The 144,179-nt window shown below is 48.5% G+C and overlaps 1 protein-coding gene and 2 long non-coding RNA genes across 4 annotated transcripts; 1 reads left to right on the forward strand and 2 right to left on the reverse strand.

Moving 5' to 3' along the window:
- Positions 1 to 25,883: 25,883 nt before the first annotated feature.
- On the reverse strand, positions 25,884 to 54,458 carry LOC137314556 (NACHT, LRR and PYD domains-containing protein 3-like). The gene is made up of 11 exons (XM_067979863.1): positions 54,176 to 54,458; positions 43,012 to 43,107; positions 40,860 to 41,026; positions 36,155 to 36,326; positions 35,984 to 36,049; positions 32,044 to 33,781; positions 30,408 to 30,494; positions 30,080 to 30,250; positions 29,743 to 29,913; positions 29,432 to 29,599; positions 25,884 to 29,259 (listed from the first exon to the last, which is right to left on the reverse strand). Exons 1-11 carry the CDS (start codon positions 54,378 to 54,380, stop codon positions 29,172 to 29,174), a joined length of 3,129 nt encoding a protein of 1,042 aa, XP_067835964.1. The 5' UTR covers positions 54,381 to 54,458; the 3' UTR covers positions 25,884 to 29,171.
- Positions 54,459 to 63,443: 8,985 nt separating this feature from the next.
- LOC137314558 (uncharacterized) lies at positions 63,444 to 89,235 on the reverse strand. 2 transcript variants are annotated; one of them, XR_010961224.1, is made up of 5 exons: positions 88,276 to 89,235; positions 82,554 to 82,682; positions 81,642 to 81,893; positions 76,707 to 76,898; positions 63,444 to 63,524 (listed from the first exon to the last, which is right to left on the reverse strand). It is a non-coding gene; the product is annotated as an uncharacterized lncRNA (long non-coding RNA). The 2 variants fall into 2 exon arrangements; XR_010961223.1 differs by lacking the exons at positions 63,444 to 63,524; positions 76,707 to 76,898 and having other exon boundaries at positions 79,957 to 81,893; positions 88,276 to 89,232.
- Positions 76,537 to 120,274, forward strand: LOC137314559 (uncharacterized). The gene is made up of 2 exons (XR_010961225.1): positions 76,537 to 76,910; positions 118,719 to 120,274. It is a non-coding gene; the product is annotated as an uncharacterized lncRNA (long non-coding RNA).
- Positions 120,275 to 144,179: the final 23,905 nt, after the last annotated feature.

Consider the following 144,179-nt stretch of genomic DNA (forward strand, 5'->3'; position numbering starts at 1 on the left):
TCTTTCTGTCTCCATCTCCCGCTGTGTTTTTCTGCCTCTCTCTCCCTCCCTCTCACGCTCTCCCTCTCCCTCTCCCTCGCTTCCTTTCCCCCTCTCTCCGTCTCTTTCTCCGTCTTTCACTAACTGTCTATCATTCTATCTTTCTCTCTCTCCCTCTCCCTCCCTCTATCTCCCTTGCTCTCTCCCTTTCCATTGTTGGGGACTACACCCATTCTGATCAGGCCCACAGCAGCTACTTTTATTACCAACTTTTCAAAATTTGCCCGGTGGCCATTTGGTTGAAGTCCAGCTGAGCTCTTTAAAGCCGCCATTTCGAGCAACAATTCTTGTGTCGTCTGTGGAGTAAATCCCCTCTCAATCGGTCAGATTACCCATAAAATATATCAGAATCCGATTTAAGATCATTTCAGTGCTCTGTGCTGCTAATATAAAATGTACTTTCCATCCCCTGTGGAGTATGGAGGATGGAGTATGAAATGGGATTTAGTTCTAGTGCTTGAAACCCTTCAGCTCTTTCTATGATTTCATTAATTTAACAATTAGATTGAGTGGGTATTTCACCGCGTTCTTCAGCTCCTCTCTGAACTTAGTCTGGGTCAGGACATAAATACACGTGTTTGTGCAGGAACTGAGGAGCTGCAGCATTCCTGCTGCATATTGTGTGATATAATTAGGGTCAGTGGTGGAGTAAAAATACCAAATGTCTGCAATTCGTCGATAAATGTAAAATACAACCTGTGTCAGCCACAACAGTATAAAACTGCCCGATATTCCGAAGAGTAAAATGATGGATTTATTTATGTTCTCCATCTCTGGATCACTCTGATTCTCTCCATTGCTGCGGCCCCGGAGTCCCCTGCGGACTCGACTGGACACTAAAATACGCCTGACCGTCAGTGCATTGAAAAGCAAAATCAGACAGAACGGTACACAAGGGGTTAAAATTAGGTGAAACATGTCAAATGCGGCCCATACGGGGGATGTACGGAAGCTCAGTTTAATCGCACAAAACCAGTGAACATTATCAATTACAAAGTCAGGATCATATACAAAGTTCCAGGGGAGACTCTCCAAACAGCCCAGCACACTCACTGTTCCCAGAACCACAGACGCCGTTCTCTCGGTGCAATATTTAGCTTTCAGCTTCTCACAACAAATGGCCACAATTCGATCAAAGGTGAAGGCGACTGTGAACCAGACAGAAACACCCGTGGCTGCTTCACTCAAAAAGGTAATAAAACTGCACACTGGAGTAATGTCCAGGAATGACCATGGGAAATACATCTTCTTAATCCAATCCAGTATCACCTCAGCGATAACGACCAGGATATCGGCCACTGCCATTCCCAGTAGGTAGCGACTGATACATTTGGAGAGACAGCACTTTCCTCGGGACAGGATCACAATCGCCACCAAGTTAACTTTAAGAGAGAGAAAAGGAAACAGAAATTACTGATCAGACCTGGTGCCAAAGCAGCAGTTTGAGAGGATCTGGGGTGAAATTTCCAGCTTTGTTTGCCGAAGGGTGGAAAGTGATTCATTGACCTGGGCAGCACTTTCGGGAGAGAGTTATTTTTAAACACAATGATCAATAATGAATTTGGAGATGGATACAGAAAGTGAATAAAGTGAGCACCGGATCCACTGGAAGGGCTGAATGAGGGCGCAGTGCCGGTGGGGAAGGGAGAAGGGGTTTTACACACCGGGAATCCAGCAGATTAAATCCGGATTTGGGCTCCAGACGGATAGAAAGAGATCGAAGGTTGGGGATGGTGAGGGGACAGGGGGAGGTGCAGCTTGTGTATTGCTCCAGGTTAAGAGCGCCGACAATGGCTCGCGCCAAACGGGAAATGCAGTCGAGACTGAGCGAGTGAGTGAGATTGAGAGGGAGACAAGGAAAAGGGCATGTAGGAGCTGGAGGTGAGTCAGGAGCAAATGGTTTGGGAAAGCGGCTAAACTGAAGCAAGGGATGAGGAGACAGAGGATTCAATGCAATGGGTGGAGAGGCTGGGATTCACAGGGAGTGACTGCAGCAGAGTGTGAGAGGAAATCTAATCTATAGGTCCCACTAACACAAACCAACTAATACATTCAACAATTCATTTCTGTGGTTATTGGTGTCAGAGAACCTGTGTTGGTTACAGAATGTGTTCAATAAACTTACGTTGTAATTCAATTAAAATTAAATTTAAAATTATTAATTAAGTCAACCTCGTTGATAATTGAATTCAGCTGAGCGTTAAAATACAGTATCCGAATAATTCACCACGATCAATAAATTACTGATTCTATTCTTGAATTTTCATTATGTTTCGTGTTATCTTGGAAAACAAGGAACATTCACAAAAACAGACTGAGGACCTGACAGGGATATAAACATGAGGAGCGAGTCCCACAATAAAAACTCACCCAATCTGACCACAACGTAATAACACCTTCAAATCATATTTTCAATGTTTACTTGTACTGGAAGTTTCAGCAGTTCATTCTGATGAATCATTCACACCACAGCCTCTCGCTCCCCCTCTCACTCCCCCTCTCTATCACTCACTCCAGACCTCTTTCTTAGGTCCATTTACATAGCCGATTAAATCCTATCATCCTGAGCCTGTATTCTGTTCACCAGCCCCGTGTCCCACCGATCCTATTCTCAGTGTCACTTTGTTAAATTGTGAAGCCTTTGTGGAATAGTTTAATGTTTCTACAGATCATCCAATTCTCCACCTGTTCACCTACACTGTTCACTTCATCTACAAATCATGGAATAAACAGAATCAAATTCCTCTTCCAGACAGATCTGACAATCATTGAGATTTCTTCAAATGTAAATCTAAAGTAAAGGGAGAGATGGCGGGATTGATCAATTAGCTAAACTGCAACATTGTAACTATAATCTAGAGATAAATAGAAGGGCTCCTGATTCCAACAGATAGAGTGCGAAATGATACAAGATAACATCAAAACATTTCATTTTACAATGAAGTCCAGTGACAGTCAGTGAATTCATCCACAGTGAAGCAGAGAAGGAGATGTGAAAGAATCAGCAGCAAACTCTGTTCAGTCACCAGACATCTGAAGCGGCGTCAGATACACACATAGTGAAATAATATTTCACAACTGTGATTACCAATAAATACATTGAAATCCCAGTTACACTGGAGCAACTGATTGGGGAGGGAGGACACTGCACTGCCTCCTTGTAACACTGAGACCTTGAGCTGTCTCATTATCAATCACTGAAAACACATTGATGAAAACATATTCCAGGACAGGTTAGTTCCACAACATGAAACTGTTAACAGCTCCTGATGCTCTGATATCAGCTCTTAGTCCAGACACCTGATTCCAATACATTCAGTACAGAGAATAATCCAGTAACAATGCCAGGGTTGGGTACACAAATGTCACTTCAGATATAACGTAAATCGTTCAAGACCAAACTTTTAAAAGTTAGGGACATACCATTATTCAAGAATACATCCAGGACAGAGAATAATCCAGTAACAATGCCAGATTTGGAAATACAGAGTTCATCACGGATATAATGCAGCTCCGACAAGACCGAATGACCACATTCTATTATTGAAAGGATAGAACAGAACAGGCCACTACGTAAAATATTCCGGGAAGAAAAAATAATTTGCCAAGTACAGCAGCAGGGTTAAAATTTATTTACGCCATTAACAGCCGAGATAACGGCTTACCTGTAACTCCAATGGCTGCAAGAACAGGATAATAAATGAGCATTATCTGATAGATTACTGAATATCCCATTTCTCTGAGAAGCACTGACTTCTTTTGGCCTGGAAACCACAACTCCAGCAGGCACTCTGAGCTGATCCATTCCAACAAGCCCTGATTTATACAGGGGACAAGTCTCCACTGACACGGTTTTACTCCTGACCATTGCTATGAGTTACAGTCAGTTTAACAAACACATTACATCAGCAGCTTTGAGTCCGATCAAAATAATATTCTGATTAAAACACAAACATCTCAAAGTCCAGCACATTATCTTAATCAGATCTCTCTCAGGAATAAAATTTAAATCTGTTCTCTCAGAGAACTGATCCAACAATAATGCACGGCACAATTTACAGATTTTATATAATTATATTGACCATGTTCACTCATGGTGATTCATTTATAATTTAGAACGATTTCTCCGCAGTGAAGGCTGAATCCAGGGACACGAGCAGACCCGTTTCGCTCTGTTCCTGCAGTTTCCCAGTTAAAATATGAAATTTGAGTCTCCGACACGAGGGCAGTTAAAGGGCAGGTTGAGGATTGCAGCCCAGAAATGACTGTGGGTGATATTAGGAGACACTGAACGTGTCCCATTGACATTCCTCTCTCCGCTATTTCACTGCAGATGTTTACCCTTTTATTCTACATTGGTTTACGGCTCCACTAAAATTGGTCCCGTGTAACACCGAACTGAGCTCATGACTCGATTTGACCTCCATCACAAAGGCCCCGTGATTCCCTCACCCGCCTCCATTCCTTTCTCAGCCCATTGCCATTGAAACCCTCATCAATGTCTCTGTCCCCTCCAGACTCCATCCATCCAATACACTCCTGGCCGGCCATCCAACCTCCAATTTCCAAAAACGTGAGCTTGTCCAAAACTATGTTGTCTATGTCCAACCAGCACCAGGTCCTGCTCGGCCTCACTGACCCTCACTGGCTCCCAGTTCCTTATCACTTAAATTTAAAATTCTCATAATTGGGATTAGATCCTTCCATTTCTCACCCCTCCCCTTCTCCATACCTACAGACAACCCACCCGTCACCATCTCATCCATCGGACACTGGCCCCTTTTGCTGGGACTACCCTCACTTGGTTCCACTCACCTATCTGATCAGAGCCAGAAGAAGCTTCTCTTCCCACCCTATCACCGTTATCTCTGATGTTTCTAAAGGTTCAATCCTTGGCTCCCTCCTCTTCCCCATCTACATGCTGCCCTTTGGTGACACAGTCCTCACACATGCACCAGCTTTCAGATGGACGCTGACAAAACTACCGCTTCTCTTGACCCTTCCAATATCTTTGTGTTGCCAGACCCACATTCTGATTGAGTTGAGCCAAAGTTCCCTACAGTTAAAAATTGGTCAGTCATGATCTTTGGCTCCACAATCTCCACATCCGAGCCACGGATTCCATCCTCACCCCGGTTTTTTTGATTGGTGAGTCGTTCACCAATCACCCAAGCCCTAACTGAACTGCATTGGATTCAAGTCTCATAATCCTGTAGTTTATTTCATCCTTTCTTACACGTAAATTCATCAGAACCTCACCCCTCCCTAGCTCTGTAACCTCCTCCAGTCCGACAGCCCCTGCCAAACACTCCGCTGCTCCACCTGTGGTCGCTTGTAAACCGCAGTCTATTTGCCCTATTTTTGACAGCTGTGCCTTCATCCATATCCACGTTCCAGAATGCCCACCCTAAGCCCCTCCATCTCCCTCTCCTAATTTCAGGTGTCAGCCGTGGCACAGTATTAGCAGTCTCGCGTCTGAGTCAGAAGATTGTGCGTTCAAGTCCCACTCCAGAGACTTGAACACATAGTCCAAGCTGACAATGCAGTGCAGTACTGAGGGAGCGCAGTACCGTCGCAGGGTCATAAGAACATAAGAAATAGGGGCAGGAGTGGGCCATACGGCGCCTCGAGCATTGTCTGTCATTGAATAAGATCATGGCTGATCTTCGACCTCAACTCCACCTTTCCGCCGGGTCCTCGATTCCATTAGAGTCCAAAAATCTATCGATTTCAGTCTTGAATATATTCAATGACTCAGCATCCACAGCTCTCTGGGGTAGGGAATTCCAAAAATCCACCACCCTCTGAGTGAAGAAATTCCTCCTCATCTCAGGCCTAAATGGCCGACCCCTTATCCTGAGACTATGTTCTCGACTCTCTCGACAGGGGAAACGGCCTCCCCACATCTACCCTGCCAAGCCCGCTAAGAATTTTATACGATCGCCTCTCATTCTTCTAAATTACAGAGAATATGGACGCATTCTTCTCAATCTCTCCTCAGAGGACAACCCTCTCACCCCAGGAATCAATCTAGTGAACTTTCGTTGCACCGCCTCTAAGACCAATACTGAACACAGTTCTCTAGTTGTGATCTCAACAAAGCTCTGCACAATTGTAACAAGACTTCTTGCTCATGTACTCCAACCCCTTTTCAATAAATTCCAACATACCATTTGTCTTCCTTATTGCTTTTTGTACCTGCATGTCAGTTAACTTTTTGCGTTTCGTGGACAAAGACACCAAAACCTCTGAACACCAACATTTAACAGTTTCTCATCATTTAAAAAAAACATTCTGTTTTTCTATTCTTCCCACCAAAGTGAATAACCTCACATTTCCTCACATTATACTCCATCTGCCAACTTGTTGTCCACTCATTTAACCTGTCTATATCCCTTTGCACACTCTTTATATCCTCCTCTCAGCTTACTTTCCCACCAAGCTTTATATCGTCTGCAAAATGGGATGCATTGGTCAGTACTGAAGGATTGCAGTACTATCGGAGAGTCACTACTGAGGGAGTGCAGTACTGTCGTAGGGTCACGACTGAGGAAGCGCAGTGCTGTCGGAGTGTCACTACTGAAGGAGCACAGTGCTGTCGGAGGGTTACTACTGAGGGAGCGCAGTACTGTCGGAGGGTCAATACTGAGGGAGCGCAGTACTCTCGGAGGGTCACTACTGAGGAAGCACAGTACTTTTTTTTTTATTCGTTCACGGGATGTGGGCGTCGCTGGCAAGGCCAGCATTTATTGCCCAACCCTAATTGCCCTCGAGAAGGTGGTGGTGAGCCGCCTTCTTGAACCGCTGCAGTCCGTGTGGTGACGGTTCTCCAACAGTGCTGTTAGGAAGGGAGTTCCAGGATTTTGACCCAGCGACAATGAAGGAACGGCGATATATTTCCAAGTCGGGATGGTGTGTGACTTGGAGGGGAACGTGCAGGTGCTGTTGTTCCCATGCGCCTGCTGCTCTTGTCCTTCTAGGTGGTAGAGGTCGCAGGTTTGGGAGGTGCTGTCGAAGAAGCCTTGGTGAGTTGCTGCAGTGCATCCTGTGGATGGTGCACACTGCAGCCACAGTGCGCCGGTGGTGAAGGGAGTGAATGTTTAGGGTGGTGGATGGGGTGCCAATCAAGCGGGCTGCTTTATCTTGGATGGTGTCGAGCTTCTTGAGTGTTGTTGGAGCTGCACTCATCCAGGCAAGTGGAGAGTATTCCATCACACACCTGACTTGTGACTTGTAGATGGTGGAAAGGCTTTGGGGAGTCAGGAGGTGAGTCACTCGCCGCAGAATACCCAGCCTCTGACCTGCTCTCGTAGCCACAGTATTAATATGGCTGGTCCAGTTAAGTTTCTGGTCAATGGTGACCCCCAGGATGTTGATGGTGGGGGATTCGGCGATGGTAATGCCGTTGAATGCCAAGGGGAGGTGGTTAGACTCTCTCTTGTTGGAGATGGTCATTGCCTGGCACTTATCTGGCGCGAATGTTACTTGCCACTTATGAGCCCAAGCCTGGATGTTGTCCAGGTCTTGCTGCATGCAGGCTCGGACTGCTTCATTATCTGAGGGGTTGCGAATGGAACTGAACACTGTGCAGTCATCAGCGAACATCCCCATTTCTGACCTTATCATGGAGGGAAGGTCATTGATGAAGCAGCTGAAGATGGTTGGGCCTAGGACACTGCCCTGAGGAATTCCTGCAGCAATGCCCTGGGGCTGAGATGATTGGCCTCCAACAACCACTACCATCTTCCTTTGTGCTAGCTATGACTCCAGCCACTGGAGAGTTTTCCCCCTGATTCCCATTGACTTCAATTTTACAAGGGCTCCTTGGTGCCACACTCGGTCAAATGCTGCCTTGATGTCAAGGGCAGTCACTCTCACCTCACCTCTGGAATTCAGCTCTTTTGTCCACATTTGGAACAAGGCTGTAATGAGGTCTGGAGCCGAGTGGTCCTGGCGGAACCCAAACTGAGCATCGGTGAGCAGGTTATTGGTGAGTAAGTGCCGCTTGATAGCACTGTGGATGACACCTTCCATCACTTTGCTGATGATTGAGAGTAGACTGATGGGGCGGTAATTGGCCGGATTGGATTTATCCTGCTTTTTGTGGACAGGACATACCTGGGCAATTTTCCACATTGTCGGGCAGATGCCAGTGTTGTAGCTGTACTGGAACAGCTTGGCTAGAGGCGCAGCTCGTTCTGGAGCACAAGTCTTCATCACTACAGCTGGGATGTTGTCGGGGCCCATAGCCTTTGCTGTATCCAGTGCACTCAGCCGTTTCTTGATATCACGTGGGGTGAATCGAATTTGCTGAAGACTGGCTTCTGTGATGGTGGGGATATCGGGAGGAGGCTGAGATGGATCATCCACTCGGCACTTCTGGCTGAAAATGGTTGCAAACGCTTCAGCCTTGTCTTTTGCACTCACGTGCTGGACTCCGCCATCATTGAGAATGGGGATGTTTGCAGAGCCTCCTCCTCCCGTTAGTTGTTTAATTGTCCACCACCATTCACGACTGGATGTGGCAGGACTGCACAGCTTTGGTCTGATTCGTTGGTTGTGGAATCGCTTCGCTCTGTCTATAGCATGTTGCTTCCGCTGTTTAGCATGCATGTAGTCCTGAGTTTTTTAGGTGCGCCTGTTGGAGGGTCACTACTGATGGAGCGCAGTGCTTTCGGAGGGTCACCAAGCTAAACTTCCCAAACGGCTCCCACCTGCCCTATCGCTTAACACACATCTTACTTTTGTTTCTCTCCCGTCTCCCGTCATACCCACTCCGAGCTCACTTGACCATGAGACCACCTTCTTCTCACTCGACTCGATTCTAACGAAATTGCTGACCACCCAACTTAACTTCCTGGGCCGCATGTCAGCTGATATTATTAACGGTTCCGGCTCCTCAGTTTCTGCCCCCTCCCCTTCAAATCCGCCGTCATCACCCCTTCCTCAAAATAACCACCTTGACCCTCTGTCCTTGAAACAACGTCCCATCTCCAACCTCTCTTTCCTCTCTAAAGTCTTTGAACGTGATGTCACCTCTCAAATCCATGCCCATCTTTCCTGCAACTCCATGTGTGAATCCCTCTCATCAGGTTTCCACTCCTGCGACAGTACTGAAACGGCCCTTATCAAAGTCACAAATAACATGCTATGTGACGGTGACCATAGTAAAATATCCTTCCTCATCCTTCTCGACCTGTCTCCAGCCTTTGACACGGTTGGCCACATCATCCTCCACTCACACCTCTCCTCCATCATTCAGCTCGGTGGGACAACGTTCGCCTGGTTCCAATCATATCTATCCAGGCATACCCAGAGAATCACCTGCAATGGCTTCGCTTCCCACTTCTGCACCGTTATCTCTGAAGTTCCCCAAGGATTTATCCTTGACTCCTCCTATTTCTGATCTACACGCTGCCCCTCGGTGACATCATCCGAAAACACAACGTCAGGTTCCACGTGTACACCGACGACACCCAACTCGACCTCACAAACACATCCCTCGACCACTCCACTGTCTCTCATTTGTCACAATGCTTGTCCAACAACCAGCAATGAATCAGCAAAAATTTCCTCCAACTAAATATTGGGAAGACTGAAGCCATTGTCTTTGGTCCCCGCTGCAACCTCCATTCCCTAGCCACCGACTCCATCCCTCTCCCTGGCCACTGTCTGAAGATGATCCAGACCGTTAAAATCTTGGCGAACTGAGATGAGTTTCTGACCACATATCTGCTCCATCACCAAGACCGCCTGTTTCCACCTCCGTAACACTGCCCGTCTCCGCTCCTTCTTCAGCTGATCAGCTCCTTTAACCCTCATCCATGCCCTTGTTACCTCTAGATCTGACTATTCCAATGCTCTCCTGGCCGGTCTCCCATCTTCCACCCTCCATATAGTTGAACGCATCCAAAACCCTGCTGCCCGTATCCTAACTCGCAAAAATTCCCGTTCACCCAGCACCCCCTGTACTCGCTGACCTATATTGGCTGCCGGTCGGGGAACGCCTCGATTTTGAAATTCTATCCTTGTTTTCAAATCCCTCCATGCCCTCGCCCCTCCCTATCTCTGTAACCTCCTCCAGCCCGACAACCCTCCGAGATCTCGGCGCTTCTCCAATTCTGGCCTCTTGTGCATCCTTGGTTTTAATCACTCCACCATTGGCTGACGTGCCTTTAGCTGCCGAGGCACCAAACTATGGAATCCCCTCCCTAAACGTCTCCGCCTCTCTACCTCTCTCTCCTCCTCTAAGACGCTCCTTAGAATCTACCTCTTTGAACAAGTCACCTGTCCTCATATCTCCTTATGTGGTTCGGTGTCAAATATTGTTTGGTAATGTCTCCTATGAAGCATCTTGGGGCGTTTTACTACGTTAAAGGCGCAATGCAAATGCAAGTTGTTGTTGTTTTTATTGATCATGGTTGATCTGTATCTTAACTCTATCTACCTGCTTTGGTTCCAGACCCTTTAATACTCTTGTCTGACAAAAATCTGTCAGTCTCAGTGTTGAAATTGTCAATTGACCCCCAGCATCAACAACTTTTTAGGGGGGAGAGAGTTCCAGATTCCCACCAGTCTTCGTGTGAAGAAGTGCTTCCTGACATCACCCCTGACTGCATTCATTCTAATTTTAAGGCCATGGGCACTTGTTCTGTGCTCTCCATCTACCCTAATCAAATCCTTTAATCATCTTAAACACCTCCGTTAGCTCACCCCTTAATCTTCTATAATCAAGGGAATACAAGACTAGTCTGTGCAACCTGTCCTTATACTTTAAACCTTTTAGTCCCGGGATCATTTTGGTGAATCTGTGCTGCACCCCCTCAAAGGCCAATATTTCCTTCCTGAGGTGCGGTGCCCAGAACTGAACACAATACTCCAGATGTTTAACCAGAGCTCTGTACAGCTGGAACATAACTTCCACCCTTTTGCATTCCAGCTCTCTCGTGATAAAGGCCAACATTCTATTTGCCTTTTAAATTATTTTTTGTACCTGTCCACTCGCTTTCAGTGATTTCTGTGCATGGACCCTGAATCTCCCTGCTCATCCACACTTCCGAGCTTCTCACCATTTTGAACATTCTCTGATCTATTTTTCTTAGGTCCAAAGGGGATGACCTCACACTTTCCCACATTGAACTCTATCTGCCACAATTTTGCCCACTCAATTAATCTATTTCTATCCCGTTGCAACTTTCTGCTCCCATCCACACTATTTACTGTGCCTCCGAACTTAGTTTCATCAGCAAACTTAGATATACAGCTAATCCTTCATCCAAGTCATTTATAAATATAGTGAAAAGCCGTAGCCCCAGTTCAGATCAATGGGGGACACCACTAGTAACATCCTGCCAATTTGAGTACATATCCATTATTCCTATTCTCTGTCAATTCCTACTGATCAATTCCCCATTCAAGCCAATAGGTTGCCTCAAATTCCATGTGCTCTCATTTAGAGTCATAGAGTCATAGAGTTATACAGCACGGATAGAGGCCCTTCGGCCCATCGTGTCCGCGCCGGCCATCAAGCCCAGTCTAATCTAATCCCATATTCCAGCATTTGGTCCGTAGCCTTGTATGCTATGGCATTTCAAGTGCTCATCCAAATGCTTCTTGAATGTTGTGAGGGTTCCTGCCTCCACAACCCTCTCAGGCAGTGAGTTCCAGACTCCAACCACCCTCTGGGTGAAAAAGTTATTTCTCAAATCCCCTCTAAACCTCCTGCCTTTTACCTTGAATCTATGCCCCCTTGTTATAGAACCCTCAAGGAAGGGAAAAAAGCTCCTTAATATCCATCCTATCTATGCACCTCATAATTTTGTACACCTCAATCATGTCCCCCCTCAGCCTCCTCTGCTCCAAGGAAAACAAACCCAATCATCCCAGTCTCTCTTCATAGCTGAAGCGCTCCAGCCCTGGTAACATCCTGGTGAATCTCCTCTGCACCCTCTCCAAAGCGATCACATCCTTCCTGTAGTGTGGCGAACAGAACTGCACACAGTACTCCAGCTGTGGCCTAACCAGTGCTTAACAGTCCCTTATGTGGAACCTTGTCGAATGTTATCAGCATGATCTGTAAAAACTCCCACCAAACTCCCGTCTGCTGGGGAAGTGAGGCCTCCACATTGAGCAGCCTCCCACCTCGAATTGACTCTGAAAACACTCCAAGTCAGGCCAACCCAGCAATTGACTTGTGGGCCCCTTCAAATATTGGGCCCAATGAACGGGCACTGCAAGATCATGCGGGGAGTTATAACCATAGCTCTGAGGCTGAATTTGATAAATCTACAGCATTGACTATTTTACATAATTTGAGCTGTAAGGTTGGTTCAGAGAGAACGCATTTCATTCAACGAGAACGGGTGAGAGTGGCGTCATTGGAAGCGGCGTCACGAACGGAGCCGTAGCTTTTCAACATGCTAAGAGTGATATCATCGGCTGCCCCGGCGCATGTCGACGTCACGTGTTGAACAAAAACCGGAAGTACCCACACTGTCACTAAACACTCCCTTCAAACTAAAGAACAAAAGAACGTAAGAAATAGGAGCAGGAGTCGGCCATATGGCCCCTTGAGCCTTCTCCGCCATTCAATCAGATCATGGCTGATCTTCGACCTCAACTCAACTTTCCTGCCCAATCCCCATATCCCTTGATTCCCCTAGAGTCCAAAAATCTATCGATCGCAGTCTTGAATATATTCAATGACTCAGCATCCACAGCCCTCTGGGGTAGAGAATTCGAAAGATTCACAACCCTTTGTTGAAGAAATTCCTCCTCATCAAACTCCTAAATGGCCGATGCCTTATCTGGAGACTATGCCCCTAGTTCTAGACTCTCCAGCCATGGGTAATATCTTCTCAGCATCTATTCAATTAAGCCTTCTCAGAATCTTATATGTTTCAATGAGATCACCTTTCATTTTCAAAAGTCCAGAGAGTATAGGCCCATTCTACTCAATCTCTCCTCATAAGACAACCCGCTCATCCCAGGAATCAATCCAGAGAATGTTTGTTGCACCGGCTCTAAGGCAGGTATATCCTTCTGTCGAAAACTTAATTACCTATTATACACAATGCATTAACTTGGTCAAATATCCATCATGCTTTTCTCTTTGTTTTTGGTCAAGTAACTGTTCATGTATTTCTACATTAATGTGGTCTTTATAGTTTTCCACATTTATAGTTTTCCACACTTCCATACGTAAGGAGTCCAATACTGCACACATTACTCCAAATGCGGTCTCACAAGCCCTGTATAATTACAGCAAGAGTTTCTTACTCTCGTACTCCTACAGCCTTGCAATAAAGGCAAACATACCATTTGCCTTCCTAATTGCTTGCTGTACCTGCATGTTAACTTTATGTGTTTCGTGCACAAGGACACCCAAATCCTTTTGAGCACTAAAATGTAATAATTTTTCACCATTTGAAAAATATTCTGTTTTGCTATTCTTCCTACCAAAGTGAATAACCACATATTTCCCCACATTATACTCCATCTGCCAGCTTCTTGCCCACTAACTTAACCTGTCTAATATCCCTTTGCAGACTCTTTGAATCTTCCTCACAGCTTACTTTCCCACCTAGCTTCGTATCGTCAGCAAACTTTGTTATATTACACTCGGTTCTTTCATCCAAGTCATTGATATAGATTGCAATTAGCTGAGGCCCAAAAAACAATCCTTGCAGCACCCCACGAGTTAGAGCCTGTCTGAAAATGACCGTTTATCTCTACTCACTGCTTTCTCCCCGTTAGCAAATCCTCCATCCATGCTAATTTATTAGCCCCAACCACGTAAGCCCTTATCTTGTGTAAAAACCTTTAATGTGGCACGTTATCGAATGCTTTTTGAATACCCAAATATACTACATCTACTGGATCCCCTTTATTCTACCCTGCTAGTTACTTTCTCAAAAATCTCTGATAGATTTGTCAAACACGGTTTCGTTTTCATAAAACGATTTTGATTTTGCCTGATCATATTATGATTTTCTAAATGTCTCAGTGAGGAAAGCCTCATCCGGGTCTAAGGAGGTCAGGAGTAGAACGTGATCCGGGTCCCAGGGGTAGAGGAGGAGGAAGTGATCCAGGATGGAAGGCGTTCAGGAAAGATAGGGAGGGAAAGAAAGAAGGGGAGTGGCAGTATAGTTTAAGGAGAATATTGCAGTGCTTGAGAGAGAGGATGTCCTGGAGGAGTCAAGGACAGAATCTATTTGGTTAGGGTTAAGAAATAAAAGAGGTGCCATTACACTACTGGATGTATTCTCTTGGCCACCAACTGGTGGGAATGATTTTGAGGAGCAAATTTGCAGGGAAATTACAGAGGGGTGCTGAAGCTATAGAGAAGTGATAACTGGGGACTTCAACTATCCTAATATAGACTGGGATAACAATAATAATATAAGGGGCACAGAGGGGAAGGCATTTTTGTAATGTGCTCAGGATAACTTTCGGAACCAGTACGTTTGCGGCCCAACGAGGCAGGAGGCATTGCTGGACTTGGTTCTAGGGAAAGAGATAAGCCAAGTGGAGCAAATTTCAGTGGGGGAGCATTTAGCGAGCAGCGATCATAGTATCATAAGGTTTAGAACAGCTCCGGAAATGGACACGGACCACTCTAAATAAAAGTATTCAATTGGAGGAGGGCCAATTTCAATGGGATCAGATCAGCGCTGGCCCGGGTAAATTGGAATCAATGATTGACAGGCAAAACAGTAATTGAACAGTGGGCGGCCTTTAAGGAGCAGATGGTTCGGGTATAGTTCAGGCACATTCCCACGAGGTGGAAAGGTAGGGCAACTAATGCCAGAGCTCCATGGATGACACAAGAGATAGAGAGTAAGATGAAATGGCAACAAGGGGCGTATGACAAATGTCAGGTTGATAACATAAGTGAGAACCAGGCAGAATATAAAAAGTTCTGAGGGGAAGTGAAAAAGGAAATATGAGGGGCAAAGATAGAATAGGATAATAGACGGGCAGCCAACATAAAAGGGAATCCAAAAGTCTTCTACAGGCATGTAAACAGTAAACGGATAGTAAGAGGAGGGGTGGGGCCGATTAGGGCCAATAAAGGAGATCAACTCATTGAGGCAGAGGGAATGGCTGAGATACTAAAGGAGTACTTTGCATGTGTCTTTACCCAGGAAGAAGATGCTGCCAGAGTCTCAGTAAAGAAAGATATAGTTGTGATACTGGATAGGCTAAACATTAATAAAGAAGAGGTACTTGAAAGGCTAGCTGTACTTAAAGTAGATAAGTCACCCGGTCCGGATGGGGTGCGTCCTACGTTGCTGAGGGAAGTCAGGGTGGAAATTGCGGAGGTACTGGCCATAATCTTCCAAACATCCTGAGATGCGGGGGTGGTGCCAAAGGACTAGAGAATTGCAAATGTTACACCCTTGTTCAAAAAAGGGTGTATGGATAAACTCAGCAACTGCAGGCCAGTCAGTTTAACCTCATTGGTGGGCAAATTTTTAGAAATGATAATCCGGGACAGAATTAAAAGTCACTTGGACGAGTGTGGATTGATTTGGGAAAGCCAGCACGGGTTTGTTAAAGCCAAACGTGTTTAACTAACCTGATAGAGTTATTTGATGAGGTAACAGAGAGGGTGGATTAGGGCAATGCAGTTGTACATAAGGTGCATATGGATTTTCAAAAGGCGTCTGATAAATTCCCTCACGGTAGGCTTATCATCAAGATTACGGCCCATGGAACAAAGGGTGCAGTCGCAACATAGATACAGAATTGGCTAAGGGACAGGAAACAGAGAGTAGTGGGGAACGGTTGTTTTCGGACTGGAGGGAGGTGTACTGTGGTGTTCTCCTGGGGTCATTGCTGGAACAACTGCTTTTCTTTATATAAATTGATGACTTGGACTTGGGTGCACAGGGCACAAATTCAAAATTTGCAGATGTCACAAAACTTGGAAGGGTGGTAAACAGTAAAGAGTATAGTGATAGACTTCAAAAGGATATAGAAAGTCTGGTGGCATGGGTGGTCATGTGGCAGATGAAAATTAACCACACTGTGGGATCACTGGGAAGCTGTGAGCTAAGTGGGACATGGTGGACACTTTGTTCAAGGTGGCCGCCTTAATGGCCGCCATTTTTTTCAGGTTCATTGCATTACAGGAGAAATTTCTTCACCCATTCTATGTAATTATATGTATAAAATCTATATAATATAAATGTTATTTTATATACATAAGTTGTTGTATATCAAGACTGTCCCTCAATCTTTTACACAGCTGCAGTTTGGACACTGAGATCACTGGGTGCACTGTGGAATCACTGGCTGCGCTGTGGAATCAGTGGGTGCACTGTGGATCACTGGGCACCGTGGATCATTGGTGCACTATCACTGGGTGCACTGTTGGATCACTGGGTGCACTGGGATCACTGGGATACTGTGGATCACTGGGTCACTCTGGGATCACGGTGGGATCTTTGGGTGCACTGCCCATTATTGGGGCACTAACATTGGGTGCACGTAGGACCACAGGTCATTTTGCGATCACTGTGGGATCACTGGGTGCACTGTGGATCACTGGGACACTGTGGATCATTGGTGCACTATCACGGGGTGCACTGTTGGATCACTGAGTCACTCTGCGATCACTGTGGGATCATTGGGTGCACTGTGGATCATTGGGACATTGTGATCATTGGGTGCTCTGTGGAATCACTGGGTGCACTGTAGTGTAACTGGGTAACTCTGCGATCACTGTAGGATCAGTGGGTGCACTGTGGATCACTGGGACACTGTGGATCACTGCGGCACTATCACTGGGTGCACTGTGGCATCACTGGGCCACTGCGATCAATGTGGGATAACTGGTTGCACGGTCGGATCACTTGATCACGGTGGGATCACTGTGCATTCCATGTAATTCGATGTAGTATACAAATTTATATAATGTTGTTGTTGTAGTAAAACAGGGAATCCCGGAGAAACCTCTTTACCCAGATGGGCCGAATGGCCTCTTTCTGTGCCATGCTGCATTGTATGCTATATATATACTATATAGCATACAATTTCGCATGGCACAGAAAGAGGCCATTCGGCCCAACTGCTATTTCTATTTTACAACAACATCTTCTTGTATGCATTATATATATATATATACAAGAAGATGTTGTTGTAAAATAGAAACAGCAGTTGGGCCGAATGGCCTCTGATCTATACTGTGCTATACTGTACATTCAATGTAAAATATATATAACTACATAATGATATTATATATTATATTGTATTACATATTCAAGAATTTGTTGTTGTTGTCAAATAAGGAATTCAGCGGAAAATCTTTACCCACAAAGACCTAATGACCTTTTTCTGTGACGTGCTGCATTCTATGTAATATTTATACAAATATATATGATATTGTATTATACATACAAGAAGTAGTTGTAAGATAGAAATAGAAGTCGGGCCGAATGAACTCTGTGCTGTCGATACTACATATATGTCAATATATTATTAGATTATACACTGTATTATATTTTCTACTACAGAAGTTCTTGTCAAATAAGAAATTCAGGGAAACTTCTTTACCCTGATGGGCTGAATGGCCTGTTTCTGTGCCGTGCTGTATTCTCTGCAATATATATAAAGATATGTACTGGATTAAATTCGATAAACCCCCGAATCCGGGCGCGGGGGTCGTTTAACCCCCACGTGATTAACCTGAACCCGGTGGTTGAGATGCAGACAGTCCGTGAGATTGGTGCTGCCTGGTGATTGACCTGATTCCTGCGAGCGGTCAGGCCTGGCTGCGCTGTTCAGCAGCTTCTCACCAACAGAGGGGGCCCAGATATTGCGTGAGTCGTTAGCACTTCTTAAAGGCAGGTTGCAGCTCTTCAAGGCAGGTTGCACATCGCAAAGTCAAACATTTGATTCAGATACAAACCTTCGGGGTCATTTGTTCTTGTGCAGTTTTGATTGGCAGCTTCTTCTGAATTAAACAGACCATTGCTGAAAATGACTGGCTCCCAGTCACTGGTTTGAAGGCATTTATCAGCCTGTCTTTTTCAAACTGGTGAGTCTGTTTGGAATCGCTGAGAATGTTAATCAAGTCGACAGCTTCCATAGTCTGTGAGAAAAAGACAACAAAAAACCAGGATGTTATAAAGTTCGGTCACAGTTTCGTATAGTATTTGTAAATTATTTATTATTTTATTTTCCAATAAGGATCTGGATGAGCTTTACAGTAAAGCTGTTGCCTTACTGCTCCTATTTGTTTATTCTCTTACTGTTTCATCAATTTGTTTGGCAGATAAAGTCTAAAACAAGGTCTAGTGTTGTGTGAATCTGTCACCCCCTGAAGAGCAGGCACTATTCGGCACTGGATAGAACGAGTGGGCTGAGATAATCTGAAGGGGTTTCCCTGTTCATTACCCGTAGCCCTTGAAATGTTACATTGATATCAGGACAAGCGGAAACACTGAGACATTGGGAGTGAAGTCTCACGTAACAGAGCAGCTGCTTTTTCAAGCTTGGAAATTCAGCTGATTTTAAATAAGAAAAAATTGACTTCATTCAATTTGGCAAAAAAGCAACTATCTCTGAACTGTCACCAGTATATGAAAACCACCGACATTTTACTGATCGGCGAATAATGATCTTGTTCAAACTGTACAAAATAAAATTCAATTGTAATCTTTTTAAAATAACAATCTGATATATAGCATTCTCCAACCAAAATAAAGCACCAAGCATTCCCAGGACATTGAGAGATTATGTGAGTGGGTAAAACTGTGGTAAATGGAGTTCAATGTGAGGAAATGTGAGGTCATCCACTTCGGATCTAAGAAAGAATAATCAGAGAGTTTTCGAAATGGTGAGGAGCTCGGAACTGTGGAGGAGCAGAGAGATTTAGGGGTCCAAGTACAGAAATCATTAAAAGCTAGTGGACAGTTACAAAAATAATTAAAAAGGCTAATAGAATGTCGGCCTTCATTTCAAGAGGGCTGGAATATAAAGGGGTGGAAGTTATGTTCCAGCTGTGCAGAGCTCTGGTTAGAGCCCATCTGGAGGACTGCATTCAGTTCTGGGCACTGCACCTCAGGAAGGATATATTGGCCTTGGAAGGGCTGCAGCGCAGATTCACCAGAATGATATCGGTGCTAAAAGTGTTAAATTATGAGGACAGGTTGCATCGACTCGGCTTGTATTCCCCTGAATATAGGAGATTAAGGGGTGACCTAATTGAGGTGTTTGAGATGATTAAAGGAGTTGATAGGGTCGATAAAGTGAAACTACTTCGCCTGGTGGCGAATCCAGAACAAAGGGGCATCACCTTAAAATTAGAGCTTGGCTGTTCAGGGTGATGTCAGGAAACACTTCTTCACACAAATGGGTAGTGGAAATCTGGAACTCTCTCCCACAAAAGTCTGTTGAGGCGGGGGGCCAATACGAAATTACAAAACGGAGATTGATAGATTTTTGTTCGGCAAGGGTATTAAGTGTTCTGGAACCAAGGCGGGTAGATGGAGTTAAGATACAGATCATCCATGATCTAAATGAGTGGCGGAACAGGCTCAAGGAGCTGATTGACCTCCTATTGCTCCAATTTAAAAGGCTCGAGGGGCTGAATGGCCTCCACCTGTTGCTATGTAACAGGCTCGAGGGGACGAATGGCCTCGTTCTGTTCCTGTGTCATGGGCTCGAGGAGCTGAATGGACTTCAGTTCCCATATAACAGGCTCGAGGGGCTGAATGGCCTCCTCCTTTGGCTATCTGACAAGCTTGAAGGGTTGAGTGGCCTCAATTCCTGTGTAACAGGCTCGAGGGGTTGAATGGCTCCTCCTGTTTCTATGTAACAGGCTTGAGCGGCTGATTGGCCTCCAGTTCCATTGTAACTGCCTCGAAGGGCTGAATGGCCGCCTCCTGTTTCTGTGTAACAGAATTGAGTGGATGAATGGCCTCCAGTACATACCTATCAGGCTCGAGCGGCTGAATGGCCTCTTCCTTTTCAAGCGTAATAGGGTCGAGTGGCTGAATGGCTTTTAGTTCCTGTATAACAGACTTATGGGGCTGAATGGCCTCCTCCTGATACTATCTAACAGGCTTGTGGGGCTGATTGGCCTCCTTTTCCTGAGTATCAGGCTCGAGAATTTGAATGTCCACCTCTTGTTGCTATCCGATAGGCTTGAGGTGTAGATTGGCCTCCTGTTCGTGTGTAACAGGCTCGAAGGGCTAAATGGCCTCGTCCTGTTCCAGTGTCATGGGCTTGAGTGGCTACATGACCTCCAGTTCCTGTATAACATGCTCCAAGGGCTGAAAAGCCTCATGCTGTTCCAATCTAATAGGCTTGAGGGGCTCAATGGCCTCCTGCTGTTCCTGTCAAACAGACTTGAGGTGCTTGCCGCCATTTCATCCAAGATGGCTGCCTTACTTGATGCCATTTTGTCCAAGATAGCCGTCGTACTTGCGGCCATTTTGTCGAAGATGGACGCCATACATGCCGCCATACATGCCGCCATTTTGACTTAGATTGCCGCCACACTTGCCGCCATTTTGTCCAAGATGGCCGCCGTACTAACAACCGTTTTCTCCATGATGGCCCTCGTACCTGCCGCCATTTTGTCAAAGATGGATGCCGTACGTGCCACCATGCTCTCAGTGTGTTAATATATATATATAAACATATGATACATAACTTATAAATGCTAGTTGTTGTATTATTAGTAGTTGTTGTGGTCTCGATATAAAGAATGCCACTCAGGTATCACTCTGGGGTCACTGGGAGCATTCTGGGATCACTAACGCACTCTGGGATCAATCTGCGGAGCCTGGGTGCAGTCTGGGTTCACTGGGTGCACTCTGGGATCACTGTGGTATCACTGTCGACAATCTGCAGTGTAATTTCCGCCATTTTGTCCAAGCTGCGTGCGCACTTGCCGCCATTTTGTCCAAGGTGGCGGTTGTACTTGCTGCTATTTTGTCAAAGATGTCCACCATACTTGCAGCAATTTTTACCAAGATGGCAGCCGAAAATTCGGCCGCTTTGTCCAAGACTGCTGGACTCGCCGCCATTTTGTCCCAGTGAGCCGCCGTACTTTCCGCCACTGTGGGATCACTGTGGGGTGACTGGGTGCATTCTGGGATCATTCTGATGTCCATGGGTTCACTCTGGGATACTGCGAGCACTCTGGGATCTCTTTTGGATGACTGGGTGCACTCGGGGTTCTCTAGGTGCACTCTGGGATCACTCCGTGATGACTAGGTGTACTGTGGAGTAAATGTGGGTTCACGGAGACGTTCTGGGGTCACTCTCATGTTACTGTCGACTCTCTGCGTGGTAATTTCCGTCATTTTTTCCAAGATGGTATTTGCCGACATTTTGCCCAGGACGTCTGCCGTACTTGCCAACATGTTGTTCAAGATGACCGCTGTACTTGCCGACATCTTGTCATAGATGGTTGCTGTACTATACGGCCAATTTGTCCAACATGGCCGCCATGGTTGCGGCAATTTTGTCGAAGAGGGCCGTCGTCCTTGCCGCCATTTAGTCCAAAGTGGCCTCAATACTTGCCGCCATTTGGGACAAGATGGCCGACATTTTTTGACAATTTTGTCCAAGAAGGCCACCGAACTTGCCGCCATTTTACCCCAGAGGGCCGCCGTACTTGCAGCAACTCTGGGGTGACTGGGTGCATTCTGGAATTTCTGGATGCACTCTGTGATCACTTTGGGTTGACTGGGTGCCCTGTGCGATCACTGGGTGTGACTCTTGTTTAACTCTGGGGTCACTGGGATATTCTGGGGTCAGTGTGGGATCACTGCTGTCACTCTGCGCGGTACTTGGCACCATTTCGACCAAGATGGCAGCCGTCGTCGCCGCCATTTTGTCGAAGATTTTTGCCGCACTTGCGACAATATTGTCAAAGATGGCCGCCATACTTACGGCCATATTATCCAAGAAGGACTCCGTACTTGCTGCATTTTATCCAACATGGCTGCCGTACATACCGCCGTTTTGACAAGATGGCCACCGTGCTTGCAGCCATATTGTCCATGTTTGCCGCTGTAATTGACGCCATCTTGTCTAAGATGGCTGCCGTACTTGCCGCCATGCCGGCCGTGTGTAATACTCTGGGATCACACTGGGGTGACTGGGTTTAGTTTGCGATCTCCAGCTGCACACTGGTATCCGTCTATGGTGACTGGGTGCGTTCTGGCATACCTGGGTGCACTCTCGATCAGCCTGGAGAGACTGTGTTTAATTTGGGATCACTGGGTACCCCCTGGGATCACTGGGTGCGACTCTGGGTTAACTCTAGGGTCACTTGGATATTGTAGGGCCACTGTTGGATCACTGGGACACTCTGCGCGGTACGTTCCGACATTTTGTCCAAGATGGCCGCGGTGCTTGCCGCCATTTTATCCAAGATGGCTGCCGTGCTTGCCGCCATTTTGTCCACGATGGCATCACTACTTGCTGCCATTTTGTCCAAGATGATCGCTGTACTTCACGCCATCTTGTCCAAGATTGCTGCGGTAATTGCTTTCATGCTGTCCGGGAATAATACTCTGGGTTCACTATGGGGTGACTGGATGCGCTCTGTGATCGCTGGGTGCACTCTGGGATCACTCTGCGTTAACTGCTTTTACTCTGGGATCTCCGGGCGCGCACTGGTATCACTCTAGTTAGACTGGTTGCATTCTGGGATCACTGGGTGCACTCTGGAATCATTCTGGAGAGACAGGGTGCACCCTAATCCCCGGGGTGCACTCTGGGGTCACTGTGGTGTGACTGGTTGCACTCTGGGTTCACTGGGTGCGCTCTGGGATCATAGTGTGCGACTCTGGGTTAACTCTGGGGTCACTGGGACATTGTGGGGTCACTGTGGGAGCAATGGGGTCACTCTGCGCGATAATTGCCTCCATTTCAACCAAGATGGTTGACGTACCTCCATTTTGTCCAAGATGGCTGCCGTATTTACAGCATTTCTGTCTAAGATGGCCGACGTATTTGCGGACGTTTTCTTCCAGAAGGCCGCCGCACTTGCCGCCATTTTGTCCAAGATTGTCGCTGTGTTTGACGCATTCATGTCCAAGATGGCTGCCGTACTTGCCGCCATGCTGGCCGTGGGTAAATACTCTGGGGTGACAGGGTGAACTCTGTGATCCATGGGTGCACTCCGGGTTACTCTGGGTTGACTGGGTGCACTCTCGGATCAGTGGGTGCCCTCTGGAATCCCTTGGCGCACTCTAGTATCACTCTTTGGATGACTGGGTGCATTCTGGGATCTCAGGGTGCAATCTCGGATCACTCAGAAGTGACTGGATGCACTCTGGGGTCACTGTGTTCATTAGGACATTCTGGGGTTACTGTGGGATCACTCGGGACAATCTGCACGGTATTTCCGCCATTTTGTGCGAGATGCCTGTGTTCTTGCCGCCAATTTATCCAAGACGGCGGCCGTTCTTGCTGCCATTTTGTCCAAGATGGTCGCCGTGCTTGCCGCCATTGTGGCCGTCGTGTAAATACAAGTTGTTGTTGTAGGAGTAGTTGTTGTGGTGGTGGTCTAAAAATAAAGACTGTCATTTGGCATCGCTCTGAGGTGACTGGGTGCACTCCGGTGTCATTGTAGGGTCACTGGGACATTCTGTGGTCACCGTAGGATCACTGGGGACACTCTGCGCGGCACTTGCCGACATTTGGTCCAAGATGGCTGCCAAACTTGCCGTCATATTGTTCAAGATGGCCGCCGTGCTTGCGGCCATGTTGATCAAGATAGCCGCCAGACTTGCCGCCATTTTGTCCAAGTTGGCTGCCGTTCTTGCCGCCATTTTGTCCAAGATGCCGCCATGCTCGCCGTGTGTAAATACATATATATATATAAATAGTCTATATCTATAATAAATAGAAGCTGCTGTTGTTGTAGCAGTAGTTATGGCGGTGGTCTAAATATAAAGACTGCCACTCTGGGATTCTTAGTTGCACTCTTAATCACTCTGGAGTGACTGGGTGCACTTCGGGATCCCTGGGTGCATTCCAGCATCACTCTGGGGTGACTGGCTGCACTCTGAGTGCCCTGGGTGCAGTCTGGGTTCACTCTGGGGTGACTGGCTGTTCCCTGGAGCGACTGGGTGCACGCTGGCATCCTGGAGGGTAACTCTGGGTTGACTGGGTGCATTCTGGGATCACTGGATGCACTCTGGAATCACTCTGGTGTGAAAGGGTGCACTCTGGGGTCATTGCGTGATCACTGAGCACTCTGTGTGCAATTGTTGCCGCCATTTTGTACAAGATGGCCGCCGTACCGACCGCCACTTCGTCCAAAATGCCGCCATTTTGGCCGTATGTAAATCTATATATATTATAAATACAAGTTGTTGCTGTTGTAGTTGTTGTTGTGGTGGTGGTCTAAATATAAACACTGCCACTCTGCGATCCCTCCGGGATGATTGGGTACACTGTGGGATCCCTGGGTGCAATCTGGAGAACACTGGGGTGATTGGGTTCACTCCGCAGATACTGTGATATCACTGGGGACACTCTGCGTGATACTTGCCCATATTTTGTCCAAGATGGCCGCCGTACTTGCCGCAATTTTGTGCAAGATGACCACCGGACTTGCCGCCATTTTGTCCAAGATTGCTGCCGTGCAGGCCATGAGTAAATACATATATATATATATATGTATATATTGTGAATAGAAGTTATTGTTGTTGTAGTAGCAGTTATTGTGGTGGTGGCCAAAATATAAAGAGTGCCAATCTGGATTACTCTGGGGTGCCCATTGCATCCTTGAGAGGGGACCGGCCGAGGCCTCCTCCCGCAAAGGGAACAGACCGAGGCCTCCCCCAGAAGGGACCGACCGAGGCCTCCTCCACAGGCTGCAAACAAACAGGGCCCACGTGAGTTCGGTCTGTTTATTGCCCTGAGGTTTAATTTCCTCTCTGGGCCCTGGTTTTGAGGCCTCGGTTTAACATGTTCCTGTTCGATTGTGACCGTTGTGATTTAACCAGGTTAAAGCCTGGGGTTAAAGTAGCCCGGCCTGCAATGTTATACAAACACGTTAACCCAGTGTGAGACAAACAGGGGCCGAGAGGAGATTAACGTCGGGAACGTGAACCCCTGAACGGGCTTCGAGGGTTTGTTATAATTTCAAAATGATGCTTGTGTTTCGGGGAGATGGGACAACTTTGAGGGGAAGGAGCGGCCATTTGAGCTGTTTTGATGGAGTAAACAAGGAGAAACTGTTTCTAGTGGCAGGGGGTCGGTAACCAGAGGAGACAGATTCAAAATAATTGTCAAAAATGCCAGAGGTGACATGAGGAAGGATTATTTTTACGCAGCGAGTTGTTATGATCTGGAATTTATTGCCTGAAAGGGTGTTGGATGCAGATTCAATGGTAACTTTCAAAAGGAAATTGGATAAATACTTGAAAAGGAACAAATTGTTCGGTTTGGGGAAAGGAGTGTGACCAACTGCAAAGAGCCTGCACAGGCACGAAGGGCCGAATGGACTGCTTCAGTGAAATATCATTCTGTGATATTGCTGGCTGGTTCTTGGAGGCCATTTTGCAAAATCTGCATGGCAGTCATTTTGCGTTGCATTGCGGCCATTTTACGTCGCATGTCGGTCGGCCATTTTGTGGAGCCCCAGCTGAGCTCGACACAATTTGTGTAAATTGCATATGCAGACCCCCACCCCCACACCGCGTAAGACCCACCCGGTTAATGGACCGACCGGTCACATCTTTGGTACCAGTTGGCGGATGTGTGATGTAGTTTCCAGGAACCTTTATTCAATATTTTAAAATACGAAAACCAGTAATTATATTTTAAATAATGAGGGGGGCAGTCCTGAGCTGAAGTAAACGGTGGAGTTTTATTAAAACAGCATATGGACAACATATATAGCGCCTTTATATTAGCAAAACGTCCCAAGGTTCTTCACATGAGCAATCAGAAATAATTTGCCACACAAGGAAATATTAGGACAGGTGGTCAAAAGCTTGGTCAAAGAGGGAGGTCTGAAGGAGCATCGTAAATGAGGAGAGAGAGGCGGAGAGATGGAAAAGTTTAGGGATAGAATTCAAGAGCTTTGGGGCACGGCAGCTGACCGCACGGTGCACAGGGACATGTTCCAGATTCTGACTCATCACTGGGAGAGGCACCCAGGAGTACCAAATCCAATTATCAGTGTCCCAATGCAGCCCAGACTGAGCCCCACCCTTTGTCCTTCCTGTCTGTACATTGACCCAGTGTCCCACTGCAGCCCAGACTGAGCCCCACCCTCGGCCCGTCCTGTCTGTACATTGACCCAGTGTCCCACTGCAGCCCAGACTGAGCCCCACTCTGGGCCGTTCCTGTCTGTACATTGACCCGGTGTCCCACTGCAGCCCAGACTGAGCCCCACCCTGGGCCCTTCCTATCTGTACATTGACCCAGTGTCCCACTGCAGCCCAGACTGAGCCCCACCCTGGGCCCTTCCTGTCTGCAAATTGACCCAGTGTCCCACTGGAGACCAGACTGAGCTCCACCCTGGGCCCTTCCTTTTTGCACATTGACCCAGTTTCCCACTGCAGCCCAGACTGAGTCCCACCCTGGGCCCTTCCTGTCTGTACATTGACCCAGTGTCCCACTGCAGACCAGACTGAGCCACACCCTGGGCCCTTCCTGTCTGTACATTGACCCAGTGTCCCACTGCAGCCCAGACTGAGCCCCACCCTGGGCCCTTCCTATCTGTACATTGACCCAGTGTCCCACTGCAGCCCAGACTGAGCCCCACCCTGGGCCCTTCCTGTCTGCACATTGACCCAGTGTCCCACTGCAGCCCAGACTGAGCCCCACCCTGGGCCCTTCCTATCTGTACATTGACCCAGTGTCCCACTGCAGCCCAGACTGAGCCCCACCCTGGGCCCTTCCTGTCTGCACATTGACCCAGTGTCCCACTGCAGCCCAGACTGAGCCCCACCCTGGGCCCTTCCTGTCTGTACATTGACCCAGTGTCCCACTGCAGCCCAGACTGAGCCCCACCCTGGGCCCTTCCTATCTGTACATTGACCCAGTGTCCCACTGCAACCCAGACTGAGCCCCACCCTGGGCCCTTCCTGTCTGCACATTGACCCAGTGTCCCACTGCAGCCCAGACTGAGCCCCACCCTGGGCCCTTCCTGTCTGTACATTGACCCAGTGCCCCACTGCAGCCCAGACTGAGCCCCACCCTGGGCCCTTCCTGTCTGTACATTGACCCAGTGCCCCACTGCAGCCCAGACTGAGCCCCACCCTGAGCCCTTCCTGTCTGTACATTGACCCAGTGTCCCACTGCAGCCCAGACTGAGCCCCACCCTGGGCCCTTCCTGTCTGTACATTGACCCAGTGTCCCACTCCAGCCCAGACTGAGCCCCACCCTGGGCCCTTCCTGTCTGTACATTGACCCAGTGTCCCACTCCAGCCCAGACTGAGCCCCACCCTGGGCCCTTCCTGTCTGTACATTGACCCAGTGTCCCACTGCAGCCCAGACTGAGCCCCACCCTGGGCCCTTCCTATCTGTACATTGACCCAGTGTCCCACTGCAGCCCAGACTGAGCCCCACCCTGGGCCCTTCCTGTCTGCACATTGACCCAGTGTCCCACTGCAGCCCAGACTGAGCCCCACCCTGGGCCCTTCCTATCTGTACATTGACCCAGTGTCCCACTGCAGCCCAGACTGAGCCCCACCCTGGGCCCTTCCTGTCTGCACATTGACCCAGTGTCCCACTGCAGCCCAGACTGAGCCCCACCCTGGGCCCTTCCTGTCTGTACATTGACCCAGTGTCCCACTGCAGCCCAGACTGAGCCCCACCCTGGGCCCTTCCTATCTGTACATTGACCCAGTGTCCCACTGCAACCCAGACTGAGCCCCACCCTGGGCCCTTCCTGTCTGCACATTGACCCAGTGTCCCACTGCAGCCCAGACTGAGCCCCACCCTGGGCCCTTCCTGTCTGTACATTGACCCAGTGCCCCACTGCAGCCCAGACTGAGCCCCACCCTGGGCCCTTCCTGTCTGTACATTGACCCAGTGCCCCACTGCAGCCCAGACTGAGCCCCACCCTGAGCCCTTCCTGTCTGTACATTGACCCAGTGTCCCACTGCAGCCCAGACTGAGCCCCACCCTGGGCCCTTCCTGTCTGTACATTGACCCAGTGTCCCACTCCAGCCCAGACTGAGCCCCACCCTGGGCCCTTCCTGTCTGTACATTGACCCAGTGTTCCACTCCAGCCCAGACTGAGCCCCACCCTGGGCCCTTCCTGTCTGTACATTGACCCAGTGTCCCACTGCAGCCCAGACTGAGCCCCACTCTGGGCCCTTCCTTTCTGTACATTGACCCAGTGTCCCACTGCAGCCCAGACTGAGCCCCACCCTGGGCCCTTCCTGTCTGTACATTGACCCAGTGTCCCACTGCAGCCCAGACTGAGCCCCACCCTGGGCCCTTCCTGTCTGTACATTGACCCAGTGTTCCACTGCAGCCCAGACTGAGCTCCACCCTGGGCCCTTCCTGTCTGTACATTGACCCAGTGTCCCACTGCAGCCCAGACTGAGCCCCACCCTGGACCCTTCCTGTCTGTACATTGACCCAGTGTCCCACTGCAGCCCAGACTGAGCCCCACCCTGGGCCCTTCCTGTCTGTACATTGACCCAGTGCCCCATTGGGGACCATCCAGCCCCGGATATCCGGCAGAATCAGCGCTGGGGGACCGGGTGACTGAGTCTCGTGACCCTGTCGCTGGGCCTCTGACGTCACAATGGGAGACGACGCTCGCTCAGCTCGAGCTGGAAACCGTTAAAGGGCCGTTCGGATTTAAACCTAGAGTGCGGTCGGTTAAAGGGGAGGGACAGAGAATCGGCCAAAAATATTCATAAAATGAGACCAGGAATGGTTATAAATTGAAATGTTCATATAATGAGACTAGTAATGGTTATAAATTGAAATGTTCATGCAATGAGACCAGGAATGGTTATAAATTGAATTGTTCATATAATGAGACCAGGAATGGTTATAAATTGAAATGTTCATATAATGAGACCAGGAATGGTTATAAATTGAAATGTTCATATAATGAGACCAGGAATGGTTATAAATTGAAATGTTCATATAATGAGACTAGTAATGGTTATAAATTGAAATGTTCACACTCCCACACTCAGTCCGGGTCTGGATTCCCGCAGTGACTCCAGGTGTCTCTTTCCATTTGAACTGAACTGATTCGCCCACAGCCTGAAACAGATTAAAGATTAAACAGGAAATAAACAGATTGAACAACAGTGTAAATAACAGGGAGACTGCGGTTAATATTTCAATAATAATTACAGACAAATATTACCCATAAAACGGACTGAATCCCATTGATATTTTATTTATTATATTAAACATTAACACAAACACTCACACGATCCGCATCAGACTCCTGCGGGTCAGTATGAGGGAGCGGAGAGCGGGGACAGATCGGTCTGTGAAGGAGTTTAATCCCAGGGAGAGAACCGTCAGTGACCGGTTTGTACTGAGAGCGGAGACGAGATCCTCGGTACAAGAATCTGTGAGACCGACATCATTCAGACTGGGGATCAGAGAGATAGAAATAACAGGAATCATGGTAAATTCCCAATGTTTATTTGTATTATTATTACTTATACTGAAATTAATGAACCGTGTTCGGCATCCAGTTATTGTAAACACAATCTCACACAGTCTGGTACTTACTCCAGTTTCTGTATTTTACAGTCCGGGTTCCTCAGAGCCGCAGACAGTAGTTTCACTCCTGAATCTCCCAGTTTATTATCACTCAGGTCCAGAACCGTCAGTGACCGGTTTTTACTGAGAGCGGAGACGAGATCCTCAGTACAAGAATCTGTGAGATGGTTACCCCAAAGCCTGGAGATCAGAGTGAGCGGAGAGAGAGATCGAAACGAGCAGAGATAACAGGAATCAGACTAAATTCCCAGTATTTATTTGCATTATTATTACTTATACTGATATTAATGAACCGTGTTCGGCATCCAGTTATTATAAACACAATCTCACACAGTCTGATACTTACCCCAGTTTCTGTATTTTACAGTCCGGGTTCCTCAGAGCCGTAAACAGTAGTTTCACTCCTGAATCTCTCAGTTTATTATTACCCAGGTTCAGTGCCGTCAGTGACCGGTTTGTACTGAGAGCGGAGGAGAGATCCCCGGTGCAAGAAGCTGTGAGATTGTTCATCCATAACCTGGAGATCAGAGAGAGAGAGAGAGACAAGCAGAGATAACAGGAATCAGAGTAAATTCCCATTATTTATTTGTATTATTATGACTTATACTGACATTAATATATCGTGTTCGACATCCAGTTATTATAAACACTATCTCACACAGTCTGATACTTACTCCAGTTCCTGTATTTTACAGTCCGGGTTCCTCAGAGCCGCAGACAGTAGTTTCACTCCTGATTCTCCCAGTTTATTTCTCCCCAGTCTAAACACAAACAGACAGAGAGTGAGAAACAAACTGAATCCAATCCCCGATCTGAAAATTTATCTCTGATATTACAGGAAACACTGAAAAATCTTCAGGAAATTAATAACCAGATTTCCCTGTCACTGACAATGAATCTCTCTCTGTCCAACGCTCCATATATTCAGGGACTGTCAGTAAATGTATTCACTAAATAAAGTGCTGTCTGTGTGAAGCCTTTAAATGTCCCTCAGTCCGGTCTCATTCCCTGATGATCAGAATTACCCTCCTGGAGATCAGTGACCTGTCCCGTCATGTTTCGGGAAATTTGTCCAATTTCTGCTGCTTCTTAAATCCCAGATTTTATGGGAATGGGACGATTTTCCCCGAATTAAATGATAAAGCGGTGATTACCTGTACTTTATGCAGTATTATATTAATCTGTATAATAACTCGGGGTGAGTTATATTGTGAAACGGCACTCACGGCTGCAGTAAAATCCATTCCGCAGGATTTCATGGAACAAGTAGAGTTTATTCTGTCCTGTTACAAGTTTTAAATATCCCTGTACTCCGAGTTTATAGGGGAGGGAAGTCTCTCACTTTATTCCCATTGAACTGGCTCCACATTTATTTCAGGCGCAACAGGCCCGACAGTTTTCGGGGAATTTTCCTGAAGTTCCCTCCCCGAGCGGGGCCTCACACAGATTATGGGAAATTCCCGGGTTCACTGCCCCTGGTTAACCCAGGAGCCTCCCGCTGTGTGTGAGGCCCCACCGCTGGCCGGTGTGTGTCTGTACTCCTGGGCTAATACCCCACAACCTGTTGGATTGGAACCTTTTTAATGGCAGATTTTAGTTCCCAAATCCCACTGAGGTGTCGGCCTGGATTAATGAGCGAGGGGCCTGAATCCACGACATTCTGACTCAGGGGCACGAGTGCTGCCAGCTGGGTGAAAAGATGGTGGATGTATTGGAGAGTGAGAAGGGCTGGGTCATTGATGAGTTAAGATAAAGGATCGACGTCCTGTGGGGAAAGCTCAGCTCGCCCACTGGCGGTTGACTGCCCGAAAGCTGTGTTTTGCTCTTTGTTACTGAATGTTTGGTGTTTCTGCTTCCCTCTCCGACACACGTTCACAGTCCGGTGACTGTCGCTTGCCCCCACACCTCGGTAAGAGGGTGGGATGCTCCGACACACAGACTGCTGCAGTTATTGTCAGTCTACGTGTAACTAATAGTGAGAAGGAACCTCTTCAATGGACGTATCTCAGACAGTAAGAAAAACAGCAATAAATATCATTTATTGCAATTACATTATCAGACTCTTTCAGTGACCTGTATTTACTGATCCGATAAAGACGGTAAAATCCCCACTTGTTCAAAACGATCCATTTTAGATTCTCCAGTCCTGAGGGAATTACTAACCGATCCTCTTATCATTTGTCATATTTGTGTTGAATCTGCTTCTCTCTGGTTTAACTGAACTGTTTGTTTCCCTTCATTACAGAGCAACAATACAATCCGTGACTGTTCTCCAATTGGCTTTACAGTGAGAGACAAATAAACAGTTACCTCAACACCTGGCATTTGTGCAGTGCGGGTCCCAGCCGCTGGAGACCTTCACACTGAATGGAGCAGTTCTCCAGATTGAGGTGTTTTATTGCATTACAGAGTCCAATGACATGAGACAGCACCGCACAGTCAATCGGGGTCAGTCGCAATCCATTAAATGCAAGTGTTTCCACAGATCCCACTGTGACCCGAGCCAGTGTTTGATTCTGAGACTCAAACAGGTAGTGGAATGTGTTCAGGAGGTCCCTTTTACCAGTTTCACTCTCTGTGTTTCCAATCTGTCCTTCAACCTTCTCCTTCACCCAGTCAATCACTCCGCAGATCGTTTGATGAAGAAATGGACCCAGAAACTCCTCCAGGGGCCGAGCTGACTGTGAGGAGGAGAGACCAACAACAAAACGGAGAAATATCTCAAATCGCCCATCTTCCTTGCTGTGGGCTTCACTGAGGAGTTTCCGGATGTCCCCAGGATCTGGAGTCAGGAATTGTGCGAGTGCGGCTACAAACTCTTGGATGGTGAGGTGCGGGAATGTGTAAACCACACTCTGGGCAGAATCATCTCTCTCCAAAAGTTCCATCATGAACCCAGACAGGAACTGGGAAGGTTGCAGATTGCACTTGATCAAATCTCCATTTCTAAACACAATCTTCTTCTCGGAGACTCCTGTGAAGGCCATCTCACCCATCTTCAGTAACACATCACGGGGGGATTCAATCTCTCGGCCATGGTTTTTCAGAATGTTGTAAATATAGTAGGAATATAGTTGGGTGATGGTCTTGGGAACTCGCTGCTGTTTCCTGTCTCTTTGTGTGAAGAAGGGACCCAGTGACAGACCGAGGATCCAGCAGTAGGAAGGGTTGTAACACATGGTGTACAGGATCTCGTTCTCCTCCACATGTTTGAAAACAGCTGCTGCCACCGCCTGATCTTCAAAATACTTGTTGAAATATTCCTTCCGTTCTTCACCAACAAATCCCAGGATTTCAGCCCAGACACAGATCTCAGCCTTTTCCAACAAATGTAATGCAGTGGGGCGGCTGGTCATGAGCACTGAACATCCTGGGAGCAGCTTGTGCTGTATTAAACTGTACACAATGTCAGACACTTCACACTGGTCTTCAGGATCTGTGCAGATGTAATCAGCCTCTGTATTTATCCGATTGTTAGCAAAATCGATACTGTCCTTGAATTCATCTAAACCATCGAATATAAACAGTAATCCCTTTGGGTTCTTCCAGAGCTCTCCCAGAATATTCCCAAAATAAGGATACAGATCCAGTATCAGATTCCTCAGGTTTATTCTACAGTTAATAGCGTTCAAATCCCGGAATTTAAAACTGAAAACAAATTGAAAGTGTGGGTATATTTTCCCAGTGGCCCAGTCATAAACAATCTTTTGTACCATTGTTGTTTTTCCAATCCCCGGGACTCCACTCACTGCTGCTGAACTCCCAGATTTGGATTTTCTCTTGGAAAAACTGCTCTGGAACAATTGATTAGTTCGGATTGTTTCCAGTTCTCTCCGGAGATGTTTCTCTCTCCACTCTTCATGGGCTCGGCCTCTTGCCAGCAGTTCATGTTCTACAAGTGTCCGATCGCGAACAGTAGAAATGACCATTAGCTCAGTGTATAGATTGACCAGCTGGAAAATCTTAACCTTCTCCTTTATTAGGATCGTGTTCACTCTCAGTGTTTCAGTTTGGACCCGGAGTGTTTCCTTGTGTTTCTGTTGAACATCTTCAATTAGAACAGACAGAAAGTGGTTCTCAATGTTAGTTGTATTGACACAAAAACAAATTCTCAATTTCACTTTACTATTCAGTAAAATGTTCAGAGATTGAATTCACAGCTTTATAGAGGTGTGAGCAGGAAATTAAACTCAGTTACTGAAAACCTCGCTTGAAAATGAATAATGACGGAGAAAAGTTTTAAATCCTCACTTGATTCTAATATTTACTGAACATGGAGATTTCTGTGAAGGTGATATTTTCCCTCTGATGATTAATACGATCGGACCTGCCCTGTACTATAGACATCTCATTACAGATCCACACATGATCCTGGTTATACGAAACTGGAGGTTCCAGTGGATCAATCTGTGAAACCGTCAGTGGTGCTGACCTGCGCAAATGGGAAATAGGAGGAGAGGGACAGACTGTGAATGGACAGAACTTAAATTGCTATTGTTTCAGGACTCGGGCATGTTATCTGGGGTATTACCTGTACTTCTATAGTCACCTGATCAAAAGTAAAGGTTACTGCCATTCTGAAGTTACAGAGGGGAATCAGAAAGATGATTTAAGGTATTCGGAGTTTCGGTTGAGGGAATGGCGAGAGGGTTTGATATATTTTGTTTGGCCAAGTGACATCGGTATTGAAATGTTTCAATGGAATTCCCAACATTAGTAAGGATACAAGAACATCGGAAGCAGGAGCAAGAGTAGACCACACGGCCCCTCGAGCCTGCTCCGCCATTCATTACGATCATGGGCGATCTCCTCAAATCAACTTGCCTGCCCCATCCCAATCTCCATGGATTCCCTTAGTCTCCAAACATCTATCGATCTCAGTCTTGAACATACGCAACGGAAACAGGAAACAGGCTCACAATCAACAAAATAATTAATAACAGAGAAGGGAAGTCAGGGTAATTTTCTCACCCAAAGGGCCAGAGAGTCTGGGAAGGACACTAAAGGGGCAGTGTAAGTGGGGTCAAAAGATAATTGAACGTGTTTCTGTGGATACACTGAGAGGAGGGGTAGTTGGTGTCATCTTTCTTCGGGACAGGCTTATTTGGGCCAAATGGCCTTTTCCTGTCTCTAATCACTCTCCTGTTATATTGTGTTTCAGAAATTGTCAACAATTTTTCAGCAGTTTTACAACTACATTGAATGTGTTTTTTCGAATAGTCCTTTCATATCACCAATTAGAATTAGAATTAGATCTACTGCCCACATTACTCAGTGTAATGTTAGAGCGGAAAACATTCACAGTTCATTTCAACTGTTCTCCCAATAATTATACTCCGTTGTTTCATTTTGGTCTGAATTTCCTATAATGAAGGTTTGGGAAATCACAAATCTGTTTCCATTAGTCATTATATTGGGTCTAAAATGACCCCGAGTTAAAGGACTATTCTTTGAGTCGAATATGGTTCTCTCTTTCACTGCCATTCGGAAGCCAGCCCAGAACTTCCGAATTACCCTGAACATTGCCTTTCCCTCACATTTCTCCACGGATTAATGATCTATTGTGTGAACATCTGTACATCTTCTCAGATCAGATCGAACACTTTGACGTCTCGTTCTGTGCAGTAAAATAATAATATTTTAATGTTTCACATTTGTCCATCTCTTTATCTACAGTTGATGTTGGGTCAGATTTCATGGGGAGCAGGTAACCATTAACGTCTGGCTCAAGGCACCGTTCATTAACTGTGAGCCCAGAGTATCTGTGCAGCATATCGGAGCTGTGTATGGAGATTGCCAGTGTATCAGGATCCTGCCAGATGTATATGGGGATTCACAGTGTATCAGGATCCTGCCAGATGTGTATGGGGATTCACAGTGTATCGGGACCCTGCAGCTGGATTAATTGGAGTAATGCAACACATGCAAATTTACCAATAATTCAAAATTCGGAGTGACTTTTAACTTCAATCTACGCAAAATATTATTTTCCTGCGAGTCCAAGGCACCTCACGGATGCCAGGTCACCTCAGAGATGTGTATGAAGCGCTGCAATGTATTCGGATCCAGCCAGATGCTTGTGGTTTCACAGGATTAATGACATATGAAAATGAACTTTTATTGTGTTTCTTTTGCCCTTTGAATTTCTGATACCCAGATTCCGACAATCTCTAAACAAAAGTCTACAGTCAAAACATTCTGATTCTCAGAAGTGAAATAAACGGTTTGAAATCTCCATTTCATCACTTACCTTTCAGGTGACTGGGTATTTCAGATAAACCTCGTCCGATGTTCATATAATCAAATGGATCAGGACCTGTTTAAATCAATGAGCTTTCATGAAATCCGATCTGTGTAATATTATAGTAAATTCTGCAGTGTTTCAATCTGAAATTGAATTCAGTGTGTGATTTTACCGTACCAAGTTCCTGCATCTCTTTCAGTATTTTGTCCAACTTTGGTATCGCATGGTGCATTTTCACAAAGGATTCCCACATCACCCTTCGGGCCCGAGAGCCTTTCTCCATCACCAGAATTAGGAGAAGTTTGGAACTTGCCGCCCTGTTTCCCTTCTCCGCGAGCTCAGTAACTTTCTGTAAAGAATAATGATGAATATATTGAGGAGTGGAGTGAAAGACAAAGACTGAGAATGAGAAGGAAAGGAGCTGCTCCGTGATGGGATCTCCCAGTTTATATTGAGGAGTGGAGTGAAAGATAAAGACTGAGAATGAGAAGGAAAGGAGCTGCTCCGTGATGGGATCTCCCAGTTTATATTGAGGAGTGGAGTGAAAGACAAAGACTGAGAACGAGAAGGAAAGGAGTTGCTCTATGATAGGATCTCCCAGTTTATATTCAACACAGTAAGTAATCACTGGGCCGGGTACTGATCCATTCTGAACATGGGCTGAATATTCTATAAACGTTCATTAGCAACAATGTACATTTATAGAAATGAAATCTTAAACATAACAAAACATCCCAAGGCGAGTCTCAGAGGCGGAAACAGACAATGGACCAGAGACAAAGGAGGACGTGTTTGTAGAGTGTCCCCTGGACCGGAGACAAAGGAGGACATGTTTGTAGCAGTGATCAATGGACCGGAGACAAAGGAGGACAGGTTTGTAGGTGTGACCAATGGACCGGAGACAAAGGAGGACATGTTCGTAGGGTGACCAATGGACCGGAGACAAAGGAAGACATGTTTGTAGGGTGACCAATGGACCAGAGACATAGGAGGACATGTTTGTAGCAGTGATCAATGGACCGGAGAAAACGGAGGACATGTTTGTCGGGTGACCAATGGATGGGAGACAAAGGAGGACATGTTTGTCGGGGTGACCAATAGAAGGGAGACAAAGGAGGACATGTTTGTAGGCGTGCCCAATAGCTGGCTAACGAGGCAGGTTTTAAGGAGAAGGGAGAGATGGGGCGGCGGAGAGGTTTGGGGAGTGAATTCCAGAGTCTAGGTCCGAAAACTATGGAACGATAGACCACCACTGGTAGAGTGATGGGCGATGTGAAAGGTGCCAGAGTCATAACAAAAGCGAATTATACGGCCACAGGAGGGTTATAAGGCTGGAAGAGGTTACAGAGATACGGAGTGGTGAGGCTATGTTGTGTTTTAAACAGGACGATGGAAATTTAAAATTGGAGGCATTCGATAACTGCGAGGCAATAGGTGAGTGAGCACAGGAGTGAGAGGTGAGCAGGCCTAGGGAGGGACAGGGTACAGGCAGCAGCGTTTTGGATGAGCTGAAGTTTACCCGAAGGTGGAGGATGGCAAGCCGGCGAAGAGAGCATTGGAATAGTCGAGTCCAGTTGCAACAAAGGCATGGATGAGGGTTTCAGTATCACGTGGGAGCACATAATGTGTCTGAATTTCAGATTGGAGTTGGAATCTGAGGTTACAGATCGTCTGGTTCAGCCTCAGTTAGTGTCCGGGGAGCAGCCGATCGGCTTCCCGTTACCGTGACCGATTATCATTACCATTTACTTTCATTCCAGTAAAGTTAACTGACAGAAAATGATTCACTGCTTGCTTGCAATGTCCTAATGTTCACTCCATGAATAACACTCCATGCTAAGTGCTAACTCCCTTCTCCGCCGATGTTGAATTTGAACCCCAGTGACTCGAGAAAAGGACACTCGTACTGTATCACTTAGTGGAACAAACTGTGATTTCCCTCCCCACGATTCTTTAATTTCCTATTCATTAGTTTGCATGTCAGTCAGCTAAAATGACCTCCCCTCTAACTTCACTCTGTTGTTTCTCATCTGTCCTTTTCCAAATCCCACTAAAATTGATTGCCTTATTTTCAATCCACACAAGAGTTATACCTGAACCGTTCTCTAGTTTCTCTTCTTTCTCCACTCATTTCCCCTCTGAGCTCAGCTTCACCACGAGACCAACCTCCTGCTCCCTCGGCCCTATCCCCACCACAGTGTCGACCACTCCTGGCCCCCATGTTAGCTGATCGTGTTGACGGTTCACTCTCCTCAGATACTGTCCTCCTTCCATACAAATCGACTGTCATCGCCTCCTCCTCAAAAAACCCACCCTTGTCCTCTCAGTGCTTAGAAACTACCGCCCCATCCCCAACCTCCCTTCCCTGTTCGAAGTCTTTGAACGTGTTTTCACCTCCCAAATCTGTGCCCATCTTTCCCGCAGCTCCACGTTTGAACCCCTCCAATCAGATTTTTGCCTGTCCCACAGCACTAAAACGGCCCGTATCAAAGTCACAAATGAAAGAAAGGTGAGAGAGAGAAACCAGGAAATGATAGACCTGTTAGTCCAACATCTGTTGTGGGGAAGTTGTTAGAATCTATAATTAAACCTAGGACTCCTGAGCACTTCAGAAAGATTTGAACTGATCAGAGAGAGCCAACATGGATTTGTAAATGGTCGGTCATGTCTATCGAACCTAATTGAATTTTTTGAGGAAATAACTGAAGTAGTAGACAGGGGAATGTCCATGGATATTGTGTATATGGACTTCCAGAAGGCATTCGATAATTTTCAACATAAGAGACTGTTAGATAAAATTAAAACTCATGGAATTGAAGGCAAATTATTGACCTGGTTAGGAGATTGGCTAGGCGTAAGAATACAGAGAGTAGGGATAAAAGGTATGTACTCGAATTGGAAGAAAGTGACTAATGGTGTCCCACAAGGATCTGTGATGGGCCCTCAAATATTCACTATATTTATTAATGACTTAGATATCACAATAGAGAGTGGTATATCCAAGTTTGTCGAAGACACAAAGATTGGTGGCATAGTAAGTAGTGTAGATGGGAGCACATAATTATAAAGATACATTGTTAGATTAAGTGGGTGGGCAAAACTGTGGCAGATGGATTTCAACGCAGATTAGTGTGAGGTCATCCATTTTGGACCAAAAAAAGGATAGATCCAAGTATTTGTTAAATGGTGAAAAGCTAGGAACAATGGAGATTCAAAGAGATTTACAAAGATCCCTCAATATAGTGCTCAGGTACAAAAAATAATCAAAAAAGCTAATGGAATGTTAGAGGGCTACAATATAAAGGGGAGAAAATGTTGCTCCAGCTATACAAAGCCCTGGTGAGACCACATCTGCAGTACTGTGTACAGTTCTGGGCACCGCACCGTAGAAAGGGTATATTGGGCTTGGAAGGAGCAGCGCAGATTCACCAGAATGTTACCAGGGTTCCAAGGGTTAAATTATGAGAGATTACATAAACTAGGCTTGTATTCCCTGAAATATGGAAGGTTAAGGGGTGATTTGATTAAGGAGTTTAGGATTTTGAAAGGAATTGATAGGGTAGATGGAAAGAAACATTTTCTGCTGGTGGGGGAGTCTTGGATAAGGGGACATAACCTTAAAATCAGAGCCCGGCCATTCAGGAGAGAAGTTAGGAAACACTTCTTCACACAAAGGGTGGGAGAAGTGTGGAACTCTCTCCCACAAAAAGCAGTAGATGCTAGCTCAATTAATAATGTTAAATCTGAGATCGATAGAGTTTTGTTAGCCAAAGGTATTATGGGATATGGAGCCAAGGCGTTTGAATGGAGTTCAGATACAGATCAACCATGAGCTCATTGAATGGCGGAACAGGCTCGAGGGGCTGAATGGCCTGCTCCTTTTCCTCTGTTCCTATGACATCGTATGTAACTGACCGTGGAAAACTATCACATGTACACTGATGACACCCAACTCTACCTCACCACATCTTCTCCGGACTCCTCCACTGTCTCTGCTTTGTCACACTGCTTGCCCGACATGCAGCATTGGATGAGCAGAAATTTCCTCCAATTAAACATTGGGAAGATCAAAGCCATCCCTTTGTCACCTCCAGACTCCACTATTCCAATGCTCTCCTGCCTGGCCTTCCACCTTCCAACTTCTCTAAACTTGAGCGCATCCAAAACTCTGTGCTCGTATCCCAACTCACACCACGTCCTGCCCATATCATAAGTCGCAACAAGTCCCGTTCACCCATCACCCCTGGACTCGCTGACCTACATTGGCTCCTGGTCCGGCAACGCCTCAATATTAAAATTCGCATCCTTTCGCTCAAGTCCCTTCATGGCTTGGTCCCTCCTTATCTCTGTAACCTCCTCCAGCCCTGCAATCCTCCGAGATCTCTGCACTCCTCCAATGTTTGCCTTTTGTGCATCCCGGATTTTAATCGCTCCACCATTGGCGGCTGTGCCTTCAGCTGCCTCGGCACGAAGTTCTGGAATTCCCTCCCTAAACCTCTCTGCCTCTCTCTCCTTGAAGACGCTCCTTAAAACCAACTCTTTGATCAAGCTCTCTTAATGTCTCCTCATGTGGCTCACTATCAAATTTTCTTCGATAATCGTTCCTGTGAAGCGCCTTGGGACGTTTTACTATGTTAAAGGCGCCATATAAATGCAAGTTGTTGTCACCCTGTCCTTTCTCTGTACAGATATTGACTGATCCACTGGGTAATTTAATATCTTCCTATCATTGGTTCAGATTCAGAATATGTTCAGTTTGATCCATTTCTTTCCAATTTGGCCTGTTTCGGTTCTGTAACATTCGATGATTCGAAGATCTGATATCCTGTTAGTTCTGTGATCTTTAATTAATCCAAACTCATTCTGTGTCCCTCCCACTTACCCGATGTTCCTGTCCACTGAAATGCCTCTCGTATGTTAACAACGAGCTGACTCCGTCCATCACTTCTTCAATCGCCTGTTCCAGTCTGTCCCGGTAGAATTTCGTCAACTGGAACAGCTGGTAATCGTCGCACTTTGTCAGGAACTCAGTGATTGCAGCGTTCGGATCTGTGAACAAAAATGGAGAAAACTAAACACATTATCGACTTTCTATCCGGGCGGCTACATTTCCTCTTACCAAACGGCTGAAGCCTGTTGTGAGCCACATTATCAAACACCTTCTGCAAACTCATATACACCGCAAGTGCTACATCCCATCGATCTTTATCGTCACCTCTCAACAAAGCTGTATCAGATTTGTCAAATACGACTTGTCTGAAGCGAATCAGTTCCAGCCTCCCCTGATCATCCCTTGTATCTCAAAATGTTCAAGAATTCGACCTGGAATTACAGATTCGAGGAGTTTACCCACTACTAACGGAGACTAATTGGTCTCCAGTTACCCGGTTTATCTTCTCTCACTCTTCAACAGAGATATTATTTTGTCTCTTTCTAATCCATCAGCACTGTTTTTTATCCAAAGTCTCCTCCCTGTCCTCATTTAATCGCATTAGTTGTGGGACCAGTGGCTTCTCCACTTTGGCTATTTTTCTCAAATCCAAATCCTTCTCTAGTTATCTTTAACTCTGGTCCCACATCCTCCTCCATTACATCCACATTCTCATTAACACCATCAGTGTTAAAATCTTCATTAATCTCCCATCAAAATGTTGTAACCAGGAAGATTTTGCTCTGAGTCCCTCGTAAACCTAAACCATATGGTCTCATAGATCCTGGACCATATCTCTTATGCTTCTGAATTTCCAAATGAGTTTGGAATGATTTGTACATTCACAGACATAACATTTAATCCGAACTCCGATTTTGTCGGCATTTTAATCATTAGTCATTTTCTTTTCGACACCAATAACTTTATCTCTCACTACTTAAAATAATAACGTTATCTTTCACTACTTCAAAACAACAACGTTATCTCTCACTACTTCAAAACAATGACTATCTCTCACTACTTCAAAACCTCCTTCCTTTCTTCCTGCTCATAACTTTATTATTTTATTAGTCTTCTGTTTCTGCTCCAACAGTTTTATTAATTCCACTCTCTCGTCTCAGACCCGCATATTTCCCATCCTCCGGTCATATCAACTGAACCACCCCCCCCCCCCCCCCCCCGCCCACTGCTCCATTCACCCAGTCGGTAAAACCATTGGTCGGTTCAGACCGTGACCGTCCCTTCCCTTCTCCCTGAACTCGCTCTAGTCCCCAAGACCGTGAACCCTTCCCTCCTGCTCCAGCCCTGCAGCCACACTCATGTTTCCCTCCTTTAGCAGCCCAGTGAAAATCAATCTGGAGATCACAACCTGGAGGCCTTGTTTTTTTAATCTACTGCCTCAGTGTTAATATTCCCTCTATAATTGTATTTCTATCTGTTTTATTGGTTCCGACAATGGCTATCCTCTGATTCCTTTTCCTTCTCAGAGATTGTCCCACCCGTTCCTGGAAATTCTTCCAACTGGCACGAGGGAGGTAACTTAGTTTACATCGAGTGCATGAGTCTTAATATTCCCTCGATAAACGTATCAGTGTTATTGATTCTGACCATGGCTATTCTCTGCTCTCCTTTCCTTCCCAGAGATGGTCCCACCTGTTCCAGGATGTTCTTCCCTCTGACAGCAGGGAGGCAACTTACCATTCGGGACCTGCTCAGGGCTGCAGTAGAGTCTGTCTATTGCCTGTCTGTCGAAGCTCCCACCACTATCGCTCTCCTATTCCTGTGTCCCACCTGCCTCTCACTCCTGCCCCACTCGGGGTGTCCCTCTGCTCCCTGATCTCACATTGTTGCTCAGGAAGTACATCCTCTGAGTCACTGTCTCTATCCACCTTGCAGTCCCCAACACCAGGTAACTATTGGACAGTTCCAGTACTCAGGAGATCCCTCCACCTGTGACTGCACTGTCCCTCTTGATGGTCACTCATTTCCCTCTAGCGACACAGTATCTGTGATGTTACCTCTTCCTGTGTGAGCTGCAATTTCCTGATTGTGATCTGGACCCTTTGTCAGGAGAGAAATATTTTGCTGAATTTTCTGAACCTACCTGTTTCCATTCTCATTCTTGTTGAAGATGTTGGATCTTCTCCCCTGTTTGGACCTTCAGCCATGGTGGTGATTGACGTTGCCAGATTCTGATCCTCTGTAATAAATACAATATTAATAGGAGAGTTAGAAAGAAATATTAAAATGAGCAGGAAAACTTTGCCTTGTTAAACATGATACCAAGTCTCTCCTCCCCCATCAGTATAACAGCTGTTAGTTCTGGAATCGAGCATTTCCCGAGTGTTATGATCAACGCTCCACATCAGGTGGGACACAGACAGCTGCCCAGTGAAATCCAGTGAATTCCGCTGATCTTCACAAATCAATGCCAGACGGGCTCCCGTCGGCCGAGACTCTGCACTGGGAGTGGCAATTGGTAAGATTTACTCACAGTGCAGGCCAGAACCAGCCTTAGACCTGAGGTAGTGAATATTCTGGAGGGAAATATGAAGCGGGCTGAACGTGGCTGAATTAAATGACCCTTCACTCGGTTTTACACAGTTTGGGGCAATCGGATAATTGTTATTCACAGATTTGCGATGAATATATTCGATTTGTTAAGTTCCGTTATTAAATTAAGCTGCTTTCTGAACATGATAGCTTTCCACACAATAAATAGCGAGGTGTGATTCCTCTGGTGTTTATGGGCAGTGACAGTCTCCGTGTGTTGATGTAGAAGTGTCCTGGCTACTGCTTCTATTGGAATATATTTACTATATGCCTCATGGTGTCAGCACCAGACTAATGAGCACTGTAGGAGGTGAGGAGATTTACCACTGTTCCAATATTAACACTAATGAGCCCTGGAGGAGGTGAGATTTACAACTGTTCTAATATTAATACTAATGAGCACTATAGGAGGTGAGGATATTTACCACTGTTCCAACATTCACACTAATGAGCACTGTAGGAGGTGAGGAGATTTACCACTGTTCTAATATTAACAATAATGAGCACTATAGGAGGTGAGGATATTTACCACTGTTCCAATATTAGGTGCTGGAGGTCCCGGGTTTGGGAGGTACTATTAAAGAAGCCTTTGCGAGTTGCTGCAGTGCAACCTCTATATGGCACACACTGCAGCTACGGTATGCCAGTGGTGAAAAGAGATAATGTTTAGGGTGGTGGATGGGGTGCCAATCAAGCGGGCTGCTTCGTCCTGTATCGTTTCGAGCTTCTTGAGTGTTGTTGGAGTTGCATTCATCCAGGCAAGTGAAGAATATTCCATCACACTTGTGTCTTGTGCCTTGTAGATGGTAGAAAGGCTTTGGGGAGTCAGGAGGTGAGTCACTCTCCGCACAATACCCAGCATCTGGCCTAATCTTGTAGCCACAGTATTTTTGTGGCTGGTCCAGTTCAGGTTCTGGTCAATGGTGACCCCCAGGATGTTGATGGTGGGGGATTCGGTGATGGTAATGATGTTGAATGTCAAGGGGAGGTGGTTAGACTCTCTCTTGTTGGAGATGGTCATTGCCTGTCACTTGTCTGGTGCGAATGTTACTTCCCACTTACTCGCCCAAGCCTGGACATCGTCCAGGTCTTGTTGCTTGCGAGCATGGACTGCTTCATTATCTGAGGGACTGCAAATGGAACTGAACACTGTGCAATCATCAGCGAACATGATGGAGGGAAGGTCATTGATGAAGCAGCTGAAGATGGTTGTGCCGAGGACACTGCCCTGAGGAACTCCTTCAGCAATGTCCTGGGGCTGAGATGATTGGCCTCCAACAACCCCTACCATCTTCCTTTGTGCTTGGTGTGACTCCAGCCACTGGAGAGTTTGCCCCCTAATTCCCATTGACTTCAATTTTACTCGGAATCCTTGGTGCCACACTCGGTCAAATGCTGCCTTGATATCAAGGCCAGTCACTTTCACCTCTGGAATTCAGCTCTTTTGTCCATGTTTGGACCAAGGCTGCAATGAGGTCTGGAGCCGAATGGTCCTGGCAGAACCCAAACTGAGCATCAATGAGCAGGTTATTGGTAAGTAAGTGCCGCTTGATAGCACTTTCGACGACACCTTCCATCACTTTGCTGGTGATTGAGAGTAGACTGATGGGGAATTATTTGGCTGGATTGGAATTGTCCTGTATTTCGTTGCCAGGACATACATGAGCAATTTTCCACATTGTCGGGTAGATATCAGTGTTGTAGCTGTGCTGGAATAGCTTGGTTAGAAGCGCAGCTAGTTCTGGAGCACAAGTCTTCGGCACTACAGCCGAGCTGTTGTCGAGGCCCAGAACCTTTGCTGTATCCAGTGCACTCAGCCGTTTCTTGATATCACGTGGAGTGAATCGAATTGGCTGAAGCTTGGCTTCTGAGATGGTGGGGATATCGGGAGGGGGCCGAGATAGATCATCCACTGAGCACTTAGTAATTCCCAGCGCCATTCATGACTGTATTAATGCTCCCTCCACTATTGCTGACGGAATTAATATGCCCTCGCGCCATTCCTCACTGTATTAATACTCCCTCCACTATTATTGATGGTATTATTACTCTAGCGTTCCAAAACTGACAGCATTATTACGCACCCGCTCAATCAATGACAGTATTAATACTCCCCCCTCCATTTTAGTCACATTATTAATACACCTTGGTCCAGCACTGACAGTATTAATACTCCCTGCTCCATTCCTGACAGAATTAATAATCACACTGCATTCCAGACAGCATTAATGTTTTTATTCGTTCATGGGATGTGGGCGTCGCTGGCAAGGCCAGCATTTATTGCCCATCTCTAATTGCCCTTGAGAAGGTGGTGGTGAGCCGCCTTCTTGAACCGCTGCAGTCCGTGTGGTGAAGGTTCTCCAACAGTGCTGTTCGGAAGGGAGTTCCAGGATTTTGATCCAGCGACGATGAAGGAACGGCGATATATTTCCAAGTCAGGATGGTGTGTGACCTAAAGGGGAACGTGCAAGTGGTGTTGTTCCCATGTGCCTGTTGTACTTGTCCTTCCAGTTGGTAGAGGTTGCAGGTTTGGGAGGTGCTGTCGAAGAAACCTTGGCGAGTTGATGCAGTGCATCCTGTGGATGGTGCACACTGCAGCCACAGTGCGCCGGTGGTGAAGGGAGTGAATGTTTAGGGTGGTGGATGGGGTGCCAATCAAGCGGGCTGCTTTGTCCTGGATGGTGTCCAGCTTCTTGAGTGTTGTTGGAGCTGCACTCATCCAGGCAAGTGGAGAGTATTCCATTACACTCCTGACTTGTGCTTTGTAGATGGTGGAAAGGCTTTGGGGAGTCAAGAGGTGAGTCACTCGCCGCAGAATAGCCAGCCTCTGACCTGCTCTTGTAGCCACAATATTTTTGTGGCTGGTTCCGTTAAGTTTCTGGTCAATGGTGACACTCAGGATGTTGATAGTGGGGGATTCGGCGATGGTAATGCCATTGAATGTCAAGGGGAGGTGGTTAGACTCTCTCTTGTTGGAGATGTTCATTGACTGGCAGTTGTCTGGCGCGAATGTTACTTAATATTCCCCCCTTCCATTCCTGACATTATTAATACTCCTCCGCTACATTGCTAACGTTATTAACAATCCCACGTTTCATTCCTGACGGTATTAATACACCCCCTTTTCATACCTAACGTTATTAATACTCACCTGTTCCATTCCTGACAATACCTAATGCTACACCACTCCATTTCTGACATTATTAATTCGAGCCCGCTCAATTCCGGGCGGTATTATTACACCTACACTCCATTTCTGATGCTTTAGTATTCCGCATCTCCATCACCGATAGAATTAATACTCCTGCAATCCATTCTTGCCAGTATTAATACACCAGCGCTCAATTCCTGACAGTATGAATACGCCTCTGCATAATTTCTGACAGTAATACTAACACTCCAACGTTTCATTTCTGAAAGTATTGATATTCCCCAGCTCCATTACTGACATCATTAATTATCAGCCGCTCCATATCAGACATTGTTATAACTCCTCCGCTCCATTCCTGACAGTATTAATACTCACCTGCACGATTTCTGACGGTATTATTACTCATCCGCCCCATTGCTAACACTATTAATACTCACCCGCTCTATTCCTGCAGTATTAATACATCCCTGCTCCATTGCTGACGGCAGTTAATACTTCCCCGCTCCATTCCTGACGGTATTAATACACTCACGCTCCACTCGTGACGGTGTGAATAATCGCCCGCTATATTCTGGACTGTATTAATACTCCCCCACTCCATTCCTGACTGTATAAATATTCCCTCCTCTATTATTGCCGGTCTTAGTACGCAAGCGCTCCATTAATGACGGTATTGATATGCCCCCGCTCCATTACAGACACATTAATAAGCCCCTGCTTTATTACTGTAGGTATTAATACAACTCACTCCATTACTGAAAATATTAAAACTCATCCACTCCATTCCTGCCAGTATTAATACTGCGCTGCTGCATCACTGACAATATTAATACTCCCTTGCTCCATCAGTGACAGTATTAATACACCCCAGTAAATCACTGACAGAATGAATACTCCAGCTTTCCATTCCAGAACGAATACTCCCCAGTACAATTCCTGAGTAATAATACAAATACTCCAACGCTCTATTCCTGAATGTATTAATATTCCCCTGCTCCATTACTGAAATAATTAATGCTCCCCTGCTCCATTACAGACAGTATTAATACTCAGCCGCTCCATACCTGACATTATTAATAGTTCTCTGCTCTATCCTGACAAGGTTAGTTATTTTGCAGATGACACCAAGATTGGTGGCATTGTGGACAGTGAAGAAGGTTATCTAAGATTGCAACGGGATCTTGATCAATTGGGCCAGTGGGCCGATGAATGGCAGATGGAGTTTAATTTAGATAAATGTGAGGTGATGCATTTTGGTAGATCGAATCGGGCCAGGACCTACTCCGTTAATGGTAGGGCGTTGGGGAGAGTTGTAGAACAAAGAGATCTAGGAATACAGATTCATAGCTCCTTGAAAGTGGAGTCACAGGTGGATAGGGTGGTGAAGAAGGCATTCGGCATGCTTGGTTTCATTGGTCAGAACATTGAATGCAGGAGTTGGGATGTCTTGTTGAAGTTGTACAGGGCATTGGTGAGGCCACACTTGGAGTACTGTGTACAGTTCTGGTCACCCTATTATAGAAAGGATATTATTAAACTAGAAAGAGTGCAGAAAAGATTTACTAGGATGCTACCGGGACTTGATGGTTTGACATACAGGGAGAGGTTAGACAGACTGGGACTTTTTTTCCCTGGAGAGTAGGAGGTTAAGGGGTGATCTTATAGAAGTCTATAAAATAATGAGGGGCATAGATAAGGTCGATAGTCAAAATCTTTTCCCAAAGGTAGGGGAGTCTATAACGAGGGGGCATAGATTTAAGGTGAGAGGGGAGAGATACAAAAGGGTCCAGAGGGGCAATTTTTTCACTCAAAGGGTGGTGAGTGTCTGGAACGAGCTGCCAAAGGCAGTAGTAGAGGCGGGTACAATTTTGTCTTTTAAAAAGCATTTGGACAGTTACATGGGTAAGATGGGTATAGAGGGATATGGGCCAAGTGCAGGCAATTGGGACTAGCTTAGTGGTATAAACTGGGCGACATGGACATGTTGGGCCGAAGGGCCTGTTTCCATGTTGTAACTTCTATGATTCTATGATTCTATAAGGCTTCTTCGACAGCACCTCCCAAACCCGCGACCTCTACCACCTAGAAGGACAAGAGCAGCAGGCACATGGGAACAACACCACCTGCACGTTCCCCTCCACGTCACACATCACCCCGACTTGGAAATATATCGCCGTTCCTTCATCGTCGCTGGGTCGAAATCCTGGAACTCCCTTCCTAACAGCACTGTGGGAGAACCTTCACCACACGGACTGCAGCGGTTCAAGAAGGCGGCTCACCACCACCTCCTCAAGGGCAATTAGGGATGGGCAATAAATGTTGGCCATGCCAGTGATGCCTACATCACATGAACAAATTTTTAAAAATGTACTACTACACCACCGCTCCATTCCTGATGGTATTGTTACTCTCACGCTTCATTCCTGACTATATTAATACTCCCCCATTCCATTTCTGACGGCATCAATACGCCCCCGTTACATTCCTAACATCATTAATACTCTCCAGCTCCATTCCTGACATTAATGCTCATCCTCACCATTTCTGACAGTATTAATGCACGCTCTCTCCATTCCAGATGTTATTAATACTTCCCGTTCCATTACTGAAAAGTTTTAAAACTCATCCGCTCGTTCCTGGCGGTATTAATGCACTGCCGCTACATCAATGACAGTATTAATACTCTCCCGCTCCAACAGTGACAGCATTTATACACCCCGGTCCATCACTGACTGTTTTAATACTCCTCCGCACCATCACTGACAGAATGAATACTCACCACTCAATTCCTGAGTGTATTAATACTCCAGCTCTCCATCCCTGACAGTATGAATACTCCCCCACAGAATTCCTTACGGCAATAATACTAATATTCCCATTCTCTATTCCTAAATGTATTAATACTCCCCTGCTCCATTCTTGACAGTATTAATGCTCGAGCACTCCATTCCTGACAGTATGAATACTCCTCCGCACAATTCCTAACAGTGATAATACTAATACACTCAGGTTCCATTCCTGAAAGTTTAACACTCCCCTGCTCCATTTTCGACTGAATTTACCCCGCTTCATTCTAGACAGTAGCAATAATCCCCTGCTCCATTCCAGACATTATTAATACTCAGCCGCTCCATACCTGATGGTATTATTACTTCCCAGCACCTTTCCTGACCTTAATACTCCCCTGCTACATCACTGACAGTATCAATACTCCCCCGCTCCATTACTGACAATATCAATAGGCCCCCACGCCATTCCCGACACTAATGCGACTCCCCTGCCCCATTCCTGACAGTATTAATACACCCCCGCTCCATTCCTGACGGTATTAATAATCCTCTGCTCCATTACTGAGACTATTAATATTTTCCCGCCCCAATGCTGCAGTATTAATATACCCCAGCTCCGTTACTGACAGTACTAAAACTCCCCCGCACTAATCCTAACAGAATTAATGCTCACCCACTCCATTAATGACACTAATACTTCCCTGCTCCATTCCTAATATTAATGCTCTCCCGCTCCACTCCTAACAGTATTAATGCTTACCTTGCTCAATATCTCATAGTATTAATACTCGCTCGCTCCATTGCTGAAACTATTAATACTAACCCTCTCTATTCCTGCTGTATTAATACATCCCTGCTCCATTCCTGGCAGCTGGTAATACATCCACGCTACGTTCCTGACAGTATTAATAACCCACACTCTATTCCTGACAGTATTACTCGTCCAGCACTCTATTCCTGATATTTGAATACTCCCCCGCACAATTCCTGACAGTAATAATACGAATACACCCACGCTCCATTCCTGAAAGTAAAAATACTCCCCTGCACCATTCCTGAATGTATTAATATTCCCTCCTACTTTATTGGTGGTATTAATACTAAAGAGCTCCATTACTGACGATATTAATATGTCCTCGCTCCATCTCTGACACATTAATATGCCCCTGCTCCATTACTGTACGTATTAATGCACCCCCGCTCCATTACTGAAAGTATTAAACTCATACTCAATTCTTGACCACATTAATACTCTGCCGCTTGATCAGACAGTTTTAATACTCCCCCACTCCATCACTGACAGAATGAATACTCCCACACTCCATTTCCGACATTATGAATACTCCTCCGCACAATTCCTGACAGTAATACTAATATCCCCGCACATTCCATTCCTGAAAGTATTAATACTCCCCTGCTCCATTCCTGACACAATTAGTACTCTCCCGCTCCATTCCCATCAGAATTAATAATCCACCGCTCCATTCCAGACACTATTAATACTCCCCTGCTCCATTCCTGACACAATTAGCACACTCCTGCTCCATTCCCATCAGAATTAATAATCCACCGCTCCATTCCAGACACTATTAATGTTCCCCCCCTCCATACCTGACATTTTTTTCTCAGTCGCTCGATACCTGACATTATTAATTCTCCTCCGCTCCATTCCTGAGAGTATTACCACTCCACTCCTCCATTCCTAATGGTATTGTTGCTCTCACGCCCATTCCTGACGATATTAATGCGCGCTTGCACCATTCCGGATGGTATTACACCCACGATACTTTACTGACGATATTAGTACTCTACCGATCTATTGCTGACGTTACTAATACTCCAGCGCTTCATTCCTAACAGTATGAATATTCCTGTGCACAATTCCTGACAGTAATACTAATACACCCACGCTCCATTCCTGAATGTATTAATACTCCTCTGCTCCAATCCTGACACAATTAGTACTCTCCCGCTCCATTCCTGACATCATTAATGCTCAGCCACTCCACACCTGACATTATTAATACTCCTCCATTCCATTACTGACAGTATTAAAACTCCCTCACACGATTCCTGACAGTATTAACACTCACCCGCACCATTCCTGACAGTAGTAATACTCACCCGCTCCATTACTAACACTATTACTACTCCCCCACTCCATTCCTGACGATATTAATGCTCTAACGCTCCATTCCTGACAGCATTAATGACCCCCGCTCAATACTTGACAGTATTAACACTTCCACGCTCCACTGCTGACAACATTAATACTACCCCGCTTTATTCAAGCGGTATTAATACATTCCCGCTCCACTGTTGATGGCGGTTAATACGTCCCTGCTCCATTCCTGATGATATCAATATTGCCCCGCTCCGTTCATAACTGTATTAATACTCGACAGCTCTATTCCAGACTGCATTACTAATCTCCCGCTCCATTCCTGACTGTATTAATAATCCCACCTCTATTATAAACGGTATTCTTACTCAAACACTCCATTAATGACGATATTAATATGCTCCCGCTTCATTACTGACATATTAAAATTGCTGTAGGTATTAATACACCCCTGCTGCATTACTGAGAACTATTAAAACTCATCCTCTCCTTTCCTGACCGTATTGATAATCCACCGGTGCAACACTGCCAGTATTAATATTCCCCCGCTCCATCAGCAGCAGTATAATACATCCCGGTCCATCACTGACAGTTTTATTGCTCCCCCTCTCCATTTCTAACAGTATTAATACTCCAGCGCTCCATTCATGAAAGTATGAAAACTCCGCCACACAATTCCTGACAGTAATATTACCAATACCCCCACGCTCCATTCCTGAAAGTATTAATACTCCCCTGCTCCATTCCCATCAGAATTTATAATACCCTGCTATATTCCAGATAGTATTAATATTCCGCCGCTCAATAACTGACATTATTAATACTCTTCCGCTCCATTCCTGACAAAATGATTACTCCCCCACTCAATTCCTGATAGTATTAATACTCCAGCTCACCATTTCTGACAATATGAATACTCTCCTGCACAATTCCTGACAGGTGCTTGAAAGGATAGCTGTACTTAAAGTTGGTAAGAATCCTAGGTTGCTGAGGGAAGTAAGGGTGGAAATTGCGGACGTACTGGCCATAACCTTCCAAACATCCGCAGATACGGGGGTGGCGCCAGAGGACTGGAGAATTGCAAATGTTACACCCCTGTTCAAAAAAGGGTGTAAGGATAAACCCAGCAACTATAGCCCAGTTAGTTTAACCTCAGTGGTGGGGAAAGTTTTTGGAACAATCACCGGGACAGAATTAACCGTCACTTGGACAAGTGTGCATTGATTAAGGAAGGCCAAAACTAATTTGTTAAAGGCAAATCGTCTTTAAATAATCTAAGAGAGCTTTTTGACGTGATAACAGTGTGCGTAGATGAGGGCAATGCAGATGATGTGGTGTACAAAAGGCGTTTGATAAAGTGCCGCACGGTAGGCATAGCATCAAGATTACGGTCCATGGAATAAAGGGGGCAGTAGCAGCATGGATACAGAATTGGCTAAGGAAAACGAACCAGAAAGTAGTGGTGAACGGTTGTTTTTCGGTCTGGAGGGAGGTGTACAGTGGTGTTCCCCAGGGGTCAGTGCTGCGACCACTGCTTTTCTTGATATATATTAATGACTTGGACTTGGGTGTACAGGGCCCAATTTCAAAAATTATACTTGACACAAAATTGGAAGTGTAGTAAACAGTGAATAGGATAGTAATAGAATTCAAGAGGACATAAACAGGCTGGTGGCATGGGTGGACACATGGCAGAAGAAATTTAATGCAGAAAAATACGAAGTGATACATTTCGGTTGGAAGAACGAGGAGAGGCAATATAAACGAGAGAGCACAACTCTAAAAGGGGCACAGGACAGAGATCTGGGGGTATATGTGCACAAATCGTTGACGGTGGCAGGGCAGGTTGAGAAAGCAGTTAAAAAAGCATACAGCATCCTGGGCATTAAAAATAGAGGCATAGAGTCCAAAAGTATGGAAGCCATAATGAATCTTTACAAAACACTGGTTCGGCCACAACTGGAATATTGTGTCCAGTTCTGGACACCGCACTTCAGGAAAGATATGAAGGCTTAAGAGAGGGTGCAGAAGAGATTTGCCAGAATGATGCCAGAATGATTCCAGGGATGAGGGACTTCAGTTACGTGGATAGACTAGAGAAGCTGGGGTTGTTCTCCATGGAACAGAGAAGGTTGAGAGGAGATTTGATAGATGTATTAAAACTCATGAAGGGTCTAGACAAAGTAGATAGAGAGAAACTGTTCCCATTGGCAGAAGGGTCAGTCACAAGAGGACATAGATTTAAGGTGATTAGCAAAAGAACCAAAGGTGACCTGAATAAAAACTTTTTTACACAGCGAGTGGTTAGGATCTGGAATGCACTGCCCGACTAGATGGTGAAGGCAGATTCAACCATATCCTTCCAAAGGGAACTGGATAAGTAGTTGAAACGAAAATATTTGCAGGGCTACGGGGATAGGGCAGGGGAGTGGGACTAGCTGGATTGCTCTTGCATAGAGCCGGCACAGAATAGATGGGCCAAATGGCCTTCTTCTGAGCTATAACCTTTCTATGTTTCTATGCAAGAACACGAATACTCCCGCGCTCCACTACCGAGGGTATCAAGATTCCCGGGCTTCGTTACTCATACTATTAATACTCCTCCGTCCCATTCCTGACAGTATTAATATTCCCCCCCCCCTCCCACACCCACCTTCTGCTGGGGCCGCGGCCAGCGGCGAAGGCGGACTGTCGGGCTGCCCGGCCCGCTCCTCCTCCTCTCCTTCCACCATCACCCACGGGCCCTTCAATCGCTGCTCCTGATCCTCATTCTCCTCGCTGCCTGCTGCGCCGCCGCCGCCACTCCTCCGCCACCACTTCCCCACCCGCGCTGCCAGTGCACTCCACCGCCGCCACATTGCCGACTCTCGGGCGGACGCTCTACCGTCCACGGCCGGCCGCGCTCTCCTAACAAATGCGAGAGAACGCACGCCCCACCATGAGTCTGCAAGAGCGTAAGTGCGCCTGCGTCGAACGCTGCCCCACCCCCCCGTCCGTCCGTCGCCCCTGACAACCGCACAGTGAGTGGCAGCGCTACCACGCCCACACCATCACCACGGGCATCCGATTGATTGACTGACAGGCAGGCGGTGACACCGCAGTCGCTCGGTGAGTGACAGGAAAGCCCAAGCCCATCGCTGTTACCCTCACAACCAGTGAGATTGACGGAGAGGGCGTTTCCAAGGACTGGGTGCAGTGACTGGAAATCATAGGTCAGAGAATCATATTTCGTACAATCATTTTATTGCAAGGGTGTTGGAGTACAGAGGTAAGGAAGTCGTACTACAATTGTACAGGGCTTTGGTGAGACCTCACCTGGAGTACTGGGTACGCTCTTGGTCCCCTTATCGAAGGAAGGATATATTTGCTTTGGAGGCAGTACAACGAAGGTTCACTGGATTAATTCCTGGGATGAGAGGGTTGTCCTATGAGGAGAGATTGAGTAGAATGGGCCCACACTCTCAGGAGTTTAGAAGAATGAGACGTGATCTCATTGAATCATTTAAGATTCTGAGGGGGCTTGACAGGGTAGATGCTGAGAGGCTGTCTCCCTGGCTGGGGAGTCCAGAACTAGGGGTCAAAGTCTCAGGATAAGGGGCCGACAATTTAGGACTGAGGTGAGGAGGAATTTCTTCACTCAGAGGTTCAGAATTTTTGAAATTCTCTACTCCAGAGGGGTGTGGATGCTGAGTCATTGAATATATTGAAGGCTCAGCTGGATAGACTGTAGGTCTCGAAGGGAAACAAGGGATATGGGGATCGAGCAGAAAAGTGGAGTTGAGGTTGAAGATCGGCCATCATCTGATTGATTGGTTGTTCAGGCTTGAGGAGCCGTAAGGCCGACTCCTGCTCCTATTTCTTATGTTCTTATAGATCATAGAGCCACCTATCATGGAGTCACCTATCACAGAGTCACATATCATAGAGTCACATATCACACAATGAACTATTATAGATTCACCTATCATTGAGTCAACTATCATAGAATCAACCATCATAGAGTCGCCTATCAAAAAATCACCTATCATCGAGTCACCTATCATGGAGTCACCTATCATGGAGTCACATATCATGGAGTCACCTATCATAGAATTACATATCATACAAACACCTATCATAGAATCACATATCATAGAGTCACCTATCATAGCATCACCAATCATAAAGTCAACTATCATAGACTCACCTGTCATCGAATCAACTATCATAGATTCACCTATCGTAAAGTCACATATCATTGAATTATCTATCTTAGAATCACCTATCATAGAGTCACCTATCATAGATTCAACTATCATGGAGTCAACTAGCATAGAATCACCTATCATAGATTCACCAATCATATAATCACCTATCTGAGAGTCAACTATCATAGAAGCACTTATCATAGAGTCAACTATCGTAGAATCACCTATCATAGATTCACCTATCATAGAGTCTCCTATCATAGAGTTAAATCTCATAGAATCACCTTTCATAGAATCACCGATCATAGATTCACCTATCATAGATTCAGCTATCATAGAATCACCTATCATAGAATCACCTATCATAGTCACCTATCATAGAGTCCCCTATCATAGAGTCCCCTATCATCGAATCACATATTATACAGTCACATATCAAATAATCACCATTCATGGAGTCACATATCATAGAGTCACATATCATTGAGTCACATATCATACAATGAACTATTATAGATTCACATATCATTGAGTCAACTATCATAGTATCACCTACCTTAAAGTCAAATATCATAGAATCACCTATCACAGAATCACATATCATAGAGTTACATATCATACAATCACCTATCATAGAGCCACCTATCACAAATTCTCCTATCATAGAGTCACCAATCATAGAGACACCTATCATTGAGTCAACTATCATAGAATCACCCATCATAGAGTCGCCTATCATAAAATCACCTATCATCGAATCACCTATCATAGAGTCACCTATCAAATAATCACCTATCATGGAGTCACCCATCATGGAGTCACCTATCATAGAATCACATATCATAGAGTTACATATCATACAATCACCTATCATAGAATCACGTATCATAGAGTCACCTATCATTGAATCACCTATCATAGATTCACCTATCATAGACTCACCTGTCACAGAATCAGCTATCATAGATTCACATATCGTACAGTCACATGTCAAATAATCACCTATCTTAGTCAACTATCAAAGAATCACCAATCATAGATTCACCTATCATAGAATCACCTATCATAGAATCATATATCGTACAGTCACATGTCAAATAATCACCGATCATGGAGTCACCTATCATAGAATCACATATCATACAATGAACTATTATAGAGTCACATATCATAGTGTCACCTCCAATAGAATCACCTATCATAGAATCACATATCACAGAGTTATATATCATACAATCACCTATCATAGAGTCACCTATCACAAATTAACCTATCATAGAGTCACCTATCAAAGAGACATCTATCATTGAGTCAACTATCATAGAATCACCTATCATCGAGTCACCTATCATAGAATCACATATCTTAGAGTCACATATCATACAATGACCTATTATAGAGTAACGTTTTATAGAGTCACCTATCATAGAATCACCTATCATACATTCACCTATCATAGAGTCACCTATCATAGAGTCACGTATCACAGAGACACCTATCATTGAGTCAACTATCATAGAATCACCCATCATAGAGTCACCTATCGTAGAATCACCTATCAAATAATCACCTATCATCGAATCACCTATCATGCAGTAACCTATCATAGAATCACATATCATAGAGTTACATATCATACAATCAACTATCATAGAGTCACATATTATGGATTCACCTGTCACAGCATCACCTCTCATTAAGTCACCTATCATAGATTCACCTGTCATAGAATCAACTATCATAGATTCACCTATCGTAGGGTCACATATCATAGAATCACCTATCTTAGAGTCAACTATCAAAGAATCACCTATCATCGAGTCACCTATCATCGAGTCACCTATCATAGAGTCACCTATCATAGAATCACCTATCATAGAATCACCTATCATAGAATCACCTATCACAATTTCACCTATCGTAGATTCACCTATCATAGAATCACCTATCATAGAATCACCTATCAGAGAATCACCTATCATAGAATCACCTATCATAGAATCACCTATCACAATTTCACCTATCGTAGATTCACCTATCATAGAATCACCTATCATAGAATCACCTATCATAGAATCACCTATCACAATTTCATCTATCGTAGATTCACCTATCATAGAATCACCTATCATAGAATCACCAAACATCGAGTCGCCCATCATAAAACCACCTATCATCGAGTCACCTATCATAGCGTCACCTATCATTAATCAACTATCATAGAATCACCTATCATAGAGTCACCTATCATTGAGTCAACTGTCATAGAATCACCAATCATAGAGTCGCCTATCATAAAGTCACCTATCATCGAGCCACCTATCATAGAGTCAGCTATCATGGAGTCACCTATCATAGAATGATGGATTACAGAATCACATATCACAGAGTAACATATCATAGAATAACATATCATAGAATCTTAGAGATTTCCGGCACGAAAGGATGTCATTCGGTCCATCGTGTCTGTGCTGTCCGAAAAAGAGGTATCCATCTATGCAGCCGGATCCACTCTGTCACTGAGAGAGTTTATTTTCTGCCACTCCATCACTGAAAGTGTTAATACTCCCCGCTCGATTACTGACAGTATAAATACCGCCCCGTTCAACTCCCGACAAAATTAATACACCCCCGTTCCATTCCTAACAGAATTATTATGCCTCCGCTCAATTTCTGACAACATTAATACTCCCTCGCTCCATTCCTGACAGTATCAATACTCCCCGTTCGATCACTGACAGTTTTAATACTCCAACGCACCATTCCTGACGGTATTAATACTCCCCCACTCGATTACTGACGGTATTAATAATCCCATGCTCCATTACCAAGGGTATTAATACCCCACCGCTGTAATCCTGATGGAATTGAAACTTCACCGCTCGATTCCTGACAGTATCAATACTCCCTCGCTCGATTCCAAACGGTATCAATACTTGCTGTTCCATCACTGACGGTATTAATATTCCAACGCTCCATTCCTGACGGTATTAATACTCCCTCGCTTTATTTCTGACAGTGTTAATTCCAACTGCTCCATTCCTGAGAGTTATAATACTTCCTCGCTCTATTACTGAGAGCATTAATACTCTCCCTCACCATCGCTGACTGTATTAATAGAATCACATATCAGAGAATCAAATACCATAGATCTTAAAATCATAGATTATAGAATCTCATATCACAGAATGATAGATCATAGAATCGCATATCACAGAATCACATATCATGGAATCATATATGTTAGAATCATATAGAATCTTTGGATCATAGAAATTTACAACACAGAAGGATGCCATTCCGCCCATCGTGCCTGCGCCGTCTGAAAATGAGCCATCCAGACTAATCCCACTATCCAGCACTTGGTCCATAGCCTTGTGGCTTACGGAACTTCGAGTGCATATCCAAGCACTTTCTAAATGCGACGAGAGTTTCTGCCTCTACCACGCTTTCAGGCAGTGAATCCCAAACCCCTACCACCCACTGGGTTAAAAAAAAAATTCTCCTCAGCTCCCTTCTAATCCTTCTATCAGTTACTTTAAATCTATTCCCCCTGGTTATTGACCCCTCCACGAAGGGAAATAGGTCCTCCCTATCCACTCTATCTCGTCCCCTCATAATTTTATATATCTCAATTAATCTCCCCTCAGCCTCCTCTGTTCCAACGAAAACATTCCCAGCCTATCCAATCTTTCCTCAAAGCAAAAATTCTCCAGTCCTGGCAACATCCTCGTAAATTTCCTCTGTGCTTTCTTGAGTGCATTTACATCTTTCCTGTCATGTGGTGACCTGAACTGTACGCAGTACTCAAGCTGTGGCCTAACTAGTGTTTCATAAATTTCAAGCAAAACCTCCCTGCTCTTATATCCTATGCACCGGCTAATAAAGGAATGTATCCCATATGTCTTCTTAACGACATTCTCTACCTGTCCTGCTGCCTTCAGGGGTCTGTGTACATGCACTCCAAGGTCCCTCTGTCCCTCTAAACCTCTCAGTATCCTTCCATTTATTATGTATTTCCTTGCCTTATTTGCCCTCCACAAATGCATTTCCTCACAATTATCCGGATTGAATTCCATTTGCCACTTTTCTGCCCACCTGACCAGTCCATTGATATCCTCCTGCAGTCTCCAGCTTTCCTCCTCACTATCAATCACACGGCCAATTTTTGTACCCCCTTCCAATTTCTCAATCGTACCACCTACATTTCAGTCCAAATCATTACTATATCCCGCAAAAAGCAAGGGACCTAGGACTGAGCCCTGCAGAACCCCACTGGAAACAGCCTTCCAGTCACAAATACATCCATCGACCATTACCCTTTTCTTCCTGCCAATGAGCAGTTTTGGATCCAACTTGCCTCTTTCCCTTGGTTCCCCTGGCCTTTTACTTTTCTGACCAGTCTGCCAAAATCCACGTAGACTACATCAAACGTGCTACCCTCATTGATCCTCCTTGTTACCTCCTCAAAAAATTCAATCAAGTTAGTCAGACACGACCTTCCCTCAACAAATCCATATATCATAGAATCACATGTCATGGAATCACATTTCATAGAATCAAATATCAGAGAATGATGACGCATACAGCACAAGTGGAGGCCATTCAGCCCATCGTACCTGTGCCGGCTCTTTGAAAGAAAGAAAAACTTGCATTTATATAAAAGCAGAATATGCTGGAAATACTCAGCAAGCCAGGCAGCATTTGTCGAGAAAGAAACATGGTTGATGTTTCACGTCGATGGCCTTTCATCAGAACTGGAAGAAATTGAAGATGAAACAGATTTTAAATAAGTACGGAGGAGGGAAAGACGTGGGGAGGGGAGGAAAGAACAAAATGGAAGGTCTGTGATACAGTGGAGGGCACGAGTGATTCAATGACAAAAGGGATGATGTTTCAAGGTAAGGAGGGTGGTAATGGGACATGTAAAGAAACAAAAGATGGGTCTGGAGGAGCTGTAAATGGCAACAGCAGAACCATTACCAGTACCTGCTCTTCGGAAATAAATGGGAGCAGTGGCTATGATCTGAAGTGATTGAGATCAGCCAAAAAAGACGAAGAGATTGATTGATACGAAAAACAGAGTGTGAGAGTAAACGTGGAAGGAACATCAAAGCGGACTGCAAAAGCTTCTCCAAGTATGTAAAAAGAAAAAAGATTCGTGAAGACAAGTGTGGGTACCTTACAGTCAGAAACGGGAGAATTTATCGTGGGGAACAAAGAATCCCTGGATTTCACTGGGCAGCTATCTGTGTCACACCTGATGTGGAGCACTGATCATAACACTCGGGAAATGCTCGATCCCAGAGCTAACAGATGATGTATTGATATACAGGGGCATCCTCGCTCACAAACTGACTCACAGATATACAGGGGCATCCTCGCTCACACACTCACTGATATACAGGGGCATCCTCGCTCACACACTCACTGATATACAGGGGCATCCTCTCTCTCACACTCACTGATATACAGGGGCATCCTCGCTCACACACTCACTGATATACAGGGGCATCCTCGCTCACAAACTGACTCACTGATATACAGGGGCATCCTCGCTCACATACTCACAGATATACAGGGGCATCCTCGCTCACACACTCACTGATATACAGGGGCATCCTCGCTCACACACTCACTGATATACAGCGGAATCCTCGCTCACAAACTGACTCACTGATATACAGGGGCATCCTCGCTCACACACTCATTGATATACAGGGACATCATCGCTCACACACTGACTCAGAATCACTCACTGACATACAGAGCAATCCACTCTGTCTCACACACTTACTCAGAGTCACTCATTGATATATAGAGGCATCCTTTCTCACAAACTTACTCAGAGTCACTCACTGATATACAGAGGCATCCTCTCTCACTCACTCATTCAGACCGTGCGGGGAGTGTCCGGGTGATTTTTTTTTTTAATTCGTTCACGGGATGTGGGCGTCGCTGGCGAGGCCAGCATTTATTGCCCATCCCTAATTGCCCTCGAGAAGGTGGTGGTGAGCCGCCTTCTTGAACCGCTGCAGTCCGTGTGGTGAAGGTTCTCCCACAGTGCTGTTAGGAAGGGAGTTCCAGGATTTTGACCCAGCGACAATGAAGGAACGGCGATATATTTCGGGATGGTGTGTGACTTGGAGGGGAACGTGCAGGTGGTGTTGTTCCCATGCGCCTGCTGCTCTTGTCCTTCTAGGTGGTAGAGGTCGCGGGTTTGGGAGGTGCTGTCGAAGAAGCCTTGGCGAGTTGCTGCAGTGCATCCTGTGAATGGTACACACTGCAGCCACAGTGCGCCAGTGGTGAAGGGAGTGAATGTTTAGGGTGGTGGATGGGGTGCCAATCAAGCGGGCTGCTTTATCTTGGATGGTGTCGAGCTTCTTGAGTGTTGTTGGAGCTGCACTCATCCAGGCAAGTGGAGAGTATTCCATCACACTCCTGACTTGTGCCTTGTAGATGGTGGAAAGGCTTTGGGAAGTCAGGAGGTGAGTCACTCGCCGCAGAATACCCAGCCTCTGACCTGCTCTCGTAGCCACAGTATTTATATGGCTGGTCCAGTTAAGTTTCTGGTCAATGGTGACCCCCAGGATGTTGATAGTGGGAGATTCGGCGATGGTAATGCCGTTGAATGTCAAGGGGAGGTGGTTAGACTCTCTCTTGTTGGAGATGGTCATTGCCTGGCACTTATCTGGCGCGAATGTTACTTGCCACTTATGAGCCCAAGCCTGGATGTTGTCCAGGTCTTGCTGCATGCGGGCACGGACTGCTTCATTATCTGAGGGGTTGCGAATGGAACTGAACACTGTGCAGTCATCAGCGAACATCCCCATTTCTGACCTTATGATGGAGGGAAGGTCATTGATGAAGCAGCTGAAGATGGTTGGGCCTTGGACACTGCCCTGAGGAACTCCTGCAGCAATGCCCTGGGGCTGAGATGATTGGCCTCCAACAACCACTACCATCTTCCTTTGTGCTAGGTATGACTCCAGCCACTGGAGAGTTTTCCCCCTGATTCCCATTGACTTCAATTTTACTCGGGCTCAGCTGAGGGAGGACGGTCGGTGGTAATCAGCAGGAGGTTTCCTTGCCCATGTTTGACCTGATGCCATGAGATTTCATGGGGTCCAGAGTCACTGTTGAGGACTACCAGGGCAACTCCCTCCTGACTGTATATCACTGTACCGCCACCTCTGGTGGGTCTGTTCTGCTGGTGGGACAGGACATACCCAGGGATGGTGATGGAAGAGTCTCGGACGTTGGCTGAAAGATATGATTCTATGAGTATGGCTATGTCAGGCTGTTGCTTGACTCGTCTGTGGGACAGCTCTCCCAATTTTGGCACAAGTCCCCAGATGTTGGTAAGGAGGACCTTGCAGGGTCGACTGGGATTGGTGCTTTGCCGTTGTCGTGTCCAGTGCCTTGTGGTCCGTCCGGTTTTATTCTTATTATGACTTTTCGTGGCGAGATTTTACAACTGAGTGGCTTGCTCGGCCATTTCAGAGGGTAATTAAGGATTAACCACATTGCTGTGGGTCTGGAGTCAAATATTAGCCAGACCGGGTAAGGACGGCAGGTTTCCTTCCCGAAAGGACATTAGTGAACCAGATGGGTTTTTACGACAATCCGGTAGTTTCATGGCCATCATTACCGATACCAGTATTTTAATTCCAGATTTTTTTATTTAATTAATTGAATTTAATTAATTAAATTTAAATTCGCCAGCTGCCGTGGAGAGATTTGAACTCATGACTCTGGATTTTCGTCAGGCCTCTGGATTCCGAGCCCAGGAACATAACCACTATGCCACCGTACCTTGTGAGGGAGGGAGGAAAGGGGATTAGGATCAGACCATGCAGGGAGTGCCCGGGTGTCGTGGAGGGAGGAAGGGGAATCAGGATCAGTCCGTGCAGTGAGTGTCTGGGACTGGGAGAGGGAGGGAGAGGTGGGGGGGGGGGTGTCAGGATCATACTGTGCGGGGAGTGTCCAGGACTGGGGGAGGGTTGATCAGGATCAGACCGTGCGGGGAGTGTCTGAGACTGGGGGAGGGAGGGAGAGTGATCAGGATCAGACCATGCGGGAAGTGTCTGGGACTGGGGGCGGGCGGGAGGGGGATCAGGATCAGACCGTGAGGCGAGTCTCTGAGATTGGGGGAAGGAGGGAGGGGGATCAGGATCAGACCGTGCGGGGAGTGTCTGGGACTGCGGGTGGGGTATCTGGATCAGACCGTGCGGGGAGTGTCTGAGACTGGGGGAGGGAGGGAGGGGGATGAGGATCAGACTGTGCGGGGAGTGTCTGGGACTGGGGGAGGGGGATCTGGATCAGATCGTGCGGGGAGTGTCTGGGACTGCGGGAGGGAGGGAGGGGGATGAGGAACAGACCGTGCGGGGAGTGTCCGGGACTGGGGGAGTGAGGGAGGTGGATCAGGATCAGACCGTGCGGGGAGTGTCTGAGACTGTGGGAGGGTGGGAGGGGGATCAGGATCAGACCGTGTGGGGAGTTTCTTGGACTGGGGGAGGGTGGGAGGGGGATCAGGATCAGACCGTGCGTGAGTGTCCGGGACTGAGGGAGGGAGCGAGGGTGATCAGGATCAGACCGTACGGCGAGTGTCTGGGACCGGAGGAGGGATGGAGGGGGATCTGGATCAGACCGTGCGTGGAGTGTCCGGGACTGGGGGAGGGAGGGAGGGGGATCAGGATCAGACCGTGCGTGGAGTGTCCGTGACTGGGGGAGGGAGGGAGGGGGATCAGGATCAGACCGTGCGGGGAGTGTCTGGGACTGGGGGAGGGAGGGAGGGGGATCAGGATCAGACCGTGCGTGGAGTGTCCGGGACTGGGGGAGGGAGGGAGGGGGATCAGGATCAGACCATGCGGGGAGTGTCTGGGTCTGGGGGAGGGAGGGAGAGTGATCAGGATCAGACCGTGCGGGGAGTGTCTGGGACTGGCGGAGGGAGGGAGAGTGATCAGGATCAGACCGTGCGGGAAGTGTCTGGGAGTGGGGGAGGGAGGGAGGGGGATCAGGATCAGACCGTGCGGGGATTGTCCGGGACTGGTGGAGGGAGGGAGGGGGATCAGGATCAGACCGTGCGGGGAGTGTCCGGGACTGGGGGAGGGAGGGAGCGGGAACATGTTCAGAACTTGCGGGGAGTGTCTGGGACTGGGGGAGGGAGGGAGGCGGATCAGGATCAGACCGTGCGGGCAGTGTCTGGGACTGGGGGAGGGAGGGAGGCGGATCAGGATCAGACCGTGCGGGCAGTGTCTGGGACTGGTGGAGGGAGGGAGGGGGATCAGGATCAGACCGTGCGGGGAGTGTCTGGGACTGGGGGAGGGAGGGATGGGGATCAGGATCAGACCGTGCGGGGAGTTGCCGGGACTGGGGGAGGGAGGGGGATCAGGATCAGACCATGCGGGGAGTGTCTGGGACCGGGGGAGGGATGGAATGGGATCCGGATCAGACCGTGCGGGGAGTGTCTGAGACTGGGGGAGGGAGGGTGATCAGGTTAGACCTTGCGGGGAGTGTCTGGGACTGGGGGAGGGAGGGAGCGGGAACATGTTCAGAACGTGCGGGGAGTGTCTGGGACTGGGGGAGGGAGGGAGGCGGATCAGGATCAGACCGTGCGGGGAGTGTCTAAGATTGGGGGAAGGAGGGAGGGGGATTAGGATCAGACCGTGCGGGGAGTGTCTGGGACTGCGGGAGGGGTATCTGGATCAGACCGTGTGGGGAGTGTCTGAGACTCGGGGAGGGAGGGAGGGGGACGAGGAACAGACCGTGCGGGGAGTGTCTGGGACTGGGGGAGGGGGATCTGTATCTGATCGTGCGGGGAGTGTCCGGGACTGGGGGAGGGAGGGAGGGGATGCAGGATCAGGCCGTGCGGGGATTGTGTCGGACTGGGGGAGGGAGGGAGTTGGGATCCGGATCAGACCGTGCGGGGAGTGTCTGAGACTGGGGGAGGTAGGGAGGTGGATCAGGATCAGACCGTGCGGGGAGTGTCTTGGACTGGGGGAGGGTGGGAGAGGGATCAGGATCAGACCGTGCGGGGAGTGTCCGGGACATGCGGAGGGAGGGATGAGGATCAGGATAAGACCGTGCGGGGAGTCTCCGGGACTGGGGGAGGGAGGGAGGGGGATCAGGATCAGACCGTGCGGGGAGTGTCTGGGACCGGGGGAGGGATGGAGTGGGATCCGGATGAGACCGTGCGGGGAGTGTCTGAGACTAGGGTAGGGAGGGGGATCAGGATAGACCGTGCGGGGAGTGTCTGGGACTGGGGGAGGGAGGGAGGGGTAATCAGGATCAGACCGTGCGGGGAGTGTCTGGGACTGGGGGAGGGAGGGAGCGAGAACATGTTCAGAACGTGCGGGGAGTGTCTGGGACTGGGGGAGGGAGGGAGGCGGATCAGGATCAGACCCTTCGGGGAGTGTCTGAGACTGGGGGAGGGAGGGAGGGGGACGAGTAACAGACCGTGCGGGGAGTGTCTGGGACTGGGGGAGGGGGTTCTGGATCAGATCATGCGGTGAGTGTCTGGGACTGGGGGAGGGAGGGAGGGGGATGAGGAACAGACCTTGCGGGGAGTGTCGGGGAGTGGGGGAGGGAGGGAGGGGATGCAGGATCAGGCCATGCAGGGAGTGTCTCGGACTGGGGGAGGCAGGGAGTTGGGATCCGGATCAGACCTTGCGGGGAGTGTCTGAGACTGGGGGAGGGAGGGAGTTGGATCAGGATCAGACCGTGCGGGGAGTGTCTGAGACGGTGGGAGGGTGTGAGGTGGATCAGGATCAGACCGTGCGGGGAGTCTCTTTGACTGTGGGAGGGTGGGAGGGGGATCAGGATCAGACCGTGCGGGGTGTGTCCGGGACTGGGGGAGGGAGGGAGGGGGATCAGGATCAGACCGTGCGGGGAGTGTCCGGGACTGGGGGAGGGAGGGAGGGGGATCAGGATCAGACCGTGCGGGGTGTGTCCGGGACTGGGGGAGGGAGGGAGGGGTATCAGGATCAGACCGTGCGGGGAGTGTCCGGGACTGGGGAAGGTGGGAGGGAGATCAGGATCAGACCGTGCGGGAAGTGTCTGGGACTGGGGGCGGGGGGGAGGGGGATCTGGATCAGACCATGTCGGGAGTGTCCGGGACTGGGGGAGGGAGGGAGGGGGATCAGGATCAGAACGTGCGGGAAGTGTCTGGGACTGGCGGAGGGAGGGAGGGGGATCAGGATCAGACCGTGCGGGGAGTGTCTGGGACTGGGGGAGGGAGGGAGCCGGATCAGGATCAGACCGTGCGGGAAGTGTCTGGGACTGGGGGAGGGAGGGAGCCGGATCAGGATCAGACCGTGCGGGAAGTGTCTGCGACTGGGGCAGGGAGGGAGCCGGATCAGGATCAGACCGTGCGGGAAGTGTCTGGGAATGGGGGAGGGAGGGAGCCGGATCAGGATCAGACCGTGCGGGAAGTGTCTGGGACTGGGGGAGGGCGGGAGCCGGATCAGGATCAGACCGTCCGGGAAGTGTTTGGGACTGGGGGCGGGTGGGAGGGGAATCAGGATCAGTACGTGCGGGGAGTGTCCGGGACTGGGGGAGGGAGGGATGGGGATCAGGATCAGACCGTGCGGGGAGTGTCTGGGACCTGGGGAGCGATGGAGTGGGATCCGGATCAGACGGTGCGGGGAGTGTCTGAGACTGGGGGAGGGAGGGAGCGGGAACATGTTCAGAACGTGCGGGGAGTGTCTGGGACTGGGGGAGGGAGGGAGGGGGATCAGGATCAGACCTTGCGGGGAGTGTCCGGGACTGGCGGAGGGAGGGAGCGGGATCAGGATCAGACCGTTCGGGGAGGCTCCGGATTGGGGGAGGGAGGGAGGGGATGCAGGACCAGGCCGTGCGGGGAGTGTCCGGGACTGGGGGAGGTCGGGAGGGGGATCAGGATCAGACCGTGCGGGGTGTGTCTGGGACTGCGGGAGGGAGGGAGGGGGATCAGGATCAGACCGTACGGGGAGTGTCCGGGACTAGGGGAGGGTGGGAGGGAGATCAGGATCAGACCGTGCGGGGAGTGTCCGGGACTGAGGGAGGGTGGGAGGGAGATCAGGATCAGACCGTGCGGAGAGTGTCTGGAACTCGGGGCGGGGGGGAGGGGGATCAGGATCAGACCGTGCGGGGAGTGTCGGGGACTGGGGGAGTGAGGGAGCGGGTACAGGATCAGGCCGTGCGGGGAGTGTCTGGGACTGGGGGGGGGAGGGAGGGGGATCAGGATCAGACCGTGCGGGGAGTGTCTGGGACTGGGGGAGGGAGGGAGCGGGAACAGCTTAAGACCGTGCGGGGAGTGTCTGGGACTGGGGGAGGGAGGAAGGCGGATCAGGATCAGACCTTGCGGGGAGTGTCCGGGACTGGCGAAGGGAGGGAGCGGGATCAGGATCAGACCGTTCTGGGAGGCTCCCGGATTGGGGGAGGGAGGGAGGGGATGCAGGATCAGGCCGTGCGGGGAGTGTCTCGGACTGGGGGAGTTCGGGAGTGGGATCAGGATCAGACCGTGCAGGAAGAGTCCAGGACTGGGGGAGGGAGGGAGGGGGATCAGGATCAGACCGTGCGGGGAGAGTCCAGGACTGGGGGAGGGATGGAGGGGGATCAGGATCAGACCGTGCGGGAAGTGTCTGTGACGTGGGGCGGGGGGAGGGGTATCGGGATCAGACCTTGAGGGGAGTGTGCTGGACTGGGAGAGGGAGGGAGGGAGATCATATCAGACCATGTAGGGAGTGACCGGGACTGGGGGAGGGAGGGAGGGGGATCATATCTGACAGTGCGGGGAGTGACCAGGACTGGGGGAGGGAGGGGGATCAGGATCAGACCGTGCGGGGAGTGTCGGGGACTGCGGGAGGGTGGAGGTGGATCAGGGTCAGACCTTGCGGGGAGTGTCCGGGTCTGTGGGAGGGCGGGAGTGGGATCATATCAGATCGTGCGGAGAGCTTCTGGGACTGGGGGAGGGAGGGAGAGAGATCAGGATCAGACCGTGCGGGGAGTGTCTGTGACCGGGAGAGGGATGGAGGGGGATCAGGATCAGACCGTGCGGGTAGTGTCTGGGACTGGGGGAGGTAGCGAGGTGGATCAGGATCAGACCGTGCGGGGAGTGTCCGGGACTGGGGGAGGGAAGAGGGGGATCAGGATCAGACCGTGAGGGGAGTGTCTGGGACTGGGGGAGGGAGGAGGGGGATCAGGATAAGACCGTGCGGGGAGTGTCCGGGACTGGGGGAGGGAGGGAGAGTGATCAGGATCAGACCGTGCGGCGAGTGTCCGGGACTCGGGGAGGGAGTGATGGGGATCAGGGACAGACCTTGCGGGAAGTGTCCGGGACTGGCGGAGGGATGGAGGGGGATCAGGATCAGGCCGTGCGGGCAGTATCCGGGACTGGGGGAGGGACGGAGGGGTATCAGGATCAGACGGTGCGGGCAGTGTCTCGCACTGGGGAGGGAGGGAGTTGGGATCCGGAACAGACCGTGCGGGGAGTGTCTGAGACTGGGGGAGGGAGGGAGGTGGAACAGGATCAGACCGTGTGGGGAGTTTCTGTGACTGGGGGAGGGATGTTGGGGTAATCAGGATCAGACCGTGCCGATAGTGTCTGGGACTGGGGGAGGGAGGGAGCGGGAACAGGTTCAGACCGTGCGGGGAGTGTCTGCGACTGGGGGAGGGAGGAAGGGTGATCAGGATCAGACCGTGCGGGGAGTGTCTGGGACTGGGGGAGGGGGATCAGGATCAGACCGTGCGGGCTGTGTCTGGGACTGGGGGAAGTCGGGAGGGGGATCAGGATCAGATCGTGCGAGGAGATTCCGGGACTGGGGGAGGGAGGGGGGGATCAGGATCAGACCTTGGGGGGAGTGTCGGGGACTGGGGGAGTGAGGGAGCGGGAACAGGATCAAGCCGTGCGGGGAGTGTCCAGGACTGGGGGAGGTAGCGAGGTGGATCAGGATAAGACCGTGCGGGGAGTGTCCGGGACTGGGGGAGGGAGGAGGGGGATCAGGATAAGACCGTGAGGGGAGTGTCTGGGACTGGGGGAGGGAGGAGGGGGATCAGGATAAGACCGTGCGGGGAGTGTCCGGGACTGGGGGAGGGAGGAGGGGGATCAGGATAAGACCGTGCGGGGAGTGTCCGGGACTGGGGGAGGGAGGAGGTGGATCAGGATCAGACCGTGCGGGGAGTGTCTGGGACTGGGGGAGGGAGGAGGGGGATCAGGATAAGACCGTGCGGGGAGTGTCCGGGACTGTGGGAGGGAGGAGGGGGATCAGGATAAGACCGTGAGGGGAGTGTCTGGGACTGGGGGAGGGAGGAGGGGCATCAGGATAAGACCGTGCGGGGAGTGTCTGGGACTGGGGGAGGGAGGGAGAGTGATCAGGATCAGACCGTGCGGGGAGTGTCCGGGGCTGGGGGAGGGAGGGAGAGTGATCAGGATCAGACCGTGCGGGGAGTGTCCGGGACTGGGGGAGGGAGGGAGAGTGATCAGGATCAGACCGTGAGGGGAGTGTCTGGGACTGGGGGCGGGCGGGAGGGGGATCAGGATCAGACCGTGAGGGGAGTGTGCGGGACTGGGGGCGGGCGGGAGGGGGATCAGGATCAGACCGTGAGGGGAGTGTGCGGGACTGGGGCGGGCGGGAGGGGGATCAGGCTCAGACCGTGAGGGGAGTGTGGGGGACTGGGGGAGGAAGGGAGGGGGATCAGGATCAGACCGTGCGGGGAGTGTCCGGGACTGGGGGAGGGAGGGAGGGGGGGTCAGGATCAGACCGTGCGGGCAGTGTCCGCGACCGGGTGAGGGTGGGAGGTGGATCAGCGTCAGACCGTGCGAGAATTATCCGGGACTGGGTGAGGGACGGAGGGGTGTCAGGATCAGACGGTGCGGGGTGTGTCGGTGACTGGGGGAGTGAGGGAGCGGGAACAGGATCAGGCCGTGCGGGGTGTGTCTGGGACTGGGGGAGGGAGGGAGGGGGTTCAGGATCAGACCGTGCGGGGAGTGTCCGGGACTCGGGGAGGGAGAGAGGGTGATCAGGGTCAGACCTTGCGGGGAATGTCCGGGACTGGCGGAGGGATGGAGGGGAATTAGTCTCAGACCTTGCGGGGAGTGTCCGCGACTGGGGGAGGGATGGAGGGGTATCAGGATCAGACGGTGCGGGGAGTGTCTGGGACTCGTGGAGGGAGGGAGGGGGATCAGGGTCAGACCGTGCGGGGAGTATCCGGGACTGGGGGAGGGATGGAGGGGTATCAGGATCAGACGGTGCGGGGAGTGTCTCGGAATGGGGGAGGGAGGGAGTTGGGATCCGGATCAGACCTTGCGGGGAGTGTCCGCGACTGGGGGAGGGAGGGAGGGGCATCAGGTTCAGATCGTGCGGGGTGTGTCCGGGACTCGGGGAGGGAGGGAGGGGGATCAGGATAGACCGTGCGGGGAGTGTCTGGGTCTGGGAGAGGGAGGGAGGTGGATCAAGATCAGACCGTGCGGGGAGTGTCTTGGACTGGGAGATGGAGGGAGGGGTAATCAGGATCAGACCGTGCCGGGAGTGTCTGGGACTGGGGGAAGTCGGGAGGGGGATCAGGATCAGATCGTGCGGGGAGTGTCTGGGACTGAGGGAGGGTGATCAGGATCAGACCGTGCGTGGAGTGTCCGGGACTGGGGGAGGGAGGGAGGTGGATCATATCAGACCGTGCGTGGAGTGTCGGGGACTGGGGGAGTGAGGGAGCGGGAACAGGATCAAGCCGTGCGGGCTGTGTCTGGGACTTGGGGAGGTCGGGAGGGGGATCAGGATCAGATCGTGCGAGGAGTGTCCGTGACTGGGGGAGGGAGGAGGGGGATCAGGATCAGACCTTGGGGGGAGTGTCGGGGACTGGGGGAGTGAGGGAGCGGGAACAGGATCAAGCCGTGCGGGGAGTGTCCAGGACTGGGGGAGGGAGCGAGGTGGATCAGGATCAGACCGTGCGGGGAGTGTCCGGGACTGGGGGAGGGAGGAGGTGGATCAGGATCAGACCGTGCGGGGAGTGTCTGGGACTGGGGGAGGGAGGAGGGGGATCAGGATAAGACCGTGCGGGGAGTGTCCGGGACTGTGGGAGGGAGGAGGGGGATCAGGATAAGACCGTGAGGGGAGTGTCTGGGACTGGGGGAGGGAGGAGGGGCATCAGGATAAGACCGTGCGGGGAGTGTCTGGGACTGGGGGAGGGAGGGAGAGTGATCAGGATCAGACCGTGCGGGGAGTGTCCGGGGCTGGGGGAGGGAGGGAGAGTGATCAGGATCAGACCGTGCGGGGAGTGTCCGGGACTGGGGGAGGGAGGGAGAGTGATCAGGATCAGACCGTGAGGGGAGTGTCTGGGACTGGGGGCGGGCGGGAGGGGGATCAGGATCAGACCGTGAGGGGAGTGTGCGGGACTGGGGGCGGGCGGGAGGGGGATCAGGATCAGACCGTGAGGGGAGTGTGCGGGACTGGGGCGGGCGGGAGGGGGATCAGGCTCAGACCGTGAGGGGAGTGTGGGGGACTGGGGGAGGAAGGGAGGGGGATCAGGATCAGACCGTGCGGGGAGTGTCCGGGACTGGGGGAGGGAGGGAGGGGGGGTCAGGATCAGACCGTGCGGGCAGTGTCCGCGACCGGGTGAGGGTGGGAGGTGGATCAGCGTCAGACCGTGCGAGAATTATCCGGGACTGGGTGAGGGACGGAGGGGTGTCAGGATCAGACGGTGCGGGGTGTGTCGGTGACTGGGGGAGTGAGGGAGCGGGAACAGGATCAGGCCGTGCGGGGTGTGTCTGGGACTGGGGGAGGGAGGGAGGGGGTTCAGGATCAGACCGTGCGGGGAGTGTCCGGGACTCGGGGAGGGAGAGAGGGTGATCAGGGTCAGACCTTGCGGGGAATGTCCGGGACTGGCGGAGGGATGGAGGGGAATTAGTCTCAGACCTTGCGGGGAGTGTCCGCGACTGGGGGAGGGATGGAGGGGTATCAGGATCAGACGGTGCGGGGAGTGTCTGGGACTCGTGGAGGGAGGGAGGGGGATCAGGGTCAGACCGTGCGGGGAGTATCCGGGACTGGGGGAGGGATGGAGGGGTATCAGGATCAGACGGTGCGGGGAGTGTCTCGGAATGGGGGAGGGAGGGAGTTGGGATCCGGATCAGACCTTGCGGGGAGTGTCCGCGACTGGGGGAGGGAGGGAGGGGCATCAGGTTCAGATCGTGCGGGGTGTGTCCGGGACTCGGGGAGGGAGGGAGGGGGATCAGGATAGACCGTGCGGGGAGTGTCTGGGTCTGGGAGAGGGAGGGAGGTGGATCAAGATCAGACCGTGCGGGGAGTGTCTTGGACTGGGAGATGGAGGGAGGGGTAATCAGGATCAGACCGTGCCGGGAGTGTCTGGGACTGGGGGAAGTCGGGAGGGGGATCAGGATCAGATCGTGCGGGGAGTGTCTGGGACTGAGGGAGGGTGATCAGGATCAGACCGTGCGTGGAGTGTCCGGGACTGGGGGAGGGAGGGAGGTGGATCATATCAGACCGTGCGTGGAGTGTCGGGGACTGGGGGAGTGAGGGAGCGGGAACAGGATCAAGCCGTGCGGGCTGTGTCTGGGACTTGGGGAGGTCGGGAGGGGGATCAGGATCAGATCGTGCGAGGAGTGTCCGTGACTGGGGGAGGGAGGAGGGGGATCAGGATCAGACCTTGGGGGGAGTGTCGGGGACTGGGGGAGTGAGGGAGCGGGAACAGGATCAAGCCGTGCGGGGAGTGTCCAGGACTGGGGGAGGGAGCGAGGTGGATCAGGATCAGACCGTGCGGGGAGTGTCCGGGACTGGGGGAGGCAGGAGGGGGATCAGGATAAGACCGTGCGGGGAGTGTCCGGGACTGGGGGAGGGAGGGAGAGTGATCAGGATCCGACCGTGCGGGGAGTGTCGGGGACTGGGGGAGGGAGGAGGGGGATCAGGATCAGACCGTGAGGGGAGTGTGCGGGACTGGGGGAGGCAGGGAGGTGGATCATATCAGACCGTGCGGGGAGCGTCGGGGACTGGGGGAGGTAGCGAGGTGGATCAGGATCAGACGGTGCGGGGAGTGTCCGGGACTGGGGAAGGGAGGAGGGGGATCATGATAAGACCTTGCGGGGAGTGTCCGGGTCTGGGGGAGTGAGGGATGGGGATCATATCAGACAGTGCGGAGAGCTTCTGGGACTGGGGGAGGGAGGGAGGGGGATCTGGATCAGACCGTAGCGGGAAGTGTCTGGGACTGGGGGCGGGCGGGAGGGGGATCAGGATCAGACCGTGAGGGGAGTGTGCGGGACTGGGGGAGGGAGGGAGGTGGATCATATCAGACCGTGCGGTGAGTGTCCGGGACTGGGGGCGGGAGGGAGGGGGGTTCAGGATCAGACCGTGCGGGGAGTGTCCGCGACTGGGTGAGGATGGGAGGTGGATCAGGGTCAGACCGTGCGAGGATTATCCGGGACTGTGGGAGGGACGGAGGGGTATCAGGATCAGACGGTGCGGGGTGTGTCGGTGACTGGGGGAGGGAGGGAGGGGGTTCAGGATCAGACCGTGCGGGGAGTGTCCGCGACTGGGGGAGGGAGGGAGGGGCATCAGGTTCAGACCGTGCGGGATATGTCCGGGACTCGGGGAGGGAGGGAGGGGGATCAGGGTCAGACCGTGCGGGGAGTATCTGGGACCGGGGGAGTGATTTAGGGGTATCAGGATCAGACGGTGCGGGGAGTGTCTCGGACTGGGGGAGGGAGGGAGTTGGGATCCGGATCAGACCGTGCAGGGAGTGTCTGAGACTGGGGGAGGGTGGGGGATCAGGATAGACCGTGCAGGGAGTGTCTGGGACTGGGAGAGGGAGGGAGGTGGATCAAGATCAGACCATGCGGGGAGTGTCTGGGACTGGGGGAGGGAGGGAGGGGTAATCAGGATCAGACCGTGCCGGGAGTGTCTGGGACTGGGGGAGGGAGGGAGGGGTGCAGGATCAGACCGTGCGGGAAGTGTCCGGGACTGAAGGAGGGAAGGAGGGGGATCAGGATCAGACCGTGCGGGGAGTGTCCGGGACTGGGAGAGGGAGGGAGGTCGGATCAGGATCAGACCGTGCGGGGAGTATCCGGGACTGGGGGAGGGAGGGAGTGGTGCAGGATCAGACCGTGCGGGGAGTGTCTCGGACTGGGGGAGGGAGTGAGTTGGGATCCGGATCAGACCGTGCGGGGAGTGTCTGGGACTGGGGGAGGGACGGAGGGGAATCAGTCTCAGACCGTGCGGGGAGTATCCGGGACTTGGCGAGGGATGGAGGGGTATCAGGATCTGACGTTGCGGTGAGTGTCTGAGACTGGGGGAGGGAGGGGGATCAGGATAGACCGTGCAGGGAGTGTCTGGGACTGGGAGAGGGAGAGAGGTGGATCAAGATCAGACCGTGCGGGGAGTGTCTGGGACTGGGGGAGGGAGTGAGGGGTAATCAGGATCAGACCGTGCCTGGAGTGTCTGGGACTGGGGGAGGGAGGGAGCGGGAACGGGAACGGGTTCAGACCGTGCGTTGAGTGTCTGGGACTGGGGGAGGGAGGAAGGGGGATCAGGACAAGAACGTGCGGGGAGTGTCTGGGACTGGGGGAGGGAGGGAGGGTGATCAGGATCAGACCGTGAGGGGAGTGTCTGGGACTGGGGGAGGGGGATCAGGATCCGACCGTGCGGGGAGTGTCCGGGACTGGGGGAGGGAGGAAGGGGGATCAGGATCAGACCGTGCGGGGGTGTCTGGGACTGGGGGTGGGAGGGGGATCAGGATCAGACCGTGCCGGGAGTGTCCGGGACTGGCGGAGGGAGGGAGGGCGATCAGGATCAGACCGTGTGGGGAGTGTCTGGGACTGGTGGAGGGAGGGAGGGGGATCAGGGTCAGACCGTGCGGGGAGTATCCGGGACTGGTGGAGGGAGGGAGGGGGATCAGGATCAGACCTTGCGGGGAGTGTCTCGGACTGGGGGAGGGAGGGAGTTGGGATCCGGATCAGACCGTGCGGGGAGTGTCTGGGACTGGGGGAGGGACGGAGGGGGATCAGGATCAGACCGTGCAGGGAGTCTCTGGGACTGACGGAGGGACGGAGAGGGATCAGGATCAGACCGTGCGGGGAGTGTCTGGGACTGGGAGAGGCAGGGAGTTGGGATCCGGATCAAACCGTGTGTGGAGTGTCGGGGACTGGGGGAGGGAGGGAGCGGGAACAGGATCAGACCGTGCGGGGAGTGTCTGGTACTGGGGGAGGGAGGGAGGGGGATCAGGATCAGACCGTGCGGGGAGTGTCTGGCACTGGGGGAGGGAGGGAGCGGGAACATATTCAGACCGTACGGGGAGTGTTTTGGACTGGGGGAGGGATACAGGGGGATTAGGATCAGACAGTGTGGGGAGTGTCCTGGACTGGGTGAGGGAGGGGGATCAGGATCAGACCGTGCGGGGAGTGTCTTGGACTAGGCGAGGGAGAGAGGGGCATCAGGATCAGAACGTGCGGGGAGTGTCTGGGACTGGGGGAGAGGGGAAGGGGGATCAGCATCAGGCCATGCGGGGAGTGTCTTGGACCAGGCGAGGGAGAGAGGGGTATCAGGATCAGAACGTTCTGGGAGTGTCTAGGACTGGGGGAGAGGGGGAGCGGGATCAGGATCAGACCATGCAGGGAGTGTCTTGGACTGGGGGAGGGAGGGAGAGTGATCAGGATCAGAACGTGCGTGGAGTGTCTGGGACTGGGGGAGAGGGGGAGGGGGATCAACATCAGACCATGTGGGGCATGTCTTGGACTGGGCGAGGGAGAGAGGGGTATCAGGATCAGAACGTGCGGGGAGTGTCTGGGACTGGTGGCCGCTGGGAGCGGGGGTCGAGTGTGGAATCAGAACCCAAAGGCAAATGAGATCCTAAAACCAGTGGTGGGAAATGGAGAAGGAATTGCCTCGAACTGGGGCGGGAGAATGAAACGATCACATATTGTGGTCGGGGTGGTGAAGAGACATGGAATGTGGGAACAGAGTTCATCAAACAGTGTATTAAATTCAATATTAGAGGAAAAGTTTAGATTACATTCACCTTCACACCGTCAATATTGGTTTCATTTTCTGCCCTGCCATAAATAGATCTCCTGGAGTGATTGAGAAAAGTCCACAGCTGGAAGTCAACAGGGATTGCAGACTGAGGAACAACAGCAGGTGAATCAGCACAGGATTGTGAGAGCAGCAACCAGAGAGAACCCTTCCGATTCAAACATCTTCCATAGATCGACTGAGGAGAAAGGTAAGAGAAAGTCCCATTTACTCAGATAAACACTGGTCCTGTGGACAGTCCACAAAAGTTACAAGGTAAGGGGGGAAATTGAGAGAATGAGACTGGGAGAGTCTGATCACCGAGTACAATTATCCAGTGTGAGGCCGTGCAATGAAATGTGAAGTGAGATCAGTTTCTGTCTCAAAACACACTGTCACAAATGAATCTTGTGTGTGTTTTAGAGCAAAGGGGTTGAATCGAAGAGCTGACTCCAGTCTGAAGCAGAGCCTAGCAGATATACAGTGTCTCCCCGCCCCCAGCACCAACTCGGAAAGAACCCACCTTTATCGCCCCCATAATATCGATATTACATTGCGTTTTAATGTAGTACCAGACAGTGTTACCGAATTCAAATATATTTCATATCCAAATATCAAAATCAATCATCTTACAATTCTGAACTGGATACTGGGTTTTACTTCATGTTATTTCCCATCAGTAAATCTATTCCTGGATTTAACAGTTGCAGTTGAATTGAATGATAATTTAAATATAAACTGGTGATAAAATGATACCTAAATCGTATTCTAATAATGATTTGTAAATTGTCTTCCAATTGATTATTTGTGTTTTGTATCAGAATAATGTTCTGGGTGATCACATGATCCAGCTCCTGGCCTCCGCCGAGGGTTCGTTTTATTAAACTGAGATCGAAGTCTGTCTCAATACAATCTACATTCATTTCCGTGCTTTTTCAACACAATCATCTGATTATTATGGGGATCTGCTTTTAGTAGGAAATATAAACACTGTCTTTCAGCCCTTTAAACACTAACTGGAGTTTGCAGAAATGTCATTTATCCAAATTTTGTAACATTCCAGATGTATAAAGAATGTGACGATCAGTTGTTTCGCCATCGAATTCAGTATTGTGGCAGTAATTTAAATGGTCACTGTGAACAGTTACAGATTTAGATGGTTGAAGACAATTTGCTTTTCAGAGCAGACGGGGTCTGTTTTCAACAGTGTGACTGTTTTATCCATGTCCTTCTATAGATGCTGTGCTGCTTAATGTTCTGTAGAGTTGGAACTGACGGTGAATTCACTAAATCGCCAGTATCAGGTCTTGTGGTGTAAAAAATCCTTTATTGGAATCGCAGCTTCATGGTCATAAAAAGTGTCTGAATGTTCAGAGTTAATCTTCGACTTAACTAAACTCCAAACACGATGGTGGCTTTTCATATTTCCGTTTCAGTTATTTTCCTTTAGTGATTTCCTCTATTGCCAGGGTAACAATCTGTCAGATCTCAGTACAAGAGGCGTTGGTTCCAATTTATATCCGAAAGACCATGAAACATTCAGTGTAAACTCCTTTCTATATACTCAGATCATGAAACATTCAGTGTAAACTCCTATCTATATATTCAGACCATGAAACATTCAGTGTAAACTCCTTTCGATATATTCAGACCATGAAACATTCAATGTAAACTCCTCTCTATATATGATGTGGAGATGCCGGTGATGGACTGGGGTGGACAAATGTAAGGAGTCGCACATCACCAGTTTATAGTCCAACAGCTTTATTTGATATCACAAGCTTTCGGAGCTTTGCTCCTTCGCCAGGTGAAGTGACTTCACCTGACGAAGGAGCAAAGCTCCAAAAGCTTGTGATTTCAAATCAAGCTGTTGGACTGTAACCTGGTGTTGTCCTCTTCATATTCAGACCATGAAACATTCAGTGTAAACTCCTATCGATATATTCAGACCATGAAACATTCAGTGTAAACTCCTATCGATATATTCAGACCATGAAACATTCAGTGTAAACTCCTATCGATATATTCAGACCATGAAACATTCAGTGTAAACTCCTATCGATGTATTCAGACCATGAAACATTCAGTGTAAACTCCGATCGATATATTCAGACCATGAAACATTCAGTGCAAACTCCAATCGATATATCCAGACCATGAATCATTCAGTGTAAACTCCTCTCTATATACTCAGATCATGAAACATTCAGTGTAAACTCCTACCGATACATTCAGACCATGAAACATTCAGTGTAAACTCCTATCGATATATTCAGACCATGAAACATTCAGTGTAAACTCCTATCTATATATTCAGACCATGAAACATTCAGTGTAAACTCCTATCGATATATTCAGACCATGAAACATTCAGTGTAAACTCCTATCGATATATTCAGACCATGAAACATTCAGTGTAAACTCCTATCGAGATATCCAGACCATGAAACATTCAGTGTAAACTCCTATCGATATATCCAGACCATGAAACATTCAGTGTAAACTCCTATCGATATACTCAGACCATGAAACATTCGGTGTAAACTCCTATCGAGATATCCAGACCATGAAACATTCAATGTAAACTCCAATCGATATATCCAGACCATGAAACATTCAGTGTAAACTCCTATCGATATACTCAGACCATGAAACATTCAGTGTAAACTCCTATCGATATACTCAGACCATGAAACATTCAGTTTAAACTCCTATCGAGATATCCAGACCATGAAACATTCAATGTAAACTCCAATCGATATATCCAGACCATGAAACATTCAGTGTAAACTCCTATCGATATACTCAGACCATGAAACATTCGGTGTAAACTCCTATCTATATATTCAGACCATGAAACATTCAGTGTAAACTCCTCTCTATATATGATGTGGAGATGCCGGTGATGGACTGGGGTGGACAAATGAAAGGAGTCGCACATCACCAGTTTATAGTCCAACAGCTTTATTTGATATCACAAGCTTTCGGAGCTTTGCTCCTTCGCCAGGTGAAGTGACTTCACCTGACGAAGGAGCAAAGCTCCAAAAGCTTGTGATTTCAAATCAAGCTGTTGGACTGTAACCTGGTGTTGTCCTCTACATATTCAGACCATGAAACATTCAGTGTAAACTCCTATCGATATATTCAGACCATGAAACATTCAGTGTAAACTCCTATCGATTTATTCAGACCATGAAACATTCAGTGTAAACTCCTATCGATGTATTCAGACCATGAAACATTCAGTGTAAACTCCAATCTATATATTCAGACCATGAAACATTCGGTGTAAACTCCTATCGATTTATTCAGACCATGAAACATTCAGTGTAAACTCCTATCGATGTATTCAGACCATGAAACATTCAGTGTAAACTCCAATCTATATATTCAGACCATGAAACATTCAGTGTAAACTCCTATCGATTTATTCAGACCATGAAACATTCAGTGTAAACTCCTATCGATATATTCAGACCATGAAACATTCAGTGTAAACTCCAATCTATATATTCAGACCATGAAACATTCAGTGTAAACTCCAATCTATATATTCAGACCTTGAAACATTCAGTGTAAACTCCAATCTATATATTCAGACCTTGAAACGTTCAGTGTAAACTCCTATCTATGTATTCAGACCATGAAACATTCAGTGTAAACTCCAATCTATATATTCAGACCATGAAACATTCAGTGTAAACTCCTATCTATTTATTCAGACCATGAAACATTCAGTGTAAACTCCTATATATTTATTCAGACCATGAAACTTTCAGTGCAAACTCGTTTTTATGTATTCAGACCATGAAACGAGGACGCCCAAATCTCTCTGAAGACCAACATTCAATAGTTTCTCACCATTTAAAAAAATATTCTGTTTTTCTCCATCTGCCACTTTCTTGCCCACTCACTTAACCTGTCTATATCGCTTTGCAGACTCTTTGTGTCCTCCTCACAGCTTACTTTCCCACCTACCTTTCTATCTTCAGCAAACTTGGATACATTGCACTCGGTCCCTTCATCGAAGTCATCGAATCATAGAATGGTAACAGCAGGGAAGGAGGCCATTCGGCCTGTCGTCTCTGCGCTGGATCTCTGCAAGAGCAATCCAGCTGGTCCCACTCCCCCGCACTATCCCCGTAGCCCTATAATTTTTTTTCCCTTCAAGCGTTTATCCAATTCCATTTTGAATGCCATGATTGAATCAGCTTCCACCACCGCCTCGGGCAGTGCATTCTAGATCCTGAGCACTCACTGCGTAAGAAGGCTTTTCCTCATGTCGCTTTTGGTTCTTTTGCCAATCAACTTACATCTATGTCCTCTGATTCTTGACCCTTCCGCCAATGGGAACAGTTTCTCACTAGACCATTCATGATTATGAACACCTCTTCAGATCTTCTCTAAACCTTCTCTGTTGTAAGGAGAACAACCCCAGCTTCTCCAGTCGATCCATGTAACACTAACATAGATTGTAAATAGTTGAGGCCCAAGCACCGATCGCTGCAGCACACCTCTGGTTACAGCCTGCCAACCTGAAAATGACTGTTTTATCCCTACTCTCTGTTTTCCGTCCGTTAACCAATCCTCTATCCATGCCAATATATTACCCACAACTCCCTTATCTTGCGTAACAACCTTTTATGTAGCACCTTATCGTATGCCTTTTGGAAATCCAAGTATACTACATCCACTGGTTCTCCTTTATCTAGCCTGCTGGTTACATCTTCAAAGAACTCTTCATAAATTTGGTAAACACGATTTTCCTTGCATAAAACCATGTTTACTGTGCCTAATCATATTATGATTTTCTAAGTGCCCTGTTACCACTGCCTTTATGAATTCCAGCATTTTCCTGATGACTGATGTCAGGCTAACTGGCCTGTCGTTCCATGTTTTTTTCTCTCCCTCCTTTCTTGAATAGCGGGGTTACATTTGCTACCTTCCAATCCGCTGGGACCGCTCTAGAATCGAGGGAATTTTCGAAGATCACAACCAACGCATTCACTCTCTCTCTGCAGCCACCTCTTCCAGAACCCTCGGATGTAGGCCATCAGGCCCAGGGGATTTATCAGCTTTAGTCCCATTAGTTTCTGAAGTACTTTTTCTCTTCTGATATTAATTGTTTAAAGTTTCTCACTCTCGTTTGCCCCTTGGTTCCCCACTCTTTCCGGTATGCTTTTTGTGTCTTCTGCTGTGAAGACAGATACAGATTATCGACGCACATTAATCTTAAAAGGATTATTCTTACCATCAGTTTATCGATTAATAAATTGATTTAATTTTACTTAGCAGGTGTAAATAGAGGACTGTATTTAATATGTGATTTCAAAACATCAGTGAGCGACAGGCCCTTTAGATTAATGTACAAGTCTGGCGTGTCATGTAACTTTCATATTACAAAGTGATCATCATAAGTAATACCATTGTTGAGAAATGGCGGGGTTATAATATGTTCTATGGAAAATAAGTATAAGTGCAGAGACACAAAGTTCAAAGCACTTTTTTCCACTTGGCGGCTGTAAGTTGTCAGCGAGCTCAGGGAACGGAAATGAGATTCTGGGTGGAAACCAGATGGTGATCAGAATTAAAGATAAAACCTAATGCAGACAATTAATCAACACCAAATGCGGGTGACCCCATTATTCTCAGATGGATGTTAGGGTCGAATTGAAACCCAGTGCTCCATTAATTAAAAAACACAGGGATTGAATAAACCTTCTGGTAAAAAAATCAAACTGAAGGGGGAACTGAGTGGGTCTTAAAATGTCTGCCCCTGAGTGACACAAAGTAACAGCAAAATGCTGAAACTTGCAGAGACAGAGGCGAACGGTTTCCGTTTGTGGGAACTCACCTCCTCAAACTTTGTGTTGATCTGAGGAAGAGCTTTGTGCACTTTGCACGTTGACACCACTTGCTGAGTCTGATCCAACCTGTGATATGGACACGTGTCTTCTGGCAATTTAACTTGTTCGATCCGAGTCTGTGTAGGATTTAACAAATTGTTGATGGTCAAAGATCGGGTTTCATCATCCTGCCGCTTGTCCCCAACATAAAATACTCACAGATACTCAGTCACTCACTGATATACAAAGGCATCCTCTCTCTCTCACACTCACTCAGAGTCACTCACTGATATACAGGGGCACCCTCTCTCTCACACACTCACTCAGGGTCATTCCCTGATAGACAGGGGCATTCTCTCTCACACTCACTGATATACAGGGGCATCCTCGCTCACACTCACTGATATACAGGGGCATCCTCGCACACACTCACTGATATACAGGGGCATCCTCGCTCACACACATTCACTCAGAGTCACTCACTAATATACAGACGCATCCTCTCTCTCACACACTCACTCACTGATGTACAGAGGCATCCTCTCTCTCACACTAACTCACTGAGTGTCACTCACTGCTTTACAGAGGCATCCTCTCCCTCACACTCACTCAGAGTCACTCACTGATATACAGAGGCATCCTCTCTCACACACACACTCACTCAGAGTCACTCACTGATATACAGAGGCATCCTCTCTCAAACACACACTCACTCAGAGTCACTCACTGATATACAGAAGCCTCCTCTCTCTCACACTCACTCAGAGTCACTCACTGATATACAGAGGCATCCTGTCTCACACAAACTCACTCACTGATATACAGGGGCATCCTCTCTCACACACACTCACTGATATACAGGGGCATCCTCTCTCACACAAACACTCACTCAGTGTCACTCACTGATAAACATGGGCATCCTCGTTCACACACATACTCACTCACTGATATACAGAGGCATCCTCTCTCTCACACATTCACTCAGAGTCATTCACTGATATACAGAAGCCTCCTCTCTCTCACACTCACACACACTCACTCACTGATATACAGCGGCATCCTCTCTCTCACACACTCACTGATATACAGCGGCATCCTCTCTCACACACACACACTTACTCAGAGTCACTCACTGATATACAGAAGCCTCCTCTCTCACACACTCACTCAGAGTCACTGATATACAAGGGCATCCTCTCTCACATACCGACTCATTCAGAATCACTCACTGATACACAGAGGCATCCTCGCTCACACTGACTGATATAAAGGGGCATCCTCGCTCACACACACTCACTCACTGATATACAGGGGCATCCTCTCTCTCGCACACTCACTCAGAGTCACTCACTGATATACAGGGGCACCCTCTCTCACACTCACTCAGAGTCACTCACTGATATTCAGGGGCATCCTCTCTCTCTCACACACACTCAGAGTCACTCACTGATATACAGACGCAGCCTCTCTCACACTCACTCACTGAGAGTCACTCACTGATATACAGGGGCATCCTCTCTCACACACACTCACTCACTGATATAGAGACGCATCCTCTCTCTCACACACTCACTCAGAGTTATTCACTGATATGCAGGGGCATCCTCTCTCTCTCACACTCACTCACTGAGTGTCACTCACTGATATACAGAAGCATCCTCTCTCTAACACTCACTCACTGATATGAAGAGGCAGCCTCTCCCTCTGACACTCACTCACTGATATAGGGAGGCATCCTCTCTCTCTCACACTCACTCACTTATACACAGAGGCATCCTCTCTCTCTCACTCTCACTCACTGATTTACAGAGGTATCCTCTCTCACACACACTCACTCAGAGTCACTCACTGATACGCAGGGGCATACACACACACACACACACACACACACACACACACACACACAGAGTCACTCACTGACATACATGTGCATCCTCTCACACGCATACTCACTCAGAGTCACTCACTGATATACAAGGACATCCTCTCTCAAACACTGACTCACTCACTGATACACAGAGGCATCCTCTCCCTCACACTCACTCAGAATCACTCACTGATATACAGGGGCATCCTCTCTCACACTCACTCAGAGTCACTCACTGATATACAGACGCAGCCTCTCTCTCACACACTCACTCACTGACATACAGGCGCATCCTCTCTCACACACTGACTCACTCAGAATCACTCACTGATGCACAGAGGCATCCTCTCTCACACTAACTGATATAAAGGGGCATCCTCGCTCACACACTCACTCACTCAGATTCACTCACTGATATACAGGGGCATCCTCTCTCACACTCACTCAGAGTCACTCACTGATTTACAGACGCATCCTCTCTCTCACACACTCACTCACTGATATACAGAGGCATCCTCTCTCTCACACTCACTCAGAGTCACTCATTGATATACAGATGCATCCTCTCTCTCACACACACTCATTCAGGGTCACTCACTGATATACAGGGGCATCCTCTCTCACACAAACACTCACTCAGTGTCACTCACTGATATACAGAGGCATCCTCTCTCTCACACATTCACTCAGAGTCACTCACTGATATACAGAGGCATCCTCTCTCTCTCACACACTCACTCACTGATATACAGAGGCACCTTCTCTCTCTCACACTAACTCACTGATTTACAGAGGCATCCTCTCTCACACAAACACTCACTCAGTGTCACTCACTGATAAACATGGGCATCCTCGTTCACACACATACTCACTCACTGATATACAGAGGCATCCTCTCTCTCACACTCACTCACTGAGTATCACTCACTGATATACAGAGGCATCCTCACTCTCACACATTCACTCAGAGTCACTCACTGATATAGAGAGGCATCCTCTCTCTCACACACACACACTCACTGATATACAGAGGCATCCTCTCTCTCTCACACGAACTCACTGATTTACAGAGGCATCCTCTCTCACACACTCACTCACTGATATACAGGGGCATCCTCTCTCACACACACTCACTCAGAGTCACTCACTGATACACAGGGGCATACACACACACACACACACACACACACACTCAGAGTCACTCACTTACATACATGTGCATCCTCTCTCACACACAAACTCACTCGCAGATACACGGGGGCATCCTCTCTCTCACACACTCACTCACTGACATACAGACGCATCATCTCTCTCATACTCACTCACTGAGAGTCACTCACTGATATACAGAGGCATCCTCTCTCTCTCACTCACTGATATACAGAGGCATCCTCTCTCTCACACACTCACTGATATACAGAGGCATCCTCTCTCACACAGACTCACTCACTGATACACATAGGCTTCCTCGTTCACACTCACTGATATAAAGCGGCAACCTTGCTCACACTGACTGCTATAAAGGGGCATCCTCGCTCACACTCACTGATATAAAGGGTCATCCTCGCACACACTCACTCACTGATATACAGGGGCATCCTCTCTCTCACAAACTCACTCAGAGTCACTCACTGATATACAGGGGCATCCGCTCTCACACTCATTCAGAGTCACTCACTGATTTACAGACGCATCCTCTCTCTCACACACTCACACACTGATGTACAGAGGCATCCTCTCTCTCACACTCACTCACACAGAGTCTCTCACTGATATACAGAGGCATCCTCTCCCTCTCACACTCACTCACTGATATGCAGCGGCATCCTCTCTCACACACACTCACTCACTGAAAATCAGGGACCTCTTCTCGCTCACACTCATTCAGAGTCATTCACTGAAAAACAGAGGCATCCTCTCTCACGCACTCACTCAGAGTCACTCACTTGTATACAGATGCATCCTCTCTCACACATTCACTCAGAGTCACTCACTGATATACAGAGGCATCCTCTCTCTCTCACACACTCACACTGTGTCGCTCACTGATATGCAGAGGCATCCTCTCTCTCTCACACACTCACTCAGAGTCACTCACTTGTATACAGATGCATCCTCTCTCACACATTCACTCAGAGTCACTCACTGATATACAGACGCATCCTCTCTCTCACACATTCACACACTGATGTACAGAGGCATCCTCTCTCTCACATTCACTCACACAGAGTCTCTCACTGATATACAGAGGCATCCTTTCTCTCACACTCACTCACACAGAGTCTCTCACTGATATACAGAGGCATCCTCTCCCTCTCACACTCACTCACTGATATGCAGCGGCATCCTCTCACACACACACTCACTCACTGAAAATCAGGGACCTCTTCTCGCTCACACTCATTCAGAGTCATTCACTGAAAAACAGAGGCATCCTCTCTCACGCACTCACTCAGAGTCACTCACTTGTATACAGATGCATCCTCTCTCACACATTCACTCAGAGTCACTCACTGATATACAGAGGCATCCTCTCTCTCTCACACACTCACACTGTGTCGCTCACTGATATGCAGAGGCATCCTCTCTCTCTCACACACTCACTCACTGAGAAACAGGGGCATCCTCTCTCTCACGCACTCACTCAGAGTCACTCACTTATATGCAGATGCATCCTCTCTCACACTCACTCAGGGTCACTCACTGATATACAGACGCATCCTCTCTCTCTCACACTCAATCACTGATATATACACACATCCTCTCTCACTGTCTCTCTCACGCTGTTCACTGCCTTCCCCAAAGTGTAAACAATTTTACAACACTAAGTTATAGTCCAACAAATTTATTTTAGATCCCACAAGATTTTGGAGGCTTCCTCCTTCCTCAGGTGAACGGTGTGGAAAATCACACCGTTCCCCAAAGTGTGTGACACTGTGTCATTACCCGTTTGTTTCACACGCTACACAATAAACAGTGCACAGGAACAGGAGGAGGCCGTTCAGCCCCTCGAGCCCATTACACAGGAACAGGAGGAGGCCGTCCATCCCCTCGAGCCTGTTACACAGGGAACAGGAGGAGGCCGTCCATCCCCTCGAGCCTGTTACACAGGGAACAGGAGGAGGCCGTCCATCCCCTCGAGCCCATTACACAGGAACAGGAGGAGGCCGTCCATCCCCTCGAGCCTGTTACACAGGAACAGGAGGAGGCCGTCCATCCCCTGGAGTCTGTTACACAGGAACAGGAGGAGGCCGTCCATCCCCTGGAGTCTGTTACACAGGAACAGGAGGAGGCCGTCCATCCCCTGGAGTCTGTTACACAGGAACAGGAGGAGGCCGTCCATCCCCTCGAGCCCATTACACAGGAACAGGAGGAGGCCGTCCATCCCCTGGAGTCTGTTACACAGGAACAGGAGGAGGCCGTCCATCCCCTGGAGTCTGTTACACAGGAACAGGAGGAGGCCGTCCAGTCCCTCGAGCCTGTTACACAGGGACAGGAGGAGGCCGTCCATCCCCTCGAGCCTGTTACACAGGGAACAGGAGGAGGCCGTCCATCCCCTCGAGCCTGTTACACAGGAACAGGAGGAGGCCGTCCATCCCCTCGAGCCTGTTACACAGGAACAGGAGGAGGCCATTCATCCCCTCGAGCCTGTTACACAGGAACAGGAGGAGGCCGTCCATCCCCTCGAGCCTGTTACACAGGAACAGGAGGAGGCCGTCCATCCCCTCGAGCCTGTTACACAGGAACAGGAGGAGGCCGTCCATCCCCTCGAGCCTGTTCCACCATTTTATTAAATCATAGCCAATCTGTCCCTCAACTCCATATCACCTCGATATACCTAATAAAAGGGTAGATTTGATTACCTCTTATTTTGTACTGAAAACAGAATCTGACCCTGTTGGGGAAACTGGAAACCAGGGACACAGACAGACTCAGTGAGTGAGGAAAACTGTGGGAGATGGTGTTTAATGTGGGCAAGTGTGAGGTCATCCACTTTGGATCAGAAAAAGACAAATCGGAATATTTTCTGAATGGGAAGAGTGTGGGAACTGTGGAAGAGCAGAGAAATTTAGGGGTCCAAGTCGACAAATCTCTAAAACCCAGTGGGCAGGTGCAAGAAGTGATCAAAAAGGCGAATGGAGTGTTGGCCTTTATCTCAAGAGGGCTGGAATATCAAGGGGAGGAAGTTATGTTACAGCTGTGGAGAGCTCTGGTTAGAGCTCATCCAGATCTCAATGAGGTAGGTTTTAAGGACCGTCTTAAAGGAGGGGAGAGAGAGAGAGGTGGAGAGGTTTCGGGAGGGAATTCCAGAGCTTAGGGCCCCGGCAGGTGAAGGCACGGCCGCCAATGGTGGAGTGATGGAAATCGGGGGATGGGCAAGAGGCCAGAATTGGAGGAGTGCAGAGATCTTGGAGGGTTGTCGGGCTGGAGGAGGTTATAGAGATGGGGAGAGGGGCGAGGGTCATGGAGTGATTTGAAAACCAGGATGAGAATTTTAAAATGGAGGCATTCCCGGACCGGGAGCAAATGTCCGTCAGTGAGCACAGGGGGTGATGGGTGAACGGGACTTGGTGTGGGTTCGGATACGGGCAGCAGAGTTTCGGATGAGCTGATGTTTATGGAGGGTGGAAGATGGGAGGCCGGGCAGGAGGGTATTGGAATAGTGGAGTCTGGAGGTGAAAAAGGAATGGATGAGTCTGATTAACCGTCTGATTCACACCCCCACCCGGGGGAGGATGGTGGTGGATTGAGATGATGGCGGTGGATGGGGACCGGTTGATCTTCTCCAGGGGGAGGATGGCGGTGGATTGAGATGATGGCGGTGGATTGAGATGATGGCGGTGGATGGGGACCGGTTGATCTTCTCCAGGGGGAGGATGGCGGTGGATTGAGATGATGGCGGTGGATGGGGACCGGTTGATCCTCTCCAGGGGGAGGATGGCGGTGGATTGAGATGATGGCGGTGGATGGGGACCGGTTGATCCTCTCCAGGGGGAGGATGGCGGTGGATTGAGATGATGGCGGTGGATGGGGACCGGTTGATCCTCTCCAGGGGGAGGATGGCGGTGGATTGAGATGATGGCGGTGGATGGGGACCGGTTGATCCTCTCCAGGGGGAGGATGGCGGTGGATTGAGATGATGGCGGTGGATGGGTCGCGGTTGATCTTCTCCAGTCCCCTGAACTCTCCCATCAGTCGGCTGACGGCACCGCCTCTCGACACACGTCACACGCGCGCTGTTGCCAGGTTACGAACGTCACACGCGCGCCGTTGCCAGGTTACGAACGTCACACGCGCGCCGTTGCCAGGTTATGAACGTCACACGCGCGCCGTTGCCAGGTTACGAACGTCACACGCGCGCCGTTGTCAGGTTATGAACGTCACACGCGCGCCGTTGCCAGGTTACGAACGTCACCGCGCCTTTGCCAGTTTTCCAACATCGCCCGCGCTCCCGGCCCGCGCTGTTTCTGTTCAACGGCCGCGCAGTTTTAAAGTCAGCTGCCGCGTGACCCCGAGCCGCACCTCGATTGGTGGACCTCGCGTGGACGTCAATCACCAGGTTCCGAACCGCAGGAGCGGACTCTGGGAGGGGGCGTTTATTGACGGTGAATGTCCGCAGTGCGCATGCCCCGACCCGCCCAACCCCGGATGGAGCAGGGTCGGCGGAGAAGAAGACGGTTTGGAGGAAAAATGGCGGTGGAGGCGCAGGGGGTGAAATGGAGAGAGAGAGAGAGAGAGAGAGTGTGAGTGAGTGTGTGGGATTGGGGGCCGCTCCGATGGAGGGAGGCTGTACTCCCCGCCCCCGCCAACGTACCGGCATGTGGGGGAATTGAAACTCAGAGACAGGAGCAAACGGTTTGTGGGAATTCTCTCTCAATCTTTGGGTCGATCTGAGGAGGTGTTTTCTGATCCTTTGCCCCGAGACACCGCTTGCTGAGTCTGATCCAACCTGTGATATGGACACGTGTCTTCTGGCAGTTTAACTTGTTCAGTCCCAGTCTGTTTCGGATTTTACATGTTTTTAATGGTTAAAGGTCGGGTTTCATCATCCTGCCGCTTGTCCCCATCACAAAATACACGCGGATACTCAGTCACTCACTGATATACAGAGGCATCCTCCCTCTCACACACTCACTGATATACAGAGGCATCCTCCCTCTCACACACTCACTGATATACAGAGGCATCCTCCCTCTCACACACTCACTGATACACAGAGGCATCCTCCCTCTCACACACTCACTGATACACAGAGGCATCCTCTCTCTCACACACTCACTGATATACAGGGGCATCCTCTCTCTCACACACTCACTGATACACAGAGGCATCCTCCCTCTCACACACATCTACTGATATACAGAGGCATCCTCTCTCTCTCACACACTCACTGATATACAGAGGCATCCTCTCTCACACTCACTGATATACAGAGGCATCCTCTCTCACACTCACTGATATACAGAGGCATCCTCTCTCTCTCACACACTCACTGATACACAGAGGCATCCTCTCTCTCTCACACACTCACTGATATACAGAGGCATCCTCTCTCTCTCACACACTCACTGATACACAGAGGCATCCTCTCTCTCACACACTCACTGATATACAGAGACATCCTCTCTCACACACTCACTGATATACAGAGGCATCCTCTCTCACACTCACTGATATACAGAGGCATCCTCTCTCACACTCACTGATATACAGAGGCATCCTCTCTCTCTCACACACTCACTGATACACAGAGGCATCCTCTCTCTCTCACACACTCACTGATATACAGAGGCATCCTCTCTCTCTCACACACTCACTGATATACAGGGGCATCCTCTCTCTCACACACTCACTGATATGCAGAGGCATCCTCTCTCTCACACACTCACTGATATAGAGGGGCAACCTCTCTCTCACACACTCACTGATATGCAGAGGCATCCTCTCTCTCACACACTCACTGATATACAGGGGCAACCTCTCTCTCACACACTCACTGATATACAGGGGCAACCTCTCTCTCACACACTCACTGATATACAGGGGCATCCTCTCTCTCTCACACTCACTGATATACAGAGGCATCCTCTCTCTCACACACTCTGATAGACAGAGGCATCCTCTCTCTCACACACTCACTGATATACAGAGGCATCCTTTCTCTCTCACACACACTCACTGATATACAGAGGCATCCTCTCTCTCACACACTCACTGATACACAGAGGCATTCTTTCTCTCTCACACACACTCACTGATACACAGAGGCATCCTCTCTCACACACACTCACTGATACACAGAGGCATCCTCTCTCACACACACTCACTGAAATACAGAGGCATCCTCTCTGTCACACACTCACTGATACACAGAGGCATCCTCTCTCTCACACACACTCACTGAAATACAGAGGCATCCTCTCTCACACACACTTACTGAAATACAGAGGCATCCTCTCTCTCACACACTCACTGAAATACAGAGGCATCCTCTCTCTCACACACTCAGAATCACTGACTCAGATACAGGGGCATCCTCTCTCACACACACTCACTGAAATACAGAGGCATCCTCTCTCACACACACTCACTGAAATACAGGGGCATCCTCTCTCTCACACACTCACTGAAAGACAGAGTCATCCTCTCTCTCACACACTCACTGAAAGACAGAGGCATCCTCTCTCACACACTCACTGATATACAGGGGCATCCTCTCTCTCACACACTCACTGAAATACAGGGGCATCCTCTCACTCACACTCACTGATATACAGAGGCATCCTCTCTCTCACACACTCACTGAAATACAGAGGCATCCTCTCTCTCACACACTCACTGAAATACAGGGGCATCCTCTCTCTCTCACTCACTGATGTACAGAGGCATCCTCTCTCACACAATCACTGAAATACAGGGGCATCCTCTCTCTCTCACTCACTGATGTACAGAGGCATCCTCTCTCACACACTCACTGAAATATAGGGGCATCCTCTCTCTCTCACTCACTGATATACAGAGGCATCCTATCTCACACACTCACTGATATACAGAGGCATCCTCTCTCTCACACACACTCACTGATGCACAGGGGCATCCTCTCTCTCACACTCACTCACTGATATGCAGGGGCATCTTCTCTCTCACACACACTCACTGATATACAGAGGCATCCTCTCTCTCTCACACTCACTCACTGATATACAGAGGCATCCTCTCTCTCACACACACTGATATACAGAGGCATCCTCTCCCTCACTCACTCACTGATATACAGGGGCATCCTCTCTCTCACACACTCACTGATATGCAGAGGCATCCTCTCTCTCACACACTCACTGATATACAGAGGCATCCTCTCTCTCTCACACACTCACTGATATGCAGAGGCATCCTCTCTCTCACACACTCACTGATATACAGAGGCATCCTCTCTCTCTCACACACTCACTGATATACAGGGGCATCCTCTCTCTCACACACTCACTGATATACAGGGGCATCCTCTCTCTCTCACACTCACTGATATACAGAGGCATCCTCCCTCTCACACACTCACTGATATACAGAGGCATCCTCTCTCTCTCACACACTCACTGATATACAGAGGCATCCTCTCTCTCTCACACACACTCACTGATATACAGGGGCATCCTCTCTCTCACACACTCACTGATATACAGGGGCATCCTCTCTCTCACACACTCACTGATATACAGGGGCATCCTCACCCTCACTCACTCACTGATATACAGGGGCATCCACTCTCTCACACACTCACTGATATGCAGAGGCATCCTCTCTCTCACACACTCACTGATATGCAGAGGCATCCTCTCTCTCACACACTCACTGATATAGAGGGGCAACCTCTCTCTCACACACTCACTGATATGCAGAGGCATCCTCTCTCTCACACACTCACTGAAAAACAGGGGCAAACTCTCTCTCACACACTCACTGATATACAGGGGCAACCTCTCTCTCACACACTCACTGATATACAGGGGCATCCTCTCTCTCTCACACTCACTGATATACAGAGGCATCCTCTCTCTCACACACTCTGATAGACAGAGGCATCCTCTCTCTCACACACTCACTGATACACAGAGGCATCCTCTCTCTCACACACACACTCACTGAAATACAGAGGCATCCTCTCTCTCACACACTCACTGATACACAGAGGCATCCTTTCTCTCTCACACACACTCACTGATACACAGAGGCATCCTCTCTCACACACACTCACTGATACACAGAGGCATCCTCTCTCACACACACTCACTGAAATACAGAGGCATCCTCTCTGTCACACACTCACTGATACACAGAGGCATCCTCTCTCTCACACACACTCACTGAAATACAGAGGCATCCTCTCTCACACACACTTACTGAAATACAGAGGCATCCTCTCTCTCACACACTCACTGAAATACAGAGGCATCCTCTCTCTCACACACTCAGAATCACTGACTCATATACAGGGGCATCCTCTCTCACACACACTCACTGAAATACAGAGGCATCCTCTCTCACACACACTCACTGAAATACAGGGGCATCCTCTCTCTCACACACTCACTGAAAGACAGAGTCATCCTCTCTCTCACACACTCACTGAAAGACAGAGGCATCCTCTCTCACACACTCACTGATATACAGGGGCATCCTCTCTCTCACACACTCACTGAAATACAGGGGCATCCTCTCACTCACACTCACTGATATACAGAGGCATCCTCTCTCTCACACACTCACTGAAATACAGAGGCATCCTCTCTCTCACACACTCACTGAAATACAGGGGCATCCTCTCTCTCTCACTCACTGATGTACAGAGGCATCCTCTCTCACACACTCACTGAAATACAGGGGCATCCTCTCTCTCTCACTCACTGATGTACAGAGGCATCCTCTCTCACACACTCACTGAAATATAGGGGCATCCTCTCTCTCTCACTCACTGATATACAGAGGCATCCTATCTCACACACTCACTGATATACAGAGGCATCCTCTCTCTCACACTCACTCACTGATATGCAGGGGCATCTTCTCTCTCACACACTCAGAATCACTGACTCATATACAGGGGCATCCTCTCTCACACACACTCACTGATATACAGAGGCATCCTCTCCCTCACTCACTCACTGATATACAGGGGCATCCTCTCTCTCACACACTCACTGATATGCAGAGGCATCCTCTCTCTCACACACTCACTGATATACAGAGGCATCCTCTCTCTCTCACACACTCACTGATATGCAGAGGCATCCTCTCTCTCACACACTCACTGATATACAGAGGCATCCTCTCTCTCTCACACACTCACTGATATACAGAGGCATCCTCTCTCTCTCACACTCACTGATATACAGAGGCATCCTCTCTCTCACACACTCACTGATATACAGGGGCATCCTCTCTCTCTCACACTCACTGATATACAGAGGCATCCTCCCTCTCACACACTCACTGATATACAGAGGCATCCTCTCTCTCTCACACACTCACTGATATACAGAGGCATCCTCTCTCTCTCACACACTCACTGATATACAGGGGCATCCTCTCTCTCACACACTCACTGATATACAGGGGCATCCTCTCTCTCACACACTCACTGATATACAGGGGCATCCTCTCCCTCACTCACTCACTGATATACAGGGGCATCCTCTCTCTCACACACTCACTGATATGCAGAGGCATCCTCTCTCTCACACACTCACTGATATAGAGGGGCAACCTCTCTCTCACACACTCACTGATATGCAGAGGCATCCTCTCTCTCCCACACTCACTGATACACAGAGGCATCCTCTCTCTCTCACACACTCACTGATATACAGGGGCAACCTCTCTCTCACACACTCACTGATATACAGGGGCATCCTCTCTCTCACACACTCACTGATATACAGGGGCATCCTCTCTCTCTCACACTCACTGATATACAGAGGCATCCTCTCTCTCACACACTCTGATAGACAGAGGCATAGAATCATAGAATCATAGAATCATAGAAGTTACAACATGGAAACAGGCCCTTCGGCCCAACATGTCCATGTCGCCCAGTTTATACCACTAAGCTCGTCCCAATTGCCTGCACTTGGCCCATATCCCTCGATACCCATCTTCCCCATGTAACTGTCCAAATGCTTTTTAAAAGACAAAATTGTACCCGCCTCTACTACTGCCTCTGGCAGCTCGTTCCAGACACTCACCACCCTTTGAGTGAAAAAATTGCCCCTCTGGATCCTTTTGTATCTCTCCCCTCTCACCTTAAATCTGTGCCCCCTCGTTATAGACTCCCCTACTTTTGGGAAAAGTATTTGACTATCGACCTTATCTATGCCCCTCATTATTTTATAGACTTCTATAAGATCACCCCTTAACCTCCTACTCTCCAGGGAATAAAGTCCCAGTCTGTCTAACCTCTCCCTGTAAGTCAAACCATCAAGTCCCGGTAGCATCCTAGTAAATCTTTTCTGCACTCTTTCTAGTTTAATAATATCCTTTCTATAATAGGGTGACCAGAACTGTACACAGTACTCCAAGTGTGGCCTCACCAATGCCCTGTACAACTTCAACAAGACATCCCAACTCCTGCATTCAATGTTCTGACCAATGAAACCAAGCATGCTGAATGCCTTCTTCACCACCCTATCCACCTGTGACTCCACTTTCAAGGAGCTATGAATCTGTACTCCTAGATCTCTTTGTTCTATAACTCTCCCCAACGCCCTACCATTAACGGAGTAGGTCCTGGCCCGATTCGATCTACCAAAATGCATCACCTCACATTTATCTAAATTAAACTCCATCTGCCATTCATCGGCCCACTGGCCCAATTTATCAAGATCCCTTTGCAATCCTAGATAACCTTCTTCACTGTCCACAATGCCACCAATCTTGGTGTCATCTGCAAACTTACTAACCATGCCTCCTAAATTCTCATCCAAATCATTAATATAAATAACAAATAACAGCGGACCCAGCACCGATCCCTGAGGCACACCGCTGGGCACAGGCATCCAGTTTGAAAAACAACCCTCGACAACCACCCTCTGTCTTCTGTCGTCAAGCCAATTTTGTATCCAATTGGCTACCTCACCTTGGATCCCATGAGATTTAACCTTATGTAACAACCTACCATGCGGTACCTTGTCAAATGCTTTGCTGAAGTCCATGTAGACCACGTCTACTGCACAGCCCTCATCTATCTTCTTGGTTACCCCTTCAAAAAACTCAATCAAATTCGTGAGACATGATTTTCCTCTCACAAAACCATGCTGACTGTTCCTAATTAGTCCCTGCCTCTCCAAATGCCTGTAGATTCTGTCCCTCAGAATACCCTCTAACAACTTACCCACAACAGATGTCAGGCTCACTGGTCTGTAGTTCCCAGGCTTTTCCCTGCCGCCCTTCTTAAACAAAGGCACAACATTTGCTACCCTCCAATCTTCAGGCACCTCACCTGTAGCGGTGGATGATTCAAATATCTCTGCTAGGGGACCCGCAATTTTCTCCCTAACCTCCCATAACGTCCTGGGAAACATTTCATCAGGTCCCGGAGATTTATCTACCTTGATGCGCGTTAAGACTTCCAGCACCTCCCTCTCTGTAATATGTACACTCCTCAAGACATCACTATTTATTTCCCCAAGTTCCCTAACATCCATGCCTTTCTCAACCGTAAATACCGATGTGAAATATTCATTCAGGATCTCACCCATCTCTTGTGGTTCCGCACATAGATGACCTTGTTGATCCTTAAGAGGCCCTACTCTCTCCCTAGTTACCCTTTTGCCCTTTATGTATTTGTAGAAGCTCTTTGGATTCACCTTTGCCTGATCTGCCAAAGCAATCTCATATCCCCTTTTTGCCCTCCTGATTTCTCTCTTAACTCTACTCCGGCAATCTCTATACTCTTCAAGGGATCCACTTGATCCCAGCTGCCAATGCATGTCATATGCCTCCTTCTTATTTTTGACTAGTGCCTCAATCTCCCGAGTCATCCAAGGTTCCCTACTTCTACCAGCCTTGCCCTTCACTTTATAAGGAATGTGCTTACACTGAACCCTGGTTAACACACTTTTGAAAGCCTCCCACTTACCAGACGTCCCTTTGCCTGCCAACAGACTCTCCCAATCAACTTCTGAAAGTTCCTGTCTAATACCATCAAAATTGGCCTTTCCCCAATTTAGAATTTTAACTTTTGGGCCAGACCTATCCTTCTCCATAGCTATCTTAAAACTAATAGAATTATGATCACTGGTCCCAAAGTGATCCCTCACGAACACTTCTTTCACCTGCCCTTCCTTATTTCCCAAGAGGAGGTCAAGTTTTGCCCCCTCTCTAGTCGGGCCATCCACATACTGAATGAGAAATTCCTCCTGAATACACTCAACAAATTTCTCTCCATCCAAGCCCCTAATGCTATGGCTGTCCCAGTCAATGTTGGGAAAGTTAAAGTCCCCTACTATTACCACCCTATTTTTCTTGCAGCTGTCTGTAATCTCCTTACATATTTGCTCCTCAATTTCCCGTTGACTATTTGGGGGTCTGTAGTACAATCCTATCAAAGTGATCTCTCCCTTCTTATTTTTCAGTTCTACCCATATGGACTCAGTGGGCGAACCCTCGGATATATCCCCTCTCACTACTGCCGTGATGTTCTCCCTAATCAAGAACGCAACTCCCCCTCCTCTCTTACCTCCTGCTCTATCTTTCCTATAGCATCTGTACCCTGGAACATTGAGCTGCCAGTCCTGCCCCTCCCTTAGCCATGTTTCAGTAATAGCTATAACATCCCAGTCCCATGTACCCATCCATGCCCTGAGTTCATCTGCCTTGCCCATCAGACTTCTTGCATTGAAATAAATGCAGTTTAATCTAGTCTTCCCTTGGTCTTTGCCCTGCTTTCTCAGACCATCTGTCCGGTCATGTTCTGTACACTCTCCCTTACTGCCTTTTGTTTCTGTCACCACTTTATTTCCCACTGACTTCCTGCATCGGTTCCCATCCCCCTGCCACATTAGTTTAAACCCTCCCCAACAGCACTAGCAAACACTCCCCCTCGTACATTGGTTCCAGTCCTGCCCAGATGCAGACCGTCCAATTTGTACTGGTCCCACCTCCCCCAGAACCGGTTCCAATGGCCCAGGAATTTGAATCCCTCCCTCTTGCACCATCTCTCAAGCCACGTATTCATCTTAGCTATCCTGTCATTCCTACTCTGACTAACCCGTGGCACTGGTAGCAATCCTGAGATTACTACCTTTGAGGTCCTACTCTTTAGTTTAACTCCTAACTCCCTAAATTCAGCTTGTAGGACCTCATCCTGTTTTTTACCTATATCGTTGGTGCCTATATGCACCACGACAACTGGCTGTTCACCCTCCCCCTCCAGAATGTCCTGCAGCCGCTCCGAGACATCCTTGACCCTTGCACCAGGGAGGCAACATACCATCCTGGAGTCTCGGTTGCGTCCGCAGAAACGCCTGTCTATTCCCCTTCCAATCGAGTCCCCTATCACTATAGCTCTGCCACTCTTTTTCCTGCCCTCCTGTGCAGCAGAGCCAGCCACGGTGCCATGAACCTGGCCACTGCCATCCTCTCTCTCTCACACACTCACTGAAATACAGAGGCATCCTCTCTCTCACACACTCACTGAAATACAGAGGCATCCTCTCTCTCACACACTCACTCACTGATATACAGAGGCATCCTCTCTCTCTCACACTCACTGATACACAGAGGCATCCTCTCTCTCACACACTCACTGATATACAGAGGCATCCTCTCTCTCACACACTCACTGATATACCGAGGCATCCTCTCTCTCTCACACACTCACTGAAATACAGAGGCATCCTCTCTCTCACACACTCACTGATATACAGAGGCATCCTCTCTCTCTCACACACTCACTGATATACAGAGGCATCCTCTCTCTCACACACTCACTGATATACAGAGGCATCCTCTCTCTCACACACTCACTGATATACAGAGGCATCCTCTCTCTCACACACTCACTGATATACAGAGGCATCCTCTCTCTCACACACTCACTCACTGATATACAGAGGCATCCTCTCTCTCACACACTCACTCACTGATATACAGAGGCATCCTCTCTCTCACACACTCACTCACTGATATACAGAGGCATCCTCTCTCTCACACACTCACTCACTGATATACAGAGGCATCCTCTCTCTCACACACTCACTGATATACAGAGGCATCCTCTCTCTCACACACTCACTGATATACAGAGGCATCCTCTCTCTCACACACTCACTCACTGATATACAGAGGCATCCTCTCTCTCACACACTCACTCACTGATATACAGAGGCATCCTCTCTCTCACACACTCACTCACTGATATACAGAGGCATCCTCTCTCTCTCACACACTCACTGATATACAGAGGCATCCTCTCTCTCACACACTCACTGATATACAGAGGCATCCTCTCTCTCACACACTCACTGATATACAGAGGCATCCTCTCTCTCACACACTCACTGATATACAGAGGCATCCTCTCTCTCACACACTCACTCACTGATATACAGAGGCATCCTCTCTCTCACACACACACTCACTGATATACAGAGGCATCCTCTCTCTCACACACTCACTCACTGATATACAGAGGCATCCTCTCTCACACACACTCACTCACTGATATACAGAGGCATCCTCTCTCTCTCACACACTCACTGATACACAGAGGCATCCTCTCTCTCACACACTCACTCACTGATATACAGAGGCATCCTCTCTCTCTCACACACTCACTGATATACAGAGGCATCCTCTCTCTCACACACTCACTCACTGATATACAGAGGCATCCTCTCTCTCACACACTCACTGATACACAGAGGCATCCTCTCTCTCACACACACACTCACTGATATACAGAGGCATCCTCTCTCTCACACACTCACTCACTGATATACAGAGGCATCCTCTCTCTCTCACACACTCACGGATACACAGAGGCATCCTCTCTCTCACACACACACTCACTGATATACAGAGGCATCCTCTCTCTCACACACACACTCACTGAAATACAGAGGCATCCTCTCTCTCACACACTCACTGATACACAGAGGCATCCTTTCTCTCTCACACACACTCACTGATACACAGAGGCATCCTCTCTCACACACACTCACTGATACACAGAGGCATCCTCTCTCACACTCACTCACTGATATACAGAGGCATCCTCTCTCACACACACTCACTCACTGATATACAGAGGCATCCTCTCTCTCTCACACACTCACTGATATACAGAGGCATCCTCTCTCTCACACACTCACTCACTGATATACAGAGGCATCCTCTCTCTCACACACTCACTGATATACAGGGGCATCCTCTCTCTCACACACTCACTGATACACAGAGGCATCCTCTCTCTCACACACTCACTCACTGATATACAGAGGCATCCTCTCTCACACACACTCACTCACTGATATACAGAGGCATCCTCTCTCTCTCACACACTCACTGATACACAGAGGCATCCTCTCTCTCACACACTCACTCACTGATATACAGAGGCATCCTCTCTCACACACACTCACTCACTGATATACAGAGGCATCCTCTCTCTCTCACACACTCACTGATATACAGAGGCATCCTCTCTCTCACACACTCACTCACTGATATACAGAGGCATCCTCTCTCTCTCACACACTCACTGATACACAGAGGCATCCTCTCTCTCACACACACACTCACTGATATACAGAGGCATCCTCTCTCTCACACACTCACTCACTGATATACAGAGGCATCCTCTCTCTCTCACACACTCACTGATACACAGAGGCATCCTCTCTCTCACACACACACTCACTGATATACAGAGGCATCCTCTCTCTCACACACACACTCACTGAAATACAGAGGCATCCTCTCTCTCACACACTCACTGATACACAGAGGCATCCTTTCTCTCTCACACACACTCACTGATACACAGAGGCATCCTCTCTCACACACACTCACTGATACACATAGGCATCCTCTCTCACACACACTCACTGAAATACAGAGGCATCCTCTCTCTCTCACACACTCACTGATACACAGAGGCATCCTCTCTCTCACACACACTCACTGAAATACAGAGGCATCCTCTCTCACACACACTCACTGAAATACAGAGGCATCCTCTCTCTCACACACTCACTGAAATACAGAGGCATCCTCTCTCTCACACACTCAGAATCACTGACTCATATACAGGGGCATCCTCTCTCACACACACTCACTGAAATACAGAGGCATCCTCTCTCACACACACTCACTGAAATACAGGGGCATCCTCTCTCTCACACACTCACTGAAATACAGAGGCATCCTCTCTCTCACACACTCACTGAAAGACAGAGGCATCCTCTCTCACACACTCACTGATATACAGGGGCATCCTCTCTCTCACACACTCACTGAAATACAGGGGCATCCTCTCACTCACACTCACTGATATACAGAGGCATCCTCTCTCTCACACACTCACTGAAATACAGAGGCATCCTCTCTCTCACACACTCACTGAAATACAGGGGCATCCTCTCTCTCTCACTCACTGATGTACAGAGGCATCCTCTCTCACACACTCACTGAAATACAGGGGCATCCTCTCTCTCTCACTCACTGATGTACAGAGGCATCCTCTCTCACACACTCTCTGAAATATAGGGGCATCCTCTCTCTCTCACTCACTGATATACAGAGGCATCCTCTCTCACACACTCACTGATATACAGAGGCATCCTCTCTCTCACACTCACTGCTACAAAGAGGCATCCTCTCTCTCACACACTCACTGATATACAGAGGCATCCTCTCTCTCACACACTCACTGATACACAGAGGCATCCTCTCTCTCACACACTCACTGAAATACAGAGGCATCCTCTCTCTCTCACACACTCACTGAAATACAGGGGCATCCTCTCTCTCACACACTCACTGAAATGCAGGGGCATCCTCTCTCTCTCACTCACTGATATACAGAGGCATCCTCTCTCACACACTCACTGATATACAGAGGCATCCTCTCTCACACACTCACTGATATACAGAGGCATCCTCTCTCTCACACACTCACTGAAATAAAGGGGCATCCTCTCTCACACTCACTGATATACAGAGGCATCCTCTCTCTCACACACTCACTGATATACAGAGGCATCCTCTCTCTCTCACACACTCACTGATATGCAGAGGCATCCTCTCTCACACACACACTGATATACAGAGGCACTCTCTCTTTCTCACACACTCACTGATATGCAGGGGCATCCTCTCTCTCACACACACTCACTGATGCACAGGGGCATCCTCTCTCTCACACTCACTCACTGATATGCAGGGGCATCTTCTCTCTCACACACACTCACTGATATACAGAGGCATCCTCTCTCTCACACACTCACTCACTGATATACCGGGACATCCTCTCTCTCTCTCTCACACACTCACTGATGTGCAGATGCGGACTCTTTCTCTCTCACACACTCACTGAAATACAGAGGCATCCTCTCTCACACACACACACACACACACTCACTGATATACAGAGGCATCCTCTCTCTCTTTCTCACTCACTGATATACAGAGGCATCCTCTCTCTCTCTCTCTCTCGCTCACTGATGTACAGAGGCATCCTCTCTCTCACTCACTCACTGATACATACAGGGGCATCCTCTCTCACACACTCACTCACTGATACACAGGGGCATCCTCTCTCACACACTCACTGATATACAGGGGCATCCTCTCTCTCACACACACTCACTGATATACAGAGGCATCCTCCCTCTCTCACACTCACTGATATACAGAGGCATCCTCTCTCTCACACTGATATGGAGGCATCCTCTCTCACACACTCACTGATACACAGAGGCATCCTCTCTCTCACACACTCACTGATGTACAGGGGCATCCTCTCTCTCACACACTCACTGATATACAGAGGCATCCTCTCTCTCACACTGATATGGAGGCATCCTCTCTCACACACTCACTGATACACAGAGGCATCCTCTCTCTCACACACTCACTGATGTACAGGGGCATCCTCTCTCTCACACACACTCACTGATCTTCAGAGCCATCCTCTCTCTCACACACTCACTCACTGATCTTCAGAGGCATCCGCTCTCTCACACACACTCACTGATATTCAGAGGCATCCTCTGTCTCTCACACTCACTGATATACAGAGGCATCCTCTCTCTCTCACACACTCACTGATATACAGAGGCATCCTCTCGCTCACACACACTGATGTACAGAGGCATCCTCTCTCTCTCACACTCACTGATATTCAGAGGCATCCTCTCTCACACACACACTCACTGATATACAGGGGCATCCTCTCTCTCACACACACTCACTGATACACAGGTGCATCCTCTCTTTCACACACTCACTGATATACAGAGGCATCATCTCTCTCTCACACACTCACTGATATACAGGGGCATCCACTCTCTCACACTCACTCACTGATATGCAGGGGCATCCTCTCTCTCTCACACTCACTGATATACAGGGGCATCGTCTCTCTCACACTCACTCACTGATATACAGGGGCATCCTCTCTCTCACACTCACTCACTGATATACAGGGGCATCCTCTCTCTCACACACACTCACTGATATACAGGGGCATCCTCTCGCTCACACACACTCACTGATACACAGGGGCATCCTCTCTCTCTCACACACTCACTGATATACAGAGGCATCCTCTCGCTCACACACACTCACTGATACACAGGGGCATCCTCTCTTTCACACACTCACTGACATGCAGAGGCTTCCTCTCTCTCAAACACACACTGATATCCAGGGGCATCCTCTCTTTCACACACTCACTGATATACAGAGGCATCCTCTCTCTCACACTCACTCACTGATATACAGGGGCATCCTCTCTCTCACACTCACTCACTGATATACAGGGGCATCCTCTCTCTCACACACACTCACTGATATACAGGGGCATCCTCTCGCTCACACACACTCACTGATGTGCAGGGGCATCCTCTCTCTGACACACACACACACTCACTGATATCCAGGGGCATCCTCTCTCACACACTCACTGAAATACAGAGGCATTCTCTCTCACACACACACATACAACACACACACACACTCACTGATACACAGAGGCATCCTCTCTCTCTCACACACTCACTGATACACAGGGGCATCCTCTCTCTCACACGTTCACTGATACACAGAGGCATCCTCTCTCTCACACACACTCACTGATATACAGGGGCATCATCTCTCTCACACGTTCACTGATACACAGAGGCATCCTCTCTCTCACACACTCACTGATAGACAGAGGCATCCTCTCTCTCTCACACACACACTGATATACAGAGGCACTCTCTCTCACACACTCACTGATGCACAGGGGCATCCTCTCTCTCACACTCACTCACTGATATGCAGGGGCATCCTCTCCCTCACACACACTCACTGATATACAGAGGCATCCTCTCTCTCACACACTCACTCACTGATATACCGGGATATCCTCTCTCTCTCTCACACACTCACTGATGTACAGAGGCGTACTCTCTCTCTCTCACACACTCACTGACACACAGAGGCATCCTCTCTCTCTCTCTCACACACACACACACACACACACTGATATGCAGAGGCATCCTCTCTCACACACACACTCACTGAAATACAGAGGCATCCTCTCTCACACACACACACACACACACACACACACTCACTGATATACAGAGGCATCCTCTCTCTCTCTCTCACACACACACACACACTGATATACAGAGGCATCCTCTCTCTCTCACACACTCACTGAAATACAGAGGCATCCTCTCTCACACACACACACACACTCACTGATATACAGAGGCATCCTCTCTCTCTCACACACACACACACACACACACACACACTGATATACAGAGGCATCCTCTCTCTCTCTCTCTCGCTCACTGATGTACAGAGGCATCCTCTCTCTCACTCACTCACTGATACATACAGGGGCATCCTCTCTCACACACTCACTCACTGATATACAGGGGCATCCTCTCTCACACACTCACTGATATACAGGGGCATCCTCTCTCTCACACACACTCACTGATATGCAGAGGCATCCTCTCTCTCTCACACACTCACTGATATACAGAGGCATCCTCCCTCTCTCACACTCACTGATATACAGAGGCATCCTCTCTCTCACACTGATATGGAGGCATCCTCTCTCACACACTCACTGATACACAGAGGCATCCTCTCTCTCACACACTCACTGATGTACAGGGGCATCCTCTCTCTCACACACACTCACTGATCTTCAGAGCCATCCTCTCTCTCACACACTCACTCACTGATATACAGGGGCATCCTCTCTCACACACACACTCACTGATCTTCAGAGGCATCCTCTCTCTCACACACTCACTCACTGATCTTCAGAGGCATCCGCTCTCTCACACACACTCACTGATATTCAGAGGCATCCTCTCTCTCTCACACTCACTGATATACAGAGGCATCCTCTCTCTCTCACACACTCACTGATATACAGAGGCATCCTCTCGCTCACACACACTGATGTACAGAGGCATCCTCTCTCTCTCACACTCACTGATATTCAGAGGCATCCTCTCTCACACACACACTCACTGATATACAGGGGCATCCTCTCTCTCACACACTCACTGATATACAGGGGCATCCACTCTCTCACACTCACTCACTGATATGCAGGGGCATCCTCTCTCTCTCACACTCACTGATATACAGGGGCATCCTCTCTCTCACACTCACTCACTGATATACAGGGGCATCCTCTCTCTCACACTCACTCACTGATATACAGGGGCATCCTCTCTCTCACACACACTCACTGATACACAGGGGCATCCTCTCTCTCTCACACACTCACTGATATACAGAGGCATCCTCTCTCTCTCACACACTCACTGATACGCAGAGGCATCCTCTCTCTCACACACACTCACTGAAATACAGAGGCATCCTCTCTCACACACACTCACTGAAATACAGAGGCATCCTCTCTCACACACACTCACTGATACACATAGGCATCCTCTCTCACACACACTCACTGAAATACAGAGGCATCCTCTCTCTCTCACACACTCACTGATACACAGAGGCATCCTCTCTCTCACACTCACTCACTGATATACAGGGGCATCCTCTCTCTCACACTCACTCACTGATATACAGGGGCATCCTCTCTCTCACACACACTCACTGATCTTCAGAGCCATCCTCTCTCTCACACACTCACTCACTGATATACAGGGGCATCCTCTCTCACACACACACTCACTGATCTTCAGAGGCATCCTCTCTCTCACACACTCACTCACTGATCTTCAGAGGCATCCGCTCTCTCACACACACTCACTGATATACAGGGGCATCCTCTCTCACACACACACTCACTGATCTTCAGAGGCATCCTCTCTCTCACACACTCACTCACTGATCTTCAGAGGCATCCGCTCTCTCACACACACTCACTGATATTCAGAGGCATCCTCTCTCTCTCACACTCACTGATATACAGAGGCATCCTCTCTCTCTCACACACTCACTGATATACAGAGGCATCCTCTCGCTCACACACACTGATGTACAGAGGCATCCTCTCTCTCTCACACTCACTGATATTCAGAGGCATCCTCTCTCACACACACACTCACTGATATACAGGGGCATCCTCTCTCTCACACACTCACTGATATACAGGGGCATCCTCTCTCTCACACACACTCACTGATATGCAGAGGCATCCTCTCTCTCTCACACACTCACTGATATACAGAGGCATCCTCTCTCTCACACACTCACTGATACACAGAGGCATCCTTTCTCTCTCACACACACTCACTGATACACAGAGGCATCCTCTCTCACACACACTCACTGAAATACAGAGGCATCCTCTCTCTCTCACACACTCACTGATACACAGAGGCATCCTCTCTCTCACACACACTTACTGAAATACAGAGGCATCCTCTCTCACACACACTCACTGAAATACAGAGGCATCCTCTCTCTCACACACTCACTGAAATACAGAGGCATCCTCTCTCTCACACACTCAGAATCACTGACTCATATACAGGGGCATCCTCTCTCACACACACTCACTGAAATACAGAGGCATCCTCTCTCACACACACTCACTGAAATACAGGGGCATCCTCTCTCTCACACACTCACTGAAATACAGAGGCATCCTCTCTCTCACACACTCACTGAAAGACAGAGGCATCCTCTCTCACACACTCACTGATATACAGGGGCATCCTCTCTCTCTCACTCACTGATGTACAGAGGCATCCTCTCTCACACACTCACTGAAATACAGGGGCATCCTCTCTCTCTCACTCACTGATGTACAGAGGCATCCTCTCTCACACACTCTCTGAAATATAGGGGCATCCTCTCTCTCTCACTCACTGATATACAGAGGCATCCTCTCTCACACACTCACTGATATACAGAGGCATCCTCTCTCTGACACTCACTGCTACAAAGAGGCATCCTCTCTCTCACACACTCACTGATATACAGAGGCATCCTCTCTCTCACACACTCACTGATACACAGAGGCATCCTCTCTCTCACACACTCACTGAAATACAGAGGCATCCTCTCTCTCTCACACACTCACTGAAATACAGGGGCATCCTCTCTCTCACACACTCACTGAAATGCAGGGGCATCCTCTCTCTCTCACTCACTGATATACAGAGGCATCCTCTCTCACACACTCACTGATATACAGAGGCATCCTCTCTCACACACTCACTGATATACAGAGGCATCCTCTCTCTCACACACTCACTGAAATAAAGGGGCATCCTCTCTCACACTCACTGATATACAGAGGCATCCTCTCTCTCACACACTCACTGATATACAGAGGCATCCTCTCTCTCTCACACACTCACTGATATGCAGAGGCATCCTCTCTCACACACACACTGATATACAGAGGCACTCACTCTCTCTCACACACTCACTGATATGCAGGGGCATCCTCTCTCTCACACACACTCACTGATGCACAGGGGCATCCTCTCTCTCACACTCACTCACTGATATGCAGGGGCATCTTCTCTCTCACACACACTCACTGATATACAGAGGCATCCTCTCTCTCACACACTCACTCACTGATATACCGGGACATCCTCTCTCTCTCTCTCACACACTCACTGATGTGCAGATGCGGACTCTTTCTCTCTCACACACTCACTGAAATACAGAGGCATCCTCTCTCACACACACACACACACACTCACTGATATACAGAGGCATCCTCTCTCTCTTTCTCACTCACTGATATACAGAGGCATCCTCTCTCTCTCTCTCTCTCGCTCACTGATGTACAGAGGCATCCTCTCTCTCACTCACTCACTGATACATACAGGGGCATCCTCTCTCACACACTCACTCACTGATACACAGGGGCATCCTCTCTCACACACTCACTGATATACAGGGGCATCCTCTCTCTCACACACACTCACTGATATACAGAGGCATCCTCCCTCTCTCACACTCACTGATATACAGAGGCATCCTCTCTCTCACACTGATATGGAGGCATCCTCTCTCACACACTCACTGATACACAGAGGCATCCTCTCTCTCACACACTCACTGATGTACAGGGGCATCCTCTCTCTCACACACTCACTGATATACAGAGGCATCCTCTCTCTCACACTGATATGGAGGCATCCTCTCTCACACACTCACTGATACACAGAGGCATCCTCTCTCTCACACACTCACTGATGTACAGGGGCATCCTCTCTCTCACACACACTCACTGATCTTCAGAGCCATCCTCTCTCTCACACACTCACTCACTGATATACAGAGGCATCCTCTCTCACACACACACTCACTGATCTTCAGAGGCATCCTCTCTCTCACACACTCACTCACTGATCTTCAGAGGCATCCGCTCTCTCACACACACTCACTGATATTCAGAGGCATCCTCTGTCTCTCACACTCACTGATATACAGAGGCATCCTCTCTCTCTCACACACTCACTGATATACAGAGGCATCCTCTCGCTCACACACACTGATGTACAGAGGCATCCTCTCTCTCTCACACTCACTGATATTCAGAGGCATCCTCTCTCACACACACACTCACTGATATACAGGGGCATCCTCTCTCTCACACACTCAATGATATACAGGGGCATCCTCTCGCTCACACACACTCACTGATACACAGGTGCATCCTCTCTTTCACACACTCACTGATATACAGAGGCATCCTCTCTCTCTCACACACTCACTGATATGCAGGGGCATCCTCTCTCTCTCACACTCACTGATATACAGGGGCATCGTCTCTCTCACACTCACTCACTGATATACAGGGGCATCCTCTCTCTCACACTCACTCACTGATATACAGGGGCATCCTCTCTCTCACACACACTCACTGATATACAGGGGCATCCTCTCTCTCACACACACACACACTGCGATACAGAGGCATCCTCTCGCTCACACACACTCACTGATACACAGGGGCATCCTCTCTCTCTCACACACTCACTGATATACAGAGGCATCCTCTCGCTCACACACACTCACTGATACACAGGGGCATCCTCTCTTTCACACACTCACTGACATGCAGAGGCTTCCTCTCTCTCAAACACACACTGATATCCAGGGGCATCCTCTCTTTCACACACTCACTGATATACAGAGGCATCCTCTCTCTCACACTCACTCACTGATATACAGGGGCATCCTCTCTCTCACACTCACTCACTGATATACAGGGGCATCCTCTCTCTCACACACACTCACTGATATACAGGGGCATCCTCTCGCTCACACACACTCACTGATGTGCAGAGGCATCCTCTCTCTGACACACACACACACTCACTGATATCCAGGGGCATCCTCTCTCACACACTCACTGAAATACAGAGGCATTCTCTCTCACACACACACATACAACACACACACACACTCACTGATACACAGAGGCATCCTCTCTCTCTCACACACTCACTGATACACAGGGGCATCCTCTCTCTCACACGTTCACTGATACACAGAGGCATCCTCTCTCTCACACACACTCACTGATATACAGGGGCATCATCTCTCTCACACGTTCACTGATACACAGAGGCATCCTCTCTCTCACACACTCACTGATAGACAGAGGCATCCTCTCTCTCTCACACACAATCACTGATATACAGAGGCATCCTCTCTCACACACACACTGATATACAGAGGCACTCTCTCTCACACACTCACTGATGCACAGGGGCATCCTCTCTCTCACACTCACTCACTGATATGCAGGGGCGTCCTCTCTCTCACACACACTCACTGATATACAGAGGCATCCTCTCCCTCACACACACTCACTGATATACAGAGGCATCCTCTCTCTCACACACTCACTCACTGATATACCGGGATATCCTCTCTCTCTCTCACACACTCACTGATGTACAGAGGCGTACTCTCTCTCTCTCACACACTCACTGACACACAGAGGCATCCTCTCTCTCTCTCTCACACACACACACACACACACACACACACACACACTGATATGCAGAGGCATCCTCTCTCACACACACACTCACTGAAATAAAGAGGCATCCTCTCTCACACACACACACACACACACACACACACTCACTGATATACAGAGGCATCCTCTCTCTCTCTCTCACACACACACACACACTGATATACAGAGGCATCCTCTCTCTCTCACACACTCACTGAAATACAGAGGCATCCTCTCTCACACACACACACACACTCACTGATATACAGAGGCATCCTCTCTCTCTCACACACACACACACACACACACACACTGATATACAGAGGCATCCTCTCTCTCTCCCTCTCGCTCACTGATGTACAGAGGCATCCTCTCTCTCACTCACTCACTGATACATACAGGGGCATCCTCTCTCACACACTCACTCACTGATATACAGGGGCATCCTCTCTCACACACTCACTGATATACAGGGGCATCCTCTCTCTCACACACACTCACTGATATGCAGAGGCATCCTCTCTCTCTCACACACTCACTGATATACAGAGGCATCCTCCCTCTCTCACACTCACTGATATACAGAGGCATCCTCTCTCTCACACTGATATGGAGGCATCCTCTCTCACACACTCACTGATACACAGAGGCATCCTCTCTCTCACACACTCACTGATGTACAGGGGCATCCTCTCTCTCACACACACTCACTGATCTTCAGAGCCATCCTCTCTCTCACACACTCACTCACTGATATACAGGGGCATCCTCTCTCACACACACACTCACTGATCTTCAGAGGCATCCTCTCTCTCACACACTCACTCACTGATCTTCAGAGGCATCCGCTCTCTCACACACACTCACTGATATTCAGAGGCATCCTCTCTCTCTCACACTCACTGATATACAGAGGCATCCTCTCTCTCTCACACACTCACTGATATACAGAGGCATCCTCTCGCTCACACACACTGATGTACAGAGGCATCCTCTCTCTCTCACACTCACTCATATTCAGAGGCATCCTCTCTCACACACACACTCACTGATATACAGGGGCATCCTCTCTCTCACACACTCACTGATATACAGGGGCATCCACTCTCTCACACTCACTCACTGATATGCAGGGGCATCCTCTCTCTCTCACACTCACTGATATACAGGGGCATCCTCTCTCTCACACTCACTCACTGATATACAGGGGCATCCTCTCTCTCACACTCACTCACTGATATACAGGGACATCCTCTCTCTCACACACACTCACTGATACACAGGGGCATCCTCTCTCTCTCACACACTCACTGATATACAGAGGCATCCTCTCGCTCACACACACTCACTGATACACAGGGGCATCCTCTCTTTCACACACTCACTGATATGCAGAGGCTTCCTCTCTCTCAAACACACACTGATATCCAGGGGCATCCTCTCTTTCACACACTCACTGATATACAGAGGCATCCTCTCTCTCACACTCACTCACTGATATACAGGGGCATCCTCTCTCTCACACTCACTCACTGATATACAGGGGCATCCTCTCGCTCACACACACTCACTGATACACAGGGGCGTCCTCTCTCTCACACTCACTCACTGATGTGCAGGGGCATCCTCTCTCTGACACACACACACTCACTGATATCCAGGGGCATCCTCTCTCACACACTCACTGAAATACAGAGGCATTCTCTCTCACACACACACATACAACACACACACACACACACTCACTGATACACAGGGGCATCCTCTCTCTCACACGTTCACTGATACACAGAGGCATCCACTCTCTCACACACTCACTGATACACAGAGGCATCCGCTCTCTCACACACACTCACTGATATACAGGGGCATCATCTCTCTCACACGTTCACTGATACACAGAGGCATCCTCTCTCTCACACACTCACTGATAGACAGAGGCATCCTCTCTCTCTCACACACACTCACTGATATACAGAGGCATCCTCTCTCACACACACACTGATATACAGAGGCACTCTCTCTCACACACTCACTGATGCACAGGGGCATCCTCTCTCTCACACTCACTCACTGATATGCAGGGGCATCCTCTCCCTCACACACACTCACTGATATACAGAGGCATCCTCTCTCTCACACACTCACTCACTGATATACCGGGATATCCTCTCTCTCTCTCACACACTCACTGATGTACAGAGGCGCACTCTCTCTCTCTCACACACTCACTGACATGCAGAGGCATCCTCTCTCTCTCTCTCACACACACACACACACACACTGATATGCAGAGGCATCCTCTCTCACACACACACTCACTGAAATACAGAGGCATCCTCTCTCTCACACACACACACACACACACTCACTGATATACAGAGGCATCCTCTCTCTCTCTCACACACACACACACACACACACACACACATTGATATACAGAGGCATCCTCTCTCACACACACACACACTCACTGATATACAGAGGCATCCTCTGTCTCTCTCTCACACACACACACACACACACACACTGATATACAGAGGCATCCTCTCTCTCTCACACACACACACACACACACACACACTGATATACAGAGGCATCCTCTCTCTCTCTCACACACTCACTGATATACAGAGGCATCCTCTCTCTCACTCACTGATATACAGGGGCATCCTCTCTCTCACTCACTGATATACAGAGGCATACTCTCTCTCTCTCTCACTCACTGACATACAGGGGCATCCTCTCTCACACACTCACTGATATACAGAGGCATCCTCTCTCTCACACACTCACTCACTGATATACAGGGGCATCTTCTCTCTCTCACGCACTCACTGATATACAGAGGCATTCTCTCCCTCACACACTCACAGATATACAGAGGCATCCTCGCTCACACACACTGATATATAGGGGCATCCTCTCTCTCTCACACTCACTGATATTCAGAGGCATCCTCTCTCTCTCACACACTCACTGATATTCAGAGGCATCCTCTCTCTCTCACACTCACTGACATTCAGAGGCATCCTCTCTCACACACACACACTCACTGATATACAGGGGCATCCTCTCTCTCACACGTTCACTGATACACAGAGGCATCCACTCTCTCACACACTCACTGATACACAGAGGCATCCTCTCTCTCACACACACTCACTGATATACAGGGGCATCATCTCTCTCACACGTTCACTGATACACAGAGGCATCCTCTCTCTCACACACTCACTGATAGACAGAGGCATCCTCTCTCTCTCACACACACTCACTGATATACAGAGGCATCCTCTCTCACACACACACTGATATACAGAGGCACTCTCTCTCACACACTCACTGATGCACAGGGGCATCCTCTCTCTCACACTCACTCACTGATATGCAGGGGCATCCTCTCCCTCACACACACTCACTGATATACAGAGGCATCCTCTCTCTCACACACTCACTCACTGATATACCGGGATATCCTCTCTCTCTCTCACACACTCACTGATGTACAGAGGCGTACTCTCTCTCTCTCACACACTCACTGACATACAGAGGCATCCTCTCTCTCTCTCTCACACACACACACACACACACTGATATGCAGAGGCATCCTCTCTCACACACACACTCACTGAAATACAGAGGCATCCTCTCTCACACACACACACACACACACACTCACTGATATACAGAGGCATCCTCTCTCTCTCTCACACACACACACACACACACACACACACATTGATATACAGAGGCATCCTCTCTCACACACACACACACTCACTGATATACAGAGGCATCCTCTGTCTCTCTCTCACACACACACACACACACACACACACACACACTGATATACAGAGGCATCCTCTCTCTCTCACACACACACACACACACACACACACACACACACTGATATACAGAGGCATCCTCTCTCTCTCTCACACACTCACTGATATACAGAGGCATCCTCTCTCTCACTCACTGATATACAGGGGCATCCTCTCTCTCACTCACTGATATACAGAGGCATACTCTCTCTCTCTCTCACTCACTGACATACAGGGGCATCCTCTCTCACACACTCACTGATATACAGAGGCATCCTCTCTCTCACACACTCACTCACTGATATACAGGGGCATCTTCTCTCTCTCACGCACTCACTGATATACAGAGGCATTCTCTCTCTCACACACTCACAGATATACAGAGGCATCCTCGCTCACACACACTGATATATAGGGGCATCCTCTCTCTCTCACACTCACTGATATTCAGAGGCATCCTCTCTCTCTCACACACTCACTGATATTCAGAGGCATCCTCTCTCTCTCACACTCACTGACATTCAGAGGCATCCTCTCTCACACACACACACTCACTGATATACAGGGGCATCCTCTCTCTCACACTCACTCACTGATATACAGAGGCATCTTCTCTCACACACTCACTCACTGATATACAGAGGCATCCTCTCTCTCACACACTCACTGATATACAGAGGCGTCCTCTCACACACACACTCACTGATGTACAGGGACATCCTCTCTTTCTCTCACACACTCACTGATATACAGAGGCATCCTCTCTCACACATTCACTGATGTACAGAGGCATCCTCTCTCACACACACACACACTCACTGATATACAGCGGCATCCTCTCTCTCACACACTCGCTGATATACGGGGTCATCGTCTCTCTCACACATTCACTGATGGACAGAGACATCCTCGCTCACACATTCACTGATGGACAGAGACATCCTCTCTCTCTCACACACTCACTGATATACAGAGGCATCCTCTCCCTCACATTCACTGATATACAGAGGCATCCTCTCTCTCACTCACTGATATACAGGGGCATCCTCTCTCTCACTCACTGATATACAGAGGCATACTCTCTCTCTCTCTCACTCACTGACATACAGGGGCATCCTCTCTCACACACTCACTGATATACAGAGGCATCCTCTCTCTCACACACTCACTCACTGATATACAGGGGCATCTTCTCTCTCTCACGCACTCACTGATATACAGAGGCATTCTCTCTCTCACACACTCACAGATATACAGAGGCATCCTCGCTCACACACACTGATATATAGGGGCATCCTCTCTCTCTCACACTCACTGATATTCAGAGGCATCCTCTCTCTCTCACACACTCACTGATATTCAGAGGCATCCTCTCTCTCTCACACTCACTGACATTCAGAGGCATCCTCTCTCACACACACACACTCACTGATATACAGGGGCATCCTCTCTCTCACACTCACTCACTGATATACAGAGGCATCTTCTCTCACACACTCACTCACTGATATACAGAGGCATCCTCTCTCTCACACACTCACTGATATACAGAGGCGTCCTCTCACACACACACTCACTGATGTACAGGGACATCCTCTCTTTCTCTCACACACTCACTGATATACAGAGGCATCCTCTCTCACACATTCACTGATGTACAGAGGCATCCTCTCTCACACACACACACACTCACTGATATACAGCGGCATCCTCTCTCTCACACACTCGCTGATATACGGGGTCATCGTCTCTCTCACACATTCACTGATGGACAGAGACATCCTCGCTCACACATTCACTGATGGACAGAGACATCCTCTCTCTCTCACACACTCACTGATATACAGAGGCATCCTCTCCCTCACATTCACTGATATACAGAGGCATCCTCTCCCTCACATTCACTGATGGACAGAGACATCCTCTCTCTCACATTCACTGATGGACAGAGACATCCTCTCTCTCACATTCACTGATGGACAGAGACATCCTCTCTCTCACATTCACTGATGGACAGAGACATCCTCGCTCACACATTCACTGATGGACAGAGACATCCTCTCTCTCACTCACACATTCACTGATGGACAGAGACATCCTCTCTCTCACATTCACTGATGGACAGAGACATCCTCGCTCACACATTCACTGATGGACAGAGACATCCTCTCTCTCACATTCACTGATGGACAGAGACATCCTCGCTCACACATTCACTGATGGACAGAGACATCCTCGCTCACACATTCACTGATGGACAGAGACATCCTCTCTCTCACTCACACATTCACTGACAGACCCAAGCACGCACAATCGGTCAGAGGACCTGTACCCTACACCGTTGGATAGAATCTGCTGAAAAGGGAAACCTCCCCCTCCCGGCCCCCCTATTTGCAGTACGTGGTTACTGAGATGTCGGTTCGCCTCTAACTGTTGTAAGATGTCCATTCCCAGAATCCGCTCCTCGTTCTTGGGACCTACCCAGAGCGTGTCCCACCAGGTTCGTCCTCCAGGAGAGAGCTGTAGGGGGATTGGGATGCTCCGGCGAAGGACGACGTTCTCCCCACTAACCCCGCTGATATGTAGTTTTTTGATTCCGGTCGGAAAATCTGAGTCGGTTATTGACACCGAGGCTCTCGTGTCTAAAAGAGCAAAATACTGCCGGCCTCCTAACAGTCCGTTTATACATGGGTGGGTGGCCCCCGGTCCTCCAACGGAGGAGACCGGGGTGTCCTATCCGTGATGAGGGGAATATGGGAGGAGGAGAGCCCGCAGTCCCTTCAATTCCCTGTCGGATAAGCCCCCTTTTGGTGGTCTCTGCGACCCCTGAGTGGTCCCCCGGGGCCCCTGTCCTTCCCTTCCCCATTTGCTGCCCCTCCAGCTGGGTTTACTCGGACAGGGGCCATGGCTTTCACCTCCCCATTTCCAGGTTGTACCGGTGCCGAAGGGCAGATACGGTTGTGTTCGGCGGGGGGGCACTCGGGCTGCGGTGTTTTGTGCTGCTGCTGAACCTCCATTGTCTTTACAATCCTCATCCCCCCCAATCCTTTAAATCCTCTAACTCCTCCATTGCTGGCACTTCCAGATCCAAAAGAGTGCTGACTCGAGCTTTAGCCTCCTGTACAGGTCTCAAAAGGTCCTGTAGAGGAGACGGCCTCCCCCATTTGTCCACGATTAAAGGTCCTGTCTGATCTGCCCAACTAGCGAGCAGAACGGTACCATAATGAACTTGTTTAGAAGCCTTTTGCCCTGCCCACCACTTTATTTGATCAGCTGCTGGACTCGTCTCCTTCCATCCGTTCCTGATCATTTCACTTTGATATTTTAAAGTAGCCTCTTCGACTCGTTTTACAACAGCAACACTGGTGGGCATAGGCGGGACATCCGGAGGAAGGGGTTTCCCCTCGTTACTCATGTCAATCATTATGTATATCCTTATGCTCTATCTTTCCTTTAATTTATTTGACTCTAATCTTATACTTTAATCGGCACAAACGGATCACCTTATACTCTAATTTATACACACTCACTAGTCATGGGATCACAATCCTGTGATGGTTGTAGTTCCCGACGCCGACTTAATCCTGGCCGTCACGTGGGACTACGTCCTCTTAATTCAGGCTCAGGCTCGGTGTTTGAGATAAACCACCACCCTTGTCCATGTAGATCACCATGTGACTCTCAAAATCCAATCTTATACTGTATCGGAATAACAGCATAAACTTGTACTATAAGTAAACAAACACTTATACTCTATCTTATGTACCTACAGGTCTAGTCAATTCCATCAATCCGTGGTCTCCGTGAGGAATTTTACGGCATGGATAATTTTAATACTGTGGCAAGTGCCATTGCCAATCCTGTCTCCAATGATGAGCCGAGCCCCTACCATAGGTACCGGCCTCACCCTCGAGGGCTTTATGCAGGGGCACCCCCTGTCTCGAGCACAGGGCTAACCTGTCTCACGATACTACCACGTCCCCTCCAATACAGGATCCGTTAGCCTACCTGCAGCGCAGTATCCCACTTCTGACACCAACTGTTAGACTCGAATTTTTGGAGCAAAACCAGACGGAGACGGAACTGCTGACCAAGTTAAAGTTTATTCGAAAGCTTTGCACACAAAGGGAAAGTGGTAAGCTTCCTGAAGCTCGCACCAAACTCTCAAAGGAACATCAGCACTACAAGCATGTTTATACCTTTCAATAAGCAACATCCTCCTGCTGTGAAAGGTGAGGGTACATGTTTACGTAACTACAGTGGGTTTCACAGGGTGGTATCGTCTGCCACTCACTTGTCAGGGGCTACCTTGGGTCATCCCATGACATTAAACATCTCACATTCCTGAGAGGGACCCTTATCAATAAACACAAAAGTCCCAGACATTGAAACTACACGAGGGTCTTCCCAAACCCTTGATCCGCTCATCCCTCTCTCCCTTTTGTGCTGGGGTGACCTTGGAGATATGCACCGCTCCTCCCTTAATCATCCGAAGTAAGCTGGTTAGGATAAACAATGTCAGCCTCGGCCTTGTTAAACATTCCTTAATGTGTTCTGGAGATAAGCGAGGTGGTGGTCATAAATCCAACAAACCTGCCTTTGTCAGCTTTTACAGTGTGGGTTACGAACTGCTCCCATAATGGTCCAGTATCCCATCATGCTTTGCTGCTACCTAAATGCTGCATGTGCGATTTAACTACTTATGTATTTGGGGATAGGAGTGGCTAATCATTCTTTTATATATATATATATATATATATATATATAGTTAGGTGAGGGGAGGCTGGAGGTTTTGGATTTCTGTTCACAAGCCTACTTTTACAGTGGGTAGAGTCCATGATAGGTGAGACTGCACATGGGATGTGGGAGGAGGTTAATCGGTGGGTAGAGTCCATGATAGGGGAGAGTGTACATGGATGGTGGGAGGAATTTAAAGGGATGAGTCGAGTCCCTGATAGAGTATTGCATAGAATGTACAGCACAGAAACAGTCCATTCAGCCCAACAGGTCAATGCCGGTGTTTAAGCTACTCACAAGCCTCCCCCTGCCCTATTTCATCTAACCTTATCAGCATATCCTTCTATTTCTTTCTCCTTCATGTGTTTATCTAAATTCCCATTAAATCCATCTATGCTATTCACCTCAAAAACTCCTCATGATAGCGAGTTGCATATTCTAACCACTCTCTGAGTAAAGAAGTTTCTCCTGAATTTCCTTTTGGATTTATTAGTGATTATATTTTATTTGTGGCCCCTAGCTCTTGTCTCCCTGCAAGTGGGAACATCTTTTCTAATTCCACCCTAATAAACGCTTTCCTAATCTTAAAAACCTATATCAAGTCTCCCCTCAGTCTTCTCTTTTCTCGAAAAAAATGCTCTAGCTTGCTCAATCTTTCCTGATAATTATCAGCTCTCAGTTGTGGCATCATCCTCGTCAATCTTTTTTGCAACTTGTCCAGTGCCTCTCTTTATTTTTTATAATATGAAGACCGGAACTGTAGAGTGTACATGGGATGTGGAAGGAGATTAAATAGGTGGGTAGATTCCATGATAGAGGAGAGTGTACATGGGCTCTGGGAGGAGATTAAATGGGTGGGGAGAGTCCATGATAGGGGAGAGTGTACATGGGCTGTGGGAGGAGATTAAATGGGTGGGGAGAGTCCATGATAGGGGAGAGTGTACATGGGCTGTGGGAGGAGATTAAATGGGTGGGGAGAGTCCATGATAGGGGAGAGTGTACATGGGCTGTGGGAGGAGATTAAATGGGTGGGGAGAGTCTATGATAGGGGAGAGTGTACATGGGCTGTGGGAGGAGATTAAATGGGTGGGGAGAGTCTATGATAGGGGAGAGTGTACATGGGCTGTGGGAGGAGATTAAATGGGTGGGGAGAGTCTATGATAGGGGAGAGTGCACATGGGCTGTGGGAGGAGATTAAATGGGTGGCGAGAGTCTATGATAGGGGAGAGTGTACATGGGCTGTGGGAGGAGATTAAATGGGTGGGGAGAGTCTATGATAGGGGAGAGTGTACATGGGCTGTGGGAGGAGATTAAATGGGTGGGGAGAGTCTATGATAGGGGAGAGTGTACATGGGCTGTGGGAGGAGATTAAATGGGTGGGGAGAGTCTATGATAGGGGAGAGTGCACATGGGCTGTGGGAGGAGATTAAATGGGTGGGGAGAGTCTATGATAGGGGAGAGTGCACATTGGCTGTGGGAGGAGATTAAATGGGTGGGTAGAATTCATGATGGGGGAGAGTGTTCATAGTCTTCCAGAACCCATTTGGCCGCAGAGAACTCCCCTGAGCTTCGTCCAATTCGATTTCATCCTGCAACCCACTCCCAGGTATCCGTTATGCTATTTATAACCACCCTCCCCTCCCCCCCACGTCCCCCCACCAAACAGCTCGATTAGATTCCAGCCTCTAACTCACTCCCGGGTATCCATTCTACATATAACCCCGCCCCCCGAACACCTCGATAAGATTCCAGCCTGTAACTCCCGCCCGAGTATCCGTTATTCTATATATAAACCATCTGAACCCCTCGATTAGATTCCAGCCTGTAACTCACTCCTGGATACCTGCTCTTCTATATATAAACGGCCGAGGCCCTCGATTAGATTCCAGTCTGGAACTCACTCCCTGTTTTCAGTTATTCTATATTTAAACTTTCTGGGGCTCAGTTCCACACCGGGTGAGATCAGTTAACTGAGCGAAGAAAGTCTGTTGTCAGGAGCATCTTAATGGAGGAAAGGGAGAGGTTGTATAGATTTAGGGATGGAATTCCAGAGCTTAGGCCCAAGACAACTGAAGGCACCGTCGCCAAAGGTGCAGCAATCAAAACTAGGGATGCGCAAGAGACCAGAATTGGAAGAGCGCAGGGATCTCGGAGGGTCGTTGGGCTGGAGAAGGTTACAGAATTAGGGAGGGGGCGAGACCAGGAAGGGATTTGAACACGATGTGGGGTTTTGAAAATCGAGGCATTGTCGGACCGGGAGCCAATGTAGTAACACACGAACAGAAACATACGGTTCACTGCCCGGCAGACAGGTGGTGAAGACATTGATGTCCGCGGGGGAACAGTCAGGGTCACAGCGACAGGCGAGTTCACAGACTCCCCCAGTCAGGTCACAGGTACAAATGGGAATAGCTGGAACAAGACACACACACAGAGATCTTACAACAGAGCACGGACGGTCTCAAAGACCATCTCCCTCCCTTGTCTGAATCCAAGATCGCCGTCTTCTCCATCTCCCAAAATCAATCGACAGACTTATCCTCCCACTGCTTTCTACTCACCGAATTACAGCCTCCAGATACCCAGCACAACCCACTTAATAAAAAGTAACAATTACGTTTTTTTTTGTTGTACAATTTTCAATGGGGTGCAGGAATAGAGAGACTTTATGATGGCCGGGCGATGCTAAGGCTGTTAAATAAGTACACGGGATCCTTGGCTTTATAAATAGAGGGACAGAGTACAAAAGCAAGGAAGTTATGCTAAGTCTTTATAAATCACTGGTTAAGCCCCAGCTGGAGTATTACGTCCAATTCTGGGCACTGTACTTTGTGACGGATGTCAAGGCCTTGGAGAGGGTGCAGAGCAGATTTACCAGAATGGTACCAGGGATGAGGGACGTCAGTTTGCGGAGAGACTGGAGAAGCTGGGTTTGCTCCCAGTGGCAGAAGGGTCGGTAATCAGAGGAAACAGATTTAAAATAATCGGCAAAAGAGCCAGGTGGGGAGATGCGGAGACGAGGGTGGTGGAAGCAGATTCAATAATAACTTTCAAAAGCGAATTGGATCAATCCTTGCAGGGGGAAATTTGCGAGACTGTGGGGAAAGAGCAGTGGAGTTGGACTAATCTGCTCGCCCTTTCACAGAGCCGGCAGAGGCGCGATGGGCTGAGTGGCCTCTTCCTGTGCTGTTTGATTTTCGGTCACTTTTGGGCTCCGACTCACTGCCCATTTGACTGGGAGACGGCAGAGTGACCGCTCCATCCTCCCCTTCCCCCGAGCCCAGCTGTTAATTGTATCCATGTGATTTATATCAATTAGTGTTAATTGTATTCAGCTGGTGCGTATCAATTCGGGACTCTCTTGTATCCATTTGTACAAGAGCGAATCCAGAAGGTTGGTTGTGTTGGTCTCTGTGAATAAAGGTTTGGAAGCAACTGAAGACCAGGCTTTAGTATTTTATCCTTCAAAACATGGATCTCCAGTTATAACACCAGCTGGACACCGGGCGCTGCGAGAGTCAATATCTACAGGGACCGCAGGAGGCCCGAAGTAACTCCGCCCGCCTCACCACTTCTCCCCCTTCAGACCGTCGCCCTCCCCTCAGTCACTCCCCCGGTTACCCTCCTCAGTCTCTCCCATTCCCATCTCGCTACCTCTCCCCCTCAGACCTTCACCATCCTGTCCCTCCCCGTCTCACCCAGAGGTCCTCCCCGCCCCTCAGTCCGTCCCCTCCCCATTTCTCCACCTCTCCCCACTCAGTTCCTCTCCATCACGCATCATTCCCTCCCCCCTCGCCCCCCTCAGTCCCTCCACCCGTCTCCGCACTCAATCCCTCCCCTCCCAGTCTCCCCAGCTCTCCCCGGTCAGGCCCTCCGATCCCACATCAGCCCCTCAGTCCGTCTCCCCTCAGTCCCTCCACTGCCCGTCTCCCATCTCTCCGCCCTCAAAAGCCCCCCTTCACTGTTAGTCCCTTCTCCCATCTCCCCCTTTAGTCCATCCCCTTCCCGTCTCTCCAACTCTCCGCCCTCAGACCCTACCCCTGCCCCATCAGTCCCTTCACCCGTCTCCCACTTCATTCCATCCCCTCCCCGTCTCCCCACCTCTCCGTCCTCAGACTCTCCCCTTCCCCCAGAAGGCCGTTGTCCCGTCTCCCTTCTCTCGTTTCAGTCCCTCCCCTCCCCGTCTCCCCACTTTGCCGCCCTTAGATCCTCCCCCCGTCAGTCCCTTCTCCAGTCTCCCCCTTCAGTCCCTCCTCTCCCCGTCTCCCCACCTCTCCGCCCTCAGACCATCTCACTCCCCCATCAGTCCCTTCTCCCGTCTCCACCCTCAGTCCCCCCATCCGCATCTCCCCATCTCTCCGCACTCGGTCCCTCCCCCTCTCCATCATTCCCTTCTCCCCTCTCCCACTTCAGTCCCTCCCCTCTCTGTCTCCCTACCTCCCCCCATCAGACCCTCCCCCTCTTCTTCATTCCCTCCCGCGGTTACCCCCCTCAGTCCCACCCATTCCCGTCTCGCCATCTCTCCCCCTCAGACCTTCACCCTCCCGTCCTTCCCCGTCTCCCACTTCAGTCACTCCCCTCCCCGTCTCCCCATCTCCCCTCCCTCAGACCCTCCCCAGCCCCCATCATTCCCTTCCACTGTCTCCCCAACTCTCCACCATCAGACCCTCCCCCTCCCGTTTCCTGCATTGATGTTCCATCGGCTGGAGATTGGGTCCCTCCATCCCGGGGTCGCGGCCCCATTAACACCGCTCGGCCTGGAATCGGATGAGCTTCAGCTCAGTCCGCTCTCACTGCACGATTCCCGGGTGCGGGCCCTCCCTCTGTCGGTCTCGCCCCCGCCCGCCAAGCCCAGCCCGACGCCGCCATCATCATCCTCCCGGCGCCGGCCTGTTTGCTTGGGAATGCGGCACAGGGACCGCGCAGCGCATGCGCGGCGTCCCTCGGGTGGGGGCGCTCGGGACGTTTCATGTCGCTTTCGCGTGTCACGTGATGGGAGGAGTCAGCCCAGGAGGAGGCGGGTGTCTGGTTTGGAGGTGAGAGCTGTCAATCAAAGGGCCTGGAGTCAGCATTCACAGCGCACAGGGTTTGGAGATTCTGTTTAAAATGCAAAATCTGCAAGAATGAAATAAAGACAAGAAATGTACAAAAAAGGGAAAAAACCGCAAATGCAATAATCTGCATTTAAAACAGAAATGTCCAAACTCACATAAGTCTGTGACAGTCTTGAAATTGGGATCATTATTTTTTATGCCTGTGCACAAATATTTATTATAGAAACATAGAAACATAGAAAATAGGAGCAGGATTAGACCATTCGGCCCTTCGAGCCTGCTCCACCATTCAATATGATCATGGCTGATCCTTTATCTCAATACCATATTCCTGCTCTCTCCCCATACCCCTTGATATTGATTGGTGTACCTGAACATCCAAACCCCGACAGTCCCTAGTTTCTCACCATTAAGAAATTACTCCTATTTCTCACCTGATGCCTGCAATAAATGCTCTTTGCATAACTGCCCACATCTTTACTGTCCAGCTCTGTTTCCACTGTTTACTGTCCAATAATAACAGACACGGTGAGACTTTAACATTTTTTAGACTTCTGAATATACTTTATTTCATTAAATTTATGGACACTCACAGTTCAGTGTAAATATCACAGTACCAATTCAAAACAATACAATACAGATCGTACACACAACGATTCCATTATTACAATTCAAAACAGGGTACATATCTTCTAATACATGCTGTACAATGCAAAGTGAAATGGCCTTACACAGTGGCCATTTCCCATAGAGCCTTTGCATAGGTCGCACTTTGCTTCATTGCGTCCAACAGCGCGTACTCCTGTACCTTGGAGTGTGCCAGTCCGCAACACTCAGTCATGGACAGATCCTTCAGATGGAAGACCAGCTGGTTTCGGGCGGACCAAAGGGCCTGCTTCACCGAGTTGATGGTCTTCCATCAGCAGTTGATATCTGTCTCAGTGTGTGTCCCGGGGAACAGTCCGTAGAGCACAGCGTAATGTGTTGCTGAACTGTTGGGGGTGAAACCCTCGTCGACTCCATTGTATAGGGGTCCTGTCTCTGTGTAGGGAGGTTATCACCTTTTACATGAATGCACCGATCAAATCGCCCATATCCATGTCAGTGTTTGGCAAACACTATCTGATGTGTTTCTCACACCTGGCGAACCTTGGGGTCAGAGACGTGGGGGTAATTTCACCTTCACTGCTTGGACGGAGCAGAAATTAAAATCGGGCCGTTTCTATGAGAGGCGGGTGATCCGCTCTCCCAGATCAGCCCCAAGCAATGGTGAAAATTTCCGTCCACGTGTTGTGAACCGGTGGCGTTTGAGACAATGGACCAGCTTGTGGGCTTCGAAGATTGATACTAGAGCATAGGTCAGGAAAGGTGTGGCCGATTTTAAGTATCCCCGCCTGGCGGAAATGGGGTGGTAGAGGCTAGTAAATGGTGTCAGTTCACTAACAGTCCCTTTATTGGTGACGTTCCTGCCTCCATCATCGTGGGTAGGGTCCTGAGAGGAGCGGCCGGACCTGCGCCCTAGTATCAATCTTCGAAGCCCACAAGCTGGTCCATTGATTCAAACTGCATCGGTTCAAAACATGTGGAGGGAAATATTCTGATCAGGCCACGTGTAATATGTAAATCAGAGTATTGTGACGTACGTGGGACACCATTTAATGTTGGGCACAAATGGGTGGAGGAGCCGCCCTTTCGATGGGCATTGAATGGTCCAGAACACAGATAAGTTTCTTTTTAACTTATAATTTGTTGAGCAAGGAGAAGCAGGAGAGCTTTCCCTTGGCCTGCTGCGGCCGTGCGAAATCTCCCGGCTCCTGATCGTCTCGGAAATGTATGAGGAGGTTTCCTTTAAAATCTGTGTAACCAGGTCCAGCCTCATGTCCCATTAATCTCGCTTCAGTTATTAAATATTGCTGTACAACAGCTCAGAGAGGAAACAATCTCCGGAACTCCCCACTGGAGTTTGAAAATACATTAATATTTTACCGGTTAGTAACGGTCCGGGTGTTGGTCCATTATTATTCTGTTCCGGTCAAAACAAAGTCCCAATGAACAGGACGCTGTCTGACCCTGACAACTCACCCTCAGTCCATCCCACCGGGCAGTGAGTGTGATGGGAAATAATCATCAACGGAAAAGGAGGATTTGATTTTATTCATTTCAGGATTAAACATTTCATATTGAAATATTTAATATTTAAATTACATTATTTCCAGACTAAAAACAATTTCATGTTAGAATCACATCTTGTATCATTTCACAATACCGTAATTGTCGGGTAAAATATAATTCCTGTCTGGTATTTTCGAATCTATTTAAAGCATTGGATTGATATCAGTTACTTTATTAAACTTTTCGTTGTGAATGAATCCTAAAATTAGGCACGGTGAATAACGGGCTCCCGAACCACTACCACCCGTCTTATGCGAACGCGAAATGTGAAAATCTACTCGAATTGACTTTTTATTTAATATCGGAGGAAAGTGTTCAGACATTTCTATGATTTAACGAATGTAACAATTAGATTCAGTGGGCATTTCACCCAGTTCTTCAGCTCCTCTCTGAATTTAGTCTGGGTCACAGCATAAATACACGTGTTGGTGCAGGAACTGAGAAGTTGAAGCATGAATGCGGCTGACTCAATGTCACTGGCCGTATAATATTGGGCGTTTGTTACACGCAGAGAAATAAAATTAAAAACGAATGTGCTCCATAACAATAAAAAACTGCCTGATATACTGAAGAGTAAAATGATGGATTTCCTTCGGTTCTCCATCTCTGGATCCTTGTGATTCTCTCCATTGCTGCGGCCCCGGAGTCCCCGGCGGACTCTACTGGCCGCTAAAATGTGCCTGGCGGTGAGAACATTGAACAGTAAAATCAGAATGAATGGGAGACAAGGCATTAACACAAGACTAAACAAGTCAAACGCTGCCCATGCCGGTGAAGTGAAAAATGTCGGTTTCCAGACACAACCCCGGGGTACATTGTCCATTATATATTCCGGGTGAAAGGCAAAGTACCAGGGAATGTTTAGTAAACAGCTCAGCGCACTCACCACCCCGATAACAGCAGCCGCAGTTTTCTCGGTGCAATAATTTGTTTTCAGTTTCTGACAACAAATGGCCACAAATCGATCAAAGGTGAAAACTACCGTGAACCAGACAGAGGCCGCTACGGCTGCAAAACTCAGGGTGAGAATGAGACGGCACACGGGGGTAATGGTCAAGAATGAAACTGGGAAATAAATCTCAATAATACGCATCAATATAACATCGGTAATAACGACCAGAAGATCGGCCGCCGCCATTCCCACCAGGTAGCGAGTGACACATTTGGAGAGACCGCACTTTCCTCGGGACAGGATCACAATCGCCACCAAGTTAACTGTAAGAGAGAGAAACGGAAGCAGAGAAATTACTGATCAGACCTGTTGTCAAAGCAGCAGTTTGACAGGATTTGCGGTGAAATTTTCAGCTTTGTTTTTGCATCAAGCGGTGGAAACTGATTCACTGAGCTGGGCAGCACTTTCGGGCAGAGAAATGGTTTAAAACACAATGATCAATAATGAATTGGGAAATTGATGCATAAAGTAAATGAAGTGATCACGGGATCCACTGGAAGAGCCGAGTGAGGGCGCAGGTGCACGTGGGGAAGGGAGAAGGGGTTTGACCGAGCGGGAATCCAATGGGTTAATTCCAGATTTGGGCTCCAGGTGGAACGGAAAGTGAGCGAGGGCCGGTTCGGTGGCGGGGGTGGGGGAACAGTGGGAGGTGCTGCTGGTTTGTTGCTCTGGGTTGAGACAGCTGACAGGGGCTGGCTCAAAACCGGAAATACCGCGATCAGCGGCGGTGAGTTTGAGGCTTCGAATCGGCATGGAAGAGGCAGCTGCAGGCGGAGTCGGTGAGTGAGTTTGTGAGGGAGCCAAAGAAAAATGATATGTAGGAGCTGGAGAGGAGTCAGGAGCAGATGGTTTGGGAAAACGAATGAAATGAAGCAACGGATGAGGAGACAGAGGATTCAATGCAGTGGGAGGAGAGGCTGGGATTCACAGGGAGAGACTGGAGCAGAGTGTTAGAGGAAATCTAATCTATAGGTCCCACTAACACAATCCAATCAATAAATTCAACCTTTAATATCTGTGGTGATTGGTGTCAGGGAACGTCTCCTTTTTCACATAACGTGGTCAATAAATTTACTTTGCATATTGAATTAAAATTAAATTCAAAAACACTAAGTAAATTGGCCATGTTCTTTATTGAATGAAGCCGTCACATAACTTTTAGCATACAATATCCTAATAATTCAATGCGGTCAAGAATCACTGATTTTAATCTTTAATTACATTTCAGTTATGTTTATTTATTCAGTCAGTAAACCAGTAATAGGAATATTCACATAAACAGACTGAGGACCTGATCGTGATAAACACACCCGGCGAGAGAACAATCAAACTCTCACAATCTGACAACATCCTAATAACACCTTCAAGTCACATTTGCTCTTCATAATTGAATTGGAAGTTTCAGCAGTTCATTCCGAAGAATTGTTCACAACGCTGCCGCTCTCTCTGTCTCTCTCTGTCTCTCTCTCGTTGCTACTCCCCCTCCATCTCGTTTTCATTCTCTATCTCTCCTCTCTATCTCCCCGCACTCTCTCTACTCTCTTTCTCAAAGCGCATTTTCACATCCGAGTAAATCCTAACATTCTGCGCCTGCTTTCTCTTCACCAGCCCCGTGTTCCAACGGTCCTATTCTTAGTGTCAGTTTATTAAATTGTGAAGCCACTGTGAATAGTTTAACGTATCTACAGATCATTCAAGTCTCCACCTGTTCACCTACACTGTTCACTTCATCTACAATGCATGGAATAAACAGAATTGAATCCCTCTTCCAGACACACCGCATAATAATTGAAATTCCTTCTCCTGTAATTACAAAGTACAGCGTTAGATGGCGGCATTGTTCAATTAACAAAACACCAACATCACCGCTGCTACTTGTAATCGACAGATAAATCGAAGGGCTCGTGATTCCAACAGATAAAGTGCAAACTGATACAACATAACCTCAAAATATTGCATTTTACAGTGAATTCATCCACAGTTAATCAGAGAATGAGATGTGAAAGAATCAGCATCAAACTCAGTTCAGTAATCAGACATCTGAAGCGGCGTCAGATACACACACAATGAAATGATCTTTCATAATAGTGATAACCAATAAATACATTGAAAACCCTGTTAAACTGAACCATGTTATCTTGGAGAGAGGACACTGCACTGCCTCCTTGTAACACCGAGACCCTGAGCTGTCTCATGACCAATCACTGAAAACACTTTTATGAAAAAAATATTCCAGGAGAGGTTAGTTCCACAACATGAAACTGTTAACAGCTCCCGGTGGTCTGATACCAGCTCTTAGCCCAGACACCTGATTCCAAAACATTCAGTACAGAGAATATTTCAGTAAGAATGCCAAGGTTAGATATACAAGATCATAACGCATACAATGCAGCTGCTGCAAGACAAAAAGACAAGAGACTTAGGACAGTCGATCAACTGATAGAACAGAACAGTCCACTGCGTAATACACAATGGGAGAAAAATAGTGCCAAGTACAGCAGCAGAATTCATATCGATTTACACCATGAACAGCTGAGATAATGGCTTACCTGGAACCCCAACGGCTGCAAGAACTGGATAATAAATACATTCTATCTGATACATTACTGAATATCCCATTTCTGTGAGAAGCAATGACTTCTGTTGGCCTGGAAACCGCAGCTCCGGCAGGCAGTCTGTGTGGATTCATTACAGCGATCCCTGATTTATACAGGGGGTAAATCTCCACTGACACGGTTATACCCCTGATCATTGCTATTAGTTACACTCACCTGAACAAACACATTACATCAGCAGCTTTGCCTCCGATGTTAATGATGACGTGGATATATCACAAACATCCCAAAGTTCAGAACCTTGTCTTAATGAGACCTCTCTCAGGAATAAAGTGAAAAGCTGTGCTCAGAAAGGACTGGTCCAACAACAATCAGCGGCTTCATTTACAGTTTTCATATAATTGTATTGACCATGTTCACTCCTGCTGATTCATTTATACATTTTACAGATTTCTCCATATTATACATTGAATCCATGGACACAAGCAGACCCGTTTCACCTTATTCCTGCAGTTTCCCAGTTTAGATATGAATTTGGAGTCTCTGACACGAAGGCAGCCTCTAAAAGGGACCCATCCTTTCAGGAAATGCTCAACAACTCTCTGTGTGTGAAAACTATTCTCCTCACATCCCCTCTCGTTGCTTTGCAAATTATTTTAAACCTATGTCCTCTGTTTACCAATCCAGTTGCCAGAGTAAACAGTTTCCCATATTTGCTCCATAAAAATCCCTCATTATTTTGAACACCTCTATTAGGTCTCCCCTTATCCTTCTCTGATCGAAGGAGAACAATCCCAGCTTCTCCAATCCCTCCAGATAACTGAAGTCCTTCATCCCTGGGATCACTCTGGTAAATCTCCACTGAACCCTCTCCAAGGCCTTGACATCCTTCTTAAAGTGTGATGCCCAGTGTTGTACACAATAGTCCGGCTGAGGCCTAACCAGTCTTTTGTAAAGGTTTAACATGACTTCCCTATTTGTGTATTCAATGCCCCTATTTACAAACCCATTTCTCCCTTACACTTGCTTAACCGCCTTATCAACTTGTCCTGCCACCTTCAAAGTTTTGTGAATATGCGCCCCCAGGTCCCTCTGCTCTTCCACCACCCTCAAAATAGTACATTGACTTACATCGAAACTCCAGCACGGAAACAGGCCATTCGGCCCAACTGGTTTATGCCAGCTTTCATACTCCACACGAGCCCCCTCCCTCCCCACTTCATCTAACCCTATCAGGATACCCTATTCCTTTCTCCATCTTGTGCTTATCTAGCTCCCCCTTCAATGCCTCTATGTTATTTGCCGCAACTACTGCTTGTGGTAGCGCGTTCCACATTCTTACCACTCTTTAGTAAAGAAGTTTCTCCTGAATTCCCCATTGGATTTATCAGTGACTATCTTATATTTATGTCCTCTAATTTTTGACTCCCTCACAAGTGGAAACATTTTCTCTACGTCTATCCTACCAAACCCCATCATTGTCTTAAAGGCCTATATCAGGTCACCCCTCAGCTTTGTCTTTTCGACAAAAAAGAGATCCAGCCTGTTCAGCCTTTCCTGATAAGGATATTCTCTCAGTTCTAATATCATCCTTGTGAATCTTTTTTGCACTCTCTCCAATGCCATTATTTCTTTCTATAATATGGAGACCAGAACTGTGCGCAATGCTCCAAGTGTGGAAAACCAAGGCTCCACACAAGTTTAACATAACTGCTTTGCTTATCAATTCTATCCCTCTAGATTTGAACCCCAGTGCTTGATTTGCCTTTTTAACCTGTGTGGCTACTTTTAGTGATATGTGTATTTGTGCCCCAAGATTTTATTCTTCGAGTATATTCTGTGCAATACAAGCTGAAATGGCCTTACACTATGGCCTTTCCCTATAGACCCTTTCCATAGGTCGCACCTCGCTTCATTACGTCCCTCAGCACGTACTCCTGGATATTGGAATGTGCCAGTTGGCAACACTCGGTCATGGACAGCTAAATTAGCTGGAAGACCAGCAGGTTTCGGGGGGACCAAAGGGCCTCCTTCACCGAGGTGATGGTCTTCCAGCAGCAGTTGATATCTGTCCCTGTGTGCGTCCTGGGGAGCTGCCCGTAGAGCACAGCATCCTGTGATACTGAGGTGTTGAGGATGAACAGGGACAGAAACAAACGCATCTGTCTCCATACATTCTGCGCCAAGTGGCAGCCCACCAGGAGGTGGACGACGATCTCCTCCCCGTCGCCGCCTCGAGGGAAGCTCACGGTGGTGCTCAGGGCAGTGAACCTACTGCTGATGGAACCAAACGTCGTCCATGTATTCGGAGGCCTTAACCTGAGAGCATCCGCTGCCTATGATAGTCACCCCCCTGATATCTGCATCCTACCTGATCAACGCAGCAAACTGCTCGATGCAACATACGATCAAGGCCGCGGAGAGAGGACAGACCGGCCTGACTCCAGATCTGATTGGAGGGCTCTCCGACTCCTGCCCGTTGGTTAGGACTGCGCTACGGATGTCTGTGTAGAGCAGTCAGATACAATCGCGGATTCCATCCCCAAAACACATTTTGGAGAGCACGTCCATCATTTACGTGTGGGATACTCTGTCAAAGGCCTCCTCCTGGTCCAGGCTGATCCCTGAGCAGCACAAGGCTATCAGAGATCTCCCTGCCGGGTACAGTACAGGTCTGATCCGGGTGGATCACCAGCTCCACAGCAGACTTGAGCCTATTGGCGATGACCATAGACAGAATCTTGTAGCCGACATTTAGCAAGGAAATAGGTGACCAATTTCTGATTTCTTCCCTCTCCCGCTTTCCCTTGTTGATAAACGTTTTGATGACTTTCCTCATGGACTCTGACATGCTGCCTGGCAGAAGCAAACCCCCGAACACTTCCAGCCGGTCTGGGCCTATCCAGTCCTTCAGAGCCGAGTACAACTCAACCAGTAAGCCATCGCTCCCGGGACTTCTACTCTTCTCGAAGGACCAGACGGCATTTGTCAGCTCGTCCATGGTCAGTGGCCGATCCATGCCCTGCAGCTTGCTGTCCTCTAAGACCTACGTGGTGGAGGACAGGAAGGACTGGGAGGCCGTGCTTCTGTGGGCCTTGAGTCGTACAGCCCGGCATAAAACGATTTGCTGATCCTCAGTATGTCGGCCTGTGAGCCGTCTTCCTCCTTCAGGCTGCTGATCTCAGTGGTCTCTCTGTGCAGCTTCTGGAAGAAGAAGCGCGAGCTCTTCTCGCCCTGCTCCACGGAGCGGACACTGGGCCGGAAGATGATCTTTGAGGCCTCGGAGGTGAAGAGCGAGGCTTGCTGGCCCTTCACCACTCTGAGATCCCTCCGACATCAACCACTATTTACTGCAGCTGGAGCAGATTCTACATACTTTTCTTGAATTGTGTCACTTCCCTCTGTCTCTCTCTCGCCTTCTGATCACCTTTCTGGATGAAGAACCTCTTGATATTGGCCTCATTCGCTTCCCACCAGTGCACCGTGGAGTCGAAGAGGGGTTTCACGGTCCTCCAACCTGTGTAATCCCTCTTTAGATCCTCGATTTTCTCCGGGGTCAACAGTTTCCATCTACCCCTGCCCGCCCTCTGGTCCTCCTGCGATTAGCAGTCAGTCAGTGGAGGCAGTGGTCAGAGAGGAATACCGGTTGGACGTCGGTGGATATGACCTTGAGCGATGGGGACACAAACAGGAAGTCCCGCTGGATCGTCCAGCGTCATCGATGATGCAGTTGAAGTCTCCGGCGAGAACGACCGACCAGGAGGTCGCCAGCGGCATCGGGAGATGCTGGAAGACCTCCAGCCGTTCGCTTCTGAGCTTCGGGTCGTACACATTACAATCACAGAAAGGTTACAGCATGGAAGGAGGCTATTCGGCCCATCGAGTCCACGCGCACTCTATGCAAGAGCAATCCAGCTAGTCCCATCCCCGCCCTATCCCCGTAGCCCTGAACATTCTTTCCTTTCAAGCACTTATCCAGTTCCCTTTTCAAGGCCATGATTGAATCTGCCTCCACACCACCTCGGGCAGAGCATTTCAGATCCTAACCACTGGCTGTGTAGAAAAGGTTTTCCTCATGTCACCTTTGCTTCTTTTGACAGTCACCTTAAATCTATGCCTTCTGGTTCTTGACTCTTCCGCCAATGGGAACAGTTTCTCTCTATCTACTCTGTCTTGACCCTTCATGATTTTGAATACCTCTATCAAATCTCCTCTCAACCTTCCCTGTTCCAAGGAGAACAACCCCAGCTTCTCCAGTCTATCCACGTAATTAAAGTCCCTCATACCTGGAATCATTCTAATAAATCTCTTCTGCACCCTCTCTAAGGCCTTCACATCTTTCCTAAAGTGTGGTGCACAGAACTGGACACAATACTCCAATTGTGCCCGAACTAGTGTTTTATAAAGTTTCAGCATGACTTCCTTGCTTTTGTACTCTATGCCTCTATTTATAAAGCACAGGATCTCGTATGATTTGTTAACCACTTTCACAACTTGCCCTGTCACCTTCAATGATTTGCGCACATATACCCTCAGATCTTTTTACCCTTTTAGAATCGTGCCCTCTAATTTAAATTACCTCTCCTCGTTCTTCCTACCGAAATGTATCAATTCGCATTTTACGGCGTTCACTTTCATCTCCTACGTGTCCGCCCATGCCACCAGCTTGTCTATGTCCTATTGAAGTCGATCATTATCCACCTCACTGTTCACTACACTTCTAAATTTCGTGGCATCTGTAAATTTTGAAATTATGCCCTCTGCACCCAAGTCCAAGTAATTATTATGTATCAAGAAAGGCAGTGGTCCCAGCACCGACCCCTGGGGAACACCACTGTACACCTCCCTCCAGTCCGAAAAACAACCGTTCACCACTACTCTCCGTTTTCTGTCACTTAGCCAATTTTCTATCCATTTTGCTACTGCCCCCTTTATGCCATGGGCCGCAATCTTGATGACAAGCCTACCATGCGCTACTTTATCAAACGCCTTTTGAAAGTCCATATACACCACACTGTTGGCCAGAGGCTGCAGAAACCTATTGAGGTTAATTCGAATTGCTAACAAAGACACTGACCTTTTGAACTGGGGTGACCTGGAGTTCAGTCACTGGTCTGAACTGGCCAGAACCGGTTTGAATTCGTTCCGCTTCTTACAGGGACAAAGGAAATGTGATGTGACACCAGTCCTTATTTAGAAAAGGAGTATGAGGTGATGCTACCTCGGCCCTTGGAACAGAACCAATCAGGGGATGACATCGATCACTCCAGCAACTTTGAGCCAACCAGAGAAGACAGCATCATTCGAAAAGACAGACTTGGGAATAAAACTGAAGAATTGCTGGCTTGGTGCCGGTGTGTTTTTGAGGGAGACTCCGGAGACTAACCCTCGTGGAAGTGGGAACCCTACGTCAGGGACGTAGAGACGACGTCGGGTGTGAGAAAGAGAATTGCCTGGCCAGCAGTATCTCTCTTTTCCGGGTAATATAATATCCTTTCTATTCTGTGACCACTCGGGGAGTGTTCGTCAGAAAAACCTAGTGGGTGTGCGTTTAAATCCTAATACTCAGGGGGTGTTAGTCAGCTGGTGGGTGTGCATTTAAATCCTAGTTTGAGTATAAAACTGTATAACCTGCTGTAAACTGCATGCCTATATCTAACTAGACGTATAAGCGGTATGTACATGATCTAATGACGTTAATAAAGCGAATTGAGAATTAAGAGAGAATTGACTCTTCCTCTGTGTACTAAGCCAAAACCGTTAACCGGTGACTTCCGGTTAACATCTTTGGCGTCCCTGGGTGGGCTCGAGGATAAATCTCTCCGTTGCGTCAGTGGGAGCCTCGAGGCGAACCGAATTTGGCAAAGTATACAGAGAACAGGAGTTTAGGTTAATTCATAGTTAATAACACAAGATGATGAATAAAGTGAAATCACCAAGCCCTGGGGACTTGGACTGTTTTGATTGGAAGGGACTCCTTCAAAAATACGTAATAGGGAAATGGCCGCAATACGGGGAGTATGCGGGTCACATTGGAGACAAGGGAACGCCTGTTGGGGAGGTCCTTTGGAAAATTGCGCAAACAAAGATGTCAGATAGGAAATTTTAAAAGATACAAAAGTCTGTAGCGATCGGATGTTTACTTGAGGAATGGATAGAATGCCGACAGCAGGCTAGGAGAGAGAAAGAAGAGACTCAGAAAATCCAAGACGAATTAGGGGAAGATAATAAAAAATTCCATGAGGAGATAGCTCGCCTTCGTGAGAAGGTAACTGATCTACAGGGACAGAGAAGTGCAGATTTGATGCACATGAACCAATATCAGTTACAGTGCGAAAAATTGACGAATGAAAAGAATAAGAGAGACGGAGAAGCCCAAGCAGTTAAAGCTGAGGTGGAGAGATGGAAACAACAATGTAGTGATTTAAAAACTGCTATGAATGTGATTCACAGAGCAGCTCAGGAGAAGAGGAGTAGTACTGGCGATCACACAATGTGTCAGAAAGTGATAGGGAGGCTGCAAGATCAGCTAGCCGCACAGAGGGGCATATTGTGTGCTTTTGCACCCGGGAGAGGTGAAGAAAGTGGTCTGGGGGATGTAGATTGGGATGATTTAGCAGACAAGGCGGATAGATACAGCAGCGGTGATAGGGAACCTCCACTAGGGGACGCACCGCCAGCATATGCTCCAGAGCAGAAAAAACCGTCTGCCCCAATGGCCCCCCTTGTAACGTCTAGAGCACAGATGGGGGAAGATGGTCAGGATATGACATATTCCACCCCACTTGGGGTACAGGAACTGAGGGTTATTGTGAAAGATATTGGAACGTGTGCGCCTGGGGATGATCCGAGGGAGTTGTTCCTCGAGGTCAGGCAACAGAGAGCGATACACGGCTTAGATGATGCTGAGGAAAGGAAATTAATCCTAATGTGCCTACACCCACATATACACTCCGCCCTACCGGAGGAACAAAAACTTGGTAGAGGCACGAATGAGGCCTTAAAGGACCAGGTATTATCTGTCATGGGCGATAACAGAGGGGATCCAGTGGAGGCGCTAATGAAATGCTATCAAAGGAAAGGTGAACACCCCACTGTATTTTCGGCCCGCATTTGGGCGGTGTTTGAAGGGGTCTATGGTACAGACTTAGACAGGGATAATTTACAGCGGGAGGTTAGGAACCGATGGCTGAGAACACTAGTGTCGCATGGCACTGAGGAGTCGAGGAAGGCACTAGATCAGTTTGACCCCGCTGATGACACACATACGGAACCCTGGATAATTAGGAAGATCGTTAGAGTATGGGAAAGGGAAATACCAAAACGATCCAAGGCATCCGGGGACAGAGCAATGCCTGTTAAAGATCAGATGATAATATGGAGAAATGAAGGGAGGGGACCTACTCAGGGGGAACCTCCTCCAGCTTATCAGACAGTGGGAAGAGGTAGAGGCAAAGGAAACTTCTCAGGAACGAGGAGAACTCAAGGCGAGGTGTCCAAATGCTATAACTGTGGCCAAGAGGGACACTTCGCAAGAGACTGCCCGAACCCAAGACGAGAGAATGCAGGTAGGGGAAGGAATCAGAGCCTACCCGTGGAAGGGCCGAATAGACCAAGTCCTCAGTGTGATACGATAGAAATATCACCGAGTTCCGGGTTGTACCCCGAACTGCAATGACGGTCTCAGGCCTCTCCGTTATGGGTGTGTGACGCGCGGTTGGATGACACGGGGAGACCCCTAGTGAATGGTAGGGTCGGAGGCCGCCCTCTTACATTTCTTTGGGACACAAGGGGATCTCGAACCACCGTTAACACCACTCAGATCAATGAAACAGATTGGAAAATTCAAAACAAAATTATTCTAAGTGGATTCACAGGGCATTCACAAGTGGGATATGTGAGTGTACCGTTGGAAGTCGGTGTGGGAGACATAGTGATAGAGCATTCAGTGGTTCTTATTAAATTACCCAGAGAAAAAAACATATATTAGGGAGTGACTTTATGGCCAAAGCGGGATTCTGCTTCGACCCTGTTAATTGTATGATTTGGCAAATGCCTTTGGCCATGGGCAGTATAAATCACACAGTCGTCCCGGTGGGGGAATATCGGGATAGGATATGCACGATCGGGGAAATGTGGATAGAACCAGGAGAAATGAGTAACGATCGTGAAGTACAACAGATTATTGTACAAAACTCAATAGTATTTGCCCGACATAAACATGATTGTGGGAAAATGACCGGGAGTGTGTGTATACAAGGTCCAAACCCCAAACCACAGAAGCAGTATGGTTTCCCAAAGCAAGCAGAAGAAGAGATAGAGAAGGTGATGGAGTCTGCTGCAGCAAGGGATATTAAGACCAATAGCTTCTACTAATAACGCACCTATTTGGCCAGTAAGGAAACCCGACAGTAGCTGGCGACTAACGATAGACTACAGAGAATTAAATAAAGTCACCCCGCTAACAGCCCCTACAGTAGCAACTAGCCCAGAGACCGTAGTTCGACAAAATGAGGATGCGCAGTGGTTTACGGTTTTGGACATAAGTAACGGTGTTTGATCTATTCCGCTGGAGAAAGAATGTCAATATAAATTTGCATTTACTTTCCAAGGACAGCAATATACATGGACCGCCCTGCCGCAGGGGTTTCATAATTCCCCGTCCATATTTCACCAACGACTGAGGGAAGGGTTAAAAGGATTCTCAAGGCCTGAATGTCCAGTGCAGTATGTAGACGACTTACTCCTACAAACTGAAACCAAGAAGGAACATTATCAACTGCTAAGTGAATTACTGCAGTTGTTACATGACTTGGGATTAAAGATTAACCCTAAAAAAGCGCAGATCATGAAACAAAAAGTTACTTTCTTGGGAATGATTCTGACGCCGGGACTAAGGGACATTGACAAGCGAAGGGCAGAGACAGTTGGCAGACTCCCTGTTCCGCGGGATGTAAAAGGTTTAAGGTCCTTCTTAGGGTTGGTGGGATATTGCAGGGACCATATTGATGGATTCGCCACAAAGGCGGCCCCACTGATGGAATTATTAAAAAAGAATGTGGCCTGGGAGTGGAAAACAGAACACAGCCAGGCCATGACTGATTTAAAGCAAGCACTAGCTGCCGCGCCTGCTTTAAAAACCCCAAATCCAACGGAACCGTTTGCACTGGAGATGGCTACCACAGACACCACCCTCTCGGCAGTTCTATTACAGGAGACACATGGGAAATTACGACCAGTAGCGTACGCCTCACGTATGCTCTCACCAGTAGAGCAGGGGTATACGGTATGCGAAAGACACTTGCTAACTGTCTTTTGGGCAGTGCAGCATTTTACTTATATAGTGGGACTAAACCCACTTACAATATTAACAGAACACACCCCAGTACAGTTACTGTTAGATGGAAGGATTAAGGATGGTTCAGTTAGCCAAAATAGAATCGCTAGATGGACATTGTTGCTGCAAGGGAGAAATATAACCGGAAAGGGGGTAAAAAACACTGCTATGTTAGCAGACAACTTAGTTTATCAGGGAGAAAAACATGAGTGTCAATTGATGATAGCAAATGACCCCAAGGGCCCATTTGTATCAAAACAAAAAGGAGGGGATAAGACGGGGCCCGAAAGTAGAAAGACAAAGGAAACAGGAAAGGCAGAACCCTCTTTTAAAATTTTTGTGGATGGCTCTTCATCAGTACAGGATGGGGAAAGGAGAACTGGATGTGGGATATACATGGAGGATGACCACGGACAGGAAAGATTTAGTGTGGCTCTGAAATTACCAAACACTATGAGTGCGCAGGCAGCAGAACTAGCAGCCGTCGCATATGTGGTTGGTCACCCGGAATATGTTCCGCCCAGATCAGTCATATATTCTGATAGCATGTATGTTTGTAATAGTCTCACTGAACATTTGTCCCTATGGGAAGCGAGAGGTTTTGTCTCAGCGAATGGAAGACCCCTACGTCAGCCCCTCTATTACGGTACATCTTTGAAGAAGCACAGAGGACAGGATATGGGGTCCCAAAAGTGAAAGCTCATTCAAAACTATCTCCCGAAGGGAACAGGAAAGCTGATGAGCTAGCTAAATGAGGTGCTGTAAGTGGACAGGAATGGCAGCCACCGATTGGGGAAATCGGCGGCCAGAGAGAGAAGCAGGTCAAAGTGATGGATTTAACGGAGGAGCAAAAGAAAGGCGGAGAATTAAAAAAAAAAATAGAAGGCGCAGAGTCAGACACATACAAAAGGCACAAGGGGGTCTATATACAAGACGGAGTGGTTTTGTGTGAAGGAAAATTTGTGGTGCCAGAGGGGGGACGAAACCAAATAATCCACTGGTACCATGACTTATGGGGACATAAAGGGACGGAGAGCACCCTAGATAGGATAAAGGAGGTGTGTTGGTGGCCTGGAATGACAGGTGATGTGGAACACTATGTCAAGAATTGTTTGATCTGTGCACAACACAACCCCGATAGAAATGTTAAGAAAGGGGCCCTCCGACGTACTAGACCAGTAGAAGGGCCTTGGACTAATTTACAGATAGACTATATCGGACCGCTTCCTCCCACTCCAGGAGGATACAAGTACATTCTAGTAATAGTGGATACCTTCACTAAATGGGTGGAAGCTTTTCCGACCAGAACAAACACAGCCAAAGTTACTGCGAAAATTCTATTGGAAAAGGTGTTTACCCGTTGGGGTTTACCCCGAAGCATAGAATCAGATCAGGGAACACATTTTACAGCCCAAGTAATGCAAAATGTTATGACCCTTTTTGGGGTCAGACAGAGATTTCACATACCCTATAGACCACAGTCTAGTGGAATTGTGGAAAGAATGAATCGGACATTAAAAAACATGATAGCTAAAATGGTGCAGCAGCGCAAGACAACCTGGCAGGTCGTTCTGCCCTTTGTGCTGATGATAGTCAGGAATACCGTGGATTCATCAACAGGCTACACTCCTTATAAACTCATGACGGGAAGGGACATGAGGGGAATGGAGGGGTTGGTAGGTTTGGATTTGTCTGAACCCGAGGTAGACCACATTATACCAGAAAAATGGGTACAACAGCTAGTAGAAACAGTAAAAGAAGCAAATTATGTAGCCGCTCACCGACAGGGAAAGAAGAAACAGCAAAGCATGGCTTATTTCGATGCAAAAGCCAACCCGATAGAGTTGAGCACCGGACAGAGAGTAATGATTAGAATACACCAGCCCACCTCATTCTTGAGTCCAAAGTTTGCCGGTCCCTATGAGATAGTAGACAAAGCTAGCCCATCTGTATACAGGGTATTAATGGCACCAGATAAGAGTGGCTGGTACCACATTAATCAGCTAAAGTTGGTAGGAGAAAAACAAGATAATCATCATTGGCATGTGCTGCTCGATGCTAACGATCTTCTGAATTCTGAAGGTCAGGGAGATCAAGAACAGGACCAGCTACAGGTCCAAGAGGAGGTGATCGAAAACAAATTTGATACTGTCCGTTCGCATGCAGAGGCGAATCCAGGAAAAAAACGAAAGAAAAATAAAACAAAAAAGGGGAATAAGTGGGTTAGAAGAAACGGACGGTTAGAATCTGAAACAAATTGGGAACAGGATTTGGACGGTCTGGCTCAGTATATGGAGAGACTGGACTTATGATAGTACCTGAAAGAAACTGTACATAAGAGCACAAATTACACTTGTTTATTCCAGGTCCAGCCTAGAATGAAGGGGATAATGCATTTTGTTGCTATCGGATTGACCATCATCAGAACTGCGGTTGAACCTGCCTCGGAGTTGTCACGACGAATGAACGTGCCTGAAGCAGTGCCGGCGGCGGAGGGATATCCCGAGACCAGGGACAACTTTGCTCTGCAGAATAAGACAGTCCGAACCAACAAAGGGAAAAGAGAGGATTTAAATTTGTATTATACGGGAGTGGATGGGTTAGCGTGCGCGGGAAGGAGCGGGAGTACGGTTTTCATGTAACACAGTTCGAGAGGTGATATTGTCGGTAATCCCAGAGGGAAAAATTATTGATCAATTTGTGGGTCCATTTATGGAGCGACCATCGGGGATCGACGGTCGAGATAAAATATGATCCACTGGGACCACATCTATGTAAAAATTGATTGCGGAAGTGACTCATACCAGAAATATTACGTTGGGGCGGTGTTTCATATTCCCAGGCACAGAGGAAATTTGACCTACCCGTTAAAAAGAGTTCATAACGTGGGCAAGTATCATGAGGGTACTTGGATATCTTTGAGCAATCCACCATCTCATGCTATTGTAATGGACGGTGCTGACAAAGGGGTAGATTTGCCAAAGTGTCACCAAGGAGGGAATCACTGGGCCTGTCCAGAAGAGATAACGAGACAGAAACTTACTAATTGTGGGTTCAGCACTTATGAAAATTGTTCATTGTCCATTTTGCCGGTTAACAACCAGTCCTTTTTACAATACGCCCTTGTGGGACAAACGTATTACATAGCCACAGCGGCTATGAACTATAACAAAGGATGGAAACAGTGCCCTTTGGAAGGACACAATGTGGCCATTAACAACGTGACCTCAGACTTGGTTGTTGGTGGACAAGTTCTGCCTAAGCCAATAATGAGGATGGTGATAAACGAAAACCTCACAGTCCAACGTACCGATATAGACCAAGAGCTGTGGAAATATGTTCCAACCGAACTAACACCCATTCCGCACCTGACTGCAGATTGGACGAAAATAGCGGAGGAAGCCAATGAGATAATTCATCAATGGACTAATCACAATAAAATAATTAAAACTCATGCTGATAAAGCAGATGAACTGCTACGGGATCCCGGGTTCTGGAATAAGTTTTGGAATTGGGGATCTAATGATCAAATACATCCATGGGTCAGGATTTTATCGCATGCTGCTGTAGTTTTGATTTTACGTGCATTAATACTTGTCATATTCAATGTATATTAGCTTAGAATGTGGAAAAATGAAATTTTGCAACAATTGAGTGTTAGTGCTACAATGTACCAGTAGAAGCGATTATCAATATAAGGACACTGTGTGAAGTGTATTTTATACGCTTCTTTTTTGTATTCTTTCTATAATCATATGATATCGCGGATGTAACATGCCCATTGGGGGACAATGACAGCCTCAGGAGTGGTACACAGAAAGGGAGAATAATGATAGGCATCATTGGATCAAAAGGGGGGAGATGTTGGCCAGAAGCTGCAGAAACCTATTGCGGTTAATTCGAAGTGCTAACAAAGACACTGACTTTTGAACTGAGGTGACCTGGAGTTCAGTCACTGGTCTGAACTGGCCAGAACCGGTTTGAATACGTTCCGCTTCTTAGATGGACAAAGGAGCTTTGATGAGACACCAGGCCATATTTAGAAAAGGAGTATTGAGGTGATGCGACCCAACCCTTTGGAACAGAGCCAATCAGGGGATGACATTGACCACTCCAGCAACTTTGAGCCAATCGGAGAAGACAGCATCATTCGAAAAGACAGACTTGGAAACAAAACTGAAGCATTGCAGGCTTGGTGCGGGAGAGTTTGTTTGTGAGGGAGACTACGGAGACTGACCATCGTGGAAGGAGGGACCCTACGTCAGGGATGTAGAGACTACGTCAGGGACGTAGAGACGACGTCGAGAGTGAGAGAGCGAATTGCCTGGCAAGCATGAACTCTCCTTTCCGGGTAATATAATATCCTTTCTATTCTGTGACCACACTGGGAGTGTTAGTCAGAGAAACCTAGTGGGTGTGCGTTTAA

The sequence above is a fragment of the Heptranchias perlo genome, unplaced genomic scaffold (assembly GCF_035084215.1).
Source record: "Heptranchias perlo isolate sHepPer1 unplaced genomic scaffold, sHepPer1.hap1 HAP1_SCAFFOLD_52, whole genome shotgun sequence".
Classification (NCBI taxonomy): Eukaryota; Metazoa; Chordata; class Chondrichthyes; order Hexanchiformes; family Hexanchidae; genus Heptranchias; species Heptranchias perlo.

Excerpts from the sequence above, each read along its gene's own strand:
- LOC137314556 (XM_067979863.1), bottom strand. The coding sequence starts at position 54,380 with ATGTGGCGGCGGTGGAGTGCACTGGCAGCGCGGGTGGGGAAGTGGTGG. Across the intron at positions 36,327-40,859 it reads TCAGTGGACAGGAACATCGG|AAAGTTACTGAGCTCGCGGA; the intron begins GTAAGTGGGAGG and ends TATTCTTTACAG. Across the intron at positions 36,050-36,154 it reads GAAAGAGATGCAGGAACTTG|GTCCTGATCCATTTGATTAT; the intron begins GTACGGTAAAAT and ends TGATTTAAACAG.